A 140,780-nucleotide genomic window follows, 5' to 3' on the forward strand; every position below is an offset into this window, starting at 1 on the left:
AAAGCAATTGGAAATTTTGGTTGATTCTCTAAATTACTGGCAGCGGCATTAAAATATTCTAATTTTACCATAAATCCAGGATTGCAATTAAATCTTGAATTATTAAATGCTTAAAAAATTGGCCTCCAGCTCCCTCAAGGGATATTAGGAACACTTAATCTTGAAGGGAATGCTAACTTATTGAAAGTTGACGCTATAGATCCGTAAAGGTTATCCTGCTCAAATCCAAGACATGAAGCCAGTTTCCCAGTATCGGGCAATATGGACCCGTTTCTTATTTATCCTATTATTGGATAATATTTTGGATGGATGGAAACTTGAAGCCTGCTTGTACTGCAACAATGTGCACTCTAATTTCTCTTAACATACCGAGGGATGCAAATTAATTGATCACATAACATGCTTTTGTTTGGCTATGTTAGTCGGATTCGGACTCGGTTAGAAGTGTCTGACAGGGACACGTGTCCAAGTATCGGACTCAGAAACATTTTGAAATATATATATATATATATATTTGGCCTAAAATAAGTGTCCAAGTCTGAGTGTCGAGTGTGCGACATACGGATACTCGAAGATGAAATGAAGAGTTCGAGTAACATAATTACTCATTGAAGGAACGGACAGAGATGAAAGGTTCGCATAATTCTGAGGGATCTCGCTACTTAATTCATTTTTCACAATATTTAGCAATATGAGTTTCTGGCAACTAAATAGCAATTTAGGTAGTGCATCCTCAAAATGCTTAGTGCAAAGGTCAAGTTCAAAAAGATCAGGCAACTTAGTGAAGTCAAGATAAATGTGACTACACAGAGAATTTTTCCGAAGATCAAGCCTTTGTAGGTTTATACTAAATGGTATGGTAGAAGACAAGGACCCAGAGAATAAATTTGAATGTACTACCAACTGTTTAGCTCTGTTAGATTTTCAGACCTGTCTGGTGGGGGGCGTGAAAATGAATTGTTGTTAAAAACTTACATCCTCTCACCAAGCCAGATAAATTGTTTTCAGAGACTGAAAATTGCCCAAAGAAGATGTTAACTACAATGAACCAGGAAGGGATCCTGGAAATGAGTTAAAATTGTAATTCATATTCAATTGCTCTAGAGAGTTGCCACATAGTTTGAAGCCTACAAGCACTCCAATTAAATGGTTCGTTGAAAGATCAAGAAAATGAATCTCTTTGGAAGAAATGCAGACTTGATAATTGAAACCTATTGGCATATTCCAGTATTTAAATTAAAAATAGAAATGCTTAGTTACGTTTAGGCGGGAAAGTTTGTTAGAGACTTTACATTTCTCTCAGTCTGTATATAAGAAACAGATGTAAAAGAACATCCAATCTTCTTCTTTCTAATCAATACAATTGATGTAGATATACATACATACAATCTATCTCTATACTTGCTTATTGATAATTAGCCATTGTTGATCTTTAATGGCTCCAGATTGAGCTTTAATATCAGATTCTCTCATGGTATCACAGCTATCCTTTAATGATTTGTGGAGTTCTTGATTGATTTCAATATCGAATCAATCGAAACCCTAATTTCTTTGATTAGCAATTACGATCTCTTTATCTTTCTCTTCGATTAGCAATTACGATCTCTTTATATCTCTTATCTCTCTTGAATCTCTCTCCTTATCTTTCTTTCTCTCATATCTCTTTCTGAATTCGATTGTTCTCCTGATTCTAATCTCTATTTCCTTCTTGATTACGAAATAGATATGACTGAAACCGAAAATCAGAATAAAAACACTAATTTGCAGAATGCTGCAATCAACTATAACGATCCATATTTTCTTTCTTCCGGTGATAATCCGAGATAACAATTGGAGAATTTGTTGCTTAATGGTGATAACTTCATAAACTGTAGTCGTGGAGTGAAATTGGCGCTTGGTGCGAAAAATAAACTCGGTTTTATTGACGGAACATTACCGATGCCTGATTCTACATCATCAGATTTCAACAAATGGACTAGAAATGATTATATGGTGATGTCATGGCTTACGTTTTCTACGGAACAGGTAATATCTGACAGCTTTATCCTTGCTTCTACTGCTCGTGATCTTTGGCTTGATGTTTCTGAGCATTTTGGTAAATCAAATGTTCCATTGTTGTATGAACTTCAGACTAGTCTGTCTAAGATTGAACAAAATAATCTGTCGATTGCTGAATATTATGGAAAACTTAAGAATGTGTGGGACAAGTTACAAGTACTTGAAGGATAATTTAATTGTAATTGTGGTGCTTTAGCAAAATGTACTTGTGACTTGTTGAAGAAAGCTAATGAAGCAGCAGAGACTAAGAAGCTTATTCAATTTATTTGTGGTCTTAATAAGAACTATGACACTGTTAAGACTAATCTGTTGAGCATGGAGCCATTACCAACTGTTTTGAAGGCATACCATATCTTACAACAGATTGAGAAATAACAGAGTATGACTATTAACATGTCTAAGGTTCCTGATGTTAGTGTATTTTATAGCAATAAGCCTTCATTTTCTGTTCCAAGGTCTTTTCAGAATAAGAAGGATTTTAAGAGGTCAAAGCTTGATTTGACATGTGATCATTGCAAGAAAAAAGGACATACTGTGGATCAATGTTTCAAACTGACTGGAGTTCCAGAATGGTATATGAATCTTAAAGGAAAGAATTCTGGTGTTTCTACCAAATTTACAGCTAATGTTGCTGATACTTCTGGTCTTCTTAGAGCATCTCCTCTGGACATATCATCTGGTTCACATATTTCTCCCGCTGCTCAATCTATGGATCCTCAGCTGGTTTCACATGTCTACAAAGAAATCATGAAGATGATGCAACAAAATGCAGGATTTTCTAGTTCTGAACATGATTCCAGTTCTGTCAACTTTGCAGGTATTGTCTCTGCATCCACTGTTAGTTGTTCTGCAAATTTTGCATCATGGATAATTGATACAGGAGCTAGTGATCATATGGTTTTTTCCTTGTCTTTATTTGATGATTTACAAATTCTTCAAGAACCTATTAAAATTGCTTTACCAGATGGTTCTCGTAAACTGGTTTCTCAATCTGGAACAGTATCTTTGTTTCCTCACATTCGACTTATCAATGGTTTGTATGTTCCAGATTTTCATCATAATCTTTTATCAGTTGGCAAGTTGTTGGATAGCAACAATTTAATTGCTAAATTTGATAAAGATTCCTGTCTATTTCAGGACCTTTCAACTAATACTGTCAAGGCTATTGGTACAAGATCAAATGGCCTTTACAAGTTTCTTTCTTCTGAAATTCAATCTTGTAATCTCATTTCTCAACAATGTTTGAATTCCAATGTTATTCCTGCTTTGGATGTGTTTCATGCAAGATTAGGACATGCTTCTATAGGGAAAATGAAACACTTGTCCAATATGTTTTCTTGTAACAAATTTCATGATAAATTCAGTTGTGATTCTTGTATTCTTGCTAAACATCACAAATTACCATTCAATGATTCACTGTCTATTGCTCCTGCATTATTTCATTTATTGCATATAGATTTGTGGGGCCCATATCAGACTCCAAATTTGACTGGAGGTCGATATTTTCTGACTATCTTGGATGATTTTTCCAGAGTCACTTGGACTCATTTACTTACAACCAAGGATCAAGTTTTTAGTATTATTCAGGCCTTCTTGGTTTATATTGATAATCATTATCAAACTTCTGTTAAGTTTGTTAGGTCTGATAATGGAACAGAAATTGTACAACAGAATTGTGCCAATCTTTTTGCTTCTAGAGGGATAGTGCATCAGAAAAGTATTGTTGGGAATCCTCAACAGAATGGTAGGGTAGAGAGAAAACATAGGCATTTATTAGATACAGCTAGAGCCATAAGGATTCATGCTAATCTTCCAACTAAATTCTGGGGTGATTGTATTTTGGCTGCTACTTACCTTATTATATTGATGCCTAGTTCTGTTTTAGGCTGGAAAATACCTTATGAGGTTTTAATGAAGAAATCTGCTTCTTATGAGAATCTAAGAACCATAGGCTATTTATGTTTTGCTGCTATCAAAAACAACAGATAAATTAGCTCCTAGAGCTAGAAGATGCATTTTACTTGGTTATCCTTATGCTCAGAAAGGATACAAATTATATGATCTTGCAACTCATCAAGTTTTTCTTAGTAGAGATGTTATTTTTAAGGAAGATTATTTTCCATTCAAAACTCCTATTTCTTCTCCTATTGTCCCTACTCTACCTCAGGTCAATCCAGTTGTTTCTGAATTTGATTCCGAAATGATAACACCTATTTCTTCTGATCTTCCACCTGTCATTGATAATACTTCTGCAGACTCTCCTACATCTACTTCTTCTGATATATTCATTTCACATACTACATCTCATATTATTCCACTTAGAAGAACTTCTAGAGTTTCTCAGTTACCTAAGAAGTTTGATGATTTTGTTCTTCCCACTGGCAAGTCTACTTCTCTTGCTTCTCCTGTTATATCACACATTTTTAATGTGTTTTCTGAACCATCACTGTCTCATCTTGACCATCACAATTTGACAAGTCTTAATTCTGTTTTAAATACCTCTGAACCTTCATCTTATAAGCAAGCCAAAGAGGACCCTAGATGGGTTGAAGCTATGCAAAAAGAGATAGCCGCTCTTGAGGCAAATGAAACTTGGGATCTGACACCTTTACCTCTTGGTGGTCATGTTATTGGTTCAAAATGGGTTTTTAAAACTAAGTTTAACCCTGATGGTTCTGTGGAAAGGTGTAAAGCCGGATTAATGGAAAGAGGGGATAAACAGATTAAGGGAAAGGATTTCAAGCATACTTTTAGTCATGTGGCCAAGTTTACAACTGTTAGATGTTTAATTGCATTAGTTGCTGCAAATAATTGGCACCTTCAACAATTAGATATAAACAATGCGTTTCTTCATGGTTTTATTGACGAGGATATCTACATGGCACCTCCTCCTGGCTATGATGTTCCTTCAGGCTTTGTTTGTAAATTAAAAAGATCCATTTATGGCTTAAGACAGGCTTCCAGGCAATGGAATATTGAGCTGACTAAATTCTTAGTTGACATGGGTTACAGTCAATCTACTCAAGATTATTCCTTATTTGTCAAACAACAAGACACTTCTTTTACAGCCATTGTTTGTTATGTGGAAAATTTACTTCTTACTGGAAATGATTTTGATGCAATTCAGAGTATCAAATCTGATTTACATAAAGCTTTTACTATCAAGGATTTAGGTGATCTAAAATATTTTCTTGGGGTTGAAGTTTCTAGGGATGCTTCTGGAATCACACTTAATCAACGCAAATACATCCTTGATTTACTTAAGGACACTAATATGCTCAATTGTACTCCTGCTGTGTTTCCTTTATCAAAAGGTTTGCAGTTAAGCATTGATGACACTCCAACACTTCCTGATCCTGAAATTTACAGAAGGTTAGTTGGCAAGTTACTTTACTTGAATCTCACCAGACCTGATATCTCCTATGTTGTTCAACAATTATCTCAGTTTCTGTCTGCACCTGCACATTCTCATTTGAATGCTGCACAACATGTGTTACGCTATCTGAAAGGCACTTTAAATGCTGGTTTGTTTTATAAGGCAAACATTTCTCTGGAATTAATAGCATACTGTGATGCTGATTGGGGTACTTGTCCCTTTTCTGCTCGGTCTCTATCTGGTTATGCTATTTTTCTTGGTTCCTCTTTGATTTCTTAGAAAACTAAGAAGCAAAAGACAGTTTCTAAGAGTACTGCTGAAGCTGAATACCGTAGTATGAGTTATACTACTAGTGAACTTGTTTGGTTAGAAGGCGTTTTCATTGATCTTAAGATTTCTATTCCAACACCTATCAATCTCTATTGTGACAACATTGCTGCTAAATATATTGCTGAGCATCAGATCTTTCAAGAACGCACTAAACATCTTCGTATGGATTGCCATTTCGTTCGAGATTTTGTTAATTCTGGCTTCATCAAGATTTTTCATATTAGAACTTTTCTGCAACTTGCAGATATCATGACAAAGCCTTTGTCCGCTGGTCAACACAAAGAACTATCTCTCAAGCTTGGTCTTCTGTTTAAACCTCCATGAAGTCCAGCTTGAAAAGGGGGGGGGGTATTGGCATATTCCAGTATTTAAATTAAAAATAGAAATGCTTAGTTACGTTTAAGCAGGATAGTTTGTTAGAGACTTTACATTTCTCTCAGTCTGTATATAAGAAACAGATGTAAAAGAACATCCAATCTTCTTCTTTCTAATCAATACAATTGTTATAGATATACATACATACAATCTATCTCTATACTTGCTTATTGATAATTAGCCATTGTTGATCGTTAATGGCCCCAGATTGAGCTTTAATATCAGATTCTCTCATGGTATCAGAGCTATCCTTTGATGATTTGTGGAGTTCTTAATTGATTTCGATATCGAATCAATCGAAACCCTAATTTCTTCGATTAGAAATTACGTTCTCTTTATCTCTCTCTTCGATTAGCAATTACGATCTTTGTATATCTCTTATCTCTCTTGAATCTCTCTCCTTATCTTTCTTTCTCTCGGATCTCTTTCTGAATTCGATTGTTCTCCTGATTCTACTCTCTATTTCCTTCTTGATTACGAAATAGATATGACTGAAACCGAAAATCAGAATACAAACACTAATTTGCAGAATGCTGCAATCAACTATAACGATCCATATTTTCTTTCTTCCGGTGATAATCCGAGACAACAATTGGGGAATTTGTTGCTTAATGGTGATAACTTCATAAACTGGAGTCGTGGAGTGAAATTGGCACTTGGTGCGAAAAATAAACTCGGTTTTATTGACGGAACATTACCGATGCCTGATTCTACATCATCAGATTTCAACAAATGGACTAGAAATGATTATATGGTGATGTCATGGCTTACATTTTCTACGGAACAGGTAATATCTGACAGCTTTAACTTTGTTTCTACTGCTCGTGATCTTTGGCTTGATGTTTCTGAGCATTTTGGTAAATCAAATGCTCCATTGTTGTATGAACTTCAGACTAGTCTGTCTAAGATTGAACAAAATAATCTGTCGATTGCTGAATATTATGGAAAACTTAAGAATGTGTGGGACAAGTTACAAGTACTTGAAGGATAATTTAATTGTAATTGTGGTGCTTTAGCAAAATGTACTTGTGACTTGTTGAAGAAAGCTAATGAAGCAGCAGAGACTAAGAAGCTCATTCAATTGATTTGTGGTCTTAATAAGAACTATGACAATGTTAAGACTAATCTGTTGAGCGTGGAGCCATTACCAACTATTTTGAAGGCATACCATATCTTACAACAGATTGAGAAACAACAGAGTATGACTATTAACATGTCTAAGGTTCCTGATGTTAGTGTATTTTACAGCAATAAGCCTTCATTTTCTGTTCCAAGGTCTTTTCAGAATAAGAAGGATTTTAAGAGGTCAAAGCTTGATTTGACATGTGATCATTGCAAGAAAAAAGGACATACTGTGGATAAATGTTTCAAACTGTCTGGAGTTCCAGAATGGTATATGAATCTTAAAGGAAAGAATTCTGGTGTTTCTACCAAATTTGCAGCTAATGTTGCTGATACTTCTGGTCTTCTTAGAGCATCTCCTCTGGACATATCATCTGGTTCACATATTTCTCCCGCTTCTTAATCTATGGATCCTCAGCTGGTTTCACATGTCTACAAAGAAATCATGAAGATGATGCAACAAAATGCAAGATTGTCTATTTCTGAACATGATTCCAGTTCTGTCAACTTTACAGGTATTGTCTCTGTATCCACTGTTAGTTGTTCTGCAAATTTTGCATCATGGATAATTGATACAGGAGCTAGTGATCATATGGTTTTTTCCTTGTCTTTATTTGATGATTTACAAATTCTTCAAGAACCTATTAAAATTGCTTTACCAGATGGTTCTTGTAAACTGGTTTCTCAATCTGGAACAGTATCTTTGTTTCCTCACATTCGACATACCAATGTTTTGTATGTTCCAAATTTTCATCATAATCTTTTATCAGTTGGCAAGTTGTTGGATAGCAACAATTTAATTGCTAAATTTGATAAGGATTCCTGTCTATTTCAGGATCTTTCAACTAATACTGTCAAGGCTGTTGGTACAAGATCAAATGGCCTTTACAAGTTTCTTTCTTCTGAAATTCAATCTTGTAATCTCATTTCTCAACAATGTTTGAATTCCAATGTTATTCCTGCTTTGGATGTGTTTCATGCAAGATTAGGGCATGCTTCTATAGGGAAAATGAAACACTTGTCCAATCTGTTTTCAAGTAACAAATTTCATGATAAATTCAGTTGCGATTCTTGTATTCTTGCTAAACATCACAAATTACCATTCAATGATTCACTGTCTATTGCTCCTGCATTATTTCATTTATTGCATATAGATTTGTGGGGCCCATATCAGAGTCCAAATTTGACTGGAGGTCGATATTTTCTGACTATCTTGGATGATTTTTCCAGAGTCACCTGGACTCATTTATTTACAACCAAGGATCAAGTTTTTAGTATTATTCAGGCCTTCTTGGTTTATATTGATAATTATTATCAAACTTCTGTTAAGTTAGTTAGGTCTGATAATGGAACAGAAATTGTACAACAGAATTGTGCCAATCTTTTTGCTTCTAGAGGGATAGTGCATCAGAAAAGTATTGTTGGGAATCCTCAACAGAATGGTAGGGTAGAGAGAAAACATAGGCATTTATTAGTTACAGCTAGAGCCATAAGGATTCATGCTAATCTTCCAACTAAATTCTGGGGTGATTGTATTTTGGCTGCTACTTACCTTATTATATTGATGCCTAGTTCTGTTTTAGGCTGGAAAATACCTTATGAGGTTTTAATGAAGAAATCTGCTTCTTATGAGAATCTAAGAACCATAGGCTGTTTATGTTTTGCTGTTATCAAAACAACAGATAAATTAGCTCCTAGAGCTAGAAGATGCATTTTACTTGGTTATCCTTATGCTCAGAAAGGATACAAATTATATGATCTTGTAACTCATCAAGTTTTTCTTAGTAGAGATGTTATTTTTAAGGAAGATTATTTTCCATTCAAAACTCCTGTTTCTTCTCCTATTGTCCCTACTCTACCTCATGTCAATCCAGTTGTTTCTGAATTTGATTCCGAAATGATAACACCTATTTCTTCTGATCTTCCACCTGTCATTGATAATACTTCTGCAGACTCTCCTACATCTACTTCTTCTGATATATTCATTCCACATACTACATCTCATATTATTCCACTTAGAAGAACTTCTAGAGTTTCTCAGTTACCTAAGAAGTTTGATGATTTTGTTCTTCCCACTGGCAAGTCTACTTCTCTTGCTTCTCCTGTTACATCACACATTTTTAATGTGTTTTCTGAACCTTCACTGTCTCATCTTGACCATCACAATTTGACAAGTCTTAATTCTGTTTTAAATACCTCTGAACCTTCATCTTATAAGCAAGCCAAATAGGACCCTAGATGGGTTGAAGCTATGCAAAAAGAGATAGCCGCTCTTGAGGCAAATGAAACTTGGGATCTGACACCTTTACCTCTTGGTGGTCATGTTATTGGTTCAAAATGGGTTTTTAAAACTAAGTTTAACCCTAACTTTAACCCTGATGGTTCTGTGGAAAGGTGTAAAGCCAGATTAGTGGCAAGAGGGGATATACAGATTAAGGGAAAGGATTTCAAGCATACTTTTAGTCATGTGGCCAAGTTTATAACTGTTAGATGTTTAATTGCATTAGCTGCTGCAAACAATTGGCACCTTCAACAATTATATATAAACAATGCGTTTCTTCATGGTTTTATTGATGAGGATATCTACATGGCACCTCCTCCTGGCTATGATGTTCCTCCAGGCTTTATTTATAAATTAAAAAGATCCATTTATGGCTTAAGACAGGCTTCCAGGCAATGGAATATTGAGCTGACTAAATTCTTAATTGACAGGGGTTACAGTCAATCTACTTAAGAATATTCCTTATTTGTCAAACAACAAGACACTTCTTTTACGGCCATTGTTTGTTATGTGGATGATTTACTTCTTACTGGAAATGATTTTGATGCAATTCAGAGTATCAAATCTGATTTACATAAAGCTTTTACTATCAAGGATTTAGGTGATCTAAAATATTTTCTTGGGGTTGAAGTTTCTAGGGATGCTTCGGGAATCAGACTTAATCAACGCAAATACATCCTTGATTTACTTAAGGACACTAATATGCTCAATTGTACTCCTGCTGTGTTTCCTTTATGAAAAGGTTTGCAGTTAAGCATTGATGACACTCCAACACTTTCTGATCCTGAAATTTACAGAAGGTTAGTTGGCAAGTTACTTTACTTGAATCTCACCAGACCTGATATCTCCTATGCTATTCAACAATTATCTCAGTTTCTGTCTACACCTGCACAATCTCATTTGAATGTTGCACAACATGTGTTACGCTATCTGAAAGGCACTTTAAATGTTGGTTTGTTTTATAAGGCAAACATTTCTCTGGAATTAATAGCATACTGTGATGCTGATTGGGGTACTTGTCCCTTTTCTGCTCGGTCTCTATCTGGTTATGCTATTTTTCTTGGTTCCTCTTTGATTTCTTGGAAAACTAAGAAGCAAAAGATAGTTTCTAAGAGTACTGCTGAAGCTGAATACCGTAGTATGAGTTATACTACTAGTGAACTTGTTTGGTTAGAAGGCCTTTTCATTGATCTTAAGATTTCTATTCCAACACCTATCAATCTCTATTGTGACAACATTGCTGCTAAATATATTGTTGAGCATCAGATCTTTCAAGAACGCACTAAACATCTTCATATGGATTGCTATTTCATTCGAGATTTTGTTAATTCTGGCTTCATCAAGATTTTTCATATTAGAACTTTTCTGCAACTTGCAGATATCATGACAAAGCCTTTGTCCGCTGGTCAACACAAAGAACTATCTCTCAAGCTTGGTCTTCTGTTTGAACCTCCATGAAGTCCAGCTTGAAGGGGGGTATTGGCATAATCCAGTATTTAAATTAAAAATAGAAATGCTTAGTTACGTTTAAGCGGGAAAGTTTGTTAGAGACTTTACATTTCTCTCAGTCTGTATATAAGAAACAGATGTAAAAGAACATCCAATCTTCTTCTTTCTAATCAATATAATTGATGTAGATATACATACATACAATCTATCTCTATACTTGCTTATTGATAATTAGCTATTGTTGATCTTTAATGGCTCCAGATTGAGCTTTAATATCAGATTCTCTCAAAACCACCAGAGAAGAAATTATTGCTTAGTGCAAAAAGATTACTACAAAATTGAAAAAGTCAAAATGGCATTGCTCTAATCAAGAAACTCTAGTTAGTTCAACTTGGAAAAGGCAGCAGGAAACTCACCTTTGCCAGATACATTTAAAAAAATTACTCTTCTTCCATCTGACAGATTATCACCTTTCCCGCAGATAAGACCCTCCCCAAATTCCCAATTACAACAAGTTGATTCATTAGACCATGTTTCGATAATGGAGCCATTTGTGCAGTTTCCTGCAAATTTCCTAAGTTCCAGAAGATCGACCACAATGACAGGTTGACTTGGGAATCCAAGAAAAATGAGCAAACTATACCAACCAAAAAACACCCAATGTACTGAAGACAGGGAAAAGAACCCCATTACTTGGATTGCTGAAACCAAAAATGAAAAAGCCTAAAAAAATAGTACAAAACATCACCATAAACATAGTTCTCTAAAGATGATTTTTTTTTTGCTTACCCTTAGGCCTTTGGTAATATGGTCATAATGATATACTACACACAGAAGAAATCAGATAGTACCAAGATCACACATATGTACGTAAATTGTTACATTCATAATACTTAAACAACATAGCACTTGTACAGAACCAAAGACGCTATATAAGTTCCAAATGAAATTCAAGATCGCAGAGGAACCTTTTAAGATAAGAAAACTTGCCATTTTTAGAAAGAATAAATAGGCTAAAGGTTCCATTTCGATTGTGGGATTTCAACCCGGTTAACGGATATGAGAATCTAATTCATTTTCGTATTAAATTTCATTCACATTCTCTTTAACCAGGTTGAAACCCCATGATCCAAAAGGTCCCTAAAATGCACAGAATCAATAGTCCATGCCCCTATTGATCTATCATATTTCACACATGTAAATGCATATAAAACATTTACAATCTCATTCCATATCAAGTACAATAGTTAGAGTATCATCTTGGTTACAGGTCACTATCCCTAAGAGCCTCTTACAACATTTATGCTCTTAGTGATTCGAAGATCCCCTAAGAGCCTCTTACAACATTTTTGTGCACCCTCTGATTTCGAAATAAGAGCAAAGATAGGATCTCTTGGAGCTGATCTAACCAACATAACATCAAGTAAAATGTAAATCACTTCACTCAGCCTTCAGTTCATAACAAACAACATCAGGGCCTTCACTTTCCCCTTCACGATCCTGCACATCATTGATAATCGAAGTTACATTAATGCAAAAGACGAACTAGAAAACCAAGAAGATATTTGATTCTACCAATGCATTTACACCAATGCAGCTTCGGTGTGGGCAAAAGAGAGTGAATTTATTTGGAATATAAAGATAATTGAATTTATAATGTTAGATAAACCAGGTTCTTCAGTAGAACATAGAGTAGATTTATAATGTTCATAATCGATTTTCCAATACCTGCTCCAAGCATTTAAGTTCTAACTCCGAGAATTTCTCAACCGCGGTATGGGAGAAGAGAAAATAGTATCAACTAACAAAAGTGATAAATTACAGCATCTGTCATTCAAATTTATATTACATATTGTTAATCATGCGGATAACTATACGTATAAGAAAAATATAACTTGACCTAGTTTGCGAACCACGCCAACTAAATATCGCCTAGACCTAAAATTTTCCTATAATTTGAAATTTATCAAAAGTTATTGATCGTTATTTGGCTTCCTAAATTCCAGCAGTTTTTCTTTTGTTGCCACAAGTAAAATCTTCTTCTGCTTCATAACAAATACAATAAAGTACTTTATAATTTAATTAAACTGTCTTTCTTGATTTTTCCTTGCCTTCCTGGGCAATAACTTAATCTACCGATTCAGACCGCCCATGTTGAGAGCTGTGGGAGGATACACAATTAAATTTCACCATCTGGCAGTTAATTTGCAAAAGGAAACACAATTACCACAGAAGTAGTACTTGAAAAGGTCATAACTTGCATCGCTTTATAGAAATAAAAGGAACTAGAACAAAAAACCGAAGACCACGATAATTTAATATCTACATTACATACTAATTGCTCGAAGTAGAGAAACACAGTTTAATCTTGTATAGAAATGTGAAGGTAGAAGGATAGATACAAACCACATGCATGTTTGTTTTCAGGGGCGCACTGGCATATGTGAGCTACTATTGAGGAATAATCGTCAACATTCAGGTTCCCGGATCTAACAAATTTTGGGAGATAGTGGCGGAGTTTGACACTGCAGTTTATGAGAACAAACTCCCCCAATAACCTCTGACTGCATGAAACATGCTAAACAAAATGTGTATAACACAAACTGATTCAGTATATGAAATTAATAAGCTACAAACAATTGCAAACACAAGAAGTACATAAAACCAGATACCTCAATTTTTCCGTTAACGCTGGTAGGAGGATGCTCAGAAGCTCATTTGAAATCTCTTCACTTTCTTCTAAAGCACGGGTCATGATAGACTCCATTTGTCTAAACACAACAACGGAGTGGGGGTACCTTGTGATTAAGCAAAACAAAGCTAAATTCTTAATTTCTGATGAAAAGTTATTTTGCATATAGTATCAAACACCCTTTAGCATATTCAAGCAATAGTACAGTGGAAAATATTCTCAAATTAGTGCTAGCATGAGATAAAGAGATCCTAGAGATACATGGGAACAAAACATAAACTGATTGTGGACATAATGCTGCTACTATGGCAACTAATCACCCAAACATAATTACCAAAATCTAAACTCGATCTCCTTTTTCTCTATATTAACAACGTAAAAATTAATATATATAAGAAAAAGTTAAAACATGTCATAAAAATAATTCAGATGTTACGCGTCCCCTCTAAGGGAATTTCACTATATATATTTACTAATATATGCAAAACAGCAAAAGTTCATTTGCAATAAGTTTATGGTAACTGATAGTCAGCTTAAACTTCTACAATTACTGAAGCTTGATCTGCAAACTTCAAAGCTTTAAATTCTTAACTTAATATTGTATGAATACTTGCTTGTAGCACTAGTTGTGATTACCTAATGGAATTCAGGAACACCCTGAACATCTTGGAAATCAAATTGTCCACCATCAGCACTGCTGCTCTCACATTAGTCATATTGCTAAGAATACGAAGGCCCTTGTCATACCTGCGGGCATCTTCGCTAGACAACAGGCCAAGTACCAATACTATCAGATTGAAAACGTCATGCACATCATTCAGATGGAAAAGCAAACAATCGTATAAGATTTGTTAAGGCATCAACTTTTTATCTGAATTGCGAAGCTAATTCTTTACATTTAGGCAACCTTCATTTGATAAGTATCATTATAAGGTGTGTCAGGGGCAGTAATTCTTATAAGCTCACTCATACAATATGCAACTGCCACTCTCACATAAAAATCAGAATGCTTTAACAACTGATCAGAAACAAATGCTTTCATTGTGGGTTCAAGTGCGTCTTTCATCCACCTGGAAGGTGCCTGCCCAACCTCAGATAAAAGTCCTTCTACTCGCTGGAAGACATGAATAAATAGAACTGTATTATAAAAATGAAACATAGAGATCATAAATTAAAAAAAGATAAAGAGAGAGAACTGATAATTAATAGAAGGATTACTTGTTAAGAGCGAAAATGTATATGCAGGTCAAAATCGAGTAAAAAAGGATAACAAGTTTTCTTCAGTCGACAAAGAGCATCCACCAAGCATAACATCATAGAAATTTCATGATTCTAAAAGATTCCCACTCGATTATTCATAACCAAATGGCTCCAACAAGACTACGTCAAGTGAACCACCTTGCGACTAACTAGTGATTCCAAATAGCGCTTAGAAACAGTAACTACGTCTACCATAAGTTATGCATGTGATGCATCAACTTAATGGAATAAATGACATCACTGATTAACACCATAAACTTTAACCAATGAAAAAATCGAAACACAAGTAACTCACAATTTCTGTAAATCAAAATCATTCAAGAATTATAGAGATAAAAAGTAATGACCACATCCATATAATATTTAAAACTCTATCAACAAAGTATAAACGAGAAACAAGACCAAAAAACCCCAAATTCAATATTGATTGAAAAGAATAAAAAGCACATACCAAATCAGTCCTTGATCACTGTGTCCGTGTGTGACAAAAATAAAATACAAATTGGAACGACTAGCTAGTTCACACATAAAATAACAAAATTAATTCACAATTCATGTCACCTAAATCCTTAAATATTTACAGAGATTAAAGGGAAATGACCAAATCTATAATACATACTCAGATTTTTATGAACAAAGCACAATCCAATATATTAAAAAAAAATCAAATTCAACAGTTTAATTCATCAGAAACACATACAAAATCATTTTATAACCAATTCAATAACTTTGTGTTTTGCGGGAAAAGTGTATAATCATACATCTAAAAACCTGAGGAGCTCTCTAGGTGTAGTACTAGCAACTACATTTAAGCCTGTCAATATTCTCTCTCCAGAGAAGTTACCTGGACAACTAGGGGGTTCATAAGATTAAAAACAGAACTTGCTGCGTAACAATTACAGCAAATTTAATAGTTTCCACATTCCACTAACCTCAGAAGATAAAACAGATGTTCTTCTTTTGTAACCATTACCAAAATATGGTCATAATGATATACTACACACAGAAGAAATCAGATAGTACCAAGATCACACATATGTACGTAAATTGTTACATTCATAATACTTAAACAACATAGCACTAGTACAGAACCAAAGACGCTATATAAGTTCCAAATGAAATTCAAGATCACAGAGGAACCTTTTAAGATAAGAAAACTTGCCATTTTTAGAAAGAATAAATAGGCTAAAGGTTCCGTTTCGATTGTGGGATTTCAACCCGGTTAACGGATATGAGAATCTAATTCATTTTCGTATTAAATTTCATTCACATTCTCTTTAACCATGTTGAAACCCCATGATCCAAAAGGTCCCTAAAATGCACAGAATCAATAGTCCATGCCCCTATTGAACTATCATATTTCACACATGTAAACGCATATAAAACATTTACAGTCTCATTCCATATCAAGTACAATAGTTAGAGTATCATCTTGGTTACAGGTCACTATCCCTAAGAGCCTCTTACAACATTTATGCTCTTAGTGATTCGAAGATCCCCTAAGAGCCTCTTACAACATTTTTGAGCACCCTCTGATTTCGAAATAAGAGCAAAGATAGGATCTCTTGGAGATGATCTAACCAACATAACATCAAGTAAAATGTAAATCACTTCACTCAGCCTTCAGTTCATAACAAACAACATCGGGGCCTTCACTTTCCCCTTCACGATCCTGCACATCATTGATAATCGAAGTTACATTAATGCAAAAGACGAACTAGAAAACCAAGAAGATATTTGATTCTACCAATGTATTTACACCAATACAGCCTCGGTGTGGGTAAAAGAGAGTGAAATTATTTGGAATATAAAGATAATTGAATTTATAATGTTAGATAAACCAGGTTCTTCAGTAGAACATAGAGTAGATTTATAATGTTCATAATCGCTTTTCCTATACCTGCTCCAAGCATTCAAGTTCTAACTCCGAGAATTTCTCAACCACGGTATGGGAGAAGAGAAAATAGTATCAACTAACAAAAGTGATAAATTACAGCATCTATCATTCAAATTTATATTACCTATTGTTAATCCGGCGGATAACTATACTTATAAGAAAAATATAACTTGAACTAGTTTGCGAACCACGCCAACTAAATATCGCCTAGACCCAAAATTTTCCTATAATTTGAAATTTATCAAAAGTTATTGATCGTTATTTGGCTTCCTAAATTCTAGCAGTTTTTCTTTTGTTGCCACAAGTAAAATCTTATTTTGCTTCATAACAAATACAATAAAGTACTTTATAATTTAATTAAACTGTCTTTATTGATTTTTGCTTGCCTTCCTGGGCAATAACTTTATCTACCGATTCAGACCGCCCATGTTGAGAGCTGTGGGAGGATACACAATTAAATTTCACCATATGGCAGTTAATTTGCAAGAGGAAACACAATTACCACAGAAGTAAAGCTCATAACTTGCATCGCTTTATAGAAATAAAAGGAACTAGAACAAAAAACCGAAGATCACGATAATTTAATATCTACATTACATACTAATTGCTCCAAGTAGAGAAACACAGTTTAATCTTGTATAGAAATATGAAGGAAGAAGGATAGACACAAACCACATGCATGTTTGTTTTCAGGGGCGCACTGGCATATGTGAGCTACTATTGAGGAATAATCGTCAACATTCAGGTTCCGGATCTAACAAATTTTGGGAGATAGTGGCGGAGTTTGACATTGCAGTTTATGAGAACAAACTCCCCCAATAACCTCTGACTGCATGAAACATGCTAAACAAAATGTGTATAACACAAATTGATTCAGTATATGAAATTAATAAGCTACAGACAACTGCAAACACAAGAAGTACATAAAACCAGATACCTCAATTTTTCCGTTAACGCTGGTAAGGAGGATGCTCAGAAGCTCATTTGAAATCTCTTCACTTTCTTCTAAAGCACGGGTCATGACAGACTCCATTTGTCTAAACACAACGACGGAGTGGGGGTACCTTGTGATTAAGCAAAACAAAGCTAAATTCTTAATTTCTGATGAAAAGTTATTTTGCATATAGTATCAAACACCCTTTAGCATATTCAAGCAATAGTACAGTGGAAAATATTCTCAAATTAGTGCTAGCATGAGATAAAGAGATCCTAGAGATACATGGGAACAAAACATAAACTGATTGTGGACATAATGTTGCTACTATGGCAACTAATCACCCAAACATAATTACCAAAATCTAAACTCGATCTCCTTTTTCTCTATATTAACAACGTAAAAATTAATATATATATATAAGAAAAAGTTAAAACATGTCATAAAAATAATTCAGATGTTACACGTCTCCTCTAAGGAAATTTCACTATATATATTTACTAATATATGCAAAACAGCAAAAGTTCATTTGCAATAAGTTTATGCTAACTGATAGTCAGCTTAAACTTCTACAATTACTGAAGCTTGACCTGCAAACTTCAAAGCTTTAAATTCTTAACTTAATATTGTACGAATACTTGCTTATAGCACTAGTTGTGATTACCTAATGGAATTCAGGAACACCCTAAACATCTTGGGAATCAAATTGTCCACCATCAGCACTGCTGCTCTCATATTTGTCATATTGCTAAGAATACGAAGGCCCTTGTCATACCTGCGGGCATCTTCGCTAGACAACAGGCCAAGTACCAATACTATCAGATTGAAAACGTCCTGCACATCATTCAGATGGAAAAGCAAACAATCGTATAAGATTTGTTAAGGCGTCAACTTTTTATCTGAATTGCGAAGCTAATTCTTTACATTTAGGCAACCTTCATTTGAACAGTATCATTATAAGGTGTGTCAGGGACAGTAATTCTTATAAGCTCACTCATACAAGATGCAACTGCCACTCTCACATAAAAATCAGAATGCTTTAACAACTTATCAGAAACTAATGCTTTCATTGTGGGTTCAAGTGCGTCTTTCATCCACCTGGAAGGTGTCTGCCCAACCTCAGATAAAAGTCCTTCTACTCGCTGGAAGACATGAATAAATAGAACTGTATTATAAAAATGAAACATAGAGATCATAAATTAAAAAAAGATAAAGAGAGAGAACTGATAATTAATAGAAGGATTACTTGTTAAGAGCGAAAATGTATATGCAGGTCAAAATCGAGTAAAAAAGGATAACAAGTTTTCTTCAGTCGACAAACAGCATCCACCAAGCATAACATCATAGCAATTTCATGATTCTAAAAGATTCCCACTCGATTATTCATAACCAAATGGCTCCAACAAGACTACGTCAAGTGAACCACCTTGCGACTAACTAGTGATTCCAAATAGCGCTTAGAAACAGTAACTACGTCTACCATAAGTTATGCATGTGATGCATCAACTTAATGGAATAAATGACATCACTAATTAATACCATAAACTTTAACCAATGAAAAAATCGAAACACAAGTAACTCACAATCTCTGTAAATCAAAATCATTCAAGAATTATAGAGATAAAAAGTAATGACCACATCCATATAATATTTAAAACTCTATCAACAAAGTATAAACGAGAAACAAGACCAAAAAACCCCAAATTCAATATTGATTGAAAAGAATAAAAAGCACATACCAAATCAGTCCTTGATCACTGTGTCCATGTGTGACAAAAATAAAATACAAATTGGAACGACTAGCTAGTTCACACATAAAATAACAAAATTAATTCACAATTCATGTCACCTAAATCCTTAAACATTTACAGAGATTAAAGGGCAATGACCAAATCTATAATACATACTCAGATTTTTATGAACAAAGCACAATCCAATATAAAAAAAAAAATCAAATTCAACAGTTTAATTCATCGGAAACACATACAAAATCATTTTATAATCAATTCAATAACTTTGTGTTTTGCGGGAAAAGTGTATAATCATACATCTAAAAACCTGAGGAGCTCTATAGGTGTAGTACTGGCAACTGACGAGAAGCCTAACAGGTTTTTTCCAGCAGCTTCGAGCTGGATTTGAAGATTTACCTGCTTCAAAGTTGTTGACATTTTTTTCTCATAAATTGAAGCTTTTTTTTTCTAGTGAAATCCAATAATTCAAAACCCTAAATGAGAAACGAGAGAAATGTGAATATATGTACAAAGTAGTGAATGGGGGATTCTTTATTTTGTTTTTATTCTTTATTTTTCTTTTTTCGATTTCGGGCAAAACAGACGTTAGCTTCATGTATACGTGGATGTATATAGGGAAAGGGAATTTGGATTATCCGTAAGCACACAAACATGTCTTGTGTGATATGTGTGCATGTTGTGTGCTGTGTTTGTGTTGTTCTTAATCTGTTTGTTATGGTTTCCTGTGTTCTTATGTTCCCACTTTGAACATTACTAGATAGACTGAGACTCCAGAACAAATCTTTCTAAAATATAGTCTTACACATGTAAATAGTTTTCTAATATAATTTATCTTTGAGAATCTATAATTAGAGTTCAAAATTTTTCCGACATTAATGTGACAAAATTTTGCAACACCAAAAATCCTATAAAAAATATTACGAATTTTGGTAGAGTATTTTTGTGCTAAACTCATGAAAAACACGAACTTCACATGACCGCAATTCTCACAAAGTCTCTTGATTGCTGCTGGGAAGCTTAAGCTTTAAAAGCAAGACCAAATTTCGCATAAAGCAATTGGAAATTTTGGTTGATTCTCTAAATTACTGGCAGCGGCATTAAAAGATTCTAATTTTACCATAAATCCAGGATTGCAATTAAATCTTGAATTATAAAATGCATAAAAAATTGGCCTCCAGCTCCCTCAAGTGATATTAGGAACACTCAATCTTAAAGGGAATGCTAACTTATTGAAAGATTACGCTATAGATCCGTAAAGGTTATTGCTCAATATATCCAAAGCTTCCAATTTTCCTCATCAGAAATGGATGCTGGAATTGTACCAGTTATGTTATCCTGCTCAAATCCAAGACATGAAGCCAGTTTCCCAGTATCGGGCAATATGGACCCGTTTCTTATTTATCCTGTTATTGGACAATATTTTGGATGGATGGAACTTGAAGCCTGCTTGTACTACAACAGAGAATTTTTCCGAAGATGAAGCTTTTGTAGGTTTATACTAAATGGTATGGTAGAAGACAAGGACCCAGAGAATAAATTTGAATGTACTACCAACTGTTTAGCTCTGTTAGATTTTCAGACCTGTCTGGTGGGGGGCGTGAAAATGAATTGTTGTTAAAAATTAAGGTCTTGAGGTGGAAAAAACTTACATTTCTCTCACCAAGCCAGATAAATTGTTTTCAGAGACTGAAAATTGCCCAAAGAAGATGTTAAGTACAATGATTCAGGAAGGGATCCTGGAAATGAGTAATAATTGTAATTCATATTCAATTGCTCTAGAGAGCTGCCACATAGTTTGAAGCCTACAAGCACTCCAGTAAAATTGTAATTCATATTCAATTGCTCTAGAGAGCTGCCACATAGTTTGAAGCCTACAAGCACTCCAGTTAAATGTTTCGTTGAAAGATCAAGAAAATGAATCTCTTTGGAGGAAATGCAGACTTGAAATTGAAACCACCAGAGAAGAAATTATTGCTTAGTGCAAAAAGATTACTACAATATTGTAAAAGTCAAAACGTCATGGCTCTAATCAAGAAACTCTAGCTAGTTCAACTTGGAAAAGGCAGCAGGAAACTCCCCACAGCATGTGACATTACACCTATTAAGCCTTTACCAGACACATTTAACAAAATTACTTTTCTTCCATCTGACAGATTATCACCTTTCCCGCAGATAAGACCCTCCCCAAATTTCCAATTACAGCAAGTTGATTCATTGGATCATGTTTCGATAATGGAGCCATTTGTGCGGTTTCCTGCAAATTTCCTAAGTTCCAGAAGATCGACACAGGTTGACTTGGGGATCCGAGATACAAAAATGAGCAAACTATACCAACCAAAACACGCAATGTACTAAAGACAGGGGAAAGAACCACATCACATGGATTGCTGAAACCAATAACGAAAAAGCCTAAAAGAGATAGTACAAAAATCAAGATCAATCTGCAGACCAGAATTAAAGGAAAAGAGGACCTAAAAACAAGCAGATAAAAATCACTGCTTTAAAAAGAAACTTGATGCACAAATCCAAATACACTAAAAACGCCACAAATAAAAACCAAAATGTCATCAACTTGGAAAATTCTATAGTCATTAGCAAAACTAGTGGAACATATAGCTATATGAAATTCTACTAGATGGAGAAAATTTCAACAATTACTTCCCGCCTTAAATTTCAATGCGACTGAGTTCAATAGAGGGAAACAATTCATATCTAGTTTATTCCAATAATAGTTTAGTATTTTACTACCTTTACCATAATCCTGGACAATCTTCGCGAAGACGCAATTATTAAGATCCTCTACCGGATCTTAATAATTTATTAGAATATAATACTTAAGTATGGTATGGAAAAGCTTTCGCCAGGAAATATGTAAGCTAAAGAGCTGAGGCACGACTGCAGGTAGCAAAGAATGCTATCCAAACCACACTCCATCAGTTCCACTTTCAGTTGGCTAAAAAGAAAGTTGACGTAGTTTCTGCTAGATGGAGAAAATTTCAACATCACTTCCCGCCTTAAATTTCAATGTGACTGAGTTCAATAGAGGGAAACAATTCATATCTAGTTTATTCCATTAATAGTTTAGTATTTTACTACCTTTACCATAACCGAAGATATTCTTCCCGAAGGGGTAATTAAATTTTTTTAAACCCTGTTTATCTTTGATGCACACAAAAAGGCACCAACACAGAACCAAGCCACTGCAGTAATCAAATTGCAATCGATATTCAAAGATATCTTAATTTCTACATTTGATTTTTGAAAAACAGGTGATTTAATATAAATCAATTAAGCTTCAAAGAAATCAAAATAGTGTCAGGATCCAACATCCGCAGGAAATTTATTATATTTATCATGCAAAACATCAGAATCATGACACTCGAACAACATAGCACCGAATACCGATACAGAACCAAAGACACTATGTAAATTCCAAATGGAATTGAATATCGCAGAGGATGCTCTAAATCAATTTCTTACTATATATGTAGAAAGGCCTGAAATCTGCCCTCTTCGTTGAGCTCAGCAGCATAAATCCTCAAAAGATATCCAAAACAAAGAAGCACAAATGAACTCCATCTCCAGGTTCCAAATAAACAAGAAATCAAGAAAATGTAACTTTGGTCCCCTTAAAAGCTGAAAATCATTTATAAGTATTGTTTGATTGTTTATAAAATTTATGTTAGTTATCTAATCCAAATTGATAGTAACTATAAGTGAAAAATTGCATTTTTTATAGAGTACTTCCAAAGTAAGAAAGGAAACCTTTTTTTAGACAAGACAAACTTACCATTTTTAGAAAGAATGAATAGGCTAATGTTGCCGTTTTGATCGTGGAATTTCAACCCGGTTAACGACAATGAGAATCTGATTCATCTTTGTATTCACATTCCCTTTAATCAGGTTGAAATCCCATGATCCAGAGGGTCCCTAATATGCACATGATCGAACGTCCATGCTACTATCGATCTATCATATTTCACAGATGCAAACGCAAATAAAACATTTTAAGTTGGACATGATATTTACAGGATTCCACGTCTCATTCCAAATCAAGTTCAATATATAGATTATCATCTTGGTTACAGGTCACTGTCCCTAAGAGCCTTATACCACATTTAGGCTCTTATTGATTTAAAGATCCCCTAAGAGCCTCTTATGACATTTTTGTTCACCCTCAAATTTTGACATAAGAGCCAAGATAGGATCTCTTGGAGAGGATATAACCAACATAACCTATACATCATGTAAAATGTAAATTACTTTGATTATCAATCTCAAAACGTCTATCCTGTTATGAAGCTTTTGGCCCTTTAACAACCAAAATATCTTCATTCAACCTTCATTCCAGAACAAACATCGTCATTCAGCCTAGCCCTGAAGGGGAAGTGAAAGCCGCGAAGGGGAAGTGAAAAATGAGAAGGTGTTTGTTATGGAGTGAAGGGGAAGTGAAAGCCTTGAAGTTGTGTGATCTGGAGCAAAGCTTTAATGCACAGCTAACATCTTCATTCAGCCTTCACTCCAGATCGACCGCCATGACAGGTTGACTTGGGGATCCAAGACACAAAAAAGAGCAAAATATACCAACCAAAAACATGCATTGTACTGAAGACAGGGGAAAGAACCCCATCACTTTGATTGCTGAAACCAATAATGAAAAAGCCTAAAAAAAATAGTACAAAAATCAAGATCAATCTGCAGACCAGAATTAAAGGAAAAGAGGACCTAAAAACAAGCAGATAAAAATAACTGCTTTAAAAAGAAACTTGATGCACAAATCCAAATACACTAAAAACGCCACAAATAAAAACCAAAATGTCATCAACTTGGAAAATTCTACAGTCATTAGCAAAACTAGTGGAACATATAGCTCTATGAAATGGTCCATAAGCTGTATGGAAAATTTAAATCTTTTTTGTTTATAACATTGTCAATATAAATTATCAATTTTTCGGGGATAAATGTAAAAAAAACCCAAATATGACGGTTTCATGAGGCTAGACAAATTCAATGAAAATTATGCCAATTTCTCGAGGAAGCCCAATATATTATCGAGTTGACCAAATTATGCTAGTTTCACTGGGCAGTGTCTGTAAGTATTCCATTGGTCTCCTGCTTATACATAGAGTAAGTGATGGTTATTAGATCTCTATTGTTAATTTCAATTGAACTTTAATGTTAAGTTGATTTAAGTTTCTTTTAATTTTCTGTGCTTTAAAATATCTGGATTTTTAAAGATTTCTTTGTTTTGATTTATGGAGCAGTCAATGAAGCCTGGCCAGCTTTCGGGAAATCCAGATGAAAGGCATGTAAACAAGATTTATGGTTATAAATACCAGTAGTAGAACTTACAGAAATGTTTTCTACTTTCAGATCCTCTTAATGATTTGATAGAATACGATACTTAAGTTTGGTATAGAAAAGCCTTCGACAGGAAAAATGTAAGCTTATGAGCTGAGGCACGACCGCACTCCATCAGTTCCACTTTCAGTTGGCTAAAAATAAAGTTGACATAGTTTCTGCTAGATGGAGAAAATTTCAACAATTACTTCCCGCCTTAAATTTCAATGCGACTGAGTTCAATAGAGGGAAACAATTCATATCTAGTTTATTCCAATAATAGTTTAGTATTTTACTACCTTTACCATAACCCTGGATAATCTTCGCAAAGGGGCAATTAAATTTTTTAAAACCCCGTTAATATTTAATGCACACAAAAAGGCACCAACACAGAACCAAGCCACAGCAGTAATCAAATTGCAATTGATATTCAAAGATATCTTAATTTCTACATTTGATTTGTGAATATCAGGTGATTTAATATAAACCAATTAAGCTTCAAAGAAATCAAATAGTGCCAGGATCCAACATCCGCAGGAAATTTATTATATTTATAATGCAAAACATCAGAATCATGACACTCGAACAACATAGCACCGAACAGAACCAAAGACACTATGTAAATTCCAAATGGAATTGAAAATTGAGCTCTAAATCAATTTTTTTATGTATATGAACAAAGGCCTGAAATCTGCTCTGTTCGTTGAGCTCAACAGCATAAATCCTCAAAAGATATCCAAAACAATGAAGCACAAATAAACTCCATCTCCAGGTTCCAAATAAACAAGAAATCAAGAAAATGTAACTTTCGTCCCCTCAAAAGCTGAAAATTACTTATAAGTATTGTTTGATTGTTTATAAAATTTATGTTACCTAATCCAAATTCATAGTAACTATAAGTGAAAAATTGCATTTTTTATAAAGTGCTTTCAAAGTAAGAAAAGAAACCTTTTTTTAGACAAGACAAACTTGCCATTTTTATAAAGAATGAATAGGCTAATGGTGCCGTTTTGATCGTGGTATTTCAACCCGGCTAACGACAATGAGAATCTTATTCATCTTCGTATTAACATTCCCTTTAATCAGGTTGAAATCCCATGATCCAGAGGGTCCCTAATATCCACACGATCAAACGTCCATGCTACTATCGATCTATCATATTTCACAGATGCAAACGCAAATAAAACGTTTTAAGTTGAACATGATATTTCAAGGATTTCAAGTCTCATTCCAAATCAAGTTCAATATATAGATTATCATCTTGGTTACACGTCACTGTCCCTAAGAGTCTTTTACAACATTTAGGCTCTTAGTAATTTAAAGATCCCATAAGAGCCTCTTACAACATATTTGTTCACCCTCAAATTCTGACATAAGAGCCAAGATAGGATCTCTTGGAGATGATCTAATCAACATAATCTATACATCATGTAAATGTAAATTACTTTAATAATCAATCTCAAAACGTCTTTCCTGTTATGAAGCTTTTGGCCCTTTAACAACCAAAATATCTTCATTCAGCCTAGCCGTGAAGGGGAAGTGAAAGCTGTGAAGTTGTTTGTTATGGAGTGAAGGGAAAATGAAAGCCGTGAAGTTGTTTGATCTGGAGCAAAGCTTTAATGCAGAGCTAACATCTTCATTCAGCCTTCACTCCAGATCAAACAACTTCACGGCTTTCACTTCCCCTTCACTCCAGAACAAACAACTTCGCGGCTTTCATTCATTTCCCCTTCAAGGCTTTCACTTTCCCTTCACGATCCTGCACATCATTGAAAATCAAAGTGACGTTAATGCAGAAGCCAAACTAGAAGACCAAGAAGAGATTTGATTCTACAAATGCATTTACATCAATGCACCCTCCATTTAGGCAAAAGAAAGTGAATTTATTTGGAATTTAATGATAACGAAACTAAGAGCATCCTTGCATAATTTAATATCTATATTATATTGCTAGTACTTGAAAAGGTGCCATAACTTGCATTGTTTTATAGAAATAGAAGGAACTAAAATAAAAATACGATAATATAATATCTATATTATATTGCTAGTAGAGAAACACAATTTAGTTTTGTATAGAAATGTGAAGGTAGAAGGAGAGACACCAACCACATGCATGTTTGTCTTCAGGGGTGCACAGGCAAATGTGAGCTACTACTGAGGAATAATCGTCAACATTCAGGTTCCCGGATCTGACAAATCTTGGGAGAAAGTGGCGGAGTTTGACGTTGCAGTTTGTGAGAACTGTCTCCCCCAATATCCTCGAATCGGATGATACATGCTGAACAAAATGTTCATAACATAAATTTAATATATGAAATTAATATGCTACAGACAACTGCAAACACAAGAAGTGCATAAAACCAGATACCTCATTTTTTCTGTTGACGCTGGTAAGGATGATGCTCAGAAGCTCATCTGAAATTTGTTCACTTTCTTCTAAAGTGTGGGTCATGATAGACTCCATTTGTCTAAAGACAGCAACCGAGTGGGGGTACCTTGTGATTAAGCAAGACAAAGCTAAATTTTTAAATCATGAAACTGGAAGAAGTTAGAGGGATTGATGCTTACAGTAATTTTGCATACATCATCAAACAAACTTTAACATATTCGGCAAATCTTGTCAAATTAGTGCTAGCATACGATAAACAGATCCTAGAGATACGCGGGAACAAAAAAATAAATCGACTGTGGACATATTTTTGCTAGCATGGCAACTAATCACCCAATATATTTATTAAAATCTAAATTTCGTCTCATAATTCCCTATATAAACAACGGAAGTTTTTCTTATTTCAAAAAATTTAAAATGTCATAAAAATTAATTTAAATATAACCTGTAAAGTTAAGGTGATTTCTTTAGACATTTTCATTAATATAAGCACAACAGCCAAATTTCAATTGCAAATGTAATACTGTACGAATGCTTTCTTGTAGCACTAGTTGTTTACCTAATGGAATCCAGGAACAGCCTGAACATCTTGGGAATCAAATTGCCACACTCAAGGTCCACCATTAGCACTCCTACTCTCACATTTGTCATATTACGAAGAATACGAAGGCCCTTCTCATACCTGCCGGTATCTTCGCTGGACAACATGCCAAGTCCCATTACTATCAGATTAAAAATGTCCTGCACATCATTCAGTTGAAAAAACAAACAATTATTTAAGATTTGTTAAGGTGTTAACTTTATTTGAAATGCAAAGCTAATTCTTTATACGTAGGCAACCTTCATTTGAACATTATCATTGTAAGGTGTGTCTGGGGCAGTAATTCTTATAAGCTCACTCATACAAGATGCAACTGACACTCTCACATTGAAATTAGAATGCTTTAACAACCGATCAGAAACTAATGCCTTCATTGCGGGGTCAAGTGCGCTTTTCATAAACCTGGAAGGTGTTTGCCCAACCTCGGATAAAAGCCCTTCTACTCGCTGGAAGACATGAACAACATAGACAATTACATTAAACATAAAGAGAGAACTGATTATAGAAAGCGGATAACTTGTCAAGAGTAAAAAAGTATGTGCAGGTTAAAATTGAATTAAAAAAGGTTTTCTTTAATCGGAAAAATATATCCCCCAAACTTAACATCATGGCAATTTCATGATTCTGTAAGGTTCCAACTCTACTAATTATACCCAACTCGCTCCAACAAGACTGCAACAAAGTGAACCAACTTGCGACAAGCTAGTGATTCTAAATAGAGCTCAACGTATGTCGTGAATGAACATGTGATGCATTGATGTAGTGGTATAAATAACAGTGTTAATTAATACCTAAAACTTTAACTGATGAAAAAATTGGGAACACAAAGAACTTTCAATTTTTGTTACTCAAAATGATTCAACAAGGATAGAAATAAAAGAGTAATGACCACATCCATATAACATATAAAACTCTTTATTAACACAGCATAATCAAACCCATAAAAACCAAAAACCCCAAATTAAACACATACAAAATCAGCCCTTGATGAACATCCAAATTTCATTTGAAAAACAAAATTAATTCACAATTCTTGTCACCTAAATCATTAAACAATTACAGAAATTAAAGGGCAATGACCGCATTTATAACAACATACTCAGATCTTTATCAACAAAGCACAAGCAAATAATAATAGTAAAAATTAATTAAATTCAGCACTTATAATTCATCAGAAACACATACAAAACCATTTAATGGACAAATCTAATAAACTTGTGTGTGTTTGCGAGAAAAGGGTATAATCTTACGTCTAAAAACCCGAGGAGCTCTATAGGTGTAGTACTAGCAACTGACGAGAAACCTAGCAGGTTCTTTCCAGCAGCTTCGAGCTGGATTTGAAGCTTTACCTCCTTCAAAATTGTTGCCATTCTTTTCTCGAGAAATTCTATGATTTAAAACCCTGAATAAGATGAATGTGAAATGTGCATTATATATACACAAACGAGGGAATTGGGGATTCTTAATTCTTATCCTTTTTTTTCTTTTTTTGACGTCCAACAAAACAGACGTTAGCTTCATGTATACGTGGCAGTATGATCTGAGGAAAGGGGATTTGGATTATGCGTAAGCATACAAACATGCTTGTGTCATGTGTGTGCATGTTGTGAGCTGTGTTTGTTTGTGTTATGAATCTTTTGTTCTTCTGTTGTTATGTGTTCAAGTCTTTTATGTTCCCGCTAAGAACATTGTAGATTTGGTTTCCAGACAAAAATGGATTTTATCACCCCATGCCTATCATCAACCCATGGTTAAAATTAAAAAAAACGAAGATAAAAAATTTGAATCTCATATCTATATATCTTCCTAAAAATAGATTTTTTTACTTATAATTTCGCAAAATTTTATTGTACTTTTAATTTTAAAACATTTATAATTCATTATGAAAACAAATCGTCTAGCTTAAATTAGAAAATTATTTAAATCCACCGTTTCAGTTAAGAAAAACAGTTTATAGTATATTGTATTCGTTTTAGATTTTATAAAAATTATTTGGTTTTCCATATTTGGGGTATTTATTCTGAATTTTAGAAAATTTGTTAAAATTTGGGTATATTTGATATTATATTTAAACAATCCTTTAAAATCTCACAGTATTTAATTTAGATTTTAAAATATTTGGATTCGGACAATCTTTTAAAATCCGGAGATATTAGTCTATAATCTACTAAAATTTGGTGGTACTCAAAATAGAGATGCACAAAAAATTAATCGGGCCGGAATTTTATCTGGGCCTGAAAAACACGTTTTTTCGAGAAAACAGATCGGGCATGTTTTATAAAAAATCGGGCCGGAAAGAGGTTGCACTAAAAATATGAGGTTCATTTTAGGCCCGCGGGCCGTGTCATATCATGCTTTGGGTTTTTTCCGGATATATTAAACGGTAGTTAGTAATTTTTGCCTCAACCTATGAGTAGTTTAGATATTTAACAAAATATCTCAAACTATGGGAGAGAGGAGTTTAAACACGGAAACAAAAAAAATTCTTTCAAATTATATTCAAATGTTCTCAATTTTAAACTATGGTGATTGTTATTTACAATATCAAATCGATAAACCAAACAAAAATACCTTATTTTACATCTAATAGTACAAATACAGTTGATAAGAATTTATTAAAAATATTATATATATTTATGTTTTATAAAAAAAATCAAAATTTTATCCAGGTTTATTAAAAAGTCTGGGTTTTTATCTGAGTTTTTTAGAACTGAACTTTTCAAAATGCGGGCTTTTGTTCAAATTTTTAGACCGGACTGGATTTTCACGAAAAAAGAGGGCTCGTTTAAGGCTTGCATGCCAGGCCTAACCAAGTCGCATTTTTCCAGATAGAGCTTTTCAAACTTTTTTCCGGATCGTATTTCAAGTTTCATAATTTTTTAACATAATTTTGAATGTTAGTGGATTGTCAAGTAAGCAATGTCAGGTCATTTGTGACCAAATTTTGGTACCCAATTTGGTACCTCTATCGCTATTCATTATATACTTCTTGAAATCTCACATAAATACAGCTGTATATTCGATCTAAATTTTAAATAATTTTAAAATTCAAAGATATTTTATTTTATTTTTGTAAAAAAATATTATGGTTTTCAAGAAGGATTATATAAAGTGTTTTAAAATCTGATTTTATTCAATTAGGATTTTAATAACTACGACAAAATCTGGTGGTATTTAGTTTAAATTTTAACAATCCATCAAAATTTATTTTTTTGACAAATTTAAAGATAATTTCATTAATTTAGAAGAACTCGCCAAGAGATGTTCAAAAGATCTGAAACTGAAAGTCGATCTGGAAAAAAGCCTCAAAATATTGCTGGCAAAAAATGGGCCTTCTTTTTCTTGAAATTTTGACCCAGGCTGGAACCCAAAAAATCCGGATAAAAGTCTAGTTCGGCCAGATAAAAGCACGGGCTTCTCATAAAAACTCGGATAAAAATTCAATTTTTTTATTAAAATAAATATATATATATGATATTTGTAATAAATTTTTATAAATTATATTATACTACTAGATGTAAAACAATGTATATTTGGTTGATTTGTTGATTTTATACCGTAAATAACAATCAATAGAGCTTAGGTTAATAAATAAGAATAATTGAATGAAATATAAAAAAAAAATTATTTCGATATCTAAACTACCCTCTCTTATAATTAAAAATGTAATTTTATTCAGTATCTAAACTAATCATAGATCGAGGCACAAAAAATTGAATAGTGGTTACCATATAAATAAATAAAGCCCAAATAAAAGTCGAGTTCGGACCGGCACGCGGGCCTAAAATATGCCTCGTATTTAATAGGAAGTCCAGCCCGACCCGATTTTCAGAAACGCCTGACCCGATCCTTTTTTTCTAGAAAATCGAATTTTTTATGGCCCGGATAAAACTCGACCTTATGAGCTTTTTGTGCATTTCTAAACGCATGGCCGAAAACAAATCTCTGAACGAATTTGCAATAAGGTTAAAAACAGATAAATAAGCTAAACAATTAGTCGTCTTATTTTCTAATAGCTTAACATATTGAATACAAATATTCTTGAAATTAGAAATAAACTTAATTGTCTTCCAAGCAATTCACCTACACCAACTTTCGATGTATTTCTGAAAACAGTAGCATCACAATTGACCTTAATATAATTAAATCTTCATTTAGTCTTGTGTTCATATATTACAGTTGTACAAACTACGATTAGAGATACAAATGCCTTCATAGTATGAACGAACATCTATTGTAAAAAGTGAGCTTTTACGATTTCCACATTATTATTGTACAAGACATGTCTTAATATAACAAGACTAAGTCATATTGACAGAAAAATTCTCAGAAGATGACTACAATAATCAACAAGCTGAACTCATATGTAAAGTCTCTGTGGATATTCTGGGAGAGGCGAGAATATATTTCAAGAATGACTCATTTAACATATTCAAGAAAGAAATAATGGAGAACTTCTCAACAGTGCAGTTTGAAAGGGTGATAAGTTAATGATTGAGAATGATAAATTCACAAGGATGAGGAAGGTTCAGCTAATTGAAATGTTGGTAAATATAAATGAAAGAAAGACAAGGGAGAAGTTTGAGATGAAAGAGGGAGCTATCAAGAAGGCTAAGGAGTTGGACAGATTGGAAAGAAGATCAAATGAGCTCAAGGCTAGAGGATTAAGTAGGGTTTCTGAAAATGGTGTGTTCCTGAACATTAGAACTCACAGACTATCAAGGTACAGAGTTGAGCATCTTGGCAGTTACTTACTAGAAGAATGGCTAAAACTTGTGGAAGCACTAAGACGAACTGAGATCATTGAAGAACTTGAATGTTTTGTTAGACTAAAGAATTTGATTAGATCTCAGTCATGATATGAAAACTTCAGTTAGTTCTGTAACTCATTTTTTTTCTTTGTAACAACTAGATGATATTTATCTATAAAAGAATGTCCTTTGTATATCTGTGTTTTTTTTATTTTTGTTTAGGATTAGTCTTAATTAGGCATGAATTTGTTACAAGTAATTTTCTCATAAATCGGGGGAGATTGTTGTGCAAGACATGCCTTAATATAACAAGACTAAGTCATATTGACAATCCTAAGATTTAGTTGACTTGTAACTCTTATGTAATTTTTAATGATATTCTTTGAATCTGTAAGAATGTTGAAAAATACTAGACTGGAGTATTTTTCAGTAAACAGCCAACAAGCTAGGAATAAGTCTTTGGAAGAAGATCAAGCCTGATCATGCCTCATAATGAAGACCAATAGCTTGGTAAGAATAATGTTGTGGATTGAAAAATATTTTAAGTCAAATATCGAGAAGTTACAGATCAAGGGTTGTCAAGAAGTATATCGAGAATTACTCAAGTTTATCGTGAAGTCAATTTGACTTGTAGAGAAGTCATTTCTCTTGTAGAGAAGTCATCTCACTTATAGAGAAGTCACTTACCCTATAGAGAAGTCAACTTGATATGTAGAGATACGGAGATGTCGACAAGTCAAAACGCAAGTAGAGATATGAAGATATCGACAAGTCATTTACACATGTAGAGAAGTGGAGATGTCCACAATTCAAAATTCATGTAGAGAATGGAGATATCGACAAGTCATTAACACATATAGAGAAGTGGAGATGTCGACAAGTCATTTATACATATAGAGAAGTGAGGATGCCGACAAGTCATTTATACATGTAGAGAAGTAGAGATATCGACAAGTCATTCAACATCGTGATACATACATCTCTATACACTTTGGAGATCTCGATAACCGCTTCAACTACAGAATACAGCTCTCATGAAGATTCAAAGTTATCAGTCAACAGACTGTTTTATCATTAAAATAAAAAGTTTACAAATACAGTTTTAAGAGTGCAAGATCAAGGGCCAAGATGAACTAGAAAATGGAGTGTAGCAACCTGGAAGATTGTATGCAGACATGCAGCATTTGAAATTGAAATAGACAAAATAGCTTTAGAAATTATGTTGGTCTATTTTAGTGCAATCTATGTAAACTGTGCATGTTAGTCTATAAAGCATGTCACGGGTCATTTGTTCAGTTGTAACAAACATACTAGTTTTTTATGTACTCTCTCAAAAAGTAGCCAAGTTCTTCAACATCAAGAATTTAGATTTGTAGCACAATGTATTTGATTTTTTAATAAAAGATCGAGTAAATTTTAATAATTTGCTTCTATGTGTTTTTACAGTTAATTGATTATCACTACAATTACTTAGCCTGTTGAGTTCCAGTAAGCCAAAATATTTTAACTTGATTTTCTTGAAAACAAATCACAAAGTTCTTAAGTAAAAATTCAGAAACACACATTCACCCCCTGTGTGCATTTCATACCTAACAAGTGGTATCAGAGCAAAATCTGAAAGCAAACAGATTAGATTTTGAAAGTATGAGTGCACAAAATCTTAGCAGTATCAAGATACATGTCTTTGACAAAGGAAACTACACTCCGTGGAAGAAGAAGATGATGTTGTTAATCAGGATGGCTCATCCACTTGTAATAACTCGGCTTTCAGGACTATTAACTCTACATCGAAACTAATACAAAATCCAATTATTAAACCGAATTTCTATTATAAAGGTGACTATTACAAAAGCGCAGCTAACGAAATTTCAAAAGTCAATCTACTTCAATCCTAAGTCCTTAAACTCCAATGCCATCAAACTTGAATCTTAGACGAAACCTGAAAATTGTAAGGATGAGCTGCAAAGCCCAGCAAGCAATTATCATCCAAAAAAGTGATGGAATCTTTATATGTCAAACTAAGTATGTCAAAGATCTTCTAAAAAAAATTGGAATGGTGGATTGCTCACCTCCATCAACTCATATGTCTGCAGCTACCAAGTTGAATGAAAATAAGAAAAGAAAAAGTGTAGACATTATGAGTTATAGGGGAATGATTGGATCTCTACTTTATTTGACTACAAGTAAACCAGACATCATGTTTGCTACATGTCTGTGTGCAAGATTTAAAGCTAATCCTAAAGAATCACACTTAATGGATATTAAGAGGATTTTCAGATATTTGAAGGGTACTCCAAACTTGAGATTATGATATTCTAAGGGAACTAGTTTTAAAACTGTTGGTTACACAAATGCAGATTTTGCTGGATGCAGGGTTGACAGAAAGAGTACTAGTGGAAGCTGCCAATTTCTTGGTCAAAGACTTGTATCCTGGTATAGTAAGAATCAACAGTCTGTGTCAACTTCCACATCTGAAGTTGAATATATAGCTGCTAGAATTTGTTGTGCTCAAGTGCTTTGGATTAGAAACCAACTAATCGATTATGGATTAGTGTTACATAAAATTCATATCATGGGTGATAACACATGTGCAATATCCATTATTGATAATCATTTTAATCATTCTAGAATAAAGCACATTGATGTAATGTACCATTTTATTAGAGAATATGTTGCAAATGGTGTAATAGAGCTAATTTATGTTCCAACAGAATAACAGTTAGCTGATATTTTCACTAAACCTGTAGATGAAGCATCATTTCCAAGGTGAGTAAGTGAAATTGGAATGTTAAATTCTTCATCTTAAGGCAAGAACTCAGCTAACATATTGCAACATATTAATTCTTAATAAATCAAAAGTAATTTGATTTAGTTAAGAATTAACTGAAATATGATTTATAAATATTTCAGAAATCTCTGTATATTTATTTTTGTAAAATAAATTTAGCTTAGGATTTTTCTAATTCTAAGAAAATTTGCCTGATGTTAATTCATTTAGATTTTATGTGAAATTGATATAAGGCAAAAACATATTGAAGCAAAAATATGTAGAGAACTGAGTTCTCGATAAGTTAAATCTAGATCTCTACATATACTTTGTGATATAGAGTTCTCGATATAACATATCTTGACTTATCGATATCTCAGAATAGGATAATTTAAATCAATAAATTATTTCATTAACATACTTTTGATATAAAAACAACTTTGATTTTTTTTATTGTATATTAGCAATAAAAATCAAAATTGAAGGGTTCTAGTGACAAACTGGGTATTTGTACTACATATCGATATGTTACTATCTAGTTCTCGCTAAGAGTTCACAAATATGACATCTCGAGATGAGTTCTTTACAACTCCACATGACTTATCGATATAATTTTTACCGTTTCTAATTATCTTATGGTGAAGTAACATCTCCACATTATAAATACCCATGCATCTCGATATAACCCCTCTTTACTCTCTCGAGATCTACTTTAACCTAATTACAACGATTTCTCTCAAATTCACTCTCTACAAGCTTTTCTATTCTCCAAAGCTTACCCACTCAATTTCTTCAAACTTTCAAATGGCATCCAACACCAATACTGAAAGAGCTGTCATACCCAAGGAGGGGATAAACTTCCTGGCTTTTGTTGACCCAACACAAGTACCTGATAATTTCAAGTATTTTTTAAAATGTATTGTTGATTCCTATCTTGCAGGTGCACTTACAACACCCCCTACTCTATACCTAGACATTTTGAATAAATTCTAGGGAAGTGTTGTTCTTGTCACAAATATAGATGACAATCAAGCTGTGTCCATGATGGTGACTTGTACTATAAAAGGGGTTGATGTGGAGTTTAATTCAAATGATCTTAATGATGCTCTTGGGCTACCCACAAAGGACTTTATTACAGCTCCTACTTATCAGGAGATTGGGAATTTCATAATTTCATTCACTATGCAGATAAGGCTAAAAAAGAAGCATCTCAGGAGAGAATGGTCATTTGTGTTTGACATAGTGATCATGGCTTTTATCTGCAGAAAGACTAGGTTTGACAACACATCCACTGTAGTTCAAAACTTGGTCTTCTTAATGGCCTACAACAGACAATTGGATGCTGGAAGCCTCATTCTGGCTGAGTTGAGCACTAGGCTTACAATGCCCTTGGAAAGTAGAGGTAAGGAAATCTTTTTTCCTAGATTTATGATGTCTGTCTTAAATCATAAGGTCGGTGACATTTACTTAACTGAGAGTATTGATCAAAGTCAAATAGGCATTTCTAAATCAGTATCCAAAATTCTATTTAGACAACTGAACTAGAAAAACCAAGCAGGAGTAAGTCTAAGTATCACTAACTTCATGTTAGGGAAATTCAGGATTTACCCCTACCCTATGCCTGACATGAGAAATCTTGCAAATACTAGTACAGCTATGGCTCCTAGTGTAACAGCCCGCACTTCTGGACTATTAACTCTAAATCAAAACTAATACGAAATATAAATATTAACCCAAAATTCTATTACAAAGATGACTATTACAAAAGCACAACTAAAAGCGGAAGTGCGGGCTGTTACAGTTGGTATCAGAGCAGATACATATAACTCAAATCATGTGAAATCAATTAACACCAAAAGCATGCGTATGTGCAGAAAAATACACTTATTGATTTTAGCGTGTTGGATATATTTGAGATGTCATGTCTAATATGTTTCATGTTTAGTTTTCAGATCTTAACTAACAGGAAATATCAGTTCTTACTGGAATCAGGACTTACTGAAAGTCAGGACTTAAGGATATCAGGACTTAGATTATCAGAAGATAATATCAGAAGATGGATATCAGAACTTAAGTACTGGAGGACTAACAGTTAAGGAAAGAAACTGATTTACAGGAAAGAAGATCGAGACTAATACAAGAAGAATATATGCATGGAAAAAGTTAGAGGACTAGAAGAATTGTATAAGATATCTGATTGATATATTTTATAAGACAGAATTATATTCCATATCAATTAGAAGTTATCTTATAACTGTGTGTCTATATAAACACAGACATAGGTTTAGTCTAAAAGTGTTACGATCATCGAGAAGTTCATACAATTGTAACCTGGCAGCTCTCGTGATATTTGTTCATCACTGAGAGAGAAAAGTTCTATTGTAACGGAGTTTATTATATCAAATACATCTATTTTCTGTTACTTATGCTTTAAATCGATTTGATTGTATTCTACACTGTATTCAACCCCCTTCTACAGTGTTGTATGACCTAACAAGTGGTATCAGAGCCTATCTGTTAACACACATACAGTAAAGATCCAAAACAATCATGTCTGAAAAAGCTAAAAATCCAACCAAGCCCGCCAAAACTGAAGATACTCCAAAAACTCAAACCCACAGTCGATATGAGACTATTAGGGTTCCCATGTTAAGACCTTCTGAGTATCCCATATGGAAAGTAAAGATGGCTATGTTTCTGGAAGCTACAGATCCAGAATACCTTGACAGAATTTATGAAGGACCGCATAAGCCAACCAAGCTCTCTGTTGTAGTTGCAGATCAGCCAACAAAGACCATACCAAAGGAGAAAAGTGAATACACAGCTGAAGATATCTCATCTATTTCCAAGGATGCAAAGTTAAGGCATTTGCTACATAGTGCCATTGATAAAGTCATGTCAAATAGGGTAATTCAACGCAAGACTGCAAAGGAGATATGGGATGCTTTGGAGACAAGGTGTCAGGGAACTGAATTGACTTATATGACAGGTTTGTCAAACTCTTAAATGATCTGTCACCGGTGGACAAGGAATATGACATTGAAGATTCAAATCTAAAATTCCTTTTAGCTCTTCCTGAAAGTTGGGATTTGAAAGCTACTATTATAAGAGACAAATATGCTCTTGATGAAACTACTCTTGATGAAATTTATGGAATGCTCAAGACTTATGAACTTGAGATGGATCAAAGAAGCAAGAGACATGGGAGAAAGTCTAGGACAGTTGCTCTTAATGCTGAGGAGGAAACCCCCAAAGTGGTTGTCTCAAAGAAAGGAAAAGGAAAGGCTCTCATCATAAAGTCTGATTCAGAATCATCAAGTTCTGATGATGATGATTCAGAAACTGAAAGTCTACCTGAAGTAGATGTTGATGAAGAGATGATGAAGTTGTGTACTTTTATGGTGAAGGGTATCATAAAGATAGCTTACAGGAAATTCAGAAGGGGAAAGAAGTTTTCCAGGAAAGGTAGAAGTTCTGATAAGAAGGGCTTCAAAAAATCTGAAGGCAAAGGAGAAAAGTCTGACAGAGGAGATTACTCAAATGTCAAATGCTACAACTGTGGTGAGAAAGGCTACATATCTCCTGACTGCAAGAAAGGAAAGAGTGACAAAGGCAAGGCTCTTATCACAAAGAAGAAAAGCTGGACAGACATTTCAGATTTTGAAGATGAGGAGAACTATGCCTTGATGGCAAATGCTGATAGCAGTTCTTATGCTGCTGAGTTAAAGGTACCTCAAACAACTTATGCCTTTCATACTGATGATATTAGTGAGTTGAGATTATATCTTAAAACCATGTTTATTAGCTATAGAGATCAAACTTTAACATGTGAAAGATTAACTTCTGAAAATCTTGATTTTAAAAAGAGGAATGATTATTTAGAAAAAGAGTTAGTTATGTTCCATCAAACTCAAAAGGATAGAGATTATGTTTTCTATGTTAGAGATGAAGTGCTAAAAATGAATAAATCTCTAAAAACTGAGTTAGAAAAGGAGAGAGGGATTATCAGGACTTGGACTAACTCTGGCAGAACAACTCAGGATATACTAAGTAGTGGGAACTGGAAAGAGGGCTTAGGTTATGGAGATGAGAAAAGTGAAAAAGGAACTGAACAAGTTAAGCCAATTATTGTTAAACAGACTACTAAGCCAAAGGTAAATCCTGTTAAATTTGTAGCTAAAACTGTAAAGTCTGATTCTGAAAAGATGAAAGATATTGAGACAGAAGTGATAGCAGAGTCAACTTCTGATAAATTTGAACAGGATAAACCAACTGAAGTTAACATAGGCTTAATGACAAAGAAGCAGCTTAAATATAAGCTGAAAGAGATTACCAGTGTAAACAAGGTAAAGGTAGCTAGGAAAAATAGGAATGGAAAGGAAGGTGTGAATAAAAGCAACAATTATATGCATGTTCCCAATGCTCCTAGAAAGAAATGCTATAACTGTGGAAACTCTAACCATCTGGCTTCTTTTTGCAAGAAGAATAAGAATATAAACTCCTTACCTTCTAAGTCAGGAGTTAAGAGTCAGTCTGTTAGGTTTAAGCCACAAAATCCTTGTTTTCATTATGGTAGTATATGGCATTCCATTTATACTTGTAAGGAATATCATAGTTTGTACTATGATTATTATCAGATAAAACCTTCTTTGAAGAAAGTTACTTTAATTCCTTCTAGTGTAAAGTATAATGCAAAGTATGATAATGTAAATACTGATAAGAAAAATGTTAGCATAAACTCTGATGCTAAATCCACTGCAAATGTTAACAAACTTAAAAAAGGCCAAAGGATCCAAGCAAGTCTGGGTCCTTAAAACTAACCATTAGTGGTCTTTGTGATTGCAGGGCAACATGAAGAACATCCTAGTTATGGATAGTGGATGTTCAGGACATATGACTGGAAATAAAGCCCTGCTATCAGATTTTGTGGAAAAAGCTGGCCCAGGAGTTTCTTATGGAGATGGCAACATTGGAAAAACTCTGGGATATGGCAAGATCAATCTTGGGAATGTCATCATTGAAACAGTAGCTCTTGTCTCAGGACTTAAACACAATCTGTTGAGTATAAGTCAAATATGTGACAGAGGTTATCATGTGGATTTCTTTGAAGAACACTGTGAAGTTATAAGTAATTCTACAGGAAAAGTGGTTCTGAAAGGTTACAGGCATGGTAACATTTATGAAGCCAGACTTTCAACAAGTACTGATGGTTCTGTAATCTGTCTGTTGAGTAGAGCATCAATTGAAGAAAGCTGGAATTGGCACAAGAAACTCTCTCATTTAAATTTTAACAATATAAATGAACTTGTAAAGAAAGATCTTGTGAGAGGACTGCCAAAATAGTATTTACTCCTGATGGCCTTTGTGATTCATGTCAGAAGGCAAAACAAAGAAAATCTTCTTTCAAGAGCAAAACTGAGTCATCAATTCTTGAGCCTTATCACCTACTGCATGTTGATCTATTTGGTTCAGTCAATGTCATGTCTATTGCAAAGAAGAAATATGTTATGGTTATAGTGGATGAGTTCACAAGATAAACTTGGGTGTATTTCTTGCACAAGTAGACTGAAATAACATCTACTCTAACTGATTATGTCAAACAGTTGGATAAATTGATCAAAGATTCTGTTAAAATAATAAGGAGTGATAATGGCACTGAGTTCAAGAATTCAATGATGGAAGAGTTCTGCAAAGATCATGGAATCAAACATGAATTTTCTCACCTAGAACTCCACAGCAAAATGCAATTGTAGAAAGAAAGAACAGGACTCTCATTGAAGCTGCACGAACAATGCTTAATGAAGCAAAGCTACCAACCTATTTTTAGGCTGAAGTTGTGCAGACTGCTTGTTTTACGCATTTACACTCATAAATAAACATGGAAAAACACCATATGAGATGGTGAAGAAAAAGAAGCCAAATTTGAAATACTTTCATGTATTTGGTTGCAAGTGTTTTGTTCTTAAGACTCATCCTGAACAGCTGTCAAAATTTGATCTAAAAGCTGATGAAGGAATTTTTGTTGGATATCCACTTTCCACAAAAGCCTTCAGAGTCTACAATTTAAGAACAAGAGTTGTCATGGAATCTATCAATGTCTCTTTTGATGATAAGAAGATTACTGGACTTGAAGATTTCGATGATCATGATCAGCTGAGATTTGAGAATGAAGATTTAAATTCTGATTCTGTAAATCCTGATCCTATAAGTTCTGATGGATTAAGTTCTGATGTCATTGAATCTGTGGTAACAACTCCAAAGAAAATGCACCTGTCCAGGGGGAGCAAGCTGAAGAACCTACCACATCTCAAGACTCTCAAGAAGCATCAGAACCCGTCACTGGCTCTTCAAGTTCTGGTTTGTCTAGTTCTGATGAGCCAAATTCTGATAATTCTGGAAGCTCTGATTCTTCAACTCCTTAAAAATCAAATTCAAATTTTGAAGTCTCAGAGAGCATAACTACAGGGGGAGCATCAGAAAATGCTGATGGAGACAGCATGGATCATGGGGGAGGATCCAGTTCTAGAGATCAACTTCCATCTGCAAGGAAGTGGACTAAAGCACACACCCCTGATTTAATCATTGGAGATCCTGAAGCAGGTGTTAGAACTAGAACTGCAACTTCAAATGAATGTCTCTATCATTCCTTTCTATCTCAGACTGAACCAAAGAAAGTGGAAGAAGCTCTTCAAGATGCTGATTGGGTGCAAGCAATGCAGGAAGAGTTAAATGAATTTGAAAGAAATAAAGTCTGGACCCTAGTGCCAAGACCAAAGAATATATCAGTTTTTGGTACAAAATGGGTGTTCAGAAACAAAATTGACAGTGATGGCATAATTACAAGGAATAAAGCAAGACCGGTTGCTAAAGGCTACTCTCAACAAGAGGGTATTGATTATGATGAAACATTTGCACCAGTTGCTAGATTAGAAGCCATAAGAATCTTTTTGGCTTATGCTGCTCAAAAGAAGTTTAAAGTCTTTCAAAAGGATGTGAAAAGTACTTTTCTCAATGGAGAATTGGAAGAAGAGGTATATGTTGAACAACCTCCAGGCTTTGTAGATCCTAAATTTCCCAATCATGTCTACAGGCTTGATAAAGCACTTTATGGCCTTAAGCAAGCTCCATGAGCATGGTATAAGACTTTAGCTCAATTCCTTCTGGAAAGTAGATTTCACAGAGGCACAATTGACAAGACTTTATTCTACCTCAACCATGGAAAGGACTTACTTTTGGTACAGATATATGTTGATGATATCATATTTGGTTCTACTAATTTCAAACTGTGTGAGAAGTTTACAAAGTTAATGCAGTCAAGATATCAAATGAGTATGATGGGAGAACTTAGCTATTTTCTCGGCCTTCAAGTCAAGCAAACTGAAGAAGGTACTTTTATCTGTCAATCCAAGTACACTAGAAATTTACTGAAGAAATTTGGAATGCAAGACTGTTCAACTGCATCCACTCCCATGGCCACTGCAGCCAAGTTAGATAAGGATACTGGTAAATCAGTAGATATTACTAACTATAGAGGTATGATTGGCTCCTTACTCTATCTAACTGCAAGTAGACCTGATATCATGTATGCTACCTGTCTTTGTGCAAGATTTCAAGATGATCCAAGAGAACCTCACTTAATAGCTGTAAAAAGAACTTTCAAGTACCTTAAGGGTACAGCTGATCTAGGATTGTGGTATCCTAGGGAATCAGATTTTAAGCTAATTGGTTACTCAGATGCAGATTTTGCAGGATGCAAAATAGACAGGAAAAGCACTAGTGGAAGCTGCCAATTTCTTGGAGGCAGATTGGTTTCTTGGTTTAGCAAGAAACAAAAGTCAATTTCCACATCACCTGCAGAAGCAGAATATATTGCTGCAGGAAGCTGTTGTGCACAGATTCTTTGGATGAAGAATCAGTTACTGGATTATGGGTTAGAATTTTCTAAAATCCCTATTTACTGTGATAATCAAAGTGCTATTGTTATGACAGGTAATCCAGTTCAACACTCAATGACAAAGCACATCAGCATTAGGTACCATTTCATAAGGGAACATGTGGATGAAGGTACAGTGGAATTGCATTGTGTTCCAACAGATCAACAGCTAGCAGGTGTCTTCATAAAACCACTATGTGAAGCTACTTTTATAAGATTGGTAAATGAACTTGGAATGGTTTCAGATTTTTTCTCTAAATCTGCTTAGTTTTTGTTCTCATGCATCAGACTTTATGATCATTATTTATAGATTGTATTCTCTATATGTAATATGTGCTTAATTTAAAAATTCATTAAATGCTGATTGTTTTCTGATATGGATTTATATACTCTGATAAGTGTTTTGAATGTTATGTGGCTATTCAATCCAATAAGGATAAATATGCTAGATGCTGACCTAGTAGTCTTTAACATACTAGAAATTCCATGTTTGAATTAGTTATTTATGTGGAAACTCATTAACACAAGCAGATTCTGATATTGACCTTAGTCAAGTTTACTTTGTGTATCTTATTACTAAGTCACAAACTAGATTCTTGTTTCTTATTTATCAAATTCTGATGTCATTAAATCTTAAGAATGAACTAAGTGTTGATAAGCCTCACTTATCAAAAGAAAAGAAAAAAGAAAAGAATAAAAGTCAGGTACTCCTTTGAGATCTAGAGGAAAAATATGGAAGGGAAGACCCAAGTGCATTGCTGGTATTAAGTAATATGCATTAGAAAAGCAAAAAAAATTCTTGGTGACTTTTCACACTCTATGATTACTGGAGAAATACTCTGATAACAGCATAAATTCTGATAAGCAGTCATGACTCACTTACACTGAGAAGCCACTATAAAAAGGAATTTCAAAAGATGCATAAAATGAGCACAAACAGTTGAGGTGGACTCTTGCATAAATTTGTTCTATAGTAGACATCATGATTGATGACAGATTTTAAGCATTTTTCCTAGTTATGCCTTATTTCTAAGATGTACTGAAGTTTATCAGACTTTAATCTTTATCTAATATTTTGTTGAATGCACACACTTTCACTCCATATGAATGATGAAAATTAATGTGGTGATTAAGTTGTTTTTGACAAACAGTTAAGTGTTATTTGCATAAATTCTGAGGACAAGTTCTGATGGAAGTTCTGATGATTAAACTCTGAAGAAAACAAGTCAGTATTTGTATGAAGAATCACAGAAAAAGATATTCACCTTTTTAGTACAGAAGCCATGTTCTGATGACTGTTAAAATCTGATATAAGTTAATTTCTAATATTAAATCCTGATGGAATCTTTGATGCTTACGTGGCATTTTTCTTTACTTGACTTATTTGTGATAATATCTGAAACAGTCATATTTAAATCAGAATAAATTTGGGTAAGATAAAAACAATCATAATCATTATGGGTTAGTGGTTAACTTGTATGTCCATAAAAACTGCATGTGCACTGTAATTATTGCTTATTTTACGTGCCCATTAACTCCTGCTCTAACCGTTTATTGACTGTTTACACGGTGCCAGGTGTAAAGTGTATCCCATGCTTCAAAAATATAACTGTTGAGTGGAGAGAGTATATATATGGGAGTTAAAAGATTTTCTAATCTTTTACTTACTTTTCTATTCTTAATCTCTTTTACTTTCTCTCTCTCAAATATTCTCTGAAGTGTTTTCTTTCAGGTTTTTTGACAAACACTTTGCAAACACTCTCTTTCTCATTTAATTTCTTACAGAGATGACACCAAAAGACGTACTTTTCAATGGAGCTAAGTTTGTTCCTAACAACTACTCTGCCATTCTTATCAAGGCTGAAGCTCCATCGGAACTTCACTTTATTCAGGATTTTCTCTCTAATTCTGATATTGGGTACGCTCTAACCCAACCTGATGCAGTCTCTGGAACTCAAGTGATGGAGTTCTGACGAAGTGGAGTATATAATGATGGTGGTGCTCAAGGGACCCCAAGTATAATCTTTACAACAGGGAAGGATGAGCATGTCGTAACTTTGACTACAGTACGCCAAGCACTGCAGTTGCCTAAAAATAAAGCTTATACAACTGTTGAGGAGCCTATTCTTCAAAATATGATGGCCAGTCTGGGGTATGAAAAGACATTGGCAAAGCTGGGTCAATTGAAGAGACCATATATAAGGAGGGAATGGAGTTTCTTCTTTGACTGCATCACCAAGGCTTTTGTAAACAAATGTTCTAACTTCGATGCAATCCCCATATTCAGTCAATAAATCGGGTATGCTCTCATTAATCAAACTGATTTTGATTATGCAAGTGTTGTCTTAGGTTTCATTGGGGATAGGATGACAAAAGACAGAAATACTGTTTATTTTGCTAGATTCGATCAGCTTATTTATAGTTTTTGTTGTGATGATAAGCCTTAATCAGCTATTGAATTAATTCCATTATTCAGACTAGCTAAAAGAGCTTTTAATGACTTATTATCTACTGATAATAAGAAGGCTGTGTTAAGACCCCTCTGAGTTCCTTTATCTGACAAACAAGCCTTAATAACCTATGATCTAGTTAAATACACTGCACTATATCCTGATGTCCAACCATCAGAACCTCAACCATCAGCACCTACCACATCTACACAAACACCTCAGACTTCTCAACCATCAGCACAAACAACCAAACCTTCTAAGAGGACAAAGTCTGTTCCTAAACCTCCACAAAAGAGAAGGAAGATGATTCTCAGAGATGAGTCTGAGAGTGAAGAGGAAATAATTGAAGCACAAGTTCATGCATCTGAACCTATGATAATTGAAGCTGAGAATGTTACTTCTCAGAAAGAGAAAGCAGCTCAAAGTTCTGATACTTTGAAAAGGAAATCTGTAAATTCTGATGCTGCTGAAGCAACTCCTTCATTGGCAAGGAGATTAAAGAAAATGAAGGCTATGAGGTATTTGGCTAAGGATATATCAGAAGATACTGAAGAAGCTGAGGAAGGGGATCAGGAATCTCTGATCTCACAAGAACCAGTTATCATTGAAGCCCTTCCAGCTCAAGCCAAAGACACTACTAATGACACAGTTGTTACCCCTCATGTCTCTCCTATTAAAGCTACAGATGATGCTAAAGAACAAACTGACAATTCTGAAATAGATATTCATAATTTGAATATACCTGAAGTTCTTTATCTAGAAGCTCCATCTACATCAAAGACACCAGCTCTGGAGATAAATTCTGCTGATCAGAATTTAGATGATGTTATTCCTAAATCTCCAGTTGCTTCACACACTGTTGAGCTATCAGAACAGAATGAGTCTTCCTCAAGTTCTGATGATAGTGTTTCTGTTGAGACTCCAGTACCTACTCTGGGCAAGGAAGAATTGGTGAAGAAATTTGTTGAAAATGAAGCACCTATTCCTTGGGAGGATACTCACAGAGGTGTTGAGTGGACCAAGAAGTGAAATGAATCAAATTTTATTCCATCTTCTAAAATTCTGACAGAGCATATTGCAAAAGCTGATGAGTTGCTCACAAATGCTGATTTCAAGACACAACTCAAGATCACAGCCCTTTCTACAAAATATCTTCAAGGTCTCCATACTTCTACTCATGAAAAGGTTGATACACTCAGAGAACAAGCTGATAAGCTAAATCTACAGATCAAGCTTGACAAGAACAGGTATATCAGACCTATTTCTGAAAAAGTTGAAGCCATTGAGAAAACTCAAGAGAAGCAACAGGCCCAAATTGCTGAGGTCCTGGCTAATCAAGCTTCTCAGAAAGCTCAATTGGATGAAATCCAATCTTCAGTTAAACTTCTTCTTTCTCTTTTACTTCCTGATGATACCAAAAAGAGGGAGAAGGTAGTTAAGTCCAAATGCTCACCTACTCAAGAACTGAAGAAAAAGGATGATAAAGGTGATGACCAGGGAAACTCTGAAAAGAGCAGAGGTCAAAGAAAAGTTCAAGGAAAATCTTCTATTTAGAACAAGTCAAGTTTTGATGTTGTGAATGCTCAAAGACTGAAGTCAAGTGGTGATAAGCAAAGTCTGATGTCAAGTTCTGATATTCTGATTTATTCAGGATCTGAAGACTCTCAGAGGTTTTTGCAAACTCTGAAGTTAAAGGGGAAGCAGACTACTGTTTATTATAAAGATCCTAAAATCCAGACACTTGATGAGGAGATAGCAAGAAGATTATTTCTGAAACACAATCCAGGAATGGATTTAGAAACTCTCAAGGAGGAAGAAGCTAGATTTGCTGCTGAAAAGACAAATCCTAAGTCTAAAGATTCTGATGCAAAGAAACCTCCAAGGCCTGAGGAAAAAGGCATTGTGATCAAGGAAAAGTTAAATTCTGAAACTTCAAAGTTCAAGACTAAATCACAGACTGAGAGCGATCCCAAAGACAAAGGGAAAGCAAAAGTTAATGAACTAACCAAGTCACTGGACTTGAAAACTTCTCAAGATCTGATGAAACCAGTGTGTAAAATGGTTCAAGTAACTGATGATAATTTTGTTGAAGATGAAACTGTTCAAATTCTGAAAAGAAGAAAGATAAATGAAGATTCTAAAATAACCTCTGACACTGCTCAAGTTATTGTTCAATACTAAGGACATGAAGGTAGAGAAGAAACAGCAAATTCTGATCAAGCTATCAAGACATCAACTACTGACAATGCTCAAGTTGATTTGGGTAAAATGATAATTGTTGATAAGAAGAAGCTGTTATGGAATAAAGCTACTCCAGTTGAACCAAAATCCAATCTCGTGATTAATCAACTCGCTACATTTGGATTGAGAGCCAAGCAACCTAGAAATAGAGCTGGATTAGGTTCTGACGAAGAGAAGATTCAAACAGGAGTAGAGGTTACTCTAAGAGATCCTTTCATGTTGACAGATAAACCATATGAACAAATCAAATAAAGGCACCTTGACAAGGTGTTGTCTTCTCAAATTGTTATAGATGCTCATGATAAGGAGAATCTAAAAGAGAAATTGATCTTATTTCTCAATGATGGAAGGACTTATAGATTAGCTGATATTGATGTACTAAAGAAGTCTATCAGAGAACTTCAACATATTCACTATCTTCTGGAAGTAAATTCTGATGTTACAAGAAGATGGTCAGAATACATTTTGAAGGCTATAAGAAATTTATTCAGAATCTCTGGTACAAAGACTTCTCATTACAGTCCAATGATTACTGAAGGTGATGGAAGAGAAATTCCTATGCTAAAGAATTCTGCTAAGATGGAAGTTATTCTGAAAAGAAGATGCCTATGTTATAATGAAAACTCTTCACATCTTAAGGTTATCAGACTTGGTGATGGACTTGAAAGAACATCCATTCAATATCTCATAACAGCCATTTATCAAATTGGTGATAGTAAAGAAGAAGAATTGATGCAGGTCAAAGCACAGTTAGCTGAAGTTCTGAAGAAAGCTGAAGATAATCTGATAAATGATTTTGTTAAGAATCATTATGGATTCAGATTGATTCAGTGATGTTGGTAAAGCTGGATGTTTTGTAAGTTGTAGTTAATAGTCTTATTAAACTCTTATTGCATTTGAACTTAAATGTTTTTGACATCATCAAATCTATTAACTTGTATATTTTTGCATAATTTACAAGTTGGGGGAGATTGTTGGATATATTTGAGATGTCATGTCTAATATGTTTCATGTTTAGTTTTCAGATCTTAACTAACAGGAAATATCAGTTCTTACTAGAATCAGGACCTACTGGAAGTCAGGACTTAAGGGTATCAGGACTTAGATTATCAGAAGATAATATCAGAAGATGGATATCAGAACTTAAGTTCTGGAGGACTAACAGTTAAGGAAAGAAGCTGATTTACAGGAAAGAAGATCGAGACTAATACAAGAAGAAGATATGCATGGAAAGAGTTAGAGGACTAGAAGAATTGTATAAGATATCTGATTGATATATTTTAGGAGACAGAATTATATTCCATATCAATTAGAAGTTATCTTGTAAATGTGTGTCTATATAAACACAGACATAGGTATACTCTAAAAGTGTTACGATCATCGAGAAGATCATACAATTGTAACCTAGCAGCTCTCGTGATATTTGTTCATCACTGAGAGAAAACAGTTCTATTGTAACAGAGTTTATTATATCAAATACATCTGTTTTCTGTTACTTGTGCTTTAAATCGATTTGATTGTATTCTACACTGTATTCAACCTCCTTCTACAGTGTTGTGTGACCTAACATATCGAATACCAAAAAAAGAAAAATGTACCTTTTGCCGATCTCCTGTACGAGTTATGAATTATTCTGGCAGGTTATTATGTAGGCACACAGATCCTAAATTAATAAGGTAATTTTTAAAACTTGGTCCTAAAGTTTCCACGACCTCTTTAAGTAAATTCTAAAATTGAAATATTTGACACACACAAATACCTAAATTAAAAAAAAAATCAATTTTCTAATTTATTCGTACACTCCTTTCAACAATTAACATATCTTTTCCTAACTCAAATAACTTGCACAAAAAGATTTCCGGAATATTCTAAATTAATATATTTATCTAAACGAATTAATATCTAATTTCTATTTAATAAATAAAATTTAAAATTATGGATTTTACATTCTTCCCTTCTTAGAAGAATTTGGTCCCCAAATTCACATAAATAAAATTAAATTAAATAAGTCATCAAAAGAAAAGAAATCATACCTTAATTGTGATAATTGTCAGTTCCTGTGAGCTGAAACACGCGTCCTTTGCCCATCTTGTTATCTGCTTCCTTTCTTGGTGGCGGTGGCGGGTTGTGCGGGCAATTCAAAATCTTATGTCCTACTTCTCCACAATGAAAACAAGCACCCGTATTCCAACGACATACTTTGTCAGGATGATTCTTGCCGCACCTCGAACACCTCTCTCGATCACCTTGACCTCCGTTGTTATCGTACACATGTGGCTTCTTGAGTGGTCCCCCTTGAAAAGATTGCCCACCAGTTTGAGTGAACAGCCTCTTATTCTAGCTGCCAGACGCCTTTTCAGATTCTTCCAAGCCTCTCTCGATCACTAACGCCTTGTTGAGGACAGCCTCTTATGTCTGAAGTTCAAAAGACGCCACAGAGTTCCTGATGTCGCTTCGAAGTCCTTCCTTTAATCTTCGTGCTCGACTGCTTTCATCTGCTACTAAGGTCGACGCGTACTTTGCAAGCTTTGCAAATTCTGCTTCGTATTCAATGATGGTTCTTCCACCTTGCTGAAGTTGAATGAAGTCCCTCTCTTTCTACAGATGAACTGTTCTCAGAAAGTACTTGTCCTCTAAAGCCTTTTTGAACTTTGCCCAAGTGTACGGTTCAGGATTTTCTTCAAAATTTGTCGTCTCATTCTTCCTCTTCTCCATGAGCCACCACTCGTAAGCGCTTCCTTGCAATTGGTACACAGCTAAGGTCACCTTCTACTACTCATTACTCCCTCGAAGTCCGAAAGCTTTTTTCATCTCTTGTATCCACATCTCGACGATAGCCGGGTCTGTAGCTCCATCAAAAGTTGGTGGGTTCAAACGCTTGAACTGAGAGACGATGTTAGGCTTCGGTTGTTGATTCACAAGTACAGTTAGAGTTTCAGCCAACTGGTCAAAGACGTTTCCTCCTTCATCATTATTTCCTTGATTGTCATTGTTGTTTTGATTTTCGTTGTTTTTCTGATTATTACCATTCTCCCCATCCATCTTTTCTAAAACACACAAAATAATTTCTAAACTTATAGTCAATGATCAAAAAGCACAAAGTCAAGCATATCAAATAATCACACAAACAAATGCCTAAATCCAAAATAATTTCCTAAGACCTATACGATAGTCCACATGATCGCATCTTAGGGAATGTACTAGTCTCATACCTAATACACTCTGAAGGACAGCCTGCTCTTGATACCAGCTGTAACAGCCCGCACTTCTGGACTATTAACTCTAAATCAAAACTAATACGAAATACAAATATTAACCCAAAATTCTATTACAAAGATGATTATTACAAAAGCGCAGCTAAAAGCGAAAGTGCGGGCTGTTATAGTTGGTATCAGAGAAGATACATATAACTCAAATCATGTGAAATCAATTAACACCAAAAGCATGCGTATGTGCAGAAAAATACACTTATTGATTTTAGCGAATACCAAAAAAAGAAAAACGTACCTTTTACCGAGCTCTCGTACGAGTTATGAATTGTTCTGGCAGGTCATTATGTAGGCACACGGATCCCAAATTAATAAGGTAATTTTAAAAACTTGATCCTAAAGTTTCTACGACCTCTTTAAATAAATTCTAAAATTGAAATATTTGACACACACAAATACCTAAATTAAAAAAAATATTTCAATTTTCTAATTTATTCTTACACTCCTTTCCGCAATTAACAAATCTTTTCCTAACTCAAATAACTTGCACAAAAAGATTTCCGGAATATTCTAAATTAATATATTTATCTAAATGAATTAATATCTAATATCTATTAAATTAATAAAATTTAAAATTACAGATTTTACACCTGGTCCCGTAGTAGTACGAATACATGACAACCCACAGGGGCCTTCTACAGCTAAAACCATTTCTTCACAACCCTTAGATGCTAGTAATCCAACTTCTTCATCTCTCAAAAGGGTGAAGTTAGTAAAAAAAGAGAAACCACACAAAACTGAGTATAATCAATGAGAATGGAGAGTAACCAAGTGAGAGTGAGAGTCACATGGTCAAGAAACCAAGGAAAAAAATAGAGCTTATTACTCAACTAGCCACTTCTGCATAATCTAAAAAAGATGCAGATTTAAAAAGGGATCACAAAAGACTTTAGTGGCATCTTCTTAACAAGGTGTCACTATTGAACAAAGCATTCTCCCAAATGCACCTGTATAGAGTCTGCACCCCTTCTTGAGCACTCTCAAGAAGGTAAAAGAAGTCAAGTGGATAACACACACTTTGAGAGCACATCTATTGAACTCCTTCTTCTACTTAGGGGGAAGTGACCAACACTCACTTTTAAAAGTACTATTCTCATATCTAAAATTTCTTTTTCATTCAATGAAGGGCTTGAATCTACTTCTCAAGCCCTTCCAAAATCAAGTGACATGGTTATTAAAACTGTGATCACCACTCAGAACCCACACTTGGATAGTGAAAGACTATATGTTGAGGTAGACTTTGATGACACCATCACAAACATATGGGTTTCATCAGTTTTTACTGAAGATATTGTGGAAACCAATGCACCTTCATGTAGAAATGACCTTTCACATGCTTTAAGGTTTGATGGTAGTACTCTTAAGAAGGAGCTACTCAAATTCTCTCCAATTCAATTGGAGATTCCTCTAGAAGGGACAATTCCCCTCAAAATCCTAGTTGAAATTGCTTTGACAATTGAAGCTAGGAGTCCAATTGCCAATGATCCATCCACTGGGAGGCAAGAAATCAAGCACATTCAGGTGTCAGTTCTTTGCAAGAAGAACAGGGGTTTGAGGTCATGGTACATGACAATAACATGGCTAATCCCCTCCAATTTAAATGGTCACTCTCAAGGTGAACAACAAACTATCACAACCACAATTCAAACTGTGATTCCAACTATGACCTCAGTCACTAGTGTTCTCATCACCCCAAATACTACAACTCAAAACACAGATCTTCCATCTACCTCCACACAACCACCTCCAAGCCTTCTGGCCAGATGGCTTCAAAACACCCAGGCTCAACCAACTACAGTTGTTGACATGATATTGGGCCAACTAGAGGGTCTCGCCAATGTTTCTCAACACCTATTAACCTCTGGCATGTCCAATCAAGATTATCAAGCTATTCCCCTGGTTCATAAGGAAGATGTTGAAGAGCAATAAGATAAAATTGTGGATGAAGCTGAGCATGATGGGAATATTGATACATGGTTATCACAATATTTTATAATAGACATAAAGGAAGCCCCGTCTAGGTTTAGGGAGGAATATGTCACCATTTTGGGTAGCAATGCTAGGGTGCTTACTCCTCAGGAGTGTACGATGTCATCATAGGTGTTTATAAAGCACAACTCAAAGCATTCTAGTATATTAGGAGAGCACTAGAGAAAACACTAGATGGTCATCAAGAAAAGATAAAATAAATGGTGAGAAAGAAAATAGATGAACTCCAACCATAACAGTTGGAAATCAAGCAAACACTCAATAATTTTTATGACATACTGGCCACTCTCTCACACATAAGTGTAGAAACCAACATCAAACAGCTAGGGGAGTCTTTGCACACTGTTCTATAGAATCAAATTTCTCAGAATAATGATACAAAGGTCAAACTGGATCAACTTCACAAGGCTAGATATAAACCTTCTGCATTGATGGCTGAAGAAATTAGAAGAGTGGTTTAGGAAAACTTTGATGGCGGAGGATCTACAAGTGCAGCTTCTCCATTAAATCCACAGATTCAATCTCTTCAAACCCAAGTGGCTGAACTTCAATCATCCAATTTAGCTTTGGTCTCTCAAGTCAATCTCTCACTGCACAAGTTTAAAGCCAGCAAAATGACATCAAGTCATTGATAGACTCCTAGAATTATTTCCAAATATAGACAAGTGTGTCACTGGGAGATATCATAGGTGCTCTAAAAGTTCCTTTTCAAGGAACTCCAAAGATTGTAAGGGATCAAATATCTCAAACCCCTATTGAGCATGCTAATAAGCCTAAGGGGGAGATGGAACCTAAGCTCAAATCTGTAACTGAAGAAGAGTTTGGTATGGAAGAGACACTCTCAGAAGGCAGATGAAGGCTCATGCTTAGAAAAAGAATTTGGTGAAATTCTAGAATGCGAGAGAGTCTCAGTGAACCATAATCACCATACATATAAGAGAGCTATAGACAGAAATAACAACTTCTTGAGGGCACTTTTAGTCACCAAGGACATGCTAATGGAAAAGAGAATTGTGGTCAACATCAAAGACTCTGGGGTTAACAGGTGTATGCAGGTCTCTCTATCATTTCTCAAATATATGAGAGCCTCAGAATTGGACATCTTCATCAACAAAGTCAAGGTTATGATTCCAGAAGACCCTCAACTGCTAGAAAACTCAATTTATGACAGGAATGAGCTTTCCCTGAAGCATATCTAGAACCTAGCAAAGAGGTGGCATGCATCTGCTCAACTACCAGGAAATGCAAACATTTTCAAATTCCTAAGCACTGTGTCATGGCAAATAAGAAGTTGATGATGAAAATCAAGCAAGTTGAAGATCTTGAAATGATCACCATTCTAGGGAGATATTTAAACAATGATGAGAGCATGCTATATGGGACTGTTATAAATGATAAGGATGTTGACAATGATGATGATGATGAGCAAAAGAAAGGTGGACATAAATCTTTTGACTCAAATCCAAGTCAATCTAGCAAAAATAGTGGGAGTCATAAGAATGCAAAGAGTAGAAAGGATGAAAAGAAAGGGAGGAATAAGGATGGAGAGAAAAAGGGGAATGATAAAGATGGGAAGAACACCAAAAAGACACATGTAAACCAAACATCTCAAACTCGGAAAACCCCAAACCAAATCCCTAGTCAATCAAAAACTTCAACTATTCAAACCCTCAAGCCTAAACATTTTTATAAACTCACAACCAACTCTCTACTCAAAACGCCTATCATAGCCAATCAAACCACATTGAAAAAACTAGTCAAACCTCCTTCATTCAAGCCACCAGTCAATACACACTTCAATTTTATCGGAAGAAAATCAAAGAAAAATAAAGTTGATATGGGAGTATTGTGGAATCACTATAATCAAGATGACTTTTTACCAATCACTGAAGAATTCTCAAAAGATGACTACAATAATCAACAAGCTGAACTCATATGTAAAGTCTCTGTGGATACTCTAGTGAGAATCTATTTCAATAAAGGCTCATTCAACATATTCAAGAAAGAAATAATGGAGAACTTCTCAACAGCGAAGCTTGAAAGGGTGATAAGTTTAATGACTGAGAATGATAAATTCACAAGGATGAGGAAGGTTCAGCTAGCTGAAATGTTGGTAAATAAAAATGAAAGAAGGGCAGGGGAAAAGGTTGAGATGGAAGAGAGAGCCATCACGAAGCCTGAGGAGTTGGACAGATTGGAAAGAAGCTCAAATGAGCTCAAGGCAAGAGGATTAAGCATGGTTTCTAAAAATGGCGTGTTCCTGAACATTAGAACTCACAAGCTATTAAGGTACATTGTTGAGCATCTTGGCAGTTACTCACTAGAAGAATGACTGAAACTTGTGGAAGCATTAAGAGGAACTGAGATCATTGAAGAACTTGAATGTCTTGTTAGACTAAAGGACTTAATTAGATCTCAGTCATGGTATGAAAACTTCAGTTAGTTTTATAACTTATTTTTTTTCTTTGTAACAGTTAGATGACATTTATGTATAAAAGAATATACTTTATATATCTATCTTATTTTTTATTTTAGCTTGGGATTAGTCTTGTTATCAGGCATGAATTTATGACAAGTGATCTTCTCACAAATTGGGGGAGACTGTTGTGCAAGATATGCCTTAATATAACAAGACTAAGTCATATTGACAATCTTAAGATTTAGTTGACTTATAACTCTTATGTAATTTGTAATGGTATTTTTTGAGTCTATAAGAATGTTTAAGAAGACTATACTGGAGTATTTTTCAGTAAACAGCCAACAAACTAGGAATAAGTCTCTAGAAGAAGATCAAGCCTGATTATACCTCAGAATGAAGATCAATATCTTGGTAAAAATAATGATGTAGATTGAAAAATATTCCAAGTCAAATATCGAGAAGTCACAGATAAAGGAATGTCGAGAAGTATATCAAGAACTACTCAAGCTTACCGTGAAGTCAATTTGACTTATAGAGAAGTCATTTCTCTTGTAGAGAAGTCAACTCACTTATAGAGGAGTCATTTTGCCTATAGAGAAGTCAACTTGACATGTAGAGATATGGAGATATCGACAAGTCAAAATTCATGTAGAGATACGGAGACATCGACAAATCAATTACAAATGTAGAGAAGTGCAGATATCGACAAATCAAAACGCAAATAGAGATATGGAGATATCGACAAGTCATTTAAACATGTAGATAAGTAGAGATGTCGATAAGTCATTTGTACATATAGAGAAGTGAAGATGTTGACAAGTCATTTACACATGTAGAGAAGTGGAGATATCAACAAGTCATTCTACATCCTGATATAGACATTTCTATACACTTTAAAGATCTCGATAACAACTTCAATTATAGAATACAACTTTCTTGAAAATTCAAAGTTATCAGTCAACAAACTATTTTATCATTAAAATGAATAGTCTACAAATGCAGCTTGAAGAGTGCAAGATCAACGACCAAGATGGACTGGACAAAGGAGTGTAGCAGACATGGAAGATTGTATGCAGATATGTAACATTTGAAATAGAAATAGATAAAAGAGTTTTAGAAATTATGTTAGTCTATTTCAGTGCAATCTATGTAAACTATACATGTTAGTCTATAAAGCATGTCACGGGTCCTTTGTTCAGTTGTAACAAACAGACTAGTTTTTCTTGTATTCTCTCAAGAAATAGCTAAGTTCTTCAACATTAAGAACTTAGATTTATAGCACAACATATTTGACTTTTTAATAAAAGATCAAGTAAGTTTTGATAATTTGCTTCTCTGTGTTTTAATAGTTAATTCATTATCACTAAAAATTACTTACCCTGTTAAGTTCCAGTAAGCCAAAATATTAACTTGATTTTCTAGAAAACAAATCACAAAGTTCTTAAGTAAAAATCAAGAAACACACTTTCATTTCCCCCATCTCTGTGCATTTCATGCCTGACAACCATCGTTCCATTGCACAACACGAGAATTCTAGATACCCGAATAAACCAAATGAATCATTCTCGACAAAAAAATAATTTAAAAAATACGAAAATGTACCAACTCTCACGAGAAGATATACGGTAAATAATCCAAGAAAATGGTACAGAAAACACAATTCACCTAAGGATGAGCATTATTGAAAGAAAAACAAGATCAAAGTAAGAAAGAAGGTGTTCGATCGATGGTAAGCCACTTTCGGAGGAGAAAATATGAAATCAACTAACCAATAAAAAAGAGAAGTTAGCATTTTTAGGGTTTTAGTAATATCCATCAAAAATTTTAATATTCAAAATTTCATTACTTTTTATAATTCAAAAATATTTCTTTTGATAGGAAATTGAAAATAAAACTTTAACTCGGATTAATCTAAATTTAAAGGTAATAAGACTCTTCATCTTAACTCAGAGAAAAAAATACTACATACCCAAATATGCACTACAAATTTTACCAAATCATATGGCATAGTACAATAATAAATCCCAAAATTCATTTTGTTGCCCAGTAGCAACAACCGTCAACAAGTTTTAATTTAAGGCACATATACATGCGAACAGTCCTATATTATTATTATTATTAAGAAAATTACTAACTTAAATCTTGTGCGATGCACGGGTTCCCGTTAATATTTTTTTTATTTTTCCATATTATAATTTTAAAATATTTATATAAATTTATAATAATTATAAATTTATAATAATTATAAATTTATAATTAAAATATATGATAACTTATGGTCGTAGTTTTGAAGAATAAGTAGACTATGTCTAATAGTTAATAATTTAGTAGTTTAACGAATATATTATGCTCCCTCTGTCCCTTTCAATTGTTTACATTTTTTAGAGAGTGTCCGACACGCATTTTAAGGTGCATATAAAGTATAGTTTTGTAATTTTTTTTACAATTTTATTTTTTTGAATAAAAATTAAAATATTCAACTTTTATTCAGAAAAAAAAATTATAAAAAATAAGTTACATAACTATACTTTTTATGCACCTTAAAATGCGTGTCAGACACTATCCCAGAAATGTAAACAATTGGAAGGGACTGAGGGAGTACTATTTATTTATTTTTTAATAATAGGATAAATTGTGATCGTAGTTTAGTAGAATAAGTAGACTATGTCTAGTATTTTAACAATTTAGTAGTTTAACAGATATATAAAACTATTTATTTATTATTTTATAACCAAAATTAGGGAATAACCGTTGAACCAAATTATAAACCATTCCGGTTATTATAGTATAATATAGCTCTCTCCCACATATATATACATATATTCATTGATTTTCTTGGTGAATTGAGGTGTTGGTCGTTGTTGAGCCTTCTGTATCTGTGAACGGATCGCTCTAAGTTGTTTTATCTTGAAAGTGATATTGCGGCAACCCATCACAACGTAAGTGGGGCAATAATCTCTTCAAGAACAGTCAAGTCTTCTCGAGGGCTTGGCGACACAGCTGATTCTCTAATTCTGATAAAGCTTCTTAGAGCTAAGTGATTTTCTCAATTTTTTGTCAATTCAGTCTCTAATTATATAGTGTTTGTGCCTTTATGTTTGTTTTGTTACTTGGTTGAATTTGCATGTTCTTGTTAATTTGTGATATATAATTGTCCCATTGTTGCGCGTATAGGAATATTCCCAACACAAGTATTTTGCAGAGCTTCCACAGATTTATGACGAGGTCTACAAAGGTACGGATAATCTACACACTTTAGGTTCAACTCTAGGGGAATGATTGAGTTTGGAGCATCAAAATGAGTGCAATATGAGAAATATAAGGGAATTATGACAACTACTTTGGCCGGTGATTTTTTACGAAATAGGTAAGTCCCGTATGAAGAAAACCATGGGCGGAGGTATTATCTCGCTTACTTTTACTTACTTCTATATATCATTGTTTATCATTTTTTACTTAGGACACACACATTTGTGCACACACAAGCCTGGGGTCTTTTGAAAAAGCAACATCTTCATTTTTTGTAATGAAGGTAAAGCTGCGTACGATATACCCTCCCCAGACACTGCCATAGGCGGTATTATTGGGTATGACGATGATGATGATAGTATAGTATAGCTTAAATCCCGTACGATGCACGAGTTTCCGTTAATATTTAAAAATTTTATTTATCCCGTCAAATTATAATTTTAAAATATTTATATAAATATACAATTATTATAAATTCGTAATAAAAAAATATAGGATAACCGTGGTCGTAGTTGAGTAGAATTAGTATACTATATCTAGTTGTTTAACAATTTAGTAGTATAACGGATATATAACACTATTTATTTATTTTTTAATAATAGAATAAGCTATGATTGTAGTTTAGTAGGATAAGTAGACTATGTGTGTAGTGATTTAATAATTTAGTAGTTTAGCAGATATATAACATTATTTATTTATTTTTTAATAACCAAAATTGGGAGATAATCGTTGAACCAAATTATATCCCATTCCGGTTATTATAATATACTAGTTTAAATCCCGTGCGATGCACGGGTTCCCGTTAATATTTAAAAACTTTATTCATTCTGTAATATTCTAATTTTAAAATATTTTTGTAAATATATAATAATTATAAATTTATAATAAAAATAATATGATAACTTTAGTAGAATTAGTAGACTCCCATTAATGGTTTAACAATTTAGTAGTTTAGCGGATATATAACACTATATATTTATTTTTAAATACTAGGATACGTTGTGATCGTAGTTTAATACGATAAGCAGAATATACTAGTAATTTAACAAATTAGTAGTTTAACGGATATAACACTATTTATTTATTTTCTTTAATAATCAAAATTAAGGAATAACCGTTGAACCAAATTATACTTCATTCTGGTTATTATAGTATAGTATAGATTTAGTATAGAAATATAGATTATATAAGAAACCTCAATTATGTTAAAGGTTTCCCGCATTTCTCAAGCATTTCTCAACTAAGAGAGGCATATTAAATTAAGATTTTAGATCTACTTTACAAAAAATAAATAAATTTTATTATTCAAAAAATTTATAATTCTTGGTGATATACAATATTTATTTTTAGGAAAGTTGACTCTTTTAATTAGAATTGTAAATTGATGTCGATTATCCGATATTTCGATTTACATCTAACTCAAAAATACGATACATGGCTATATCTATTTTATCTATAATCCTGATCAGATGAAAAAATTAAATCTGAATAAAATATTATCCTGGATAAGAGCACTTAAATATCCGCTCAGATTATATCTCAATTTTTTTAATAAAATGATCTTCCCCGAATGTAATATATGATCTGTATTCGACAAAAACACGAAGATTAATTATTTTTAAATTCATCACATTTCTCAGTATATGACAATTTTATAATATTTTAACACCTTCTGTTAATTTAAATTTTTACAAAATACGATTTACCCACTCTTAAATAAAAAGATCATAATCGTATATACTTAATACATCATATATTTAAATTTTAATTTGTGATTATCAATAACATTATTTTATTAATGTTTTTGCTTGTTAGTAGATGATATTTTACTCAGATCCGATGGATCACAAATTATCCGGCTAGAAAAAAGAAAATACTAACTCATATTCGGGTTGGATCGGGATTTTAATACACATTATAGTATAAAATGAGTATAGTGAAGTAAAATAATGGATGTAGATAGTTTTAATATTATAAGAGCATCTCCAATGGTATTAGGTAAAATGATTGGCTAAAATAATATAAAATAATGATTATGTAAAATTTGCTGAATCTGTAAGATAATGTGCTCCAATGAAACTTGATATAATTTATTTTTTTAGCGTAGGTAACCCGCAGCCGCTACCCTTCGAGTGCGCACTGGGTAAATCCTACGGGCTCACGCAATAGCCTGCAAATCTTTTTTTAGCGTAGGTAATCCGCAGCCGCTACACTTCGGGTGCGCACTGGGTAAATCCGCTCACGTTGTATCCTGCAAATCACGTGAACCAAGGTAAACCACATTTAAGCGACAGACTTTGACTCAAAAGACATAATCATAAATTCTCCTCCCGTGGGATTCGAACCTGTTACCAAAAGGATTGTTATTCCCTCTTTAACCAACTGAGCCAAATCTTGCGGGCGACTTGATATAATATTAAATTTATGCTTACAGCTTTGTTACAACTCTAGAGACATTCGACAAATTTAGACAAGATGAGGAAGTTGGCTATAATTTTAGCTAAGAATTTTAGATGGTTGGAGTGTACAAATTTATACATATTATGTATAATAGTTTTCACCTAGGATTTTTTTGCTAAGGGTTTCTACCATTGGAGATGCTCAAAAACCTTACTATTTTAAAAAAGAAATTATAATGTAAAAAAATAAGAGTGACATCCCAAAATGGAAATTGTAAATAAATGATTGGGGCGAAAGAAATAATGGACTTAGCAAAATGATACCTTTCCACCCTTATCATTTTATTAAAATTTGAACAAAAAATATTAATTATTAATTATTAAATTTAAGTGTTTATCAGTGTGTTGCATGGGTTTTAAACCAGTATACTATATACCGTGAGCCACGTGGAAAATTTATAAAATATAAAGAGAAAAAAGGATAACAATTCTAAAGAAAAAGTATAATGGGAATGGTTAAAAATCTTATACTCACACAAACACAATCAAACAATAAAACCTCGTTAAATGAATAATCGATAAACGGGTAACCTTATCAAATAAATAATTTTTCCCGATTCCAACATAATAAACATAATGTAATTTTAAACTCGATAAATGAATAACCTCGTTAAATGAATAAAATTTCCTGATCTCAAGCGTATTCATTTATCGAGATTTAACTGTACGGGGTAAATCGTCTTAAACCATTTAATAACATGCCCGGTGAATCACAATACCTTGTTAAAACAGAAAAGCCCATTCTACAATAAGCCCAGTGGACTCTCCATCAAACAACAAGCCCAGTGGATCCATTCGACATCAAGCCCATTAAATAACAAAAGCTTATAAGCCAAAAAAGCCCAACAAAGAGGAGGATAAAATAGTAAAAAGAGCAGCATAGCAAAAGAGGGTTTTAGGGTTTGATTATATAGGCTCAGCTCCACTCAATCTCAGCGCCCCTTTTTTTGCAGACTCTCTCTCTCTTTACATCCTCGTCTTCTTACCAGGTACAACCTTAACTTGTAACCATAATTAAGGTTTAATAATGCTTACTTTAATTCATCATTTGTGTACTTAAATTCTTGTTATTTCTTGCATTTGTTTGGACTTATGTACTTGATGTCTGTTTTAAGATTCTTGTAAAGGGTACTAGTATTTCTTGATTTTATTTATGTGGGTATTAGTAAAGCTTCAATTTTTATGTGAATAATTGATTATGTATGTGTGTGTATTGTTAAAGTTTCAATCTTTATGTGATTCCTCAAAATGTTGAGTTTGTTATGTGATTGTTTATGTGATTTGATGATGGTTAGGAGCTTTGTGTATCTAATATTGGTTATATGTGTGTGTGTGTATTGATAAAATTTTACCCTGTGTGTGAATTGTCAAAATGATGAGTTTGTTATGCGATTGTATTAATGATTTGATTATATATGTATGTGTAATTCTAAAGTTTCAAACTTTATGTGAATTCTTAAAATGTTGAGCTTTCTATGTAATTGTATATATGGTTTGATGATTGATTAGGAGCTTAAAGCTTTGTTTACTAAATTTCTTGGTGACCCATTTTGTGGGTGTATAGCATTTTGGTGGTTATGTGTTGTAATGGATTAAGTTGTCCGATTTCTGAATTTACGTTTTTGCTGTAGGTACGGAAGCTTGAGTTACATACTTGAACAAGAAGAAAAATGTCTGGGTATGTTATCGTCGCTCTTTGATGCAATGACTTAAGTATTTTGTTTTATTAGATATTCCATTTTTACTTGGTTATATTTGTTCGGATGATGACCACTGAACGGTTTGATGTTTAAAGTTGTATTATGCTACTAGAATAAATTTTGTAAAAAATTGTTATTGGGGGTGAAGTCTTGCGTATACTAGAAAACCAAGCACTTTGAAATGATAGCAATACTTTAATTTGCCACGATTATTGTTAGTAGTGTCTGCTATACGTACATGTCCTAAACTTGTGTGAATTTAACTGCAGGGAAGATGTGGTTGTACCAACTGAAGTACCGGCACCTGCTGCAGCAGCTCCAGGTCTAGCTGAACCTATGGACATCATGACGGGTTTGCAGCTTGTGCTTAAGAAGTCGCTTGCCCATGGAGGACTTGCCCGAGGTCTCCATGAAGGTGCAAAGGTGATTGAGAAACATGCTGCCCAGCTATGTGTATTGGCTGAGGACTGCAACCAGCCTGACTATGTCAAATTGGTCAAGGCACTTTGTGCTGACAACAATGTTAGCTTGGTGACTGTCCCAAGTGCAAAGACTCTTGGTGAATGGGCTGGTGTAAGTACAACTTCTTTGCTACTTTTTGTGTTCTGATTCAAAAATTGCTTCTGTGTTTCTATTTTATTTTTGGTTGTATATCTCTTGTTGTAGTGTGTGCTATGTATTATTGTTTCACAGACCCTTGTATATATGAGCTCAGGCTGATCCATCACTGCAAGTTTTTTTAATCATTTAACCATATGGAATTTTGTTTATCATTTGTGAAGTTATTTAACCTGTGTTAATTTGGTTAATGTTGAGTTGGAAATTTACTATTGTTTAAATATGTTTACATTACAGTTGTGCAAGATTGATTCAGAAGGCAATGCCCGCAAGGTGGTTGGCTGCTCATGCGTTGTTGTAAAGGTATTTGTAGCAAATGATCTCTTCTTGGTCTTTATAGTTTGTTTTTGTTTGCATCACTATAACAAATTGTTGTGCAGGATTATGGAGAGGAAAGTGAAGGTCTAGATGTTGTTCGTGCTCATGTGAAGGCCTAGTAAGGTATTAGCCGTTCAACAGAGCGTTCAGTTGTTAGGCTGCAAGCTTTAGTGCCCTAGTAAAATTTTGATTGTTTAAGGGCCAAAAGCTTCAGAATTAAAGAGATTTTTGAGATTGATATTTAATGTTATTTACATGTGTAATGTGATGTTGGTTAAAACTCTTCTTTTGGAACATACATCTTAGATTATGTGACTATTAATTTTTCTTATTATTGTTTAACATTGTTTGATACAAGTATAAACCTATATAAATGTTTGTATTGTACAAGATCAAGAATGGAAATCTTTAAACCCTGGAAATGTCACGTTTAAGGTCCAATTTTGATAAGAGTGCTTCCTATAAAAAACAATTGACAAATACTGAACAAGTATCTGATCACTCAATATCATCTGCACGCATCTTGTGCATGCAATTCAGTGCAGTAGTGTGTTTCTGTTCGAGTTTTAGTGTATCATGACTTCGCGAACAGTTTGGATTTTGTTTGTTTGATGAAATCCGAAAACAGAAAAGAGACGACGGTTAGCTCCCAAAAAGATCCACCACATCTTGACAGCATTTTGGTCATTCCAAGAAGGATTGTAACCTGTCAACAGTAAGTTAAAGCAATTAGGGCACTGCAGCACAAACACTACAAATAAGTCTTATGTAACTGTTGTTCTGCATTACTGCCAAGGGATCCAGCATCATTGTGAAATGTGAAGTACAAATATTTCACCTAGGATTATCAGCAGCTAGTTGGTTTGATCACCCTTTATATTTTCAATTCCCTCCCATTGTCTTCTCTGTTTAAATTTTTCAACAGCAGATAAATATTTCCAACAGAGGAAGGCCCTCATATCGTATAAATACCTCGTGTACAAGAGTTCATACCCTTATATCGCGTACATTAGGAAGGTCATCATTTGATGCAACTTCTTTAGATAGTACTATATTGATTCAGTCGCGAGCTTTCCAGTGATGGAAGGATTCATCAAGTCACAGTTTCTGCTTCCTTTAGTACTCTTTGTTTCAATGGTAGTCGTATCTTCTGCTTCAGAAGATTATCGAACCTACATCATCCACATGGACAAATCATTGATGCCAGCACCATTTTCAACTCATCATAGCTGGTATATGTCAATGCTCTCCTCCCTCGGAGATGATGGTGTTTCTCCTACGCATCTGTATACCTACACTCATGTCATGAATGGTTTCAGTGCGGTTCTGTCCAAGAGCCATGTGGAACAACTGCATCAGATGCCTGGTCATCTTGCTACATTTAACGAATCATTTGGACATCGCCACACAACTCACACCCCAAAATTTTTAGGCCTAAAGAAACATGTTGGACTGTGGCCAACTTCTGGATTTGGTGATGATATGATTATAGGCATAATTGACACTGGAATATGGCCAGAAAGCAGAAGCTTCAATGATCATGATATGCCACCAGTTCCTTCTCGCTGGCGTGGTGCTTGTGAAACTGGTGTTGATTTCAATTCAACAAACTGTAACAATAAACTAATTGGGGCGCGTTCTTTTAGTAAAGGGATGAAGCAGGTACTGAACATATCAAAAACTGATGACTATGATTCTCCGAGGGATTTTATGGGCCATGGGACACATACATCATCCATTGCAGCTGGAAACCGCGTGCCATTTGCTGATTACTTTGGTTATGCAAAAGGAACAGCCAGTGGCATTGCCCCGAAGGCTAGGCTGGCCATGTACAAAGTGTTGTTTGCCTACGGCTCATATGATGCAGCTGCAAGTGACACATTGGCTGGGATGGATCAAGCCATCGAAGATGGTGTAGATCTTATGTCCTTGTCTTTAGGTTTCATAGACACACCCTTTTATGAAAACCCAATTGCAGTAGGAGCTTTTGCAGCAATGGAGAAAGGAATTTTTGTAGCATGCTCTGCAGGAAATGGAGGTCCTCATGCTTACACTATCCTCAACGGAGCTCCGTGGATCACAGCTATTGGTGCTGGGACTGTAGACAGAGAATTCACAGCAGATGTAACACTTGGTGAGGGGACTGTCCAAGTCACTGGAAAATCAGTATATCCTGAAGATCTGTTGGTGTCCAGGGTCCCTATTTATTTTGGACATGGGAATAGAAGTAAGGAAATATGTGATTCTTATTCTTTAGACCCCAAAGATGTAGAGGGAAAATACATCTTCTGTGATTCTAGCAATGAGACTAGTGTGTTTCAACAGTCATTTGAGATGTATAGGACTGGAGCTGCTGGTGCTATCTACAGCTCAGATTCTGGGCAATTTTTAACACCCCAGGATTTCAATATGCCATTTGTGACCATAATCCCGAAATTTGGAGACCTGGTTAAGGACTACTTAATCAGAACAGATGATCCAACAGTAAGCATCAAGTTCAAAGGAACTAAATTGGGAATCAAGCCAGCTCCTCAGGTTGCAGATTTTTCATCGCGAGGGCCTGACACAAGGTCTCCTTGGATCCTAAAGCCTGATATATTGGCACCAGGAGTCGATATCTTGGCTGGATGGGCACCAAACAGAAAATCTGCAGCAATTGACGATGATTATTTGCTCACGGATTATACACTTTTGTCAGGTACATCCATGTCCTCACCTCATGTTATAGGAATTGCTGCATTACTAAAAGCCACACACCGTGACTGGAGCTCAGCTGCTATTAGATCTGCAATGATGACAACAGCTGACATTTTCGACAACAGCAATGGTCCAATTCTAGATATGTCAACCGAAATTGCTACTCCTCTTGACTATGGTGCAGGGCATGTTAATCCTAACAAAGCCATGAACCCTGGACTCATCTATGATATCAAACCAGAAGACTACATCAGTTACCTTTGTGCCATGAACTACACAAAAGACGAGATCATGCTTATCACACGAAGATCTGATTTTTCATGTGAAAACTCAAGTCTTGATCTTAACTATCCTTCTTTTATAGTCATCCTCAACAACACTAATACTTCCAGTATCACCTTTAAAAGGGTGTTAACTAATGCAGAAGATTCAAGTGCTTATTACCGCGCTGTCGTACACACTCCATCTAGAGGAATGACTGTGGTTGTGCAGCCATCAACAATCTCATTCTCGGGAAAGTACAGTACTGCAGAGTTCAACATGACAGTCACCATTGATATCAGTCTAAATCCTGAGAGTGATTACATTGGCAACTATGGATATTTGAGCTGGAATGAGATCAATGGAGAACATGTTGTCAGAAGTCCTATTGTTTCCGCAATAGCATCAGCACGAAACCCGTAACTCATAAGTTGAAAAAATGTACGTATTATCCTGTAACAAAAATAACATCGAGACGTGATTATCTCATGAAACAATTCGTTACACGTTACATCACACATTTTTATCTCGAAACAAATAATTTTTGAAAAAATAATTTTTTAATCTAATTATTTTTCAATTAATTAATTTCGACCATAAATGTTAAATATCTCTTGCACAACTAGACTAGATGTGAACTGTGAAGGCCTAACTCAGGTAAAAAAACACTCTGTACTTGAAAATAAAATAAAGATTTCAACTGAATTCAACACCGACATACATTTACTTACAAAGCTTGACCCAGTTAGAGATCTGATCTAAGTAAAAGTGGGTCATCGTTAAATCTTTCAGGCAGCTAAATGTCTCGCCGTGGTGGTTCAGCTAGTTGGGTAAGGACGTGTTTGGTTGTTTTTGCTACTGTTTCTGCTTTGTGTGTTTGTGGGCCTGCCCTTTACTCCAAATTCAAGAAAGATAGTCTTTCTTTTAAAGGAGTTACTTCTGGTTCTGCTTGTCCTGTTTGTGATTGTCATTGCCCTCCTCCTCTTTCTCTCCTCAAGATTGCTCCTGGTAATCTCTCTCTCTCTCTCAATCTCTCTCTCTATCTATCTCCCTCCCTCTCTCCCTCTCTCTCCCTCTCTCTCTCCCTCCCTCCCTCTCTCTCTCTCTCCCTGCCTCTCCCTCCCTCTCTCTTTCTCTCTCTCTCTCTCTCCTCTCTCTCTCTCTCGTGGGATTGGTGTAAATGTGGTATCTTGGTTGACCCTTTGACTTTTTATGTGCAGTGTTGTAGTTTAGTTGACTGTAATTGAATATCATTGATAAAGATTTGTGCTTTAATGTATGTTTGTTACTGCTATAAATGTGTTCAACTTGAAGTAGATTTTGGTTATGTTGATTTTTTTTTAGGATTTAAGGTTTAAGGGTAGGTTGAGTTGCGTTGTTGACCTAACTTGTATATATCAGTTATGATCATTTTGGATACATTATTTAGATGTTAACATAATTATGTTGCTAAAGCCCAAAAATCTTTGCTCTTCTTTAAAATTCTGTTTTTTGTTATCATGTATTATAGTGATCCTCCCTTGGAGCCTAAATTCGTGAGTTTTGTAGCAATTGCCCATGCCATTCTAAAATGTCCAAAGATTGTGTTTGAGATTCGGTATTCATTTCAAATGACATGAATTGAGTTATCAATTAGTTTTGTGGAATTGAATCAAATCTAAATTTAAATGCTTCTGAGAATCGTAAATGCCATTTTGACCAAAATCCAAATCCATCATTTGAAAAAATCCTAATATCCTAACATACTGTCAAGTAGTTCTTATGCTTCTTACTAACCAATACAAGTAAAGGAATCAGCTAACAAGTCCTTTGTCTGGGAAAATAATATGAACTGTTGGTTCAACCCTGGATGATACTCTTCCTGATCATGTAGGATGTTCAATTTTGTTAAGTAATTTAGCAAAGATATTTATAGATTAATATGCCCTTCGCTTTGTTACCCAGACTCTTCAACTGTGTTATTGTTGTATCTTGGGCATGGGTATGAAATCTGAGTCGGATTGTTTATTTAGAACCAAACACTTTAACCTCTTTAGCCAAACTTGAAAAGTAATATGAGGCCCCTAGACAATTTTTTTTTCAAATTATCCTTTACATTTCTTATTATCATATATTATTGTCGTCCATCTGATTTGTGGGTACGAGAGACTGTTTTTCCAAAGATACAAATTTTGAAAGTTTTATGTGTTGCATTTGCATTTTGAGTTCCCGCACTGGTGTCCAGTTCTAAATCCTCAACAGAGAACATGTTTTTAAAAATTAAAAAAAAAATGATGTTTGGTACTATACCCATGTTCGACTCCCACACCCAAGTTGGGGTTACATTCTTTTTTTCCTCCTGCTTCCTACATATATACTGATGACTAATATAGTTTTTTTATTCGCAGAAGTTGTTGATATAACTTACATTCTAATCTAGCTATTATCATTAGGACTTAACTAATATGTTATGAAGATGTACCTTTTTGGTTAAGTTTGGACCAGTAAGTGGTTCTTAATGTAAGTATAGTCTATATAAACTGCGCAGTCTAGGAAAATAGAAAATTGATGCATTCAGGAGAGATTACTAGGTATATGGAGACAGAAAACCTTTTAATGCTGCTACCGTGCTACGTCTCTCTGTTATCATGTTATCTTTACTCTTTATTTATATCATGATTTTCATAAATGACCAGATTGATTTTGAGGGAAAGATCTTTCATAAGATTCAGCTTTGGAAATTAGTTATTGAGGACAGATTCTAGATATAATTAATTGCAACTTCCATGTGTTTTGTGTTTCTAAAGGTTGTTTTTGTTATCAAATCATAAGATAGAAGTAAAATAAGATTTCCACATCGATCTTATATTAACTTTTTTTTTCTTATCACTTTTCAGGTCTGGTCAATCTATCTGTTCCAGGTAAAATTTCCACTGCATGAAATTAAGATTGCTCGTCCAAGCTCAGTTTGTAGTGAGCATCCCTATTTTAAACGATAAGTAATAAGTATTGGCTTATAGCTTATGTCTTTGCTTATAGCTTATGTCTTCGCTTTTAGCTTCGTCCGAAACTAGTTGACTGGATATCATTTGAGTCGCCGTGATTTGTCCTTATTCTTAGGAAGTCATGTCCCAAATGGAATATCTTACCAAATCTTAATGTTTTCGCGGTTTAACAAAATATTTATATGGATTACCTGTCTTAGATACATATCAGCCTCGGGCTTCATGTAAAACTAGGGTGGATGGATTTCGTTTAAACTGTGTATAAGAGTTTTATTACTCCCAAACAACTAAATGAGTGAATATTAGCTCTCGTTCATCACACACTTGCCACTTATTTGCATCTAAAGCTCAAGCGCAAATTTTACATGTAATTTTTTTATACACATAATTCTTCAAAATGACGAGAACATATGGAAGGTCAGATTTAGCATGATGGTCAAGTGTCTATTGATATCTGCTAGATCGCCGGTTCAAAACCCTAGGCCTTTTTACTAGGATCAATTTTTATTTTAGTGCAAGTTGGGTGGAATTGACTAGTTGACCTAACCTGTATATACGAGTTCTGATCCATTTAAAATTTTGAATATTATTATCCTATATTGTGCTGATACTCCTTGCAGTTATAATCATGCTGCAAATGAATTTGTGGTTTTTGTAGCAATTGCCTCTATCATTCAGATATATCCTTGATTATCGCGGGTTATGAACCCGTGATCCAGTGCATGTCAAAAGACACATGACCATCATGCTAAACTTAACTTTCATTTGTTATGTTCATCATTTGTCAAAAGATAAATACAAGTAAAATTTTCAGTTAAGCCTTATATGCAAATATGTGGCACTGGCAAGAGTGTGATGGATGGGAGCTAATATTCACTTAGTTGCCTGAGTAATACTTTTAGAGTCGATTTAAATGAAATTCATCCATTCTAACATTTAAAAAATTTGTAGGGAAGGCATCCAAGATTAGATCATGCTAAATCCTCACTTTGTCCTGTTCAAACTAGCATAATTGATTTATTTTATTCAAACAGAACAAAATTTTATTAACAATTCTAATTTACATTTTTACAAATTAAAAGAGGAGTTATTGATAGAATATATATATTTTCCTTATATAACAATTTTATTGTAATTTATGTATATAATTTGGATTTTGAAAGTCAATTTAACCAAAAAAAAATTCAAAGAAGCCAATTTGAGTTGGAGGGAGGTAGTATAAATCTTATAAGGATTAAAAATCCATGACTATAAGTTTTTCATGATTATTAATTTGAGCCGGCTGGTTGGTTATTAATGTCTTTTGTCTGTAAATTTCTATAGTTACGTTACATATGGTTCTGTGCCTCCAGCAATCTAGAAAAATTTGTGTGAGAGACGAATAGAATGAGTCCTCCAAAAATTTAGGAATGTCTTCTTTTTGCGTTATGTTCAGTACTGGTATGACCATTGTGTGTTTGTTCTTTAGTACTAGCATATTATACTGTAATAATCAGTACTCGTGGGTTGCGGAAACCTCTCTTTTGATGGGAAGTTTGGCACATCGGAAAGCTGATTACGGTATCTGATCTTGAATTTTAGAACAGTCAATGTAATTTTATTAGTGTTTTTTCAGATTCAGCGTCTCAGTAGGCATTATGCAACTATTATGGCTATATGGTGGCCTTTTAGTCATATCAGCTTTTTAATTGCAGAGTTTAATCTGCATTCTTTACACAAATGTCATTTGGAAACTTTCTAGTTTATATATTGTGTAATGGTTATATGCATATGGCTTGTGACTCTTCAGATTGTGGGAAGAATGATCCTGAACTGAATGAAGAGATGCAGAAACAGTTTGTTGACCTTCTAACTGAGGAGTTGAAGCTACAAGAGCTTGTTGGTGAGGAGAACATGCACCACATGAATATTACATTTGGAGAGGCACGGAGGCTGGCTTCACAGTATCAAAAGGAAGCTGAGAAGTGCAACACTGCCACAGAAACCTGCGAGCAGGCCAGGGAGCGGTCACAGGTACTGCTAACAAAAGAGAAGAAGGTGACTTCTATGTGGGAAAAGCGAGCGCGTCAACTTGGATGGGAATGAAATCAGTTCTCAAGCTTATGCAATCTTGGTACTTTTCCCACATCGTTTTCTCATTGTTAATGAAGAAGTTTTATCACGTAATAGTGGAATTAGTAGGAGAGCAAAAATGCTCGAAGATGTGTAGCCTTGTATCAACTAATATAAATCTCTTCTTTTTTGATGATTTTGGCCTGCTTTTACGTTACGATATACATGACAAATCTTAATTCGATATATATATTCAGTATCTTTTAGACATCATCTGATGTATTGGAATTTTACTTTCTTGGTCCAGTGTTCTGAATACTTGATTACATGGATGCAGTAATGCATTCATACAACAAGCTTTTTATCTGGTATTGACATTACATACCTAATCCTATAAATACATAAAAAAATTAGTAAGTGACTCGGTGTCCTTGATCATTACATGAATACAAAATTAACAAGTCAACATCACAATTTGTGTATAAACTAGTCTTTAACTCTCTTAGTTAGCTGACAGATTATGATTAAGACTACAATTATACTTTCCAAATAGTTAAGTTGACATAAAGAGAAACTTAAGCTTGAGTCTTATTGGTAGAGTATGGAATTGGATATATGTTCCTAATTAAAAAGTAGACTTTAAGGAGCCAAATTGTTATTATACATGTGAGTGCTAATTTCATACTATATTTCTAATCCTCTTGAGTTGATGAAAGCAAAGATAGTGACAGAAATACCTAAAAATCACTTTGTCCTTTTCTTATAAACTAGTTAATGAACATTTTGATTGGTACAGATTATAGACAGGAGATCTTAGAAGAGATTTTTGGGGCCAATGTAATTTTGATTAGACAAAGCCAGCCAAAGCCCACAAAAGAGAATCATCATTCAGAGTCTTGCCTTTTCCTTCCCACTGCCTATGCTGGACCCAACATAAACCTTCAATCTATCATTTTCTTTCTTCTTTTCATTAGTGCTGGTTTAAGTATTGATGCTTATCTGAAGTGCTTTCTTTTTCATAAATTGCATGATTATCAGTAGTTTTATATTCATAACAGTTCTTAACACTGCAAATCCTAGCTTATCTGGGGCATCTTGTTATCTTATGATTCTTATCTCATGTCAAGAATTCGTATTCAGTGAACAAGATTCGGACTAATGCATGGTAAATATCTCGTCTATATGCACCGTTGAATTCTTATTATTCGTAAAGAGTTTATTTTTGGGTTTGAATCCGTAACCTCGTCGATAACAAGAAACTAAGGAGTAGGGCTGTTCGCGAACAAGTTTGAGCTCGGTTCGTTAAGGCCTCGGTTCGGCTTGGTTCGTTAAGGGTTAGAACTCGAGTTCGAGCACAAAAATGTGTTCGTTAAGAAAACGAGCTTATGGCATGTTCGGCTTGGTTCGTGAACAACTCTACTAAGGAGGATGCATGGAATAAGAATGTGTAAAGATCATGTATCTTGTCAAAAGTGACAAATGAAATAATGACTAGAAGTTGAATGACTATTCATAGGAAAAAAACATCTGTGAATGCTTAAGATGCTTTTCTTTGCCTGTCTGAGAGAGCTTGTGGAATGAGGGCCATTTTTAACATAAGCTTCACTTCAACATCTACTTGTCGGCCACTGAATGAGAATTGGAAGTATGTGACTGGACTGTGTAACAGCTTCATTCTTGCGCGTCTGCATTTGCATTTTGGACATACTTTCCTCCCATGTGCCAACAAAACACACACCAGCTGATTGTTTGAACAACCTGTATCTATCTACTTCTAGTGCTTCTTCCCCAAACTTGAGTATTATCAGTCTTTTTGAGTTTCTGTTTAACTGCTTTCGGACAAGGGGGCCGGTCAGGTTCATACAATTGTTGCAACATACCATATCATGAAAAAAATGTGTATAATAGAAATTTTAGTGTGCATACCTGGCACGGCATGATATTCTGCTAACAATCATTTGGCCGTGAGTCCGTGACTATCCTCGGAAAAATATGTACCCCTCTTTTAAAAGGCTAATCAACTAACTTTTGTCTACAGGAAGCGAGGGTGATACCAGTAGAACAAAAGATCATCGGTATGTTTTGTCGTAATTTTCTTACGTTTTCAGAAAAATAATTAACAGAAACTATCACTAATATTGTACTATCAAGGATTAATATGAGTAATAATGGTATAAACATCATTTTATAAATTATTTTTTTTGCTAATTAATTACACACGCACACGCAGAAATCGAATTCCTGACCTCCCGCAAGGGGTACAAGAGCTCAACCACTGCACCACCACCTCATCTCGTTTTCTAGATTTTTAGAGTTGTACAATATTCAAAAGCTAAAACACCTTTTGTCAAAAGAAGCTTAACTTATTGACATAACAAAAACATGAGATCGCAAGTTAAGTTCATCTACCACTTTTAATTACCTCAAAAAAAGGGGTTTAGTAAAGGATCTCATCAATCTGATGTTTTCAACACATGCGTGCTCAGCCGCTGCGAATATTTATAAACTTTAATAGAAACTGACGTTCATGCCTAACATATGGATTACAAGAAAGTAATGTAGAAGTTGATTGATTATTACCATACATATGTCCATAACTTAAACAGGGTCCTAAAGAATAACTTTCGATGTTATCGAAATTTAAAATCATTTTCGACCTCTTGTTATCAAAGAGTTGCGAGGTGACATGCACATATAGTGGTAGTTTGATCAGACTCTCATATTAAAAATCATGAAAATACACTAGATAAGGCCGTATGTGAATTATCGCTTCAAGAAAAACGCGCGATGTTCAGAAATTACTCAGTTAGAAATATCTGTTTTTTATAGTGTACTAAGTATCTATTTCTAAAATAAATAAATTAGCGAGATACAGGGGCGGGCCCAGAATTAAGATATGACCTGGGCTAAATATTTTTCTTTGCAATTTACAGAACTGTTAGACTTATAGTTATACTTAGAGCATATGCACCCATGAGCCCCTTTGATTCATCAATTCATAGATTGAATTGATGGAGTTGATTACTATTTATGATAAGTTAATCATTTTGTTAGTTTTTATACACCCATACAACTCTATCAATTCATTGGTTACTATTCATCAAATAAATAATTATATTTTATATCATAATTTAAATTTATTTCTATTATTTAATGGTCCCACAATAATATCCAATTATAGATTGTTGGATAAATTTTAATTTTTGATAAGATTGTGGATAAATTTAGATTTTTGATAAGATTTTTGTTGAATCACGTAATGACACGTGTCTTGATTTAAATTTGTAGATAAAAAAATTGTCCATAAATAATATCATAATCTTCTGATTGTAGTATCTCAAAATCACTACAAATTTGTATCATAATGAATGCATTGAAAAGATTGTTGAATCAGAGGCAACAACACAATCAAGAAGAGTCTGAAATCATGAATATCATGCTGACCGAAGCGACAATGGTGATGGACTTCATCAATACTTCAGATTAAGCAGAAGGACGCGGCTCACGGCCTGGCAAATCTCCCAATCATCATAGACAAAGGATATCGAGAGGAAAAAATCTCATGGAAGATTATTTCGTTGATTGTCCAATATTCAGTGAGGACGACTTCCGTCGGAGGTATAGAATGCGTCCTCATGTTTTCAATTGCATCATGACAGGTCTTTGCACTCAAGATATCTACTGGAATCAAAAAGCAGATGCAATTGGATTATTGGGATTGCTACCTCAACAAAAAATAACTGCTGCATTACGAATGTTAGCTTACGGTGCAGCAGCTGACCAATGTGCTGAAATATATAGAATGGGAGAATCAACTATACTGGAGTGCATGAAAAAAATTTGTCAGCAAGTGGCAGGACTCTTTGGTGAAGAGTACCTTCGTGCTCCAACACCTGCAGATTTAAGAAGGCTTCTAGCTAGGGGCAAACAAAGGGGATTTCCATGTATGATTGGAAGTATCGATTGTATGCATTGGGAGTGGAAGAATTGTCCAAGCGGATGGGGTGGGGCTTATAGTGGCCGAAAAGGACGCCCTACTATCATTCTAGAGGCAGTCGCTTCCTATGACACTTGGGTGTGGCACGCTTTTTTCGGTGTGCCTGGAGCTCAAAATGATATTAACGTTCTAGGTCAGTCTCCCATGTTTGATAAAGTCATCGCAGGAAATAGCCCAACAGTGGTATTTCAAGTCAATGGTAAAAGATACAACAATGTTTATTATCTTGCTGATGGGATTTATCCTAGGTATTCAACATTTGTACAAACCATATCAAATCCTGCTACACAATCACAAAAGTTGTTTGCTAAGAAACAGGAGGCATATCGCAGAGATGTAGAGAGGTGTTTTGGTATCTTGCAATCTCAATGGGCTATTCTTCGTCACGGTGCTCGGATGCATAGGCGTTCCACACTTAGAATTATCATGATGACTTGCATCATATTGCATAACATGATAGTTGAGGATGAATTTGTGGAAGATGAATTCGTAGAGTATGTTGAAGAAGATCTAATGAATCCATCAGCATCACAAGTTTATGATGGACCGGTAGATTGTAATGGAGTTCGAATTTCTTTTGCACCAGTACAAAGACATGGAAGAAATCAACAAGCATTTTGGGATCGTATTGAGAACTTGGAATCAGCTTACATTCATACAATGCTTCAAAATGATTTGGTGGAGCACAACTGGGCAATAGAAGCCAATCAATAGTTATAGTTGCCAAATTATTATCTTTTGAAATGTACGACTTGACAAATTGAATAAATAGAGTACATAATTGAACAACTAAATCTAATCCTCACGAATTCGCCCCCATATTTGGTGTGAGTCAAGAGCAACTTTTGAACGAGGTTCGGCATGAGGATTCTCGGGAGTGTCACACCAATTTTTTGCATAATCCTCATGAATTCGCCCCCATAAATTATTTCTATTTGAATATCGACCGGTGATCGGATCAACAGATTGTCGAGCCCACGAAACACATAATTGTAAATCTTCTGAAAGGAACCAATTAGTACCCATAATATGTATAAAAATATGAAAGAAAATGAGATTGAAAAGTTAAGAATATGAGTACTATAAAATTTTGTGTAAAAAATGAATACAAAAGAGGTCATATTTATAAGTAAAAATATTACCGTTAATAATTAGAACGTTATATATCTAAACGTTAATATTACTGTTTGTAGCCGTTGTAGCTGTCTGATTATTTTACCTACTTTAATTATGTAAATGAGGCGGGCCCCATCAACTGATGCCCATCATTTACTCCTTTAATTATTAAAGTTTGTATTGATGAATCAAAGTTCCTTTAACAATTGATGGTTCAATATACAGTAAAACCTCTATAAATTAATATAGTTGGGACCCGAGAATTCTATTAATTTAGAGAGGTATTAATTAATCGATAAATTAATAATTATTAATTTATAGAGAATTCTCGGTAGCAAACAAAATTAACTTTTGATTAAATTTTTATTCACATAAATTTAAATAAAATGAATTGTACAATTTATATTTTATACTTAATTCAATTAATTCAATGTATATGAATTTAGAAAGTCAATGTAATGTACAATATATTAGATTCAAAGTCCATTAGTGTATAAGTTAAATTCATTGTATTTTACATAGAAAATATTCAATGTATATTAGGAAAATTCAAAGTACATGAATTAATTTAATTCATTGTATTTTACATAGAAAGTATTCAATGTATGTGTAGTCATAAAATATATTATATATACTGTATATACTAGATTGGGGGAAAAATTATACAAACAAAACAATGGCTTCTCATCTAAAAGGTGTCACAAAATCAACAATGACGGATGAAGCAAGAAAAGCATTATGTGAATATAAAAGAGAAAATTCATCATGCACTCAAAAAGATCTCCAGTTGTGGCTCGAGAATAAGTTTCATCTAAAAGTTAGTCAAGGTACAATATCAAATACACTGAAAAGGTCAGCAGACTATCTTGCAGCTAATTACTTGGAGAAAAGAAAAGATATTAAGCGACATAAACCAGCAAAATATCCAGATATGGAGAAGGTTCTCTATGAATGGTTTCTCCAGTACCAAGATCGTGTTAATATGACAGGAGAGCTAATTTTAGAGAAGGCAAAAGAGACCATGAAAATTTTATACCCTCAACAAGATCAGGAGCACACTTTTTCTCCCAACAATAAGGAAGATTAGGGATGAGCTTCATGTTGATTTAAATTATATGAAAAAGCAAACTACAATTGAATCATATTTTACAAAGATGTAATAGTTATATTTTTATGAATATAAGGAAATTATTAATTTATAGTTTTGTTGGGACCATATTTTTATACAGGGTTTTCAAAAAAATTATTATCTTATTATCTTATCGAAATTGATCATTTTTTGAACTGACCCAAGTCGGGACCGGACAAAATTATTAATTTAGAGAGATTATTAATTAATCGAATATTAATTTACAGAGGTTTTACTGTAATATGGGGTGCATGTGATTACTCTATCAATTCATTAATACAATCAATAAATCAACTAAAAACATTGTTGCGGTGCATATGCTCTTAGAGCATTCACATCCGATTACCTTTCTCATCCCTATTTTTCTTCCTGCATCCTATATCCCATTTGTTTCCCATATTCTCTATTTTTTTCTTTTCATTGTTAACTACAAATATCAACTTCACACCTGGCCTTCATTTGAGATGCCGTGTATACAGTTTGCCCCTAAATATGGGAATTTACTTTTAACTGCTAAAATTATTCTTCATTTGAAGTCCGGGAGGGGTGTGTAAATGGGAACCTGATATGAATGCTCCTAGGAGGGCACATCAGGGCACATCAGCAAAACATTGTTAAATAGTTTATTAATACTTAACTAGACCTGACTCGATAATTTGGGCATCGTTGATGGAAAATTTGTTCAACTAATGATGTTGTGACAAACACAATCATAATTTAGACAAAATAAATATATTAATAAACTGTTAGGTATAAAGAGATCTTCAGTTACATAACTCATATATTTCAATTTTTTTGAAATTATAACACTAGTTATATAAATTTATCATTACCTAAAAAATTATTATTGTAATATTAAATATATTATTAGCTCATGATTCGAGTTTCTCAAATTGAAAATTATAAAATTTTCTTTTTTTTACCTGATTATAAATAAGCTTATTTACTTTTCAATATTTTTAATAGTATCTACTGGTCACTTGTTAGTAAAATTCAAAATATTAGGCCCTAACATTTTTATTTTGCTCTAACTAGCCATTAAATAAATAAGTTTAGTAACTAGTAATATATTAATATGTCAACACGTAATTAATCATAACTGACTCTCTCAATTAATTTAGTTTATTATTACACTTTTTTTCGAGAAAATGATGATTTTTTAGTTTAAAGGAAAAAAGATGGTAATAACTTCATTTGAAAATAAAGACCTGAAAATAAAATTACATGGGGTTGAAAAATATTTCTTGCTAGCTATTATTGGTGATTTTGAGGGTAATTTTTTTTTCACCGGGACTACAGCCCACCCTAGCCCTTGTTAAGGTCCGCCCCTGACGAGATAATGAATATTCGTTCTAAAAATGTAAAGACGAATACGAATAAAATTCAAAAATGGAACTACTCAGTCAGAAATATCCGTTTCTTCTTGTAGTGCACTTATAAGTATCTATTTCTAAGATAAATAAGCTGACGAGATAATGAGTATTTGTTCTAAAAATTTCAAGTCCAGTAAGAATCAGATTCAGAAATGACTTAAAACAATGAAAGATAAACGTTTACCGCGTGACATATCTGATTACAATAATATACATGTACAATAATATGTAACTGAAATGAAACCATAATGTCTGATGATGTGAGTCCTCTCTAGGAAATTGAAGAAGTGATTGAAGAGGAAACTTCTTTGTCAAAAACAATTGAAGAGGAAACTTCATTACTTGATTACGTTAAAGCTTGATAGCTATCTATTGAGTATGTAAGATGACCTAACAACTAGTAATCCTAATTTAAACTACTTATATAAAAAATTACTCCATCCGTCTCTACTGACACTCTTCTTTTTGCACGTATTTTAACATGCATAATTAAGGTACTTAGAAATAATATATTATATAAAATATAAAAAAATTGAAATATATTATTTCTAAGTACCTGATCCGAAATATTTAAATGCAAGAAAAAATGGTTAAATTTTTTAGACGGAAGAAATACTATAATAATATAGTGCTTGGTTGTAGCCCCGCCTCTCGCCGCGATATAATATGTTATAGAAATCATTTTGTGTTTGTTGTGACATCTATGTTTGATGCTCACATCACAAACATACAAAAGTTCCAAAAAACTCTCAACTGCATGAACAATAAAAGCTCTGTTGACTAAGTAGCAGAGTATATGTGTTTTTTCTTATTTCTTTGAAGAATTTTAGGTAAGTGACGACACTACTAAAGTTGATGCAAAGAATAACTAAGCACATTATCTGAGCAGGTGAAATTGGGATTTGATTTACTCTCTCCGTTTTATTTTAACCGTCTCTGGTCTCCCAGTTTATTGAACACATCTCGAATTGCATTGATCTCATAGTAAAATTTATAATTTTAAAATTTAACAAAAAAAATTTAAAATTATTATTTTAACCATTCGATCAAAATACTTAAAAATAAGTACAGAAAAATCAAACCACTATTAAAAAGACAGATAAATAATTCGCTTAAATACGATTTACCTGGATTCACGTGGTTTGCAATCTATCGCGTGAGCCGTAAGGATTATTCAGTGCGCAATCTACGATAAAAAAAATACTTTGACATCACAATTTAACGGTAAGTTCAATGTAACAAAGCTTATGTTTACACGTTTGTGAATATTGGGCCGGATGTATGACTAAAAATTATAGCAAGACTAAGAGTGAAAAGCTAAAAAATAATTCCAATTAGAACCGATCTTACCCCCTTAATTAAGTCAAAAAAATGGTACTTTTTGACAATTAGTAGTGTTTGTTCATGTGCAAACTTAGAAAACGTATAAGAAGCCGGAGCTAATATTTTCATATCCGACAACATTATGTAAAGTGAATGGAAATTAGGTTAGAAGAAGAAAATTATGTACCTTTACTATTAATAAGAGGGTCCTAATCCTTAGAAGCGATTTTTTGTATTAATAAATTTTCGCCGATAAATTTGAAAATTAAATTTTTATGAATGTAAAATACGCTTAAAATATCGATTTTTGACTTGTCGCAAAAAATTATAATGAATGACGGTTACTAACAATCGATTATTTGGACCGGTTTCACGGGAGAAGTTGTGTTATGATACAGTTGATTATTCTTCTTTATTGTGTACGGACAGCGTTGGAAAAATCCCTGATTTAACCGATTAATCCCCTGCAAAAAACTTGACCGATTCGAAATTTGAAATCCGATTAATATTTACGAAACTTTCTTTTATTAAATATATATATATATATAATTATTTATTAAAATTAAAATACTATATTAATTAAAATATAAATATATATAGAAATTATGATATAATGAATATATATTTGTTAATAAATAACTAATATAATCATAATAATATATTAAATATAATTTAATATTACAATAATACCTTCGATAAATCCTTCCGATTAATCCCTGATTTTCAATTTATCTCAAATCGGTGATTCGACCGATCTTCACCAATTTCCGATTTTTAAAATATTGTGTATAGACGAAGAAACCAAAATACTAAAAGTTTTCTTTAAACAAAATTCCAAAGTAAACATAAATAAATAAAATAATGGGGTATGGACAGAGGCAGATGAAGACTGTCTCCCTCTCTTTACTTGAGTTGTTACTTAAATAAGACCCTGTAACTGTAAACTCTCTCCTCCCTTTTATACTAATCAAACACCATATATATTCCATCTAGCCCTTCTCTTTTTATTATAATTTCTCCAAGCTTTGAGTCTTATTTGATCAAATTAGTATTTATCATTCAGTTCCCACAATCAAGCTGGAAAGTTGAATATTTATCCTCAACTTCTCCAAATCAATCATGAGTTCCCCAGTATCAAAGCCTTGTGATCATCAACATCAACAAAAGTAATTCAACATATCATACAGTTTCTCGGAAAACTAGTTCTCGTTTGAGTTTGACCCTCTATATATTATCGTTCGATCAACTATACAGTTTCACAGTTTTTCGAAAAATCAGTTCTCATTTGAGTCGGACCCTATATATATTATCGTTCGATCTTAACTATAATTGGATCAAAGTTATACAAGCTTCACATCCAAATGGAGAGTCAAAGAGAAGGTAAACCAGGAGTTCAAGATTTGCAAAAACTTGGTCATGATCATAAACAACATAAAATCCCTAATCTTTTGCTAGATCTAAACCTGTCAAGCTGCAGCCAAGTTCAAGATTTGGATCAACAAGACTCAGCGAGGCATCAAAATGATCAGCTCAATCTCATTAACTACCTAGATGCAGATAATGATCCAACAAATAATAACACGTCCGAGCCACGAGTCTTTTCGTGCAATTACTGTCAAAGAAAATTTTACAGCTCACAAGCTCTTGGAGGCCACCAAAATGCTCACAAAAGAGAAAGAACTATAGCGAAACGACGACAAAGAATCGGATTCATGGACTCATCATCATCTTCATTCATGGATCAAAACCCTAGCATTGCTTCTCTACCTTTGCATGGCTCATTTAACAGGTCACTTGGAATTAAGGTTCATTCTATGATCCATAAACCTAGTCATGTAACTTATAATTTCTCTTCAAATGCCTATGGAGGGAAGCCTTTTGATCAACAGCCTGCTATTGGCCGGCTTTCGCAACCACCGGAGAATAATAATTATCAGTTAGCAGCACCGCCGCCGTCTAGCGGCGGTGCTGCTAGGTTTGATAGTGTGTGGAAATTTTCTGCAGGAGCTGATGGTGGCAGAGGTTATAATAGGTGTGATAGTGGTAGTCTTTTGAAAAAGACAAATCATCAAGATGATTTTCAAAAGCTAGACTTGTCTCTTAAACTTTGAATTATTAGTTTTTAGACTATCATTTTGTTACAATAATTTTTCCTCTAGCTCTTTGTGTAATTGTTCACTTGATCTTTTGTATTTTTGAATGCCAAGATCCTCTACCTATTTCATACTCCCTCCGTCCACCCGATTCTTTACATCGGAACATGAGATTGTCACGTATTTCAAGATTACCGGAAAACATGATTTTCTAAATAATTTTAAATATTTTTTTCTTTTATATAAAAATATAATATTTTAAACTTTTATACAGAATTTTTTTTTAATTTTTTTTATAAAACTATATTTTATAATAGTCTTAAAATACGTACCAAGTATGAGCAAAAAATGTGTAAAAAAATCCATTAACACGGAGGGAGTAATAATTTTTAATATTGAATTTACATAATTTTTGAGTAATTATATGCGTGTGCGTTCTCGTTCCCAACAACCAATGAATGTAATTATGTGTTCGAGACTAAATTTAATACGGAAATCGATGTAAATACAGGAGATCGTGCAAGTCTATCTATATTTAACACATGTTTGACATTTCTAATTTCGAAAGTTTAAATTAAGTTTTATGACATAGTTGGGTTTAATTGGTCAGAAATTTCAGATGACGAACGAAACTATGGTGTTACAGTTCCATTTTTATTTAATCTATTTTGTTGATTTAGTTAGATCTTCTTTAAAATTGATATGAATATGAAATATTGTTTATAGTCTCCGACAGATCCATCTAATTAAAATAATATTTAGTATTTTGTCTTGTTCCTCCGAATCTAGTAAAGGATTTAAGTGACAGTGATAACATGCAAGATCGAATTACAAAATTTAGTTACATACTTTGAGAAAATGATTAACTATTAATGGTGTTTAGCTACACGATAATGTGCACAGACCATAAATTCAATAATTTAATTGGTCATGCCTGCCGGGTAATATAATATTACCCCTTAGTTCCGGTGAATTGTTATCGTTTCTGAGAGATTGTCCGGTACATATTTTAAGATGAATATAAAATATAATTCTATAACTTTTTTTTAAGAAAAAATCTGAATAAAAATAGAATGTTTAAACTTTTATTTTTTAAAAAAAATTAAAAAAAGTTATCGAACTATATTTTCTATTCATCTTAAAATGCATGTCAGACACTCTCTTAAAAACGATAACAATTTGGAGGGATGGAGAGAGTATTATTTTTTCCGTGAGAAATACTAGAATTTCTAAATTCGTTAACAGTTTTTATATACTAAGTTGTCGTCATAATATTGACTTTTTTCTCGTAAATAAGATAATTCTTCATGCATGTATATATATTTCTCTGATAAAAATATACGTTATATGTTATTTAAATATATTTGAGGTACGTAACATTACTATTTTCTCGTGTATAGTTTTGCTACATTATTGAATGTGTGTAGCAAGGTGTTGATGCATTTAAATGGCTAGGAACTAATTAGGATATATGCTAGGAAAATTATGTTTGACCCACTTGTAGGTTCATGTATGTACTGAGAAAATCATGCTTGACCCTCCATTAAGTTAATTGTCAGTCATGTTCTTTATCTATTACAGTACCTGATCATTTTCTGAGGAAATTAGGGTAAAGTAGGAAACATAAATGTTACTCCCTCAGTCCCATATTACATTTCCTATATTGACTTTTTACGCTGTTCATGTTACATTTCCTATATTTGTTACATTTCCTATATTTACTTTTACGCTGTTAATGCTAAGCGATTGACTACTAATTTACGTCTAATCTATAAAATCAAATATAATCTTGAGTGATCTTGTTCAATTCGTATTAATGAGTACTTTAATACAATGAAGTTTTTATATTTAATACTAATACAAAATTAAAGATATTAACGATCAAAAGTGTGCATTGACAAACGTGTTCAACACAAATAGGAAACGTTTTTAGGGACGGAGGGAGTATTGTTGATGAACAATGCATCTGCAGTTGCCCTAAAAGGGAAGTGTTAAGAAAAGCAACCAAGTTAAGTTCATTAACTTTGGGCCCCTGTGGTTGTGGGATTTTGGGCCAATGCTGAGATACCCAAAGCTTTTATGAGAATGTAAAGAGTACAGTGAGGGAATGTATTTTGGTCTTTGGATTCACCAAAATCTAAAAAATCACATCCACAAAAGAGACTTCTTTTCTAAATTTATAAGAGCAGAACATGAACATGAAGAAGCACAAGCACATCTGTATTTATATATAGCCGAAATCGGATTCTTCTTATACAGCAGTGATCACATGTCATTTGACACACAAACTTTAAACTGGGACACCTTGTACAACTACGGGCACTTGTGTAGTCTTAACAAAAAATGTGCTAAAAAGTGTAATTGATTTCTGGAAACGCACGCGGATGCTTCATCATTTAAGATTCTCGTACACTGCAGAATAAATATCTACAATCCAGAACACCTGATCATGTTGAGACTTTCATCTTCTTCTAACCAGCCTAAATTGGTCAATTTGCATCTGGAGTAAATCCATGCTAGCACAAAAAACTTTCAAAATTTAAGCTTTACCTTATTGCCTATCTTTCAGGACCTTTATCTTGAGTTGCTTCCTGATTTTGTAGGGATGCATCAGTGATTGCCACTGAGCCGCTTCCCTCCTGTTGACCTGAACCCTGTCTCGTTTCCTTCTTTGTCTGATCTTCCGGTGCAGAATTACTTGCTACTGGTGGTTGTTTTGTTCCATCTCCATCTTGTTTTTTGGTTACTGTGCTGTCTAATTCTTTCTTTGACCCTGTCACCACAATTTCCTTTATAGCTTCTTCCAGTTTACCCAGCCTTGCTTTTACCTCCCGCAGCTCCGGGTCAGATTTTGATTCTTGTTCTTCAGCAGCCTTTAGTAAAAGTTCTTTTTCCTTTGCTTCCTCTTCAGCTTTTTTCTTTACCTCCAATTCCTGAGATGAAACAATAATTAGTTAATTAAGCGAAAGACAAAATTCTGAAAACGCGGAAATCTTAAGGATGAAGGATAATTATAAAGTCGGCATGAGAACAAGGAAATTAATTTATTTTTATAAAAAAAACATCTTTGACCACAATATATCAGATGTGTATCTAGTCCATCTCTCACAGAACCAAGAACAGAGAGTCCAATATTAGGCGATGGTTGTCTCTCAGAAAGTGATGGAAAATAAGATTATATGTTTTGCAATACATTTGCTCTGGAGCATGCGAGTAGAAACTCTAATAATAAGTTAAGGATATATGAAAACCTGAGATCTTTGTAATTTGAAGCGTCAGACATGAAGAGAGGAAATATTTTAAGACAAATTTGGACTACAGAATTACAATTTCGAAGCACCCGGCGTATCAATATTTGACCTACAAGAATATTACATAGTATCATAGCAAAAAACTGCATATGTATATAACAATGAAAAGCTTTTGTACCCCCTCCATTCTTCTAATTTCATAGCGAGCATATTGAGCCGTAAGATATACAGCTGTGACAGGAAACAACAGCCAAGTTAGCAGCAACAAGATATAATAAATAGTATGAAATATAGGACACTCATTAAAGATACCAAGTGAAGGAAGGCAGACAAAGAAGAGCTGGACCAGATGAAAATCAAGCCTGAAAATAATGTAAGATAGACTAAGTTGTAATAACAGCTTATATGTCAAGGGGAAAAGCAAAAGTAAAAAGTAGACGAAGAATCATGATTCTTACAACACGTCCATGTAAAAGAATGTCATGCTACAACCTGAATAACAAAATTTTGACGTGTTTGATAAATTGCAATATTGTGGATTCATGAACCAACAGTTTGGCTGTTATGTACTCAGTCTTATGTAGCATATCGGTGGCCAAAAGTGGACACTAGATAGAGATAGTCGTTATTATATAAAATTTATAATTTTAGATTGACATTTTAAATATCACTATATCAGTAGCTATGAATTCATCAGAATTTTAAGTTGGACATAGGAAGTTGGATTGGAAGAAACCTCAGGAATAGCATTGGACCACCAGTACACCAGAACATAGTATAACCTTCTATCAACCAGGTAACACAAGGGAGTACAACCAAATTTGCTCCAAGTTTTTGCACCCGCCATACTTCCTTTGACGGATCCTTCTGGTAGGAGCCGCAATTGCAGGTGACATGCAACCTGATTAACCCTCTTAATGCTTTCAAAACAAACACTTCCTCAAGAACAAAACTAAAAAAATCCCTCATAAGTCCCGTATCTTTATAAACTATCCCGCATAGATCATGAACCATCAGATTTTACAAGTATCGATAAGGGACAAACCAGTCACAGTACATTCTTGCAGAGACAGTGGCATAATAGAAGTAGCTATCAATGCAGAATTGCTTAACATAAAGGGACTAGGATTTTACTATACTCGGATATCTAAGGCTAGATTAAAAGTTTTCTGTTTTCTAAAGGAAGATGCCTGTAGGAGAATGTGCAACAATCAGTAAACCATGTCCAATTCAACTCTATTAATGTACTTTTACACCAAAATGGTGTAAAAATTCACTCCAACCCTTCTCTAAAAGTTAAGCCATTTTGGTGTGACGCCAAATATGGTGCAAACCAGAATTTGGTATAACGTTTAGATTTTTTCAAATTCCAACATTACCCTTGCACTCGTTAGGTAAAACAATTCATACCTTCTATGTTGCAACAAATTTATTACTATGCTAAGGCCCATCCCAAACCATATGATACTTTAACTTATGTCAGGAGGCCCAGGCCCAAAGTACCAAATGGAAAATGAAAGCGTAGCAGGAGGGTATAGTGGTAACTGAACAAAGAGACGATGTACTGGGGATTATATTACTGGGGGAAGGGTACTAGGGTTTTATGCATACGTTAGTAGTAAGTGTGGCCTGGAGACTCTCACCTCTCGAAGTGTGAGAAATACTATTGTAATCGAGTTACTATTAAGCTGCAGTCCTTGTGATTGTTCATCTGAGTTTGCTATTATTGAAAGCGTGTTCTATCCATTCTGTAGCATACTACTGTGCTTTTAATAAAATAAGATTTGAAGTACAATAATTTCTTTTGGTGTAAGATTAGGTGTGAATTGGTTGGAAATGATTTGGAGTATAGTGTGGCTTTACACCATTTTGGTGTAAAAATTACACCAAAATAGTATAATGCGTCGGAAATAAGAGGGATGGTGAAACTGAAACATTATCACATTTGATTACATACAGATTACAGGTCAACAGATCATCAAGCATGCGATGAAGAAAAATTAATTAAAATATCAATCAATTATTCTTTAGACTAATATGTAATAGTATGATTTAACTATTATACCACTATGAATATTCTAGAATTATGGAACAATTATGTTATCTTTTTCCGGGATTAGACAATAATTTTTAGCATTTGAGTTTGAGCAATAGTATTTTTTTCATCATAAGTATGGTTGTAATTTTCATTTTAATACAATGCTGATTATTATAAAATATAAAATCATGATTTAATTGTCATTTTGAAAGCTTTTGTCTTACTGATACACTTAAATTTTTTTGAAAACCTAATTCTATTTCTCTGTTTTCTTAACAGTCCAAGAGTCAAGACTGTCTAGGTTCATTAGCAAATAACAAACTAAAGCAGTAAATTTGATTAATTAACAAGACATCTGGTACTTGGCCTCACGAGTCACGACTAGCAAATTGTTTGCAATAAAACAAGATAAATAACTAAAAAACCTTGGAAGGGATAAGATTCACGAAAAGGTAACAATTAAATAGCTTCTGGACAAGAAATTTGTGTATATAATTAAAGAACATATACTCGTTTTGACCTTGAAGATGAAGGCTAAAGAGAAGAATGACAAGAGATCGATTAAAGGAGATCATCGTGTTGCACCCTATCAGCTTATAGGACTTTGTGGCATATAAACTATATAGGATAAAAGACTATCATATATTGAATCCAATCAGTCCTAGTGTCCTACAGTGGCATTTCTTCTAACACTACGCAAATGGTTGTTATGCATATAAAGCATGAAGAATTCAAGTTATGAGAGTGGAGAAAGATAAAAAATACCCAAGTTTAAGCAACATGATACAAGGGAGGCATAATAGTGACATGTTAACACAAACTTAAATAGTGAAGAATTGGATCATAGTTCACATATTGCACATATACAACTTGACTCAGACAACATTACCTCTTCCACTTATATCTATCGAACTGAACAGTGTACTCTTGACTTCAGCTTTTCTAAGAAAATGAGCTTAGATTAAAGGAGGCATATCGGCTAAGGCACTCAAATGCCCTTTTTTACAGGATGTATACAATCTACAATAATCGAAGTCATTGGAACTTAAAACTTTCTCAAAGTTGGAGGTTCAGGGTGGTTGTATTTGAGAGCAAAGTAAGCCTATTATAGTAGTAATACTAGACGGTGTAGTGAAAAAGTTGATTGACAGTAGTGAACCTTAAAATGCATTAGTCTGAATATAGAACAAGAAGCAATATGTTACTTCGAGAGATTCTTAGTCTATCGATTTCTTTAGCATCCGAAACAATATTATAAATACGCAAGCAATAAAGTTTGGCGTCTACATTAACAATGCATCATCGCCGCTAATAAAAATTTGCACACATTACGTAAAAAATGATAGATAAATAAGAAACAAAGAAAACAAAGAAAACAAAATACCCGAATTTCTTTTTCGGGGCAGAAAATGCAATTTTAGCAGCAGTCATGAAATCGAGATTGTCGAGCTGCTTGTAAGCTTCATAATGACTCATTGACCCATCATTATTAATCTTAGGTTGACCATCATTCTTATTATTGTTGTTTGGTTTGATAGAGTTACAATATGTTCTTGTTTTGCTGCTTTGAGGCAATGCTCTCAACCTGTTTGATAAAATGCCCCACAGAACATCTCTCTTGTTAAACACTCTCTGCATTTCTAGTTGCAACTTAGATTTAAAACCAAGATTATGGTTTGAGAAACAGCAAAGACATAGTAAAAACTAGTTAAGAATGTTTGTTATTACAGTTGAAGAAGACACACTTGAGATCAAGCTTCATGAAGCTATGATCCGACCCGAGTAGAGTGTCTAATTTTGAAACTACGGGCTTTTTGATTTTTGCGGGCTTATGTGAGATGCCCTTTTTGTATTTGGGCTTCTGAATACCGCGGGAACATGGATTAAGAGCATCTCCAGTCCTAAAATATAAAATACTTGATTATAATAATCGGTTATTATCATTTTGTAAAATTTTAGCCAAGGGATTTAATGTATACTTCAATGATATTTTCTAAATTTTGATTATGTAAAATTATATTTAAGGGTTTTTTGGTTGTTCAAATAAAGCCAACTAAAAATTGTTGTCTAAATTTTTTGCCAAGGGAATATAAGGTTGGAGTGCAATTTTTTATACATATTATCTAAAAGTGCCACATACTTGACCATGTAGATTGTTTAGCTATGGGTTTTATCGCATTGGAGATACACTAAAAGCATCTCTGGTATTTTGGTTATAATGGCCCGCTAAATTGATAGAATACTAGTCACTTAAAATTTAGAAATTGTATTTCAGCGGGTTGACTATAATAGTTAGTTATATTTAAAAAATGGTATGTGATTATTATTTTTGTTTGTTATAAATAGAATTTTTTATTTTAACATGGTAACCAATTTAGCATATTACTACGGGTCTCAGAAGTTCAACAAATATGACTAACATCACTCGGCTATCTAAAGTTTTAGCTAATTATTTTGTATTATCCAATGGCACAATTTTTTTTAATAAATATGGCCAATTCTTGATGTTGGCTACAGACCTGTAAGAAACCTGTAAAAAGATTTCTAATCAATTATTATCATATTGAAATAATATATTCTATTTATAACAATATAAAATTTTAATAAAATACTATTTTTAAATATAGCTAACCAATATAGTCAATACCATTGAAGTATAATTTTTTACGGGTTCAACAAATTTTACATATTATCCCGCGAATTGTAATAAATTTTACAATTTATTACATGTACATTAAAACATTAATAATGTAATTAGTTTTTATCAACTAAAACCGCGAATTGATACTCACTCAGTTTCAGAATAAATGTTAACTTTTTTAAAAACACATATTAAGAAAAATGTTGATAAATTAATTATATTAATTGTTGACTTTAATATGTGGAATAAAGTTAATCTTGAAAATAAAAATAAGACACATGAATTATAATTGATTTTGAAAATATAAATTTATATTAAAAGTTGAAGTGTACAATAAATTGAATCAAAATTTATTTTAAAGGTGGACATCTATTATAAATCGGGGTGAGTTTATACTATTCTGAATTGCATATTACTTTTGACTTTAAACTATTTTTAAATTTCACTGAAATTTAATGTCAGAAATATTTTAAGCTCATCACTTGGAAAGTTTCGTTGTCAAATGATTGTATAATTAATAACGAATCACAATAATTATTACTGATTACGATTTTCGCTACTCTCAAAATTATCAAAGAAAAGTCGTAATAATCAATGACGGACAATGACAAATAAACAACGGATAATATTTTTAGTTTATATGTAATTATATTTTTTTTTACATAGAAAACCCGCATCCGCTGATGCGTACTAATTCAGGTTTTTAAATTACCTGGAGATAATAGTGTCAGATTCGATACATAAACCAGCAGACAAGTACTCCAGCAGGAGTATCATAAACCAAAATTAAAGCCAACAAACACCACCACCATATCTCATAATTAGCTTAGTACGTTACTTTTTGCTGCTACTATTTCAAAATGATCAACATTCTACTTGTTAGATTTATGAGTAGTGTGTTTCACACAGCTCATTCCACCTCTTTACACACCTCTGCTTCTTCCATTCCTTCATCCTAACTTGCAAACCAGGTTTCTTGTTTTTTTCCAAATTTTTCGGAAAAATGCTGTGTACCAGGGATCGAAAAAGTAGGGATGGATCGTTCCCGGTTCACCTGAATGTTTATGATCTCACCTCTGTTAATGGCTATGCTTATTGGCTTGGCCTCGGAGCCTATCACTCTGCCGTTCAAGGTCCTGGAGAACGAAAATAATCTTGTTTTTTTTATCACTCTCTATCATTTTCTGCTGTTTTTTGTTCAAACTAATTTTTTTTGTTGTGATTGCATCAATCAGTTCACGGGATTGAGTATGCATTTGGAGCGCATGAGTATTCTACGTCGGGGATTTTTGAAGGTGAACCGAAGAAATGCCAGGAGTTTACGTTTAGGAAATCGATTTTGATCGGATGGACAGACATGAACTTTGAAGATGTGAAAAGAGTGATGGAAGAGGAACTTGCTAGTGTCTATATAGGAACTGCATATAATCTCATCACCAAGAATTGCAACCATTTTTGCAACGACGCTTGCATTAAACTCACAGGGAACCCTATCCCTAGCTGGGTAAATCGACTGGCCAGAATAGGTAACTTTTGCTTCATAAAGTACGAGAAGTCGAGAATTATCAAGTTTTTTACCTTGATTATTTGTTGATGAATGGTTTGCAGGCTTCTTCTGCAACTGCATCATTCCAGCACGCTTGAAATCCGCAAAAATTGGAAGAGGTGGAGCTGAAGTGGTCTGCGATGAAGAGGAGGAAGAGAACAAACTCGTAAATCCATCACATGATTACTTAACTTCCACATCAAGTTCATCTTCATCTTCGTCTTCCAGCTCTCCTACAAGAGATGAGAGCACCAGAATTTCTTCGCCGCCGCTGCCTCCATTGGTTCTTCCTTCTCCATCTTCATAGTACCTGTTTAAAATGTACTCTCTCCTGCACATTTTCTCCACTATTTCTTTTATTTGATTCTTTCCTTGTGATTGCATAATGCTTACTACTTTATAAGATGCCTTGGCTAAACAGATTTTTCCTACTTTGATTCCAAAGATACTGTTCTTTTGCTCTTTACTTTTTCGAACATGCAGGGCATAGCTGTAAATGATAAAAATTAAAAAGCATCGGAACACATCGCATTTTTACAGATTCTTGTAATCCCGAAAAACAGCAATTTGTGATAGAATATCCACAATTCACAGCTTCTATAAACTAAAATCAACATCTGCAAGTTTGATGTATCTAATGTACCATGTAATACACTTTACTGAAATGTATTAAATATCGAACATATTTTTCTATGAGAATAACCTAAAATTGCGAGGGGGTATCTGTCCTGCTTTCTTGAAAAGTATTGACAAGTGACTTTACAAGCACAACCTCCTACTGACAAAATTGAAAAACAAGGCAAATTATGACTATATATCACAGAGTCTTTCTTCAAACAGAGGCAGAAGGCTTGTAAACTTTGCATGCTGAGACTGGATTTTAACCATGACAGCAGCTTAGTTCCTTTTTGCTTTGACCCAGTCCACAAAATTGTCCAAAATGAATGGCCAAGCAAGATCTTCGTCGTAATTATTCATGTCTGGAAAACTTATCTATAAAACAGAAAGGAGATTATCATTCATAGGTGCTACTAATAAATTCCAACAAAATCGCAAATTTTACCAAAAGATGTAAAACCGCCAAAGCTTTTACTATGGTCTGAAGTGTGGCCTTAATAAGTGAGAAATCACATTATTTTCTCACCCCAACCCAATAATGTCTTTGTAACAATTATGTAACGGTAAGTTAACAGTGGCAATAAGACTTAATTGTTATATCCAAGACGTGAATATTCTAGATTCCACATAACAAATAACTTTAATAGAGAAAAAAGAAGCATACTCTTACCTCATTGCAAAATCGATAGAACCCTGTCCACTGATCCATGTTTAGGACCTTGTAATCAGTCTGTGTCTGCATTAAGACAAAAATAAATCAGATAAAAAGTAAATTTATGTTCTACTTGACACTTTAAGCAGGTTCGTTTCATGGTAGGGCAGGCGAGAGATGCTGGAAAAGGCTACATATCATAAATAGGCAACGGAACCTTAATGTAAGATCAAACTGTTCATGGCTAAAAATTATGTTGGAAAAAATCGATGACTTTGCATATTCTGGGTATTTGAATTTGTAATGGCATATACAACATAAAAGTTTTTACAATTTTAAAAATGAATATACATTAGATAATTGGTTACAGAATATGTCCCCCAGACTGATTACAAGTATTAATATGATTTTAGCATATTCATATATTAGAGTGCCACAGATCAGTAGTATTTGTATAATTTAAACATATTCATATATTAGAGTGCCAGATATTGTCAGTGTCCCACGACACTATATTCACTTGGGCAATTGTCCTAAATTATTAGATAGAGAGAAAGTTATTATTAAATAACCATAATTTGCAAAACAAAAAAATAGCTGCGGCTCACCTTGAGGTACTGAACAAACAAGTCAACTTGGGCTCGAAACTCTGGCCCTAGGACAAGATTCAGCAATTCACAGATACTCTCTATGTCTATGCTTTTTTGATTCTCTTCTACAACAACAAATTAAAGCTCTAAAAATCAGTATGCAAGTGTAGCAGCGGAAAGTTCCTAATGGTTTTCAAAAAAGCATTACGAAACTATTAAAAAAATAATTGTACCTGTTAAGCAATACTGAAAAGAAAAAGTGTAGAACTCCAAAAAACTTGATTGTCTTTTCACCTATAAAGGAAATAGGAAAAGCACGAGTTAAGAGTTGAAATGAATACATCTGTGCATCCTGTTTTCCAAAATTAAGATACATAGTTCACATCAAAAAGACATCGGAACAACCCATCAAGAATAATGAAGTTGAAAATCTACCTCTCTCTCAAGTTCCAGAAGTGCCTTCTTTAGTTTGACAAGGGTATCAGCATGCAACGCTTTAAGGCCTTTTCTCCATTCTTCCTGTTAAAACAGGATTGTTAAAGTCATCTAGATTTTATAAAAGGTAAGGCCAAAGTTGTCTAACAAAGCAAGCATTGTAATGAGAAATTACATAGGTGCACTACAATAACTATCAATTTATATTTTGAAATTTTAAATATCCTGGCATTTTATAAAGTGAAACATAGGGTTCTTTTTATTAGCTTACCAGAGTAAAATAACCTTGTCTTTCAGCTTGCATTTTCCTGAAAATTGAAGTCTATTAGTATAGAGTGTAAAGCACTTCACATTAATTAAACGGCTGTCAAACACCACGAGGGGATTTACCAAGCAAGCATCAGCACCCGAACATCTGTGTGATCTACTTCTAAATCAGAACAGAGGCCCTCTATCCCTTCAGGACTGCTCGGAAAGGAACAATAAAAAACATTAGGAGACATAACAAGAAACATTTCAGCGAGGAAAATGGTTACTTAAGGAAATAAATAAGTTTCACGTTGCAAAAGCTTTAAGTTGCAAACTTGTAAACAAATAGAAAATACTAACAAATAAGATAACATATTAACTATGAGTCTCATATTGAAATATTATGCCTACGATTTTGTGTGAGAAATAATCTTGTAATTTATAAGGCTTTGATTACATTTTCATGATCTAACAGTTGAATCCCTAAATTAAATGGTAGCATTTAGTTATGGTCCGCACGTAAAATATAATTTATCAGTTTTCATATACAAATCTTAAGACTTGCTAGCAAAAGAATTTATATGAACTACGCAACTTCACAAAGTCTTTAAAGCACCAGACCGTTTTAATAAATTGTACAACATAAAAAAACCCAATCAGAAAGGAAAGGGGTGAAAGATCTCTCCTAGTCCAGTCAGCTCAGTACCTTCCCCCGTATAATCCCCTCCTTTCCCGACACCACTACATTATATAAAAAATTCTAACAACTCAGCCTTAAAACACTCGGCATTTGATTTTATACTAAAAAGACATGGTTAATATAGTACGGAAAATCCCATAAACACTCTGCATTGTTATCTATACTAAACAAGCATATAAATCAACCATTTATCAACCAACAAACATATCATATTAGTCAAATTCAAAGAACAGGCTAGGACTCGCATTGGTATCTATACTAAACAAGCAAGTTAACCAACCAAATATTAACCTACAAACATATCATAATACGTCAAATTCAACAAACAGGCTAGGGTCTCGATAATGCCACTTACTCGATCACACCCGAAGAACTATTAGCATAAGAATAAAAAAGCTGATCAACTCTCTCCAACTCCTTGTTTGCAGCTTTCCCTGTAGCTGAACAAACCAATAATTTAACCATAATAATTAATTAACCACAATATAACCTAACAAACACTTAATTAAACCATAATACTCAACTACTAATCCAAATTTAAACATCATAATCAAATTAATCAAACCCATTATTGCAAAATTGCAAATTCAACAAGAACATTAAAAACCCACATCAACAAACAAATTTTAAACTAAAAATATTGGATTTTTAATTCAAGAACACAAAAAGATTGAATTTTTAATTGAAAAACCCATAAAGATGGGATTTTTAAATCAAGAACAATAAAAAGATTGGATTTTTAACAGTTCAAAAGGGTAAAAATAAAAAGTTACCAGATCGGTAAAGATCAGGAGCAGTGGAGGAGCTGCTAGTGGGTGCTTTTCTGCTTGAAGCTCGAGGCATCTTCAAACAATAAGATTTATTTTAATAAAAAAATTGCAATAAATTGAGTAAATATTAATATGTGGGTGTGTTTATATAAGAGAGGATGAGAGAGGCCTAGAGCGAAGGGAAATCTCCGTCGCTCTAAAGGCGTGTTTGGGATGGACTTTTAAATCAATTTTGGTAGAGAAGTTTGGGCTTTGGGGATTGATTAGATTCTCTTTGCCAGCCTTTGTTTGAGATCGAAGATATGTGACGTGTGATTTAATTTGGTTTTTGGAAATTGTTAAATCTGGAGCAAAAAATTGAGATTCGGAGTATAATAACCGGCATATGATATATTGTTTTTTCTTCCCGGAGAAGAACGACTATTATGTCCGGTACATTCATAAAAATTACACTTTCGTGTTTTTAACCATCTTAAATTCATATAAGTTTCTTTTTGTTAAATAACTCATCTTATTTTCTATCATTCTGGCTATTCTTTATGTGATACAATTTTCGATTCAAAAAAATGAATAAATGATTCACTAGTTGAGATATCATATTCACATCATCGTGTTTTTAAGTGAGAGATCACTCCTGATACTTGTCTTCAAGATCACTAAGCAAATTCTTTAGCTTCACATTGTTGAAATCATTTGCATTATTAACAACGTCACACAACAAACTTTTGATTATCAACCGTCACTACACCATAAAATGTCTACTGTAACATCAAAAAAACGTTGCATTATGGGGTAAATATGTTGCTCTTACCCCACTTTTAAGCTAAGGTAAAATTTTTATAAAGATAGGTTTTTCCATATTGCCTTAGGGGTCTAAGGTAACATCTTTGGTGCGTAAGGTAACATCGTATTTTAACTTGTTTATATGTTGCCTTAGCTTGCTAATGCAACAGAAAGAAAAATCAGTTGTAACTTATTTTTTATGTTACCTTAGAGTTTTAAAATGTTTTAAAAAGTGTGCTCCATGGTGGGACCCACTAGCTGACATGGCAAGTGTGGGGCCCACAGTGCTGAGTTGTCTTGATGACGTGGCAGGTGGGCCCATAGAACCTAATGTAACACTTTGATCCATAACTGTTTCCCCTCAAATTCAGAATGTACTTTCCAATCATTTAACATGTGTGCATAATAGAGATCCATATTTGTTTTAAATTGTCTCGTGCATAAGGGTGTTATTTTTTGTGATTTAACCAACTCTTAATGCTTAAAAATTTATTTCATGATAAATTGTGATATTCGAGCATTTAATTCTTGAAAAACATATTACTACAAATTACCATTAAAAGAGCATAATATCTTGAAGATCATCGTAGGTATGGAAATTATCAAAAAAATTATATATATATATATATATATATATATATAACCAGGTTCTTTTAATTATTAACAAATATGACCAGTTTTGAGAAATTGACCAAATATGATTGATACAATACAAATTTGGTGAATGATTTTGTATACATGCTTACCTTTGTTGTTGCATGAAAAGATATCACAAAATCACGTGAGATTGACTAAAGCTTTCGCAGACTCCAGTTAGTAGGCTCCGGCTAGTAAATATACGCATTTTACAAATATTTATATACTTCACATACCTTTCTCACAAATGCGTATTGTGTTTAATATTTAAAATACCCAGATTTGTAATGCGTATTGTATGTTACCTTTTCCCGATATAAGTATATTGGATTACTCCATTATTGAATGCTTATTTTGTTGGTTAAAATTGGACACTTTTTAAAATAGACTATTTTTGTCATCTTAATTTCAAAATGCATTATTTTTGCCACTAATCCAAAATTATCGGAGAATATGCTTATTACTTGGGAATCATTCATGTTTCTATATTATGATGATCATTAGTTTTGAGAAATATTTGGCATTTGGAATGAAAATGAGGTATGAAGATGTAAATGTGAAGTGAAGACTCTTATGTTTAGGGCAATTTTGTCATTATCTTAATCTTATTTTTTTGCTCTGAATTAAACAATTTATAATTTTTAAGCTAAGATGCTGGTTAAATATATTTTGTAAATGAATTAAATGGGGCAATGGTATGTAATTTAAATTTCTCTTACTCTAATATTTAATTTGGGGGTACATTTAATTTCAATAAGGATCTTTAAAGTTTGTCAAAAAAAAGACGGATCTTTAACAAAACCTGGTGTATTTAATTTAAATTGTAAAATTTTCATTAAAATCTAGTGACATTCAATTTGAATTTAAATTTTTTATTAAAGTCTGATAGTATTCAGTTCATTAGTTACTCGAACTCGACTTGTAAAATATTAAAATTCAGTTCGCTAGTAATCGAGTCAAACTCAAATTTTAAATTACTCGGTTCGGAAGTCGCGTGAACCTAATTCAGTTTATATTATTTTAACTACTTTTATGTTATTTATATATTATTATATCAGTATTCAATACATATATGCTTTTACATATTTAATTTAGTTGAACTTGAGCCGAATTTTCCATACTCGAACTGTTTTTAAGACTTAGTAAAATTATTTGAGTTTTTTCGAGTCGAATCAAACTTATCAATTTTTGTGGAGATGAACTGCAAATTTGAAATTAATTCATGAATTAAATTTGAACTTAAACCCGAACTATTTGATTGTGTTTGAACTTGATAGTATTCGACTCAGCTCTAAACACCGATGCTCTATACATGCTTAACTTATATATTCTCTCCCTGAACAACTATTTTTTATAGTTATTTCTCCATCTAATGATATCTTTGTAAATTATTCAAGCATTTATATCATAATACTGATGGAGTGGTTCTATAATCGGTGGTTCATCTCCCTCTGACCTTAACTGCCCCATCTTATTCACTATCTTATTTTCCATTCTTTTGGCCCGTCTCCATTATCCATTTTAGTCATCTATAATCCATTCATACAACACCTCTTCTCTTATATTTTAATTTTTTTTCAATAAACACCCTTCTTTTTTTTGCTTCTTCTTTAATAAAATCGAGTCGAAAAATTCATTTAATTTTTCAGACCTACTAACTTGAGAGTTCAGATTTTATAATAAATTCTATTTTTAGATTCATCTGATTTTTATTAAAATCTGGTGTTTTTCTGAGATCTTTAAATTTTGGGTTTTTTTCATTTTGTTTTGTTTGAGTTATTATTTATGTGTTTGGTTATGTTGAAAATGAATTTTACGATATTTTAGCAGAACTGAGTATCTCGTATCAACAACATTTCGACATGTCTATAACCGGTCTCTGTCAAATAAATAGATGGGGAGTGTTTGGAAAGATGGTGAAAATCACATTTGCTCAATTCTCACAAAAAATATATGTTCATAACATGAGTCGTTTATGCTCATTTTTTGCAACCGAGTCCTCTAAATATTGCATTGTCCATGAAATTAATGTGAGTGTCAATTGCGAAGTTACTGTTTTCAGGGGAGATGCTGAAAGGAATATGTCCTAAGTCCAATCATATATTAGGATTTAGGAATAACTTTTATGTAATCTGTTTTGATTTCATTGATATTAATAAAGACTTGTTTTGTTTTTATTACGGGCTTTATCTATTTAAGTGTTTAAATAAGATATACCATAGTTTAGAGTAAAGCTTTTTATGGGTTATGATGAGATCATAATAGTGAGACCTAAAAAGATGATAACTCTAAACTTAAATAGTTCCTGGTCATAGGATTACTAACTGGTAATTAATAATCCGCAAAGATCGGTACATACTATGCTTGCTTCATTATGAAGGATTTCTGTTCTCATAGACATTTGTGTGGTGACATTATAGCTAGTATGTAGGTGCTTATTATAGAATAAGTTCACTGAACATGACTCGCACAGCTGAACAACTGATGGAGTTCACTCACGTGTCAGCAGTTGTTCACATAGTGATAGTTGTACAAGTATCCTTAGACTTGAGGTCATCATAGTCATCTTGTGTACACTGAACTATGCTTTGGTTTAGTTCTTAGTCTCCAGGGACAATTATTAGGGCTCTTCTGGGTATAGAAATTTGTACACGAAGATAGTGTATGATCAATAAAGGATCTACCCCTTCCAGTGAAGAAAGCGAATGTTCAAGGATAATCCACTTATGCTAGTTCAGGAATCTCTGGCCAGAATGAATGAAATTAGAAAGGAGTTTCTAATTTGCATAGAACTACGCATAGTAAATGGTAAGCAAGTGATTGAATTAGATAGGCTTGACACGAGATCCATGCCTTGTATTTAATCGGGACATTGTAGGGTAGAAGGAGTTTATTGTACGGTAACTATTCACTGAATAGGTTCTTGGTATTCTAAGCAGTGAATTCATATTATCCGGATAGTCACGATATGTTGAGAAGTATCCCTCGCGATGTAGAATAAATGTGATTAATTAATTAATCATATTTAATAAATTAGAGAATTTATATAAATAATGATAAAATAGTATTATTATTATTATTTATTTCTACTACCGGCTTAATATTGAATCTACAGGGTCACACCATAAAAAGAGAATGATTTAATGGTGGAGGAATTAATTAATAATGGCTGATAATTATTTATTTATGAAATAAATAAATAATTGGCAAATTTAATAATTGATTAAATGAGATTTAATTGATTATAAATTAATTAAGAAAAGTTCTTAATATTATTAATTAAAGGATTTAATTTTTTGGAAATTAAATCAAGAGAGAGAATTATTTCTAAAGTGTTTAGAAAAAAGATTAATAATTAAAAGGTGTTTTAATTATTTATAAGAATAATAAATGGGATAATAATAATAATATTTATGGGAAAATTTCAGCTGAACATTTTGCCTATAAATACACTATTATAGACCCTAATTTTATGCGAACCCGAAAACCCAAAAAGTTTGGAAAACCCAATTCTCTCCACCTCCTTCCTCCTCCTTAACATCGTTTTCTTGGTGGATACCGGTGGAGTGCTTCACACTTGAGGAGCAACTGCTAAGGATCTCTGATCGTTGTCTCCGAATTATTTTTAAAGGTTAGATTCGATCCCTCGAATATTTATTCATGATTTGTATGCTTTTATTTGGATTTTATATGTGTAAAAGTGTTTTGACATTCCCCCGCTGCGTTTAAAATCTAACAATGGTATCAGAGCATAGGTTGTATGCATATAGATCTGTGGTAAAAATTTCAGAATTTTATATGCTTGTATGAATTAATTATGATTTTTACAAGTTATATTATGGATTAATTTTGTCTGATGAGAAATCGTTTCTCAGAATAATTTTGAATGTTAATCTGGGTTCTACAAGTGTTGTAGATCGTCTGAGTATTTTTTTCATATTTTTAGGATGTATAGATTTTTTATTATGAATTTTTGAAGTTCTTACAATTAAATTCGTAATTAAATAAGTAAATATATGTATATATAGTATATATATATATGTTTATATACATCTGCTATGTTTGTATATCTGCTGTTGAACTGCACTGCTGTTTGTCTGCTGCTGCACAGAAAGATCGAGAATGTCAGGCGCACAGAATTCCGTGCGGGAGTGTCAGGCGGCTGTATAGAATAAAAAAAAATATAGGGGTGTAACGCATTCCGGGAATGCGTTACACCCCTGTGGCGCATTCACGGAATGCGTTACACCCTTTAATGGCTTAAAAGGGGTGTAACGCATCACCGGAATGCGTTACATGGCTTGTAATGCGTTCCTGTAATGCGTTACAGCCCGTCTGTCGATTTTAAAATTGATTTTCTGGGAGTTTCGTAACTCCGTTTTAGGCGTGCAATATACCGTTGGATTCGTTTTTCCGAGACGGATCTAATGGAGTGATCAATTTTAGTTTATATAAAAGTTTTGAACTGTTTATATTTCCATGAAGTGTTTTAAAGCTGTTTTTAACTGTTTTAATTGCTTTTAAATGCTTCATATGATACATAGAGATGTATAATGCTTAGACTAATGTGCTAGATGATGTAACATGCCTACCTTGATGTTTATTCATGTTGATATATGTGATATATGCTTAGTTTATCATGCGATGATAGATTTAGGTGAACTTAAATGAACATAAGGCGTTTGTTAGACAACCTAGTATAGTGAAATTGTTTCATAACCTTAAGAATAATATTATGAATACAATCATGAGATTCTTGTGTTTGTGAAACACGTAATTGAATATGAATTTTCGATATGAGAGAAAGGATGATTCTGTCAACAACAGATTTCTATCTGTAAGAAAGGGTTATTAAGTGACGCCTCTTGACAATGCTCCACCCGATCTGGGAATCGTCTGATTATTGATTATTGATTTGAAATATTTAATTTAAAAGGAAGAATCTCTTTATAATATGATTATGATTGTAACGTAATATAATCCCTCTAAAATTAAATAATATCAAGTAGTAATTGGCCAATGATACAATGGGCTTGTGTCGGTCATAGCCTTCCAACATGATAGAAAAGTAGTTCTTATTTTTGAATCATTGTCGGTTCGTGCTACAGCCGAGGGCTTTGATTTCGAAATAAGAAATACTTGTCTATTACATAGAGATGCGTACATTGAATAAGAATCTAAAGGTCGGTACGTGCTACAGCTGTGGGCCTTTAGGGACTGATTCAACTGTACGGAATGTTGGGTTAGACTTGACTTAGAATATTGAGTTTGTCATGCTATAGCCGAGACTCAATTATTCAAGAGGCTAAAGTTTGATTAGGGAATAACATGAGATGTAATTGACAAGAGTTGTCTGCCTATTGAACATTACATGGCGGTTCGTGCTACAGCCGGGGTCGTGTAATGGAATGTAGGATCCCTATTCCCACTAGCATTATGAATGCTTAATTTTTCACGTAGGGGGTTGAATAAATTAGGAAAACTAGTGGGAGCCACTTATGAATAAAGACCCGATTCATATAGTGTTATGAAATAAAACCGAATATTTGCTGAGTGTTGTTATGTGTTTATCATTTACAGATTTACAATATACATTATGTCTTCTGCACTATCACTCAGGAGCATATTGGATGCTCACAAATTGACTGGTCCTAATTATGCTGACTAGCTTCGAAACTTGAGAATTGTTCTCAGGATTGAGAAGCTGGAATACGTGATTGACTCACCTAAGCCTACTGAACCTGCTAGTGATGTACATAATGATGAACATGTTGTGTATCGTAGGTGGATAGATGATGCAAATGTTGCTCAATGCATCATGCTAGCTTCCATGAATATTGAGCTACAGAAGCAACATGAGCATATGGATGCTCACACTATCCTCATGCATCTACAAGAGTTGTATGATGTTGCAGGGAGGACAGCTCGATATGAGATATCGAAGGAGTTGTTCGGTTGTAGGATGTCTGAGGGATCATCTGTGAATGACCATGTACTTAAGATGATCAATTTGATTGAACGTCTTGGACAACTTGGTTTTGCCATGGATGGGGAGCTGAGCCAAGACTTAGTCTTGCAATCGCTTCCGAGTTCGTTCTCGCAGTTTGTTGTGAACTTTCACATGAATAAGTTGGATGTCAGCCTGCCTGATCTCCACAACATGTTGAAGACTGCGGAATCGAATTTTCCCCCTAAGAAGAGTTCTGTTCTTCTAATTGGTGAAGGTTCCAATCCTAAGAAAAGGAAGAGGAACTCTTCCAAGAAGAAGAAAGTAGGTGAAAAAAAAAGCCGGTTCCACCAAAAGCTGAAGACCCCAAGAGCAAAGTTGTTTGCTTTCACTGTAACAAGGTGGGGCACTGGAAGAGTAACTGCAAGGTTTACCTTGCAGAATTGAAGAAGAAGAAGGGTAGTGAGACTACCGCTTCTGATTCAAGTATGTTCATGATATAAGTGAATATGTCATTAAATCAAATTTCTACTTGGGTATTAGATACCGCCTGTGGTTCTCAAATCTGCAATTTGTTGCAGGGACCAAGGAGAAGTAGGACTCTTGAGGAAGAGGAGGTGATTCTACTGATGGAAATGGAGCAAGAGTTGCTGCTGTAGATGTAGAATCATTTCATTTACATAGGCCTACGGGCAAGACTATTGTTTTAAATAATTGTTATTTTGTTCCCTCGATTGTGAGGAATATTATTCCCATGTTAGACTTGGCTGGATTTTCATTTATTATTGAGAATAATGAATGTTCTATTCTTAGAGATAATATTCTTTATGGACGTGGTACTTTAAATAATGGTCTGTATAAATGTGACATAGTTTACTTCAGATTGAACAAACTAATAAAAGAAAAGGGATGATGAAAATCTCACTTCATTGTGGCACTGCAGTCTCCATTTAGTGGACATGGAGAGAGGGTTGCAGATTTGCTAGGAATGGTACACACAGATGTATGTGGACCAATGTCTACGCAAGCCATGGGTGGATTTTCATACTTCATTACTTTCATAGATGATAGATCTGGATTCAGATATGTGTTTGATGAAACACAAGTCTGAGGCCTTTGAAAAGTTCAAAGAATATAAGTATGAAGTGGAGAAACAACCAAACATAGTATTATAACTCTTCGATCAGATCGAGGTGGTGAATACTTTGTTGGAGTGTTTCTAGATTATCTTAAAGTAAATGGTATAATCTCCCAGTGGACTCCTCCAGATTGGTATCTGAAAGGAGAAATCGAACTTTGTTAGACATAGTTCGGTCCATTATGAGCTATGCAAATCTTCCAGTATTCCTATGGGGTTATGCATTGGAAACCTCAACATATTTACTGAATAAGGTGATTTCCAAAATCTGTTCCTCAAACTTCGTACGAGATATGAAAAGTGAGGAAACCGAGTCTTAAACACGTTAAGATTTGGGGATGTCCAGCTTATGTCAAGAAAGTTGACCCAGATAAGATGGAATATCGATCCGTAAAATATGGTTTTGTGGGATATCCTAAAGAGACTTTAGGGTATTACTTTACCACCGATCATCGGGTGTTTGTCTCCAGACATGCTACCTTCTTGGAAAAGGAGTTTATCCTTGAAGGAAACAGTGAGAGAAAAATTGAACTTGATAAAGTTCAAGAAGCACAAACTACTACGGATCAAGTGGAAACACCTGTTCTGACTGAACAACCTTTTGTGGAACAGCCCATTCATAGATCAGGGAGAGTGTCTCGCCAACCTGAGAGGTAATATGGCCTTGTCATTGAGAATGACAATGAGTTGTCGATCATTGATGATGACGACCCTGTGACCTATAATGAGGCTATGAGTAGTGTTGACTCAGAGAAATGGCATAGTACCATGAAATCCAGAATGGAATCTATGTATACGGTATACAAAAGATAGATTATAGCAGATGGCCAGGTGGAGACCTATAAGGCCATGCTTGTGGCAAAAGGATTCAAACAAAGGCAATGGATTGACTTTGATGAAACCTTTTACCTGTAGCCCTGTTAAAATCAGTTCAGATTTTGCTTGCGATTGCTGCTTACTACGACTATGAGATCTGGCAATTAGCCAGATGGTTTTCTTTCCAAGAGAAATGAAAACCTAGTGTGTAAGCTGCTGCGAACCATATGTGGTTTAAAGCAAGCTTCTCGAAAGATGGAACATTCGTTTTGATGAGGCAATCAAAGAGTTTGGTTTTATCAAAAACGTAGATGAACCATGCGTTTACAAAAGGGTTAGTGGGAGCGCGGTAATATTTCTTGTATTGTATTGAATTAGAGTTGACACACATAACAACATAGCAGACCCACTCACAAAGCTACTTTATGAAAGTCACTTTGATCGTCATAAAGACATGATGGGTATTAGATACCAGAGTGATTGGCTTACAAGTGGGAGATTGAAAGGAATATGTCCTAAGTTCAATCATGTATTAGGATTTAGGAATAACTTTTATGTAATCTGTTTTGATTTCATTGATATTAATAAAGACTTGTTTTGTTTTTATTACGGGATTTATCTATTTAAGTGTTTAAATAAGATATACCATAGTTTAGAGTAAAGCTTTTTATGGATTATGATGAGATCATAATAGTGAGACCTAAAAAGATGATAACTCTAAACTTAAATAGTTCCTGGTCATAGGATTAATAACTGGTAATTAATAATCCGCAAAGATCGGTACATACTATGCTTGCTTCATTATGAAGGATGTCTGTTCTCATAGACATTTGTGTGGTGACACTATAGCTAGTATGTAGGTGCTTATTATAGAATAAGTTCACTGAACATGACTCGCACAGCTGAACAACTGATGGAGTTCACTCACGTGTCAGCAGTTGTTCACATAGTGATAGTTGTACAAGTATCCTTAGACTTGAGGTCATCATAGTCATCTTGTGTACACTGAACTATGCTTTGGTTTAGTTCTTAGTCTCCAGAGATAATTATTAGGGCTCTTCTGGGTATAGGAATTTGTACACGAAGATAGTGTATGATAAATAAAGGATCTACCCCTTCCAGTGAAGGAAGCGAATGTTCAAGGCTGATCCACTTATGCTAGTTCAGGAATCTCTGGCCAGAGTGAATGAAATTAGAAAGGAGTTTCTAATTTGCATAGAACTACGCATAGTAAATGGTAAGCAAGTGATTGAATTAGATAGGCTTGACACGAGATCCATGTCTTGTATTTAATTGGGACATTGTAGGGTAGAAGGAGTTTATTGTACGGTAACTATTCACTGAATAGGTTCTTGGTATTCTAAGCAGTGAATTCATATTATCCGGATAGTCGCGATATGCTGAGAAGTATCCCTCACGATGTAGAATAAATGTGATTAATTAATTAATCATATTTAATAAATTAGAGAATTTATATAAATAATGATAAAATAGTTTTATTATTATTTATTTCTACTACCGGCTTAATATTGAACCTACAGGGTCACACCATAAAAAGAGAATGATTTAATGGTGGAGGAATTAATTAATAATGGCTGATAATTATTTATTTATGAAATAAATAATTAATTGGAAAATTTAATAATTGATTAAATGAGATTTAATTGATTATAAATTAATTAAGAAAAGTTCTTAATATTATTAATTAAAGGATTTAATTTTTTGGAAATTAAATCAAGAGAGAGAATTATTTCTAAAGTGTTTAGAAAAATGATTAATAATTAAAAGGTGTTTTAATTATTAATAAGAATAATAAATGGGATAATAATAATAATATTTATGGGAAAATTTCAGCTGGAAATTTTGCCTATAAATACACTATTATAGACCCTAATTTTATGCGAACCCGAAAATCCAAAAAGTTTGGAAAACTCAATTCTCTCCACCTCCTTCCTCCTCCTTAACATCGTTTTCTTGGTGGATATCGGTGGAGTGCTTCACACTTGAGGAGCAACTGCTAAGGATCTCTGATCGTTGTCTCCGAATTATTTTTAAAGGTTAGATTCGATCCCTCGAATTTTTATTCATGACCTGTATGCTTTTATTTGGATTTTATATGTGTAAAAGTGTTTTGCCATTCCCCCGCTGCGTTTAAAATCTAACAGATGCTAGATGAATTTACTTGCGAAACCATTATCTTTTTTTTAGATTATTTGTATCTAGTTAGAGCATCTCTAAGGGGGATGAGCCCTTAGCTAACATTGTGTAAAACATACCATAAATACATAAATAAATAAATATATTGATAGAGTATATTTTTATATATATTTTAGATAATTTTTGTCCTCATATGTATCGTGTTTTGCACTTATTTGGATATTTATTTAATAGGTTTTGATGTTTTGTTGTATGATACAAGGAAATTCTATACTTTGAAGGATTTGGAGCAAAAAATCCTATTTTGGAGTGGAAATAGAATAAAATTCGTAATATTGGACTACACGGGCTGCAAATATTGTTTCGGCCGTATCTAGAGATTCAGAAGTCCGATTTTGATGATCTTAAGCCAACGGGATTTTCTTTAATTCATATATGGTCCAGTAAGGAGAATCCAGCGGGAGCAGCCCAGAAACAGGGAAAAACAGAGACCTGCGAATTTTTACAAAAGAATCCTATTCGGTTTAGAAGTATCTCTTGTAATTTGATTAGAATAAGAAAATACTTTGATTATTAGATTTAACATCAGATTTTATTATTAGTTAGTGAGTTTTTGTTTTTATTAGCTTGGGAGAACATAGATACATACGTGCCTTTATTGGGAGCTAGGGTTTGGTTCATCTTTTTCGTAACTTTCGTTACCTTGGATACTTGTTCTTCAATAATATAGGTTTGAGGTACTTCTTTATCTTCTTTGTTTATTTTAGTATATGTTTTATATGGCTTTCTCAATTGTTTTCCTTGTTTTTATTCCTAGCATGAGTGAGTAGTCGTAATCCAGGGCACAGGGAAAACCATGTTTACACCATTACAATGGCTTGATTTTCACAGTATTTTGACTGATTTAAGTGATTCTAATTGATATGTTTTAATGTTTAGTTTGAGTGACTGGCCAATATCATAGACTAATTATATGCAATAATGGTACTAGATCGAGAGATAGTGTACTAATTAGAGGCACACATACGATTAGCCGAATGAATATGAATGTGAGGGTATCTGATGTGGATCTCTCCACAAAGAAAGAAAAGAAGAAGAAAATAGATAAGAGAAGAAGAGGATATTTCAAAAGAACACGATCAATCCAGAAACGTGAACTTTGAATCTCAAATTGCTTAGATCAATCCAGAAACTAAGTAATTCGAATATAATCTTCAAAACAATCCAGTAATTGAAGTTTAGAGAAAAGAAAAACTACTCATAGTTTATCTCAAAACACAAGTTTTATATCATCTTGGCTCCCTTAAAAGATTATATGAGAAGGATATTTATAGGCTTAGACAATAACCCAAACCCAATAGGATTCCAAGAGAAATTCAATATAAGCTTGAATTAGCCAATATCTGAATCCTTCCAGGAAACAAATTTAAAAACCCAACCCGAATAGAAAAAAAGACAAAAACCAAATCCAAATAGGAAAATAAAATCCTAAGTGCTTAAAACAATAAAAACCCTTTCAAGTGAAAGGTAAAAACTTGTAAGCAAAATTCTAATTAATAATTATATAATAATCAGCTACTTGTCCAACTTCGTGCATCGCTCCTTTATTCCTTGTTGTCCAAGTAAGCTTCATAACCCATGTTTGCATCCTCTCCAATTGAACATCACCACAAGTACAAATAACCAAATCCCAATTAACATATTCATTCCTTGATCCTCATCATTCTCCTCTCCTTTGAAAAAAACTCGTCCTCGAGTTCTAAAGTATTTAAGAATAAGCACACAACGAGTTGATTTCTCGTAGAACTTGAAAGTTTTGAATTGCAATTCCATGACCTGTATCTTAGGAAGTAAACTCGAAAGAATAAGATAGTTTGTTGAGATAGGTGCATTCAACAAGTTCTCTACCCCTAGAAAATCAATGTGTTCCATGATGATGATGTTGTTTTCCTTGTACACAACCTCTTTAGTTTGGAACATATCCTCGAGTACCTTTTTCTCTTCAACCATGTCACGACACACAAGTTTAAGAGATGTATCTATTTGATTTTCTTCAACAACCAAGATTTTCTCAACAAGTGACTTTCTTTCTTCATGTTTCTCTATCATAGCTTTTTTTGTAACTGGTTCATCCTTTTCATCCAAACTTGATGTAGTCACCGCATGTAACACCTGGTAATCAACAACAAGATCCACGACATTCTCCACACTAACAAAGTCTTCTTCTTTAGTTTCTTCTGAAAGAGTAAACTCGTGAAGGGAAGACTTCAATTTCTCGTTTTTTTGAAAAGATTCAAATTCCAAAGCAAGATTGCATACATCATTAAACGAGATATATGGACTTGACTTAACCTTTCGATAAATAGGCAAATTCAATCCACGAATAAATATTCCAATTTTCATTGTTTCTGTCTCCTCCAAGTCACAAATAAGACACAATCTGTAAAATTCAGAAGTATACTCAGAAACACTCATAGTACCTTGAGAGAGGGATGTCATCTTCATTATACATTCGAATTTATAATGCAAATGAATATATTTTGCACGAAGTTTCTTCTTCAGAGATGTCCAAGTCATGAACTTTTCTTTTCCAGATCTAACTCTTTTTATGTTTAGATTATCAAACCACAAGCCTGCTTTCTTTGTAAGTTTAAGCGCTGCAATCTTGAATATTCTCATCTCAGTCCAACCTGTATAAGCAGAAATCTTGTCGACTTGTGTAACCCATTCAACAAAATCATCTATGCTACACAAACCTGTAAAATAACCAAGCTCTATACCAGGATCATAGACTTCATCACTATCTTTTACCTTAATTAAAATTTTATCCCATGCATCGAACCTCGATTCCGCTGAATTAGCAAGCTTTTGAGTACGTTTATCAATCTCATTCAATTTTCCAAGTAATTTTATGAGCAATTCATCCGTAGCCATAAGAAAAATCTGAAGAAAAAAATTTTGGTGAACAGTACCCGTGAACAGTGCCGACGAACAGTACCCGTGAACAGTGCCACTGAACAGTAATTTTGTGAACGGTAACCACAGTGAACAGTACTCGTGAACAATAACTCGTGAATAATAATTTTTTTTTTTGAAACCTAGATCTCCCAACAATTAAGAAATTGGAGAAAAAACTTTGGCTCTTGATACCAAATTGATGTGGATCTCTCCACAAAGAAAGAAAAGAAGAAGAAAAGAGATAAGAGAAGAAGAGGATATTTCAAAAGAACACGATCAATCTAGAAACGTGAACTTTGAATCTCAAATTGCTTAGATCAATCCAGAAACTAAGTAATTCGAATCTAATCTTCAAAACAATCCAGTAATTGAATTTTAGAGAAAAGAAAAACTACTCATAGTTTATCTCAAAACACAAGTTTTATATCATCCATTGTCTCCCTTAAAAGATTACATGAGAAGGGTATTTATAAGCTTAGACAATAACCCAAACCCAATAGGATTCCAAGAGAAATTCAATATAAGCTTGAATTAGCCAATATCTGAATCATTCCAGGAAACAAATTTAAAAACCAAACCCGAATAGAAAAAAAGGCAAAAACCAAATCCAAATAGGAAAATAAAATCCTAAGTGCTTAAAACAAGAAAAATCCTTTCAAGTGGAAGGTAAAAACTTGTAAGCAAAATTCTAATTAATAATTATATAATAATCAGCTACTTGTCCAACTTCGTGCATCGCTCTCTTATTCCTTGTTGTCCAAGTAAGTTTCATAACCCATATTTGCATCCTCTCCAATTGAACATCACCACAAGTACAAATAACCAAATTTCAATTAACATATTCATTCCTTGATCCTCATCAGTATCATTGAATTTCTGAGAGCGTTGATACTCGAGAGAGATCGACATATGTTCTAATCACTAGACCAAATAAATTATTAAAAGTTATTATTGTGTAATCATGATACAAGAGTGTTAATACTTGAGAGAGATTGACAAACTCTACTTGTGTGACCACTTTAATCGCTTTAGCTTAGGAACTAGTTTGGTGTAAGTATGGTAAACCCGATTGCCCTAGACTTTTAGTTAATTGATTCTCAAAACATAGTTAACTACATTATTTAGTTATAGAAATTCCCAACAATCGTTGTCACTGTATGAACAATTTGCAATAATTAGATTAAAATTCTCGAGACTTGTCTCCTTGTGGATTCGACCCGTACTTGCTACTTTCTGCTAACAACAGACTCCGTGCACTTGCGGTATATATAAAATAACACACACACACACACACACACACACACACACATATATATATATATATATATATATATCTCGGGTGGTTGTAGTAACCACCGGGTGCCCCGCATTGTTTCATTGCAGCAGACCTCCAGCAATGGGACATTGCGGGAGGTACCTGCAACAATGAAACAATGCGGCCGGAGGCCTCCTGTTTTTATTTAATTTCTAAAATAACAAAAAATTATATTTTAATGAATTATTTTTTTTCCGATAATAACAGAGTTAGAAAATATATAATTAATTTTAACAACCATTTGTTCTATATTTTCTAATTTTATTACTACTTCTCATTTATTATCAATTGTATAATGAGTTAAAAATTTAAAAATAAATTAGATATATAATCTGAAAATAATTAAAATATTAGTTTTAATGAAAAAAACAAAAAAAAAACCGAAGATAGTAACTGAAATGTATGAATGGAGTATTGCAAGTATGATTGTTTATTGATCGAAATATGTCGTCTTCTCTAAAACTTTTTTGAGTAAATTCTAATCAAACTATTTTAGTTTTAAATATGTCAAAATTATGTATAATAACACATTTGTACTCCTTAATGAAGTTATGATAAATTAAATATTTTTTTATAAATAATTTTTAATCTTAAAAAAACAAATGAGGACAAAATAATAATAAAAATCCCTCCCGCAATGCGTCATTACGGGAGGTGTTCGGCCCAGCCCCAACATATATAAAATATTGCGGCGGGTGGTTAAAGAGCTACCTACAGCAATGTTTCATTGCATTAGCCGCAATGAAACAATGTTGTAGGTGGCGGGGGGTATTTTTTTTATTTGTTACGAAAAAATGTTTAACATTCCACGAGCTGAGTTGTTTTATATTTTTTTATAGGTAACGAAAAATCGATAAAATTTCATTTTTTTTAGTTTTCCACATTTTCAATTTTTAGCATTATATTCGTTTACTATAAATTAAAAATTGATAAATTAAATTGGACAAGTACAAGAAAAATAAAAAAACATAAAACTCACAATATTAAAAAAAAAATACTCATAATATTCCGTTATAATAAAAATTCGAAAATACTATTTCGAACAAATAATTAAAGAATACCTTTTCACTCAAAAATTTTAAATTCAATATTTAATTTAAATATTTTAATTTAAAATATTAATTCAAAAATATCAAAATATAAGTTCGAAAAAATATTTAAAAATTTATTTTTAACAAAAAAAATAAATTAGAAAAAATAAAGTGGGAAATAACCGTTACATTTAAAACAGCGTCCTCCAACAATGTTTCATTGCACTAGCCGCAATGAAACACTGCTGTAGGTGGGAGATGATATTTTTTTTATTTGTTACGAAAAAATATTTAGCATTCCGGGGGCTGAGTTGTTTTATATTTTTTTATAGGTAACGAAAAATCGATAAAATTTCATAGTTTTTAGTTTTCCATATTTTCAATTTTTAGCATTATATTCGTTTACTATAAATTAAAAATTGATAAATTAAACTGGACAAGTACAAGAAAAATAAATAAAAACATAAAACTCACAAAATTTTGTTATAATAAAAATTTGAAAATACTATTTCGAATAAATAATTAAAAAAATACTTTTTCACTCAAAAATTTTAAATTTAAAATATTAATTCAAAAATATCAAAATATAAGTTCAAAAAAATATTTAAAAATTTATTTTTAACAAAAAAAATAAATTAGAAAAAATAAAGCGGAAAAGAACCGTTATATTTAAAACATTGTCCTCTAGCAATGTTTCATTGCACTAGCCGCAATGAAACAATGCTGTAGGGCTGCCGCAATGCCTCGATGCGGCAGTTGGTTGCTGTTATCACCTGGGTTGCGGAAGGGCGCGCCCACACACACAGATATCTAATATATATATATATATTAGATATTATGTAAAAAATTATTTGCTTTAATGGTGCATTCCCATTAGCTAAAAATGCAGATATCTCTCTATGTTGGCTATATATGACAAATTTCTAACAACCTGTATTTAAATTACACATAATGAGTTATCATATTCAAATAATACATTTTATTTATAAAATCTGAAAATAACAACATACTATTTTTAAAGACAACTTTATCGGAGTAAATAATCTTACAGGTCCAGTAATTTTTTTAGATAATCTCTATTTCAAATAATTTTAGTTAATAATTTTAACAACACCGTCATAGATGCTTTTAGTTAAGCAATCCGGAAACAAAACGGCTAATTATTTAGCTCGTTTTTTATTTTTCAAATTATTAATAAAATCTGTTATAATTTTGGCAAAACAAGAAAAATATCATAATACTCCTTACATTTTATTTTTATATTTTTATAATACTTGTGTATTTAGCGAAATTCCCCCCCAAATCCAGTGGGGAATATAGATATATTTTAAATTTCGAGAAATTTAATTTTATCCTCTAGTACAGTTAAAATAATACATTTTTGAATCTAATTTCGGTAAGAAATAAAATCAAATTAGTTTCTTCAAATGTTTTAAATTTTGCTTTTCTTCGATTAAAAAGAAGAGAGTGGGAATACAAAATAATCTAAAAAAATCTACACATTTTTTTTCTTCCGAATTTCCTGAAAAAAGTAGGAAAAAATTAGATGACTGTTTGATTTTTTTTTAATTTATACATATTTTGAGATATAATATATAAAAATGATGGTTTTAAGAAGGTTTGATGATAAAACTGATAGATATTTTTTGTAAAAGTTTTTTTCCAAAATAATGTGGGGACATACTTTTTGCCCACAACAGCTTTTAGACCAATTTTTTTTTAAAATTTACCAAATACCTATTTAACAGCTTTTCAACGAGAAAGATCTGCAAGCAGAGCTACAGGTCTAATAATGCAAAATAAGATAAGATACGTTTTGGGCTTAAAAATACGTCTGCAGAGAATATATATTTTGGTCTTATAATTGGTCAGACTCAATGTCTTTACTTAAATGGGCCGGCCTGGGATACCAAGCCCAAAGGTGCGTCAAGAATGAAGAATTTGTTTTGCTATCATTGATTAGTACGGTAGGAATCAAACTTTTGACGTTCCCTAGCAGAATATAAAAACTCAACCATTGTACTAACATTTTGTCGGCTTCAAGACTCGAGAGAGTTGAGAATATGTAGTGTACTATCCTATATGAATGAAAAATTAATATGTAGAGTGCGTGAGCCCGTAGGGTTTAACCAGTGCGCATCCGAAGGGTAGCGGCGGGTTACATACGATAAAAAAAAAAGTTAATATGTAGAGAGATCGAGTAGATGCGAAGAAAGGAACAATTTTTATCCTGAACAAAACAGTCCAATATTTTATAAACATCTCAGTGTTCCCGTTTGACTCCGACCTTTCCACAGTCTTTTCTCGCAAAGGAACAACAATGCATATGCATGCATGCTCAATTTATTATTCAATTCAATCCCACAACTGCCCCATATGCAAAGGCCGGTACAGATTCAAACAAACTGCTAAAAACAATGCATATGCATGCTTACTTGATCGGTCAGTCAAAGGTGAGTTACAGAAGATAAGGATTCAAGGATCATCATATGATCAACACTTTTCGGGCCCTGGTCTCAGCCTCAGGCCAACATCTTCAGTTCATTCATCGTATGTCAGAATTCCGAAACAACCCGAGCTTCAAAAACTACCACTAATTATTGAATCGTTCGGGGCTAAAAACAAATTCTTTACTATATTTACAACCGTGGTTCCGCCCTCTATTATCATCTTAATATACTATTCGGGGCGGAATCAGAATTTCTAAAGAATCGAAGTTAAAAATAATTGTCAACAAATTTTAAAAGTCGGTCGGATTTTAATGTACTTTTTCTACTAAAATATTTCCGGACTAAAGAAAAAATCCCAACTAAAGATCTGTTTTGGCAAATCTGACAAGTCAGCTTAATGACTTATAAACCATCATCGACGAATGTTTGTCGACCCAACTTATAAATTGAATTTAAAACTTATAAGTTGACAAATTGTATGTTGGTAACGACGACGTACTTTTTCTCAATTTACTTTTAATTTTTCAATTTTTATTAATTATAGTTTTAAAAATTATTTTTTAAATGTTATCTTAACTTAAAATATAAGTTTGAGATAATTATATTTAAAGATTATTCATTTTAGTCCATTTAAGTAAAAAAATTCTGAATTATATATGTAACTTACAAGTGTTTATCAATTTATTACTTATAAGTCACTTATTCAATTTAGATTATAAGTTAGTGATTTTAAAATTTAAAAATGGGCACTAAATTATCCCCTTGGTTCCGCCCTTATCTATGCTCTATGCCCATGTATTTTTGGCCAAATTTGAGCAAAGAAAAGAATAATAAAACCAGAGTCTGACTGACTAAATGGTTCAGAACAAAACACATCTAAAACTTGCACATTAAGTGATCTAAAACTCACTATATATAGACAAGCCATGTTGCTGGTTGTTGCCTGAAATGTCTGTCTCTTTCTTACTGATCTCCTCAACATGCATTATATGAATATCTTCCCTCAGTCCTCACTCACACATGTGCAACTAATTTTCCTCCCCTTACTCCCCCATGTTACCCTCCAAACTCAGATATTATATACATGTTTGTTTTTAACTCGCAACAACTTCATTAATTAATGTATAGAACTCAGAAGAAGTGTCTGGTTCATCACATTTGATAATTTTCATCAACAGGATAACAGAAGTTTGAAAGTTCCGGTCTGAGGATGCGAAAATTTTAATTGTTTTACTATGCTGGTGTTCAGATGTATAAAAAATGTGAGAATATGACCAAAACTGGCCTTGAGTTTGAGTTTTCGAGGGCCTTGGTTAAAATCAGTTTTTGAAGCACTAACGCACATACGCACCACATTTTTACAAATTTATATAGAAGGAATTCGAAAACTTTGGTACCCTTGACATTGAGTGTTGAGGGCCTCTCGCTCATAGCGAGCAGGGATGACAATTTGTACCGAACTGATGGATACCCGATCCATACCGATCCGATCGGATTTTACGGAACCCAAATATTTTGGGTTCGGGTTTGAGTATGATTTTTAAACCCGAACTTTTTCCGGGCCGGGTTTAGGTTTAAGGCATACCGTTTCGAACCCGACCTGAAAACCCGAAACTCATTTCGTTCCGACCCGAACCCGAACCGAAACACGTATTAATATATAAATAATATTTTATATTTTAAAAGTATTAATATAATATATGATATCATATATTACTATATTAGTAGTATAAAGATTATACCTTGTACAAACTATTACGTTAAAGTCTAACATTAGTGATCGTTAAACATGTTTTCAGTAGTAGGGTTCGATACAAGTATACTCTAGGTCAAGATTGTTGCATTTTTTAACCCACAACTTCATCCTTAGAATTCTGATCCATTGCCTACTCTGAATCCTCTAATTCAACCAAAAAATTTCAATATCGTTAGATCTATGAGCCCTTTGCTCGAATAAGACCCTATTAATCCTTCAATAAAAAATTAAAGTACAATTTGGTAGATATCTACAAATCCGAACCCGAATAAAACCCGATCGGTTCGGGTTCGAGTTCGATAATTCGGATTTTTCCGGATTCAGGTTCGGATTTAGGTTTGACAAAAACAATCGGATTCGGGTTTGGTATTTGCAAAACCCGTTTCGACCGAACCGATTGCAATCCTGATAGCCAGGGCCACCCTTGAAAATGACCAAAAGCTTGAGGCTAAATGAAGGAATCAAAAGCAGAAACTGATGTCAACATCCTCAAATTCAAATATCGTCCCTAGCTTTAACTTAGATTGCATAATCTTACAAGAATTTATAAAATGGTCAAAAATAGTAGGCTACAAAAATATAAAAATGGGCCTTGTTGATCTACAAAGACAATGTCCTTGTCTTTGCCTTACAAAGCGGCATATGGGCAGGTTCACTATGTTTAGTAAGTGTGTGATGTGAGCCATGTACTCATGTTCACATATTTAGACTAACTAAACTCTGTAGAGCTAAGCAAATATTCCATGTAGAAAACTTTATCCTTAAGTAAGGCACATTCCCACCTATACATTAACAAACAATGTCATGAATGACTCTATACAATTATTACTCTTATAGTATATGATGGATCCACATTTTTCAATATTTATAAGGATTGTATATGCCCCAGTTGCTGATCTAAAGGCAATCTTATGTATTTCACCATAATCTTTAATTACTAATGAAGGTTAAGGTAATGATGTGCAGATTACTAATTTAAGTAATAAGATTAGCATTTCGACGAATTTGAGTTAATATTACTTCATACGCGATTTTTAATGAAGACCATGGAGAAAGTTGTAAAAATCGGAAATCGGTTCTGCTCGGTTACGTCTCCGAAATTCGAGTAATCGGCCAATTTTTCGAGTATTCGCTCGAGTACTCTCTTAAATCCGAATCAGTTCACCTCCGATTTCTGAATAACTCACACGAGTACTAGTCCAAGTCAACCGATTTTTAGAACACCTAAATGCAGATCAATAGGGTGGTAATAGAAGATTAGGCATATTAGTTCATGTTTAAGTGAAGACTAATATTAGTGTTTAGGACTAACAATGAACTTTAAGAACATTTTTGGCAGTGGGGACATAATGGAAGCCAGCTGAAGGCCGAAAATATCGCTTACAAAAGGCCTTCAGGTCTACAACATTCAACTCCCTCCATATATATCTTAGTGTCATAATTTTTCCATAACAAACACTCTCACAAATTCTCATCTCCAACACATTTTTGTGCTCCACTACTATGACTAGGCCTCAACAAAGATACAGGGGAGTTCGCCAAAGGCATTGGGGCTCTTGGGTCTCCGAAATTCGACACCCTTTGCTGTAATTTCACTATCACAAACTTTATGGAACTATGGTTTATTATTAGTGTAGTACTAGAATGACTAATGTTTGTGTTTGTTTTGACAGGAAAACCAGAATATGGCTTGGCACATTCGAGACTGCAGAGGATGCAGCACGAGCCTACGACGAAGCAGCTAGACTTATGTGTGGAACAAGAGCAAGAACCAACTTTGTGTACAATGCTAATGAATTTCAGTCATCGACAAGCAAGCTTTTATCAGCAACTCTAAGAGCTAAACTGCAGAAGTGTCACATGGCATCTCTTCAAATGACCAGAAAGTCTGCAGCCCGAGACGCTGATCAAGAAGCTCAATCTCCTATTTCTGATGCTGCAGGAGACAACATCAGTGCCCCGAGGGATAATAGTGTTGGTTGCAGCAATGGAGATCAAGGGGAAAATGTACAGCAGTTCACATCACTTGAAGATGATCACATAGAGCAAATGATCCAAGAGTTGCTTCATTATGGTTCTGTCGAACTTTGTTCTGTTATGGATTGCTAGGCATTTTTCATCTACGCATTCGCCTTCTTTCTTATGATATATAACTTCTCAATTCAAGTAATCAGTAGCTAATGCTTGTAATACATATCAGCATTTGAAATTTGGATTACGCGGACTCGTTTAAGTACTGTAATGTTGAAGATTCATGAAGGCAGTTTAATTGCAAATTTAAAACGTTTTGTTTGTAACTTCATCTTTTCGGAAAGTGCAGGTATCAAAGAACTTTTAGGAAGATTGAGCCTTAATGCTTTTCAAATTTCATATGCACAAGTTTGATGTGTTTTAACAGAAGTTACATTCCAGAATTGAATGCAACATAAAATGTGCTAACAAGTATTGGTACAAGCTTAGCTAAAGCCATGTGAAATGGTCCCAGAAACAATCATCTGAAAACAGAGACATGACTCATGAGACATACAATATCAAGAACTAATATTCTCTTGCTTTTAACATTTCTAACAGCAACTACTGACACTAACTTGTCTTATGGTGTCATGCTGCTGATTCTGTGGTCACTATTAGCTCTAATTTCACTTCAGATGTTAAATCAAACACTCAAACATGATAGTAGGGTCAATAAAGTGCAATTAATTAATAAGCTTTACACGGATGTGCATAATGACAAGCGGAGTTTCTGAAAAAACTCATTCACATATGTCTCTGCTGAAACTTGAACTCTCGACCTCTCACTGAATCGTTACATGTTAGAAGTTTCACTAGGTTTGAACACACAGAATTTGGTAAAAAAAGTTAAAGAATGAGAAAAAAGTTATACTATGTTGTGATACATAAGGAATTTGTTGATAACAATGCTGACAAGTTGGTAGAGGGGGGCAGCTAAGGTATGTGAATATGAAGAAGGTTTGGAAAATGTTGAGCTAATGATTTGAATAAACTACTGGCAACAAAACATGCTCATAGTTTTTTCAAAAGCTTTCCCTTTTATGTGCATGCTAATAGACCACAGCTTTCCTTTAGGTCTTTTCATTCCTTCGGGATGGTTAACTTTTTGACCTACATACTCATTTTCATTCCGCACCTTCTTGTCTTTTCTATATGGATTGGCATGCAATGTTAACTGCATGCATCTGAAGTAAAGTATTTGGTGACTCAGCGACATGGATTTGACTCTTTTGTTGAGAAGGAAACTCTCTCTCTCTCTCTCTCTCTCTCTCTCTCTCTCTCTCTCCCCCTCCTCCTATCTCTCTCCCCCTCCGATCTCCCTCTCTCTCCCTCTCTTCCCCTCTCTCCCTCTCTCTCTCTCTCCCTCTCTCCCTCCCTCCCTCTTTTTAAGTTCGAATGGAAGAATTTGGGTAAATTGAGGAACCAGCACATTGAGTTTGTCCCCCGCAACCATCTAAATTTGTCCTAAAGCGAGAGATCAAATCTATGTTCTGTTTATGATAAGAAGTTCTAAATGATTTCCTCCTCCTTTTATATTTTAAAAAAGTAAAGAAAAAATAATTGTGTTAGCGTAACTAGTGACTATATGATGAAAGTTCTATACTGATAGAACAGTGAAATAGATATCTAGCATATTTTAGTTACAATCACATCTGTTCATGCCCTGTATTAACAGTGACGGAGCTACGCAGAAGCTATAATTCAGCTACGACTAAAGTAATACAACTACGTTGAATTAAAATCCGACTACGACTAAAATAATACTACTACCAAATAAATATCGAAAATTTTCTGATTACGTCACTGACTAATCGAGAAACGTAGTCAAAATTTAAGCAAATTGTGAAGTGCATTTATATATAAAGTCGCCATATCAATTCCCATTCCTCACATGTGCAAACCATGTTAATGAATATCATTCCAAATGACAAATGTGATTTGCATAGCACATGGGTCACGGGTATTGGGAAATTTTATGTTTCTCCTCGTTTTTTTACAGTTTTTTTCGCAGGCTTGACATGTATTTTAAGGTAATTATAAAATATATTTTTATAATTTATTTTTAAAATTTTTTTTATTTTATAAAAATTTGAAAATTATATTTTCATTTAAAGGATTTTTTTAAAAAAAAATTATGCATTTACATTCAGTGCGTGCCGAACCCCATATTGAATGTAAAGAATTGAGAGGGAGAGGGAGTACTAATTAACATAATATTTTGTGTATAATTCTTGATGATACCTATCTCATGAGCTATTATACTCGTGTATGTGTTTATTGTCATACTCATTTGATTGTTAGTGGGTCTAGGTAGAAAGAAAGATCTCATGAACCCTACTTCAAGACATTGATTAATATAAACATGAATTTGTTTTTTAATGCTTATTTAGATTAGAAAACTCATACCCGGATAACAGAGCAGGAAGAAGTGTAAAAATTAAAATTTAATGGAGTGGAGGTGCGGGGAATCGAACCCCGTGCCTCTCGCATGCGAAGCGAGCGCTCTACCATATGAGCTACACCCCCTTCTTGTCAATGTTTACTTGGCCATTAATAATAACGCAACATATTCAAACTCACTACATGTGGGCCTTATGTGTTTTTTTTGTTTACCAGAGTTGGGCTGTCCAGATAAGCAGTTAAGCTTCGGCCCAGTCTTGAATATTATCAGGTGATTAACCTTAATAGAAATTTAGATACTAAATTAGAAATGATTTATTCATCTTGTCTATGATATTATATTTACAGTAGTGCTAGGTGTATACAATTGAATTTTGTACAAAATATTTGTATATAATGACATGACTTTTGATGTGAGATGTTTTAATTGATTTTGTTGATATAAATACAGAGACTCATTCCAATTAAAACATAACACATGTCATTATGTACAAAATTTTGTACACCATTCTGTACACCAAACATTTTTCATATCTTTATATGAAAAATATGAATATTCACATACTATTTTTCATGCTACCAATTTGTGGCATTTTTTACACATCAAAAACTATATTCGGAATTAAAATAGGGAAATGTTAAATTCAGAATTGATAATTAGTTTTCAGAGCAAATAAAAAGTGAAATGATAAAACTGCCCCCTAAGCACTTTCTGTGAGGGTGGTTTAATCTTTTGACTTCATTTTGTTCCGAAAATAAAAAAAAATTGCTTGAATTTAACATTTTCCCAAAAATATGCTGTCACAAGTCACAGCAGTGTAGTTGCATAATTTATCTTCAGTACATCTTTCTCCTGGTATTCTCCAAGCATATTGTGCATCTGTGATGGTAGAAATGAATATCAGTACCCACAAAATAACATTTTCAACCAAGAAAATAACATAATCAGCCAAATAGAACAAGGGCTTCTGATAAAATAATGTAGCTAAGTGTCCAACATTGCTTGCAATATTAATGTTCTGCATCTATGTTAAGATAGTGAATCAAGTTGCAGTTCAACATTGCTTGCCTCTTTCATCATCTCTGCAGTCTCGAACCAATGTGGAAACTGACAATCGTGGTGGTTATTCGGATGCTGACAGTTCGGACTCTGAAAGTTATTCGGATGCTGACAGTTACTATGAAAGTTATTCGGATGCTGACAGTTACTATGAAAGTTTGGTAAGAAGTAATCGGAAAAAGTGAGCGATGTGCAAGACCTCAGGTTCAACACCAACAAGTGCTACCTGAGTTCTAAATTTCTCGCATCATTTTACACAAACGAAATGACTCCATTTAAAGAATCATAATTTCAACGTGATGAAATACACCTCAACTACTAAAAATTTAGAACAAGGATCTAGCAAATATCACTGCAAATTTAGAACTGGGATCTAGCAAATCTTACTGCAAAAATTCAGAAACTCAGCTAGTGAAAAATTTGTTGACAAAAGATTAAAGCAATCGTCCGCTCAACCAGTTGCAACTTTGCATCAGTTCATTGCAGCAGAAGTTTTGAGCTTAACTACCTAGAATGTGCTTTGTGAATTCAGAAAATACATAGGAAAATACTTCTCTTTTAATTTACAGTTGTACTTGTATGATACTAACCAAAAAATTTCTCTCGTACAAGTTCCCACAATGGCATTCATAAAAACTCAGAGAAAGCATGTAGCCCATATAAGCTAAATGGATTGTGGAGGATCAGGAAGTCTTAGTGATCCTCCAAGCTCAACAGGAACAAGCGGAATAAAAGAATGCAGGACATCTGTTATCAGTGGTCTGTAACTTGGTTCTGGTTGTACACATAGCACAGCTACAGCAGCAACCTATGCATATTAGGTAAATTTGAAATCATTTAAAAACTTGAAAGAGCAGAATTATAGGAACTTTTAAACAATAGTGAATCTTTTGAACGAACTTGGTATAGATGTTTTAAATCCATCATATTTCTGATAACCGGATCCACAATGCCTGGAAGTTTCGATCTGTTAGCAAGTTGAGGCATAGCCTGATTGTAACAAAAGGAGTTTGAATGTCAGCATTACAAAAAATGAATGTCCCGGTCACATTTTTATAGACGAGGATAAAAGATTCGACAAAAAAAAAACTAACCCATGAGACTATAGATTGGCATTGAGATGGTGCCACACTCTCCACAGCTTTTCTCCCCGTCAGAAGTTCAAGAAGAACCACGCCAAATGCATAGACATCACTCTTGTCGGTAAGTTTACCTAAAGCAGTTATCACGAATACATCATTGTACTTGGTCATGAGGTTTCTACTTTCCGAAAACAGGTTCATTTTACTGAAGGTAACTATTGTCAAGCCATGCGAGAAAAAATATGTGTGCTGATAATTAAACAGACATTTGTAAAGAAATTTCAATAAATATTTTTAATCAAGTTAAGAGACTGCTTCCTGGTCACCTAGTTGACCGTATCTTTGTTCAGGAGGAAAATACAAGTACTAATATCCTAATTTCCCAAATATTCAAAGCATTCAGACGAGTTCCTCCTATAGAGTAAGGGAGAGAGACAATTTGACTACCCATAATGGACAGAATAGAGATGCTGTACTAACTGAGGCTCATTAACAAGAGGCTCGTACATAATATGGGTATCGAGCTACAACACTACACCAGGAGGCTGATTTCCACTACCTTGATATGAGCAAAAGGGTGTTCGAAAAACATAGATAAGAATCCTTGTGATGTGAAAAGTTACTGTTTCATATGAGGAGAAGGTTCAAAAAAAGTACAAAAATGATCGCTACATATAATTTATCTTAATATCACCCGGACTCAGGTGTGTGTGTGTGACACGGGTGCAGAACTGCAGATCTAAGTATCAGGTTCATAGATATAATAAATTTAGGATTGGGATATGAATCCGAAATTGGACACGGGTGCGGAGACTCACATATAAGCTTAACATAAGTAATATGTTATATCATCTTAATCCATCTTACAATTTTAAAAAAGAGTGTCCTCTGCCATTTAAACTTGTCCATGTAATTACTAATTACATATATATGTCAAATGCATGACATGAAGTCAAAAAGACGACACCGAAAAAGTCATTTGCGGTCCTCACTCTGTATAACAAGTTGTAAGGCCTTATATATCACTTTAAACTTGCACTTCTGTAGTATGAAGTGTTCAGTTTAAATATGAAAGATCTGACATAGATCCCATACCCACACCCATATCATGTTGGGTCAACACAGGTATCTCAAAGTAGAATTGGTGCTAAATATAATAGAGCACCAGATTTAATTCATTAAACATAAGGCCATTAAATGATTCAGAAACATAACACATTTTAAAACTAATGATAGTCAGAAATTACCATACCGTCTACAAGATATTCTGGAGCTACATAACCTAATGTTCCTGAAAGCTTTATGCTTTTATTGTTTTGGATTCCATTGGCAACCGCAAGACCAAAATCAGAAAGCTGAATCCACAGAAATCATAAATTGTAATAAGAACTTTAAAAATCTTAGTTGAGGACAACACTTGCGAAGCTCCATGTGTTTCACTTGACAATAGACATAAAACTTTACCTTGGCATTGAAGTTGGAATCAATAAGAATATTAGATGATTTGATATCTCTGTGAATCACAGGAGGATTGCAGCGTTCATGGAGATATTCTAGTCCTCTGGTCAGACATAACAAAAAACAAGGGTGTGGTCAATATATTAATCTTTCATCATTTCTATCCAACATAAATTGAGACATAAGCAACATATTTGTACCTTGCAACATCCAGAGCAACTCTCATTCGAAGATGCCAGGTAAGAGTTGATCCTCGGGATGGTCCTATACATCATGTTAATTGTTTGATTTAGTTCTAGAGAAGTAGTGAAGTTCATCATTCTTGTTCTTAATACGAGGATTGCAAGGGATACCCTTACCTTGCAACTGGGATTCCAAAGATCCATTATGCATCATTTCGTAGACCAGAAACCTCGTATCCCCATGAATACAGTAACCCAAAAGGGAAATTACATTCTGATGATTTATTTTGCTTAAACATGATACCTCATTCTGCATTTGCAGTCAATAGTAAGGAAACCTACAAATTAAACTATCGTATCTCACAAACAGTAAAAACGAGCTTTAATTCTTCACTAAATACCTCAAATTCTCTCGCAGCTTCTGGACCACCCTGAAGTTTCTTTACTGCTGCAAGATTCTGATCGCTGAAACGAGCTTTATACACTCGTCCACCTCCACCTCCACCCAAAACATTGTCTTCCCCAAAATTATTCGTTGCAGCAACCAACAACTTATACTCAATTACGGTGACTGAACCCTTTCTACTACCAGTTCTCAAAGAACCGACTTTACCCAATATTGGACCTAAAGAAATCCCCTTTGCAGGTTCTTTAATTTAAAAATTAGGGAGGCAAAAAAGTAACACACAAAAAGTTACACAAAGTAAAACAGATAATTATAACAAAATTTCTGTTGCATTACCAAATAAACCATAATCAAGAACATACCTAAGTTTTCTTCATCATCCGTGTTAGACTTGTCGAAGTTTCTCCGCTTACAGATCCAGAAACAAGATAAAAACAACACAATTGCAGCAAGCAAAGTGGAACTAACAATAAGAGCTATAAGTATCTTATTGCTAACATCCTCATTGTGCTTCCCGCTCGCATACACTCCCCCTAATTTCCATAAAATCCAATCAGATTTTTGCAGCATAACATTTCATACATATCAAGAATCAGCACATAACCAAACTAAAGGCACACCCTTTCTAACCTTCCCTAATAAAAATTCATTTTTTTCAAGAACACAATTACAAACAGTACAAAAGTTACAATCTTTAAGTATTTTACATCATTATCTCTATCACTCAAGATTGAATTCTTGAAGAACCAAACTAGCAAAACAAAAAAACCCCATCAAGAAAAACAAGAAATAGCACAACCCCATCAAAAGAATCAACAAATACACACACAAATTAGTGAAAAAAGCAAGAAAAAGAGTGGCACTGAGTAAATTTACCTGAAGATTGAGGCTTGGCATGAGGAAAAGGCTGAGTTTGAGTAGGAAGAACAGGGTCAGTAGTGAGTGGCCATGGTGGAGATAAATGAGTTGGGTCAATAGCTGCTGAAGAACAAGACCAAACCAAGAAGCTAAGTGAACAAATGAGTTTAAACAGAGTTAAAAGATTCATCCTGTTCAGTTCAGTTGTGTTTCAAAACAGAAAGAGAATAGTGGGATATGTACTAGCAAATTGCATTGGGATTTTGAAATATAAACAAAAGTTTATTCAATTATTTATGTGTGTTTTTAGGCCTTTTTCAACTTTACAAATTTGAATCTTTCTTGCTCCAGTGCTCCATTTTCTTTTTGTTCTTTTTTCTCTAAACAAGGCATTTTCACTATTAGACATAAATAAGCCGAAATGTATCCCAAATTTATTCCCAAATGTCAAATTTGGTTTTTTTATTTGTGGAGCTCATATATATGTCCAATGAGTATATTTCATTTATCGGAGATTTATCAATAATATAATGACACTACGTTTTTCGGGAACTCTAGCGTTTCTCTTTAATAATGTACGATAATAATACGTAAAAGATTTCGTTCTTCTATTAGAAGCATTTGTATGATCATGTATAGATTTGTTTAGTCCTGATTTGGTCCAAATAATTAATTTTATTTTTACTTATTTGTTAGTTTTGATTCCGTTAATTATGTTACTTAGGATTTGCGATCCTAGGTAAAAATCGGTTAAGAGTAATTATATTAACGTTCTTAATATGACGAGAATAAAACCTTAAGCCAACATGATTAGCTAGACTTTCAAAATTGAGATCATGAAGATGATTAGGCCAGTGCCTGCAATGAACAAATCTTGGTAGACAAATTCTTACCCATAATTCCATAATAATATGCTTTAGTTATCATTTTGGTATAAGTATTGAGTCTACTCATGAAGGAATAGAAGTACAAAATAGTAATGCAGTACAGAGGACTAAAGGTGTAACAAACCAACAAGAGGGAGAGGGGAAAAGACAGTAAAACAAATGCACAACAATCATGTGGCACTTATTTACTCAGCTCACATGTTTTGTGGGTTGAACATACTTGCAAGTTGCAAACTAAACTGGAAATTGTGGTTGATGACTGTGTGCATCTCCCGGAGCTATAATTATATACATTTTAAAATGCGTGTTGAACACTCAGAAACGATAATAATTAGCCGGGACGGAGGGGTATCTAGTAAAGCTGCATGAATACGCAAGATATTTTCTATGTATAGGTGTGATGACTGATGAGGAAACTGTAATCAGGGTTGGCTTATGTGCAAGATATTTTCTATGAACATGCTTATCTTCACCGAATTTGCTACTTGTCCCCTGGTCAAAAACTGATAACTTTACGTAACTGAAAGTGTAAAAAGATACAAACAAGAACTGCATATCAAACATTGTGACCCCTATTCAAACTGTTGTGCATGAGCACCTGACGATGCAACACTATACAATGAATTGATAGTTAAGATGAAGCTTATAAGTAGTAGCGTAGCGCAATCTGGTAGCTGTCTAAGCTTGGCAAAAGGGCTTCAGAAATGTGGTTGATCTCCGGCTATCATGCAAAATCTGAAGTATCACCATCTGCATTGGATGTACTATCATCTGCAGTGGACATTTGCGTCCATGTTTTGTTCTGTCAAAAAAATGTGTGATTAGTCAATAAAAGTGACTTATAGATTGAATTTGAAAAATACAAAGGGTTGTTATTTCATTGTACTCAATGTGAGATCGATTTTAGCTCAAATTGGCCAAAAAAGCGAGCATAATGACATATTCTTAAATAATAATCAGTAATAGGTAATTATTTAAGAAATTGAACTATAGTGACATATTCTTAAATAATAAAAAAATCATAATAAAAGTATTGTATACAACACAAGCAATAAATATAACTAACAATTAATAAATCTGAAATCAGGGTAAAGTGGTATCATTTTCTTAAAAATATGAAATGGGTAAGTTTGATTTAATTTTTTTTGATATATACTTTTAATTTTTATCTTATAAAATAAGGAACACATTCAGTTTATATTTAGGTATGAATTTTACATTTTTTATATTTTATTTTGTAAAAAAGAAAAAATGTGGACTTGTTTTAAAAAATTTAGAGTACAAAATCCAATAAAACATAAAAACTATGGAGAAATGTAATAACAATAAAAAATTATTACAATTCAAAATTGAAATACAAATATAATAAAATATATTTAAAAGTACTCTGACAATAAAATGTAAAATATTTTTTTTAAAATTGTTACTATAATCGAAAAATTATAAAATATTATTACAAACACGGCAAGATGTAAACTCCAAACTGAAAATTATGGTTAATGAATTTGTGCATCTCCCGGAAAATATATTTATCTGGCTGCATGAATATGCAAGATATTTTCTATATCGAATTTTCAATTATGTGTCCATGGACAAATGTGATATACGCAGAAAATTAAGAGTTTATATCATTTTAATTGATGTATAATAGCGGTGGATTATCTTGTATTCACAAAAATTTCACCAATCAAATTGATCAAAATTCCTAATTTTCGGGCGCTTATACAGCGTATCTTATGTGCTAGATATTTTCTACTAATAATATCTTGTCACATGTCCTCGTCAAAAACTGATAACTTTACGTAACTGAAAGTCTAAAACGATACAGACAAGAACTGCCTATGAGCCTATCAAACATTGTGACCCTTATTCAAACTGTTGTGCATGAGAACCTGACGATGCAACACTATACAATGATAGCTAAGAATAGGGTTGTCAAACGGATAATTCGGATACATGTATGCCTATATACGTATCCGCATCCGCAATTATCGGATTCGAATACGGATGATATCCGCTTTATTTCGGATACAGAAAATATCCGTTTTTTCTCGAATACGAATGCGGATATTAATTCGGATGAATATCGGTTTTTTTGAATTTTTTTTTACCCCTACCATTTTAACGATGATTATAGAACATTTTCTACAATTAAATACACATAATATATTTATATATGTATAAAGTAAGTGTACAATTATATAAAATTTGTATAAATGTATTATTTAATACATTTACACACACTATAAAGTAAAAAATAAATTTTAAAATATATATAATTTTATATTTATATAATTTAAATATCATATATGTAATTAGTTTCGGATTCGAATTTCCCGAATTCGGATACGAATAATATCCGTTTTTTCTCGGATACGGATATATCCGTTTTTTCTCGGATACGAATGCGATTTTTTCGGACGTATATCGGGCTTTTCGAATTTTTTTGACAGCCCTAGCTAAGATGAAGCTTAGTAGTAGTAGCGCAATCTGGTAGCCGTCCAAGCTTGGAAAAAGGGCTTCAGAAATGTGGTTGATCTTCGGCTATCATGCACAATCTGAAGTATCATCATCTGCATTGGATGCACTATCATCTGCAATGGACATTTACGTCCATGTTTCGTTCTGTGAAAGAAATGTGTGATTAGTCGGTAAAAGTGACTTACAGAAACTAATTTTGTGAATCATGTCGATTTTGAACCAGATTTTTAAGATGAAACTAATTGAACTCTAAAGCATATATATTGAATCCCAAAGAAGATGAAATAAGTTGTCAACCAAGGATAAGGTGTCCATTTTATTTTCATTCTCATTTACACATACATTTGGATACACAATGTCTACGAGTTTGTATTTCAAAAAAAAAAGTGCTCCGGTTCTTCTCTTCTTCGCCTTCTCGCTCTGTTCGTCTTCGTCTGCTGTTGATCAACTCCGTGCTGTGTTTCCTGACATGGATAAACAGGTCTCTCTCTCTCTCTCAAACCATATATTTCCACATCACTGCCCGAATCCTCCTCCTCCGAGTGATACTTCCAGTAATCCTCCTCTGAATAGGAATCACCCTCCAAAATGTATTCGTTCTGCAAAGTATATATCAAAGAAGGCAATAACAAGGTTTAGCGATAATATACAGATACACATTTTGCTCTTCAAATTGAAGAATTTTTTTTTCATAATTCATGAGCAAATCAAGCAAGGTCCACTTACCTTCCGACGTGGTTTGGGTGTAAAAGGAATGGGAATATCATCGCCATCTTCAACACTTTCTTCGCTATTTGCAGAAAAAACGAAATAATTAGAATGTGAAGTGTCCCAGCAAGACATGTTATAAAAATGTCATAGTAATGACTAAATTAAAAGTGATGGCTAAAATAATAAACTAGCCAGATGATGGCTAAATTTATTTTTTCATGCAAATTAGGGGCTCTGGACTACTGTCGTTAAGTCAAGCTTTTAATAACAGTAACGAGGGTAAAAGGTTAAAATCAATATAGACAGGGATAATAGCAAGATTATTCATAAGATCCATATCCAATAATCCAGTAATCTACTCAACAAAAAATGTTCAACAATCTTGAAAGTTAAAACAGAGACAAGGCAAGAAAATGTGTCTTACTAATCAAAATGATGAAGGTACAGGCCTGCCTCTATAACTCGTTTTTTCCTATCATCTGTCGGCCTGGGAGTAAAACAAATGTATTAGCTATAGAACATTAACATAGAAACAATTAAATGTTGCAGAAATTAAAAGAAACTGCTAACTCGAAAAGGTTAACTTACAGTGCAAAGCAGTCAAGCAAACTTAAAGATTTGTTGCCTCGAGGAGAAAAATCACTATAGCTATATTTATGAAAAACACGACGTTTCAGCTGAAAATTCAATGCACCATTCGCCTTATCAGGAAGCCTAGCAATCGTAAACATGTAGACATGTACGCTGATATTGTCAAACACCGTAAGGCAGAAATTGCCCTTCCCAAAATCAGCAAAGTAGCTAGACAGTTCTCCTCTAGGTTCGTAGGGTTCAGTTTCAAATCTGCTTAGCATGGTGGAGATGTGATGGTCCATCCGGTGCAGAAATACACAAACAGTTGCCAAAGACAAACCAAGAGAAGGGTGTTCTCCCAGAAATCTTTTTATAACCCGAAACTGAAGAAGACTCATTAAAGTAGGGATTCTGCATATCGCTCCAAAAGTTTTGCTTGGGATAATAAATTTCGAAAGACCGGCGACGTGAATAGGTACTGGTATTAATAACATACAGCCTCTCACAAAGCTCAAACACAATCGGTCTGATCTTCAGACCCTGCATGGGGGGAATGTCAACATAAGATACGAGTCTTCTCTGAGTGTCATAAGTTATCATTCCATGTCGATATCTCTGGTCTTCACCTCGAGTCACAATTCCACCAGCGAGAACGATTTTGGAATCGAAAACACCACAGCCCATAGATTGAAGACCCTTGATGACAACTTGACAGTTGAACACTGGTTTTGATCCACCTTTCTTATCATGCAAATCACTTAGCTTAGCGGAATATATCACATACACATGCTCTCCAAGATCATTTTCTGCTTCAAAACAGGTATACAATTTGGCCTCCTCCATGTTGTTATCCATCACTGTCACAAAAAATTACTAAAATGCTTTAATTAAAATATAAAAATTATTAAAACCTTAGCAACATTATATCTAAACCAAACATAGTCTGCAAAGGTGAGTTCTATAACATTTACAAGTAATCCAAAACAATCAGAAAAACCAAAACTAACGTCTAGGCATCCAGTGAAACGAAGAAACAAATGTTACCTATTGCCACACAAATTTGATTTTTTTTGGATGAGAAATATGATCTAACAGACACATGTCAGTATCACTCACACACAAGAAATCACTGATTACATGACAAAAATTTACAATTTACTCGTATATTTGATGCAACTAAACATGTAAATAATGCATCTTAATTCTCAAGTCTTAACAAGAAAGACAAGATATAGAAATACCTTATTAGTAAGATGATTGTGAGTTTTTAGAGGTGAATAAAACTCTACTTTTTTTAGTTTCGCCCTTGGATTTCTAATAAATACATAATGAACTAATATTTATTTTTATTAAAAAGAAATCTCCTAATAACATCAATGATGATAATTGATACTACGATCGATTTTTTTATTGTGTATCCGTGTGTCCATGAAAAACGTGAAAATTTATAATTTTAAGTAATTTTAATTGGTGATTTTTTTTTTTAAATTCATGGAGGTCCACCACTATTATAAAAAAGAAACCAATCAAAATGCATTAAACTTATAATTTTCCGCGTTTATCAAATGTATATTAAAGCATAATAGAAGATTAGTTGATACTAACCGAAGCGGGTATTTGAATCAATTGCTATAACAAAATATCAAATTATGAAATATTTTATTCAGATAAAGGTCTGTACTCTTTTTTTCCGTCAAGGTTTTTGTTGCACATTGTTTTTCCTTTTAAAATTTTAACAAAATAATCAATCTTTGTAATAATTACTCACATTTAGAATAACGGGCATGGATGGCAATTTTATCCGACCCGACGAATATCCGGCCCCTTTCGATCCGTTTCAATTTACCCAACCCGATTTTTTGGATTTGAATTTGAATTTGGATCTTATTTTTAGACCCGAAAGAGTTTGGATCTGGATTTGGATCTTAGATATACCAAACAGATACCCGACCCGAAACCCGAAATCCGTTCCAAACCCTAACCGGACCCGAAACCCGAAAAAAATCTGATAGCATATCCTTATCTACATTATTTTATAACAATAATACATGATTTATATATATCAAATATTTAAATCTAATATTTATAACCGGGAGATTGGATAATTATCGATAGTTAAATTTATTATATATGACGCTAATACTAATTCGTCTATGTATGTATAGTACTATTTTTTTGTTAAATAAACGCACTGAGTGTGTCGATATATAAAGTACTATTTATATATACTTAACATTCAAAAAAACATATTTGTATATTAATATAATTTTTTTAATTAATTAATTTTTAAAATATCCGAACTAAACCCGAAACCGACCCAAAACCCGAAAAAACTCAATAAATAGAATTTGGATATTTATTTTTAATATTCAGATCCAAACCCGATCTGAAACGAAATATAAAGAATTAGATTTAGACCTTATAAAATTTGATCCGATCCACCCGGTTGTAATCCCTAATAACGGGTTCTTCGGCTAAAACACATTATCAGTTCTATTTGGTATAAACAAACATTTTATTTTTCAAGAATAACATACACAATTTTATATAATAAAATAGTAAAACTATAATATTAAAATCTAGCTAGTTACCTTTTTCAACTAAAATGTATTATCAGTTTAATGTATATTAATAATACAATATTAAAAATTCAAATTGAATTAAAAAATATATAACATAATAATATTAAAGTAAATGCGTGCATCACACATGTTTTAAACTAGTATTTAATTTATAGTATATTTTATAGAATAATATATTTGTTTAAAATTTCATAATGATAAAAACAAAACCGAATAATTAAAAAGAAATTCAGAATATTACTTTGAATATTTATTTATTTTATTTAGAAGCGCGATTGTAAGATCGCTGTGAAGCGTGATTTTGTAAATTAGTTAATACATAATCGGTACATAAACCGATTAATTCCGATTCTAAATATTTAAAATTATACACTTATAATCATTTAGTAAGCCATTATATCATTTTATAAGAATCCTTTTATATTACAAATAAAAGGTTCCTAATATATATTATTTGAGAACTTTCTTAAAATTGTTTTTTTTAAGTTGTAATATTACTCAAAATTATTGTTACTTGAAATACGTGTCAATTTTTTTATGGTATTGTCAAGAACATATAAAGAGTTATACCACTTATGTCACAAATTTCAATTAATTTATTTATAATAAATTTGATGAACCCCTTTATTCAAATAAATTTAAACCAATAAAAATTAACAGGAACTCATTAAAAATCATTAAATGTGTCCATGGCACAACAAACTAATTATTACCTTCGTCTCTCATTTCTTCATATATTTTTTCACCGTTCAGCATGTATTTTAAGGCATATATAAAGTATAGTCTCATAATTTATTTTTAGAATTTTTTTTTTCTCAATAAAAATTTAAACATTGAATTTTAATTTAGAATAATTTTTAAAAAAATAATTTATGAAACAATACTATATAGGAGTCTTAAAATGCGTGTCAAACTATCTCTCTCAAATGTAAAGAATTGAGAGAGACGGAGGGAGTAATATTTATACCCTTCATTATTTTATTTTTATTCTCATTTACCTTATGTTTTCTTATCATATTTATGTTTGAATTTTGACTAGTTTACACTTTCTATCCCAAAACTTTAACTGGATCTCGATTCATGTATAATATTTTAAATTGAAATAATTTGCACTTCAAAATTTAGACACGCTGTCAATAACGTTTCTAACGTTAACATTATATGTCACATGGGTATTATTGGTATTGTATATTTTCAGAAAAATTATGCAAACTTAAATTACAGTCTACATTTAATATTTTATCTTGAATCTTATTTTAGGTTTATAACTTTAGACCGTAATACTTTGCATCCCAAAAATATTCTAAGTATAATAAATGAATTTATACAAAATAAATCAATTTTCTTTCACCAAATTTTGATATAATTTAAAATGAAGTAAAATAAGTCGAAGCATAATATTATATTAAGAAAAAAAATCATTAGCTAAATAAAATAAGCGTAATGAAAATAAATAAAATAGTAAAATCCTAATATTTGAAAATTAATTTAACGATCAAGATTAAATAATATTATGTGATATCTGCTTGTATAATACTTATTAAAATATACTTAAATACATAAATAACTCATGGTTTTATGATTTTCAAATTTTATAAATAAATTTATATAAAAGTATTAATGATCTTTCTCTTTATTTTCTTTTCGATTCCAAATATATACCGTTATGTCCAAAATTTGGTACAAAATTTTTAGTTGGTTTTTGATGGAATTTAGATGGAATTTGAACATTATGATTTGACAAATTTTTTGGATGCTTCAAAAAAGGGAGAAGATTATTATTACTAACATGTTTTTTGCAAGTACTCTTTCGAAGAACTGCATCTATAATGCAATCACAGGAAAACGGTGTACCTGGTCAGAGACATCCAGGGGAATGTCTCGATGAAAGGCATCCTCATGTAGTCAATGAATGTCCACATATGAATGTAGGGTGAAATTTGGTGTGTGCTTTGGGATCTCCGTCTCTATAGTCAACGGGTGTGCTCGTTGTGAGATTTCGGAGTATCATGCACTTTGCACCCAAAAACTTACGATCACTTGTCCTGCAATCTAGTAGAGCTCCTTATCCGGGGGACAATGATGCGTTCAACATTTGGGGTGAACCATGACTATACCTGCGTCTGCGAACTTGAGAAACAACTGGTAGTAGAGGCTTATCCTCGGCCGGGGAGATACCATATCCGCGAAGTCTCAAAGACGCGGACGCGTCTTGGACCTTTATGGTTGGGCCTCATCAGCGGACATTGCTAAAATTAGTAGAAAACAGTTTTCAGTAGATTTTATGTTGGATCTCGGGATAGGAAATCTAAACCCATTAGTTTTTATTCCCCAAGAACTACATTGGCTTGATTTCTTATAAATAAATATACATAAGTAAATTGCAAAGGGTCAAAAATTGAGAGCGCAAATAAGCCACCACTAACCCTAAGTATTCTCAGCCACCATTAATCACAACCCCCAAACACTGTTCACATTTTTTAACGAATAACCACCGTCACAGATCTTGTTTCCGGCTACGAACCTCGAATTTCGTTACTACTAAATTCCTCCGTCAACATATACTAATTGTGAAACCTCAATGAATTAATAATTATTTTATGAGTTTCATATGAGTTGTATAAATTTGACTTTTAAAAACATATAGTCAAAATAGTAAAAGATTCCACGTTAAAAAATTATATACACTAGAATAAAAATTAACTTGTGGTCCAGTTTTAATATCCCAGAATGAATATAAAAAATAATATAAGTTGATAATTTTTTAATAAATAAAATTTATAATTATTTTTTTGTTAAATGTTAATTACAAAATATGTTTGTAAAAGATTAAAAGTGTAGGTAAAAGTGCCCGCAAGGGTTGGCTCAGCTGGTTAAAGAGAGGAAAACTATCCTTTTGGTCAAAGGTTCAAATCCCACGGGAGGAGAATTTATGATTATGCCTCCTGAGTCAGAGCCTGTCGCTTAAATGCGGTTTACCTTGGTTCACGTGGTTTGCAGGCTATTGCGTGAACCCGTAGGGTTTACCCAGTGCGCACCCGAAGGGTAGCGGCTGCGGGTTACCTACGATAAAAAAAAGTGTAGGTAAAAGCTTAAAAAGGTCCACATAAAAGTGTAACTATAGTTAACAAGCTGTAGCCATGGTGTTACCATAGCCTTATGGTTACACCAAATATGATGTAACAAATACCATAATTGTATTACCATAGATCTATAGTTACATCAAATTTAATGTTACCAAAACAATATAAGTGTAGACATGGATGTCCTATGATTACACTTTTTCCGATGTTACCAAAAATTGAAAAAGTGTTACCATAGACCCCTATGGTAGCACCGATATTAGTTACGATCCTATTTTTTAAAAAAGTGTTACATAAAAGTGTTTGTTTGATTCTTTATTTCTGGAATTGAGTGTTGCCTAATGTAACTTCTCTGCAAGTTACAGGAAAATATAATGTTTAAGGAGCAAACTGAAGTCCTTGTACGGGAGAATACTATTCTCAAGCATGCTGTAACAATCCAGCATGAATGCCAAAAGTATTATGAGAGGAACCAGGAGGTGCAGCATATGAAAGAGATGATACCTCAATACCAGGAGCATTTGAAGAACATAGAGGTAAAGCTCAAAAAATTAGTCTTGTAGTTAGTGCTTTTATATATTTCCTTTGTCATATGGTTGGAAAAGATTTGTTGCTTCCTTACACTTGAAAAATAACTATTATTTGTAAGGAAAATGTTTAGACTAATGATGTTCCACAATAATAGTTCTAAAAGTTTAAAATTGTATCTTTGCCAGTATAATCCAACTATTGGGATTCTTTCCGACAAGTAACAGTTTCACCTGTTGTTTTTTAACTTTATCTAAATATATTATTATATGTGGAAGCGCTCTTAATTTATTTTAACTGGTGCAGTTTAACAATTATGCTTTGACAATGCATTTGAAGCAATCCTTAGAATTTGTCTCGTCGGGGAGCTCAAATAGAGATGTGTTGTAAAACCTAACAACAAATATGCAGATCAGCCGATTATGTGGTTATATTTTAGCTGACCATGCCTAATTCTTAGCTACATATGCTGTCAATGTACAAGCAGAGGAAATATAGTCTGTAATAGAGTTGCAGCAATAACTAAATTTGCAAGATAGCATCCAGTACAATTGAGGTGGTTTTTGGTCATTCGTACAAGTCCACCACAATCACAAACTAAATGAGTTTAGTTTTGTCCTTAATGAGCCGAGCATTATTTTTTTTTGTAATAAACCGAGTTGAACCAAACTTTCTTATTGAATAAAAATCGTGTTCGAGCTCATTAACAGATCGAGCTGCACCCAAGCTTTTATCGAACAAAAGCAAGCTGAGCCGAACTTGAGCCCTTAACGATAATTCGCGAACAATAATGTTTAATTTAAAAAAAAATGGTTGAAACCCACTTGGACCAACTTATTATAAGTTTCGACACAATCGATACTCAAATTTTAATATTTTATCATTAAATAATCCAAACGAATCATGAATTAAATATTTTAGTATAATTTTAAACCTAAAAAGTTATGAATATTATTAAAAAATAAAAATATATTTATGTTTTTTCGAATTTTACCAGCCGAGCTCGAGCATAATTAATTTAGTCGAGCTCGAGTTACACATGCTAAAACTCGACTCGAACTCGTTAAACTTAACACAGAGTTCGAACTTGAATTTGAATTCTTAACAAACCGAACAGTTATTAAACAGCTCAAGTTACTCACGAACATCTCGATTCGGTTACGGCTCTAAGTTTAATTTTGAGAAGCAAAAAGTTGAGCCAAAAAATGTTCAAGAGCAAAATTTAATAGTAAGAATAAAAATATCACTTAGAAATATTGTAAAAGCAATATTTAAAAGTTTGGACAAAAAATATATCAATTTGTTCGGGCTTTAATAATACTAAACATTCCCATTTTTTCCACTTAGCTGCTGCTGCCGCCTGAAAACCCTAAACCTCAGGCTGTTGCTGCCTTCTCGTTTCTTCTTCTATTTGGAACAATTTCACCGCTTCATAGTAAGAATTTTTGAATGCCTTTTCTATTATAATGTGCTTTTTGTTACTTGATTCGTGTATTCAATGCGATTACTGACTTCTACCACTAGATATACAATAATAAATTATAAACCCTTTTTAGTGATTCGGTAAGATCTAGTTACGCGTTTGGTTTGAAACCAAAATAGAAAAAAAAATAGAAAATATGTACTAGCAGGACTAAGATTTTGAAAGATACAGTTTATTCATCTTAATAACTTATAATAATTTTTATTTGTTTATTCCCTGTTTGATATGGCTATGCAATCCTGATAATATTGAGTCATCGAAAGATAACAAGAGAAACGAGTCTACAGTTTAGAATTACGTTTTAATTTAGAAATTGGTAGATTTTTACTGGGGATTACTGTATCTGATTCAAAAAATCATTTGTACATTAGCTACTCGAACATTGCGGGAACTTGTCATCCAAATAGAAACAGTAATGTAAGTATCTGCTCGGTCCGTTGTCTTAATAACGAGGATTTAAATAAATTAATACTGCATACACCTTTAAAGACTGATAGCACTGCAGTTGGTATTTGGTACTATACCTCTCAGCTTCTACCATTAGCTAACTCTGCAAGCATTTATCTGTTATTTGTGCTGTTAACCTTAGATATTAATGTTATGATTTTTTTGTGTAATTTTAGTTTAATCTATCAAATGAATTCTGATTCTTAATTTATTGTTAATATTTTATACAGATGACTCTGTGTGGTAAACACATCAAAGGGAAAAGTGGCAATTTTGAATGTAAAATATGCAAACATCGGGCTAAAAGCCTAGATAAGATGGAGAATGATCATATCAAATTAAAACATCCAGAGAAATATGATGAGTGCGTTGCTGATCGTGAAAGTGAGAAATAACGTAAGACTCGCAAAACAGGCACACACATGTAATTCTCTTTCCTTTAGAGTAGATAGAACTGAAATTTGGGCTCCGTCCTTTTTATGGTACAGATCAACAAGAAGTTCAGGTTTTTGGTATATATATTCAAAAAATTCCAAAAATGGTACAAAATGCCTGTACTTTCGGGGATTTTTAATTGACACCCACAACAAGTGGCGTTCGGGGGTCATTTACAATTTTTTTTCTGCGAGGAATAATAAATTGTGTTTGTTTTGTTTTGAACGGAATTAAATTAGATGAAGGGCTATTTTTGGACTATCATATTAAATTAACTGAAAATGTTTTCAGTTAATTTTTTTTTGTGGGCTTGTAATGTAAACCTATTTTATGTGTGTATTTTTTAATTTAAATAAAAAGCCGTATAAATAAGACTTTTCTAGCTCCGAAAAGGGTGTCGTGCAATGTGAGATCAAAATTTTTAGGTGAGTGCATGTTTTGGCACGATCGTATGTAAATAACCGTAGATTTATTGGGTTCCAAATTTTTTTGTTGTGTTGTAATGTGAACCTATATTTTGGGAAAAAAATTAATTTTGAATTAAAAATTTATATGACCAACACTTTTGTAGCTTCGAAAATGGTGTCTTTA

At 33.5% G+C, this 140,780-nt stretch overlaps 15 protein-coding genes and 1 non-coding gene across 19 annotated transcripts; 9 read left to right on the top strand and 7 right to left on the bottom strand.

Annotated features, from left to right (window-relative positions):
- Positions 1-1,938: 1,938 nt before the first annotated feature.
- On the top strand, positions 1,939-2,433 carry LOC141718167 (uncharacterized). Its single transcript, XM_074520545.1, has 2 exons — positions 1,939-2,214; positions 2,281-2,433. Exons 1-2 carry the CDS (start codon positions 1,939-1,941, stop codon positions 2,431-2,433), a joined length of 429 nt encoding a protein of 142 aa, XP_074376646.1.
- A 16,001-nt stretch (positions 2,434-18,434) lies between these two features.
- LOC141718168 (sister chromatid cohesion protein PDS5 homolog C-like) lies at positions 18,435-19,942 on the bottom strand. The gene is made up of 3 exons (XM_074520547.1): positions 19,858-19,942; positions 18,710-18,939; positions 18,435-18,608 (listed from the first exon to the last, which is right to left on the bottom strand). Exons 1-3 carry the CDS (start codon positions 19,940-19,942, stop codon positions 18,435-18,437), a joined length of 489 nt encoding a protein of 162 aa, XP_074376648.1.
- Positions 19,943-26,506: 6,564 nt separating this feature from the next.
- On the bottom strand, positions 26,507-29,249 carry LOC141716600 (sister chromatid cohesion protein PDS5 homolog C-like). The gene is made up of 6 exons (XM_074518787.1): positions 29,106-29,249; positions 28,095-28,301; positions 27,814-27,995; positions 27,234-27,360; positions 26,972-27,143; positions 26,507-26,624 (listed from the first exon to the last, which is right to left on the bottom strand). The coding sequence occupies exons 1-6, from the start codon at positions 29,223-29,225 to the stop codon at positions 26,617-26,619; spliced, it is 816 nt and encodes a 271-aa protein (XP_074374888.1). The 5' UTR covers positions 29,226-29,249; the 3' UTR covers positions 26,507-26,616.
- Positions 29,250-62,255: 33,006 nt separating this feature from the next.
- Positions 62,256-64,352, top strand: LOC141717470 (small ribosomal subunit protein eS12-like). Its single transcript, XM_074519560.1, has 5 exons — positions 62,256-62,371; positions 63,014-63,060; positions 63,352-63,655; positions 63,938-64,003; positions 64,081-64,352. Exons 2-5 carry the CDS (start codon positions 63,053-63,055, stop codon positions 64,135-64,137), a joined length of 435 nt encoding a protein of 144 aa, XP_074375661.1. The 5' UTR covers positions 62,256-62,371; positions 63,014-63,052; the 3' UTR covers positions 64,138-64,352.
- A 395-nt stretch (positions 64,353-64,747) lies between these two features.
- LOC141716601 (subtilisin-like protease SBT1.7) lies at positions 64,748-67,445 on the top strand. Its single transcript, XM_074518788.1, has one exon. It carries the CDS (start codon positions 65,099-65,101, stop codon positions 67,397-67,399), a length of 2,301 nt encoding a protein of 766 aa, XP_074374889.1. The 5' UTR covers positions 64,748-65,098; the 3' UTR covers positions 67,400-67,445.
- A 197-nt stretch (positions 67,446-67,642) lies between these two features.
- LOC141717471 (uncharacterized) lies at positions 67,643-72,285 on the top strand. The gene is made up of 3 exons (XM_074519561.1): positions 67,643-67,984; positions 69,853-69,876; positions 71,750-72,285. Exons 1-3 carry the CDS (start codon positions 67,777-67,779, stop codon positions 72,043-72,045), a joined length of 528 nt encoding a protein of 175 aa, XP_074375662.1. The 5' UTR covers positions 67,643-67,776; the 3' UTR covers positions 72,046-72,285.
- Positions 72,286-75,637: 3,352 nt separating this feature from the next.
- Positions 75,638-76,723, top strand: LOC141718169 (uncharacterized). The gene has a single exon (XM_074520548.1). The coding sequence runs from the start codon at positions 75,638-75,640 to the stop codon at positions 76,721-76,723; it is 1,086 nt and encodes a 361-aa protein (XP_074376649.1).
- Positions 76,724-77,801: 1,078 nt separating this feature from the next.
- LOC141718170 (ARS-binding protein 1-like) lies at positions 77,802-78,212 on the top strand. The gene has a single exon (XM_074520549.1). It carries the CDS (start codon positions 77,802-77,804, stop codon positions 78,210-78,212), a length of 411 nt encoding a protein of 136 aa, XP_074376650.1.
- Positions 78,213-81,842: 3,630 nt separating this feature from the next.
- On the top strand, positions 81,843-83,176 carry LOC141716602 (zinc finger protein 1-like). Its single transcript, XM_074518789.1, has one exon. The coding sequence runs from the start codon at positions 82,312-82,314 to the stop codon at positions 83,059-83,061; it is 750 nt and encodes a 249-aa protein (XP_074374890.1). The 5' UTR covers positions 81,843-82,311; the 3' UTR covers positions 83,062-83,176.
- A 2,068-nt stretch (positions 83,177-85,244) lies between these two features.
- Positions 85,245-90,186, bottom strand: LOC141717472 (uncharacterized). Of its 3 annotated transcripts, XM_074519564.1 has the most exons (5): positions 90,061-90,176; positions 89,717-89,917; positions 86,607-86,656; positions 86,473-86,525; positions 85,245-85,976 (listed from the first exon to the last, which is right to left on the bottom strand). In XM_074519564.1, exons 2-5 carry the CDS (start codon positions 89,806-89,808, stop codon positions 85,602-85,604), a joined length of 570 nt encoding a protein of 189 aa, XP_074375665.1. In that variant the 5' UTR covers positions 89,809-89,917; positions 90,061-90,176; the 3' UTR covers positions 85,245-85,601. The 3 variants fall into 3 exon arrangements, with proteins under 3 accessions (XP_074375665.1, XP_074375664.1, XP_074375663.1); XM_074519563.1 differs by having other exon boundaries at positions 89,717-90,186; XM_074519562.1 differs by lacking the exons at positions 89,717-89,917; positions 90,061-90,176 and adding an exon at positions 87,031-89,679.
- A 1,586-nt stretch (positions 90,187-91,772) lies between these two features.
- Positions 91,773-92,950, top strand: LOC141717480 (deSI-like protein At4g17486). Its single transcript, XM_074519573.1, has 3 exons — positions 91,773-92,106; positions 92,209-92,499; positions 92,582-92,950. The coding sequence occupies exons 1-3, from the start codon at positions 91,977-91,979 to the stop codon at positions 92,824-92,826; spliced, it is 666 nt and encodes a 221-aa protein (XP_074375674.1). The 5' UTR covers positions 91,773-91,976; the 3' UTR covers positions 92,827-92,950.
- A 185-nt stretch (positions 92,951-93,135) lies between these two features.
- On the bottom strand, positions 93,136-96,887 carry LOC141717479 (uncharacterized). 2 transcript variants are annotated; one of them, XM_074519572.1, is made up of 9 exons: positions 96,537-96,887; positions 96,119-96,203; positions 95,205-95,279; positions 95,086-95,122; positions 94,815-94,898; positions 94,613-94,673; positions 94,398-94,501; positions 93,808-93,873; positions 93,136-93,512 (listed from the first exon to the last, which is right to left on the bottom strand). In XM_074519572.1, exons 1-9 carry the CDS (start codon positions 96,604-96,606, stop codon positions 93,417-93,419), a joined length of 678 nt encoding a protein of 225 aa, XP_074375673.1. In that variant the 5' UTR covers positions 96,607-96,887; the 3' UTR covers positions 93,136-93,416. The 2 variants fall into 2 exon arrangements, with proteins under 2 accessions (XP_074375673.1, XP_074375672.1); XM_074519571.1 differs by having other exon boundaries at positions 94,398-94,504; positions 96,537-96,882.
- A 22,045-nt stretch (positions 96,888-118,932) lies between these two features.
- Positions 118,933-119,804, top strand: LOC141717481 (ethylene-responsive transcription factor ERF003). The gene is made up of 2 exons (XM_074519574.1): positions 118,933-119,106; positions 119,194-119,804. The coding sequence occupies exons 1-2, from the start codon at positions 119,024-119,026 to the stop codon at positions 119,627-119,629; spliced, it is 519 nt and encodes a 172-aa protein (XP_074375675.1). The 5' UTR covers positions 118,933-119,023; the 3' UTR covers positions 119,630-119,804.
- Positions 119,805-121,986: 2,182 nt separating this feature from the next.
- Positions 121,987-122,059, bottom strand: TRNAA-CGC (transfer RNA alanine (anticodon CGC)). The gene has a single exon. It is a non-coding gene; the product is annotated as a tRNA-Ala (tRNA).
- Positions 122,060-123,376: 1,317 nt separating this feature from the next.
- Positions 123,377-127,255, bottom strand: LOC141717476 (putative receptor-like protein kinase At1g80640). Its single transcript, XM_074519568.1, has 10 exons — positions 126,998-127,255; positions 126,484-126,654; positions 126,117-126,364; positions 125,893-126,025; positions 125,734-125,797; positions 125,540-125,636; positions 125,328-125,430; positions 124,088-124,206; positions 123,894-123,983; positions 123,377-123,801 (listed from the first exon to the last, which is right to left on the bottom strand). Exons 1-10 carry the CDS (start codon positions 127,167-127,169, stop codon positions 123,658-123,660), a joined length of 1,341 nt encoding a protein of 446 aa, XP_074375669.1. The 5' UTR covers positions 127,170-127,255; the 3' UTR covers positions 123,377-123,657.
- Positions 127,256-130,721: 3,466 nt separating this feature from the next.
- On the bottom strand, positions 130,722-132,395 carry LOC141718171 (uncharacterized). Its single transcript, XM_074520550.1, has 4 exons — positions 131,647-132,395; positions 131,483-131,545; positions 131,074-131,137; positions 130,722-130,946 (listed from the first exon to the last, which is right to left on the bottom strand). The coding sequence occupies exons 1-4, from the start codon at positions 132,123-132,125 to the stop codon at positions 130,722-130,724; spliced, it is 831 nt and encodes a 276-aa protein (XP_074376651.1). The 5' UTR covers positions 132,126-132,395.
- Positions 132,396-140,780: the final 8,385 nt, after the last annotated feature.

The sequence above is a fragment of the Apium graveolens genome, chromosome 4 (genome assembly GCF_009905375.1).
Source record: "Apium graveolens cultivar Ventura chromosome 4, ASM990537v1, whole genome shotgun sequence".
Lineage (NCBI taxonomy): Eukaryota > Viridiplantae > Streptophyta > Magnoliopsida > Apiales > Apiaceae > Apium > Apium graveolens.

Coding starts and splice junctions, on each gene's coding strand:
- LOC141718168 (XM_074520547.1), bottom strand. CDS start 19,942: ATGTCAACAACTTTGAAGCAGGTAAATCTTCAAATCCAGCTCGAAGCT. Junction 18,940..19,857: donor AGGCTTCTCGTCAGTTGCCA/GTACTACACCTA, acceptor TTTATAATACAG/TTCTATTTATTCATGTCTTC. Junction 18,609..18,709: donor ATGATACTGTTCAAATGAAG/GTTGCCTAAATG, acceptor AATGATGTGCAG/GACGTTTTCAATCTGATAGT.
- LOC141718171 (XM_074520550.1), bottom strand. CDS start 132,125: ATGTTATTAATACCAGTACCTATTCACGTCGCCGGTCTTTCGAAATTT. Junction 131,138..131,482: donor TACCTTCATCATTTTGATTA/GTAAGACACATT, acceptor TTCTGCAAATAG/CGAAGAAAGTGTTGAAGATG. Junction 130,947..131,073: donor CACCCAAACCACGTCGGAAG/GTAAGTGGACCT, acceptor TATACTTTGCAG/AACGAATACATTTTGGAGGG.
- LOC141717479 (XM_074519571.1), bottom strand. CDS start 96,606: ATGCCTCGAGCTTCAAGCAGAAAAGCACCCACTAGCAGCTCCTCCACT. Junction 94,674..94,814: donor TTCTGGAACTTGAGAGAGAG/GTAGATTTTCAA, acceptor TTTCCTTTATAG/GTGAAAAGACAATCAAGTTT. Junction 93,874..94,397: donor TGTTTGTTCAGTACCTCAAG/GTGAGCCGCAGC, acceptor GTCTTAATGCAG/ACACAGACTGATTACAAGGT.
- LOC141717470 (XM_074519560.1), top strand. Junction 63,656..63,937: donor CTCTTGGTGAATGGGCTGGT/GTAAGTACAACT, acceptor TTTACATTACAG/TTGTGCAAGATTGATTCAGA. Junction 64,004..64,080: donor GCTCATGCGTTGTTGTAAAG/GTATTTGTAGCA, acceptor ATTGTTGTGCAG/GATTATGGAGAGGAAAGTGA.
- LOC141716601 (XM_074518788.1), top strand. CDS start 65,099: ATGGAAGGATTCATCAAGTCACAGTTTCTGCTTCCTTTAGTACTCTTT.
- LOC141717481 (XM_074519574.1), top strand. CDS start 119,024: ATGACTAGGCCTCAACAAAGATACAGGGGAGTTCGCCAAAGGCATTGG. Junction 119,107..119,193: donor GAAATTCGACACCCTTTGCT/GTAATTTCACTA, acceptor TTGTTTTGACAG/GAAAACCAGAATATGGCTTG.
- LOC141718169 (XM_074520548.1), top strand. CDS start 75,638: ATGCGTCCTCATGTTTTCAATTGCATCATGACAGGTCTTTGCACTCAA.
- LOC141718170 (XM_074520549.1), top strand. CDS start 77,802: ATGGCTTCTCATCTAAAAGGTGTCACAAAATCAACAATGACGGATGAA.
- LOC141716600 (XM_074518787.1), bottom strand. CDS start 29,225: ATGGCAACAATTTTGAAGGAGGTAAAGCTTCAAATCCAGCTCGAAGCT. Junction 28,302..29,105: donor AGCTCCTCGGGTTTTTAGAC/GTAAGATTATAC, acceptor CATGTCTTCCAG/CGAGTAGAAGGGCTTTTATC. Junction 27,361..27,813: donor CTGTTCCTGGATTCCATTAG/GTAAACAACTAG, acceptor CTTAATCACAAG/GTACCCCCACTCGGTTGCTG.
- LOC141717472 (XM_074519562.1), bottom strand. CDS start 87,308: ATGGTTCATGATCTATGCGGGATAGTTTATAAAGATACGGGACTTATG. Junction 86,657..87,030: donor GGTCCAATGCTATTCCTGAG/GTTTCTTCCAAT, acceptor CATTATTTTCAG/GCTTGATTTTCATCTGGTCC. Junction 85,977..86,472: donor AAATTAGAAGAATGGAGGGG/GTACAAAAGCTT, acceptor GTTTCATCTCAG/GAATTGGAGGTAAAGAAAAA.
- LOC141717480 (XM_074519573.1), top strand. CDS start 91,977: ATGCTGTGTACCAGGGATCGAAAAAGTAGGGATGGATCGTTCCCGGTT. Junction 92,107..92,208: donor CTATCACTCTGCCGTTCAAG/GTCCTGGAGAAC, acceptor TGCATCAATCAG/TTCACGGGATTGAGTATGCA. Junction 92,500..92,581: donor AAATCGACTGGCCAGAATAG/GTAACTTTTGCT, acceptor AATGGTTTGCAG/GCTTCTTCTGCAACTGCATC.
- LOC141718167 (XM_074520545.1), top strand. CDS start 1,939: ATGCCTGATTCTACATCATCAGATTTCAACAAATGGACTAGAAATGAT. Junction 2,215..2,280: donor ATGTGTGGGACAAGTTACAA/GTACTTGAAGGA, acceptor GACTTGTTGAAG/AAAGCTAATGAAGCAGCAGA.
- LOC141717476 (XM_074519568.1), bottom strand. CDS start 127,169: ATGAATCTTTTAACTCTGTTTAAACTCATTTGTTCACTTAGCTTCTTG. Junction 126,026..126,116: donor AAGCTGCGAGAGAATTTGAG/GTATTTAGTGAA, acceptor CTGCAAATGCAG/AATGAGGTATCATGTTTAAG. Junction 125,431..125,539: donor ATTCCAACTTCAATGCCAAG/GTAAAGTTTTAT, acceptor CTGTGGATTCAG/CTTTCTGATTTTGGTCTTGC.
- LOC141717471 (XM_074519561.1), top strand. CDS start 67,777: ATGTCTCGCCGTGGTGGTTCAGCTAGTTGGGTAAGGACGTGTTTGGTT. Junction 67,985..69,852: donor TCTCCTCAAGATTGCTCCTG/GTAATCTCTCTC, acceptor ATCACTTTTCAG/GTCTGGTCAATCTATCTGTT. Junction 69,877..71,749: donor GGTCAATCTATCTGTTCCAG/GTAAAATTTCCA, acceptor GTGACTCTTCAG/ATTGTGGGAAGAATGATCCT.
- LOC141716602 (XM_074518789.1), top strand. CDS start 82,312: ATGGAGAGTCAAAGAGAAGGTAAACCAGGAGTTCAAGATTTGCAAAAA.